The sequence below is a fragment of the Paramormyrops kingsleyae genome, chromosome 12 (assembly GCF_048594095.1).
Source record: "Paramormyrops kingsleyae isolate MSU_618 chromosome 12, PKINGS_0.4, whole genome shotgun sequence".
Classification (NCBI taxonomy): domain Eukaryota; kingdom Metazoa; phylum Chordata; class Actinopteri; order Osteoglossiformes; family Mormyridae; genus Paramormyrops; species Paramormyrops kingsleyae.
The window spans coordinates 909896-1054074 of NC_132808.1; the positions used below are offsets into that span (position 1 = coordinate 909896).

The window sequence follows — 144179 nt, forward strand, 5'->3', positions numbered from 1 at the left end:
GGACAATCGTATTGTACTCTGTAATATGGATGACAAAATTGCACTGGCTGAACGCGCAGCTGCTGCGCCTTGCTGAGCTCCTCGAATACCCCTATGTTTACATCCAGCGTATACTCCACCCCTGCAGCCGACGGCAGATCACGCTCCACGTCACGTCAGCTGCAGACACACCTCGAACGCACCCCGTGATTAGGTAACGTCGTATGGGTTTCTTTCTATGCCACGTGATCTGTCTACGCGGCGTGCGTCTTTTGCGACACGTCTGTTTATAAACACGGAATCCGCTGTTTGTAAACGGTCCGCATTTTACCCTCACCCCTCTACTTGTTTAAATTCCGCCTGCTTTTCTTTCTTTTAAATGTATCACTAAAGTTTTGCCCTAGCTTACGTTCATCCTTCCATATGTTTTATTATTCCTTAAAAACGTTATTAAAAATAACACATTAATAAAATACATGTAATGTATTTTTATTCTATTAAAGTTTAACAACCCCCCAAACACTACCACCCCCCTATCGGCAGCACGTGGCATAAGCATGTAAACCATTTGGCCAAAACCCCCCTCCCCCCGACCAATCAGAACAAAGGATATGCCCACCTTATGACGTCACAGATGGGAGAGAGCTTTAAGCTCCGCCCAAGGTACCACATAACCTTTTTTTCAGCTGGGACTGTGGAAATTCCACCAGTACAAAGGGGCGTCCTTCACAACAGCTCGGTCAGTATTGAACCAATTCTTTTCTTTTTTATTATTATTTTTTGGCTACAGATGATGCACAAAGACTTCTAAAAACAAGGCTATAGGTTTCATCATGTCAGAGTTCCCTTTTAGACTGTGTACACAGCCAGCTATTTAAAAAAAAAATATATATATTTTTTAAATAATTCTGGCCTCATAGATGTGCATATAGTTACACTCTGGAGCCCTGTCCGGTTGCTTAACCATTTAAATCCTATGGAAGCAGCAAGGGTGTGCTTCCATGTCTTATCCATTTTGGCTTTGTGTTTATTTTTTTTTAATAAATAATGAATGGTGGAATCTACTTTTTTGTGCACTTGTGGTTAGATATATTTTAGAACCAGGTAAGCACCAGATGATTTTTATCATGTCCTGACATGTATTAGGTGAGACCAGAGATGGAGATTTCAGGTCCAAAGAGTACAGATCCAGACCAAGATTTCATTTCCACCACCCAGTTGAGTATAAAAAGTCTCAGTCACAGAGTACTCAACCTCTGGGTGAGACCCATCTCTTCACCTCAAAATAGAAACACTTTCTACTGTTTTTTTTTTAACCTTTGAATCCTAGTTAACCTTTTCTTTTGAATGTTACATTTTAATGTTCTTGTCTTCTCTCTCCCACCCCACCCCTCCTTGATGCACCAAGAATCCAGTGGACTACTGCCAGTTTAGAAGAGGATAACTCTTTACTGTCACCTTTCATGATTTCACTGTATGTTTGGTCAGGAGGGCTTGCAACATTATTAAAAAAAAATTGTGCAAGCTACACCTCTGCAACATTGTCCCGGACTTGGATTTTGGTGGTCCAACTGACAGGGAGGTAAGAAGCAAACTTTAAACTTTAAACTTCGAATAATGTTGCGGGAGGCATTTGCAGTGGACCCTCCCAACCACTCCCACACTTGATCACCATGTTTAAAAACTATAGGTCTATACCATACTGTAGGCCTAATTCTACAAAACTGAATCTTTGCATTGTATTTAGTGCCATAGGCATACTTGTATTGCACTGTTATAATTCTCTATGGTTTTATCGGTTTCATCTTCTAAAATAAGTGTTTAGTCTTAAGCTTAAAGGAAAACACCAGCTTTTTGATTTGCTCATTTGCAGTCAACCCCAGAGTTACATAAGAGGGTGCATATGCTTCTCTTCTCTCTTTTTGCAATGCCCAGTCTGACACCATTTGCCTAGCATAATTCACTAGAAATGGATGCCATCCTTTTTAGGAGTTGTAGGCTATAGCTAGACATCTACTCCCAGTGAATTACGCTAAACTAGATTAACAGTGTCAGACTGGGCATTGCAAACACAGCTAAGAGAAGGGTATGCACCCTCTTATCTAACTCTGAGGTTGACTGCAAATTGGCTAATTTAAAAAAAAAACATGCCATTTTCCTTTAACACTTCACTTAATTTAAGTTTTTTCACTTAATTCAAATTACTATATTTTACTTTAATTTTATGGTTTTTGTTTGGCAGCCATTGCTGCCAGTCATCTGATATTTTTTACAGATATTTTTTTTGCTTTATTGAAGGTGCTTGATAATATATTTGTAAAAAAAAAAACCTGTAAAATAAATGTATTTCTCTGCTGAACTTCCGGTGTGGTCATTTTATTGAAGGTGATTTGTTGCAAGAATTTAGGAGATATCTGTAAAATAGCAATATTTAACTGTTGAACTTTTGGCACTGCCCTTTTAATTAAGGTATTTGATCACAATAATATTAAGAAAAAGCATAAAATAACAGTATTTCTCTTCTGAACTTATAGAACTTCCCTTTTAATCAAGGTATTTGATCATAATAATATTAAGAAAAGCTGTAAAATAACAGTATTTATCTGCTGAACTTTTGCAATTGCCCTTTTAATTAAGGTATTTGATCATAATAATATTCATTATTTTTATGTAAAAGAATAACGGACATTTTTTGTAAATTTAATGTTTTTGCACCTCATTTGAAATAAAACATTTTACTGTAATTTTACAGTTTTTGTTTGGCAGCCGCTGCTGCCAGTCATTTTACCGTTTTTTTACGAGATTTTTTTTTAAAGTGTATAAAGCTTGAAGAGCAGGCACACAGTTTCCCTATTAAAACGATATGAAATACCTCTAAACAAATGACACAGAATGTAAATAAATCCTATATGACTTCAATTAGACTAGTATATGATTTAATATAAGAACTTTAAATGATTTGTATATGAAAATTAGTAAGTTTCTTTATTCTTTTAGTAATACCATATACCTTTACATATTGTTTTCATGTAAAACTCATATAATATTTTATGCAGTTTTCATATATGACCCAAAAATTCCATTACATGTTTAATGTGTGCTTTTTAATATGAAAGTGGCCATAACCGGTCTGATTTTATATAGGACATATATTGGACTTGTATGAAACACAGAAGGCAATTCTGGCTGAATTAAGTAAGAAAAATATATGGTTGCTGTATATGAATCATACAGTTTTTTTTCATATGGGCAGAGTAATAATATATACTTTCTTGATCCCTGTTCTCCTTACACCTCCCCCATCTTGCTCTATGTAAGTGAGAGTGAGCTGGCAGCCACCCATAGCAGCTGGGAGTTAAGGGCCTTGCTCAAGGACCTGTAGATGTGCTGAGGCTGGGCTCAAACTGGTGACTATTTGATCACAAACATAGAAGCTTTGCTCACTTAGCCACACACTGCCCTCATTGTTAGTAAACTATACATTTCAACAGTGAAAACAACAAATAAAGGTAAGTCAGATAATCATCAAACAATGTACAAATATTTACACAGGAAGGTTTCTGAAATATTGTCATGAAACCACTTTGCTTAAGAACATAAGAACATAAGAAATTTACAAACGAGAGGAGGCCATTCGGCCCATCAAGCTCGTTTGGGGAGAACTTAGCTAATATCTCAGAGTTGTTAAAATCTTATCTAGCTCTGATTTAAAGGAACCCATGGTTTTAGCTTCCACTACAATAGCAGGAAGACTATTCCATACTCTGACTACACGCTGTGTAAAGAAGTGCTTCCTCAAATTTGTTTTAAAATGTTCTCCCGCTAATTTCCACTTGTGACTAAATTTCAAAAAATACATTGTTTTGCTAAGCAGTGTCTCTTCAAATGAAATAAATAAGCTTTTACACTAAGCAGATATTCCGAGAAATACTGTAGGATCGTGAAAAGTTCCATGTAACAAAAGCATAATATGCAGAGTTCAGTTTGGAAGCAACAGGATGACATGAAGGACCCTCTATTGATCTTCACAGCTGACTTTATCCTCAGGTGACTGACTATAGATACAACATAATGGTCCTTCTCAGGGTGCTGCTCTGTAGATGAACATCTGCTTATATGCATGTGCAGCTGGTCCTAGAAAAGCTTATTTGCTACCCAGCAAAGTCCCTTAACTCTTCAGATAGTTAACTGTAAATTAGCATCAATAATCTGATGCCTGCTAACAAGAATAACTTGTTGATTCATCAGGACCTGGTAAACTTGGGACTGCAGGCAAAAATCTAAAATTAAGCGCTATTGATCCTTCATACTTCTGTGTTCTTCTCTCCCAGTAATACTTCCTCTGTGTTTGGTTCACTGTGATCAGCAGGTGACGATGCCTCCATCTCTTGATTGTCACATGATCCCTGCAAAAGTGTGTCAATTGTTACATTTTATATTCTTTTTTCATCAAACGAATAATGTAGCCACGATGCAATTGTATTTACTATACCTACCTGGTTACATGATTTATTTTAATGTGACCAAATATTTAAAAAGGTTAACAACCCAAAAATTATAGTATGAATGAAATACTCAAACTCTCAAATGACTCTCAAACTCTCAAACTGCACATAGACTTTCATTAAGAAGCTAACTTCCTTATTCTTTTGAAATACACTGTAAAAACTGACAGGTAACAGTGTCCTTGGATCCAAAGTGCAGTAAATAACAGGAACCCTGAGAATCACAGAGATCTTGTTCCTCTGTTTACCTCCTCTGTGTTTGGTCCATTGGGATTAGGGGGGGACAATGCTTCAGTCTCCTCACTGTCATGTGATCCCTACAGAAGTGACAATATTAACTTAAATAGTCCATATTACCGGGTTTCATTAAACACAGCGCTGTGACCATGAAGTTTACATAATATTAGTTTATTAATGAAACATTATTGAAATGTTGGAATTACCAGCAACCTACAACCCAATATCTACAGCAGCTATTTAGGAAATCAAACTTTTAAAATATTCACAATGCTTTTGCATGGAGACTGTTGGTAAGAAGCCAACTTCTTACTTCCAAATCACACCGCAGCTAAATCTGCAGCTAATGACCCAGGGAGCCTCCATTACATTATCCCTGAGAATCACAAAGTCCTTTGTTTTACCTCCTCTGCCTTCAGTTCTTCGGGATCAGTGGATGATGACGCTTCAGTCTTGTGACTGTCATGTGATCTCTGCAAAAATAAAAGTGTTCGCTGATAAAATTAATATTTTCATGTTCCACTAATCGACAATTAGTGACCATGAACTGGTTTTACTTTTAATATTACAGCAAAAACTGGAGGTCACGATGAGAGGATGCAATATACGATGGCATAGAAATCAAACAGTCCAAGCGCATGATAATGTCAGGGATATATGAGATGATAAGCTAACATTTGGCACTCATAGCTGACATTTTGAATCCATAAGGAATGGGCAGGTATAAAAGGGTAAAGTGACTCTGATATGGGCCAAATCATTACAGCTGGATGACTGGGTCAGAGCATCTCCAAACCACAGGGCTTGTGTGGTGCTCACAGTTAACCGTAGTGAGTAACCTACCGACAGCACATGGCACAGTGGAGGGCAGAACAACGATCTCATCAGCGGGGGTCACTGTATGTTTTAACAGTCACCAAACCAGCATTCATGCTCTGTATGCTGTGCATTCTGGGCTTGGGCCTGTAAACCTCAGCTGTATTTCGTCATCATGATCAGATTGGTTTCTTTGCGCCTGGAATATCTGAAGCGCCACTCAAAGCCGTTTCCCTCGAGTCCCCATCTGAACGTGGTCTGGGGCCCCTGCTGGTTTGGGAGGCAGCTTTCACCAGGTTTGTTACCTTGGCTGGGAAGGGGGGCAGGCTGTTAGGGAGGGGAGACTTGGTCTGGAGTTGGGTGCCAACCCCTCCCCCACCAGTGATCCCTGTAACCCCAAGCTCCTGTCCTGTGCCCTGTTCATAGGGCTGCCAGAAGGGGGCACTGTTCGCTCATGTGGTGGCAATGCCTTCCTTTAGGGAGACACCAAGACACTTTCCAGCATAATGAAAATGGTAAAAGGAAAAACCTGACAGCTAGCAGCCACTGTGGGCCGAGCTTAGCAAACAATGTCTCAGAGTGGATCTATCAGCACCACAGCCTAAATGAGCCTACAAACGAGTGCATGAAGGCAGGCCCAAGCCAGGGCAAACTGGCTGGCATCAGAAGTGAAGGGGACGTGAGCTTGTATGGAATGGTCCAGAGGCAACATCCCACAACAGTCAGTGCAGCAGTAATAAGGGACACGTCAGACGCCATGGTGAGGAACACAGGCAGAATGTTAAAATTCTGGGCCTCCTATGGTTGCCCCACTGAAAAAACTGCCAAGGGGTAGCCAGAGTGTAGCCTGTTGGTGGCACAACTGAGATGGATAGATTGGGGAGGGCGTGTTCTGGGGGGCAGTGGGAGCCAGTTAAACTCCACCTGCCGCCCCTTGTCCCGGTATACCCCCCGTGAGGAGTACCCCCATATCTGCTTGGTCACACCGCCACTGAAATGCCCCCAGGTACTTGGGGAGGTCAGGCTGGGAAGTGTTCAGATTGTGCTGACAGTGTATGCGGGGGATTCGCTGGAGGAAAAGGCCCTGTAGTCCATCCATGTGCCTCATGGACGACGCTGGCCTGCCTCCCACTACTTAGCCCTGAGGTAGAGACCTGCGCGGGACGGATTTTTCAGTCCCGCTCCTGCCCGCTCCCGCAAGATTCTGTCCTGCTCCCGCCCGCTCCCGCAAAAAATATATATTATTTTCTCCCGCTCCCTCTCGCAGTATTCAAGTTTTGTCCTGCTCCCACCCGCAAAATCCCGCAGGTAAACATATAAGTAGTTTTATTTTTACCGCTTCTTCCCGCTACTCTGTTATTTGTTTCACTTGCTTCCCTTTTGAGTGTATATAAAAAAGAAAGTTGTAGTTTTTGTAGACGATTCGCCTGTAAATTGTTATTATTTTAATTTAGTCGTTCTTGTTGCTTTTGTGCAGTAGATAAATAATAGAGTATTTGTTTTTAATAAATTAATTTTAAGATAATTACATTTTGCGGGAGTCCCGCTATTAATTCTATTCTCCCGCAACCCGCACATACATGAGAACCTTACCACCCGCACCCGCATTCACCCAACAAATCTTGTCCCGCGCCGCACTCGGTGCCGCACTCGGTACCCTGAGGACAGACACAGCTATGCTGCAGTAGTGAGGGTGCCGAAGTTTGGGCAGTGCGTTCAACCGGACCTCCTAAAAAGTGATCTGGGGGGGGGGGGTCGTTGCAGACGTCTGGCAAACTTCTTTGGGCATCAGCAAATGACACAGAGGACCTGGAGTGGCAGGCCAACGCACACATGCCCCCACCGTACAGAGAGAGCTGCCAAGTATCAGCTCATCAGTTTTCTCTCCCCTAAGCAGCTGGTCCATGTTCAGCTGGAGCAGCCGCACCCCTTGCAGGCAGCCGTGAGGCTGGCGGTGGAGAGAGACATCGTGTGGAGCGAGTCGGCCGGGCCCCCCCCCCAGAGAGGACGCATCAGTTGCATTAACGACAGGTCAGAGCTGGGTTGGCCCTCATGGGCAACCAAACGTGGATGAGCTATTATGGGCCGCATGGCTCCATATTATGGGCGAGGCAAGGGGAATTGGTCCAGGGTCCACGTAGAGGAGGCTGTACTCACCCCAAGCACACGTGCCCCATCAATACAAGATACAGAGAGGCCCAGCAGCACAGATGGGGGAGTCCATCCCTCCTCCCCCCAGAAGCTGATGAAACCCCCCCCCCGGTGGCAGTGGTGGTTTGCATCTATGCTTGGGACTTTTGTCAAGTACCCGTCACAGTGGAGCAAGTCCTCTGCTCCATCCTAATGGACACAGGGGCCACCGGGACACTGGTGAGGCCTGACATGGGGCTGCCTGGACTCAGCTGGAGCCGACCTCTGTGCAGCTGCACACGGTGACCAGTGAGGTGACCCCCATGAGAAACAGGTCCCAGGACACCAAACAGAGGGGAAGATGTATCTTGGGCACCAACCTGGTCCAACTCGGTATCTTGCTGTCTCTGAATCAAGCCCATCTCTTCTTTTATTCTAGGGAAATTGTAATACAATAATTACAACTGAGCTTTGTCAGAATATCACATTTTAAGTTAAATCACTAGTTTACCAATTCCCAGTAACACCTTAAATGTAGATAATTCTTGGAATTATCTGAATTTCAGCTAAGGGTTTGGTTCCCATGTAAGAGCTGGATTACGGAGCTGAACTCAGATGAATCCACATTATAACATTTTAACACATGATGACACTCATTTGTAACATTGCTGCATGGTGACTCAGTGGGTGACACTGGCACCTCACACCTCCCGACTTTGGTTCTGTGTAGTTTGCATTCTCTCTCCATGTTTCCCCAAATACTCCGGTTTCCTCCCAGTACCAAAACATAAGGTTAGGCCAACCGGCATCTATAAATGCCCCATTGTATGTGACTGTGTGTTTGTTCTGTGATGGACTGGCATCCTGCCCAGGGTGTCCCCTGCCTTGTGCCCTGTGCTTCCTGTGACATGTGCCTGGCTCACCACGAGGGACGGATCGATTTTTTTTCTATATCTCTTTATTTCTACCATTTTATCATAAAAATAAGTGGTACATATACTATGTAAAAAAATGTCTACTCACTTTTCTTTTTTGACCAAACCTGTGATTTACAAAGATGCAAAAGCAACATGTTCAATTAGGTTAAAATAATGAGTAACATATCAGTAATAAGATATCAGTAATAGGTAGGATATCAATATGGTGTACTGTGCAATATCCAGTACTGTGCAAAAGTCCTAGGCAGCAAAAGAAAATAATGTTGGTGTAGAACTGTGCTATGCCTGATAAGTGTGTTAGCTTAGCCACCTTTGCTAAAATCACCCCAGTATTTGCAACAACCATACAATGCATAGTGTATTTTTTGACCCGACCACTTGCACACCTCATATAGCTAATCAATACTTCATTCATCCTTTTTAACTAATTTAACTAATTAATTAAATGACCTGGTGGTGAAATTTAATAAATACATGGAATGGCTCCCGTGAGGAGAGGTTTGAGTACTAAAGCAGTGTTCATCTAGCTGTCTCAAAAGATATCAGTAATTTTTTGGAGAACGGAAGACATTTTTACTAGTTTTTATTGTGTTATTCCTAATTTGTATATGTTCTAATATTATAATATTGTGTTTTTTGTTCTGAGTAAATGTGCATGTACTACCCATATATATAGCTTTAAACATTTATTTTGACTATCTACAACTTTTGCACAGCACTGTAGCTGCTAGGTTATTACAAAATTGATGAGTAATGATATTAAGTGATTACTTACATATTTACAATAATTTTATAATAATGAATACTAACAATTTTCTATTGACGTGTGCTGCATTACGGAGGTTGTGTTTATTTTAACTTCCTTTCATTTTGTAATAGTCAGAAGTCCCCATTTTGGCCTCAGTGTCCCCTACTGGCCAGGAGGCCATTACAGTTCTACACCACTGAAACAGCATCATAAAGGAAGAACAAAAAACCTCATGTTGAGATACTGGAAAAGTCCCAGTACAGAAATTAAATTTTTATGGTAAGTTATTCATCATATCTCTGTTATACTTACAGTATGCAGACATCTGTATAACAAACCAGCTGAAGAGGATGACAGACCCAGAAATCAGGACAATCAGCCGTAGATCCAATGGCTGTTTTCCTGTGTCTGAAATAACATGATCACAAAAACCACAGAGAACTGAGGTCAGCAAATGAGCAGTAAGTGACTGATATAAAATCACAGGAATCTAGCTGTATTTGTTAAGTTTACTTAGTAAAAGTAAAATTTCAGGAGAAACATCTCAAATCTATAGTGTATTTACCTGCTTTGAGTTGTAATGCTACAGCCAGGGCAACAGAATTCAGGAGAGGGAGACCAAAAGTCCCTGAGAAATATACATATTTACGGGGTTTGGCTGAAAGGTAGAGAGAAAAGCATTAGTCATACAGATACATACAGGGCTGTGATGAAGTATTTGGCCCGATTGATCACACTTAATTTTGTCTGATCTCCAAAGAAATTTAGTATAATAAAATGGACAAGCTGAGTAAACAACAGGCAGTTTTTAAATGATAATTTGTTTTATTGAAGGAAAATAACTCATCAACACCCATATCATGGGCAAAATGGTTGGTGGGGCAATGGGGGCCTGCGATGTCGAGGGCCCCCCTCTTACTGAAAAGTGTCACATATATGTGAAATTTCTGCAGAGTACAGATGTCATGCTTATTATGTAGTTTTGTAACATGCTAATTTTATATCTTTCATTTTTATGTGTGCAATTTCATTATGGTGGGAGTCACACACACACACACACACACACACAAATATTAGGTACAATACTTAAAACCATTTTGAAATATAATCGTTTGTAATGTTTTGTAGCCAAACTATGTTGTTGAGGCATATATTTAATGAAAAAAGCACGTTTCTGGAATTTTCTAACTGTTGCAGTGCAAGATGGGTATGATATTTTGAGACTACTTAAATCTCACCATCATTGATGGGCCTAATGGTGCAACTGGTGTAGGCAGGATCTAGGTGTGAATTTAGTAAGGGGGGGGCATGGTCCATTTTTGCACTTGGGCCCAGTCTACAGTTGTTCCACCACTGACCCATATCACCCATGTGACAAAGTAATTGCCCCCATTTTTGGTCCACTCTTCTGTACAGGATTCTTTTAATTCAGCCACATTGGATAGTTTTTGAATATAAACTGCCCATTTAAGGTCCTGCCCTAATATCTCAATGGGGTTCAAGAAAAATGATGGATCTCGCAGTGATTCACTGGAGTCCAAGGGTTTTACAGAGTGCTTTGTACGTCTTTCCTGACTGATTTATTTCATTAACATTTTTTTGTCAGGTCTTCAGGAAGTTCTTTTGATCGAGACATTACATCCACATTACTGGAAAGATTATATTTAAGTGATGTGTAGATTCAACAGGGCTGTCAGCTGTCAATAATGGGTGTGTCCAGTTTAATTTAATCCATTATGATTTAGATTTGGTTCATTGGTTGATTTGAGTGACATATCACATTCCTGATATGGGTGCTAGTGAATTTTCTACCTTTAATGAATCAAATGGTCATTTAAAAATTGTGTGTTGTGTTTACTGAAGTTGTCCTTTGTATTACACTGAATTTGTGAATTTGTTTGAAGATCAGAAACAATTAAGTGGTATGAATAAGAAAAAATAGAGTGAAACAGGAATTACTTTGTATTACTTGCAAATACTTTGTCACGGCACTTGTACATACTTTCAAACAGCTATACATCTGTAACTGGGTTTCATTCATCAATTGATTAATTTCATTAATTTAAACATTGATAATGGTCTGTTTACAAAACAAAATCATAATCTTTTATTTAAAATATAAGGGTCTCTATGAAACTTATATTTAAACAACTCATCAATAAAGGGGTTTATTAAATTTTAAAATAAAACAAATTTGTACCAAGGACACGTCGTCGATGCCAGAATCGAAAGAGCAATGTGACAGTCAGAATGTAGATTAGCACAAACTCGCAGGTCTTTACAGGTCGTCCTGTGGTCAGAATTACTTGCAGTTAATTTCTGTTTTTAATACAACAAAGGTTATTAATGAAATGAACAACTTCCTGTTCCTTTAAAATCAGTAAATACGACTCTGAAGACACACAGAACAAATTAAATAACAAAGCACTCTATCACCCTTTTTACAGCTTAAACAGAAGATATTACTGCCTGTTTTGTGATGATTACAACGTAGTATGGTGTAATTCAGTAATGACTTGATACTAGAAGTGGTTATAGTGCATTACTGTTAGGTGCATCCCAATGAAATATTTCAGGTTTATAAACATTTTACAAACACCATTTACCAACAATGGCTCACAGTTAAAACTCTATTATAGTCAGATGGTCACCATACCTTAAGAAGGACATTGCTGCCTTAGAAAAGGTGCAATGGAGGGCTACGGGAATGATTCCTGGTCTTAGAGGAATGTCTTATGAGGTTAGCTGAGCTGAATCTGTTTAGCCTTGAGCAAAGGAGACTAAGGGGGGACATGATCCAGGTCTATAAGATTCTAACGGGTCTGGATGCTGTTCAGCCAAATGGCTATTGCAATATTAGTCTAAATACTAGAACTCGTGACCATAAGTGGAAATTAGCGGGAGAACATTTTAAAACAAATTTGAGGAAGAACTTCTTTACACAGCATGTAGTTAGAGTATGGAATAGTGTTCCTGCTAGTGTAGTGGAAGCTAAAACCCTGGGTTCCTTTAAATCAGAGCTAGAAAAGATTTTAACAACTCTGAGCTATTAGTTAAGTTCTCCCCAAATGAGCTTGATGGGCCGAATGGCCCCCTGTCGTTTGTAAATTTCTTATTTTCTTACAGTTAAAGGTTTTCCTTACCTTTGTCATTTTCTAGAATCACACTTAGATACAGGAAACTTAATATTAGGTGAAGCAGGAAGAAAACCCCCAAAAGGATTTTCTGACCAAAATCTGAAAAGCAATAAAACATGAAAAACAATAGATTAAATAAAAATAAAACAGGCCCCCATAAAATATTATCCCTCTGTTTATGTTTTGCTGTTATATCTTTGAGGGGTGGGCACTTACAGGGGGTGGACAAAATCAGTCTATTCATTTCAAGGAACATCTTGCTGAATAAATAAAGGGCTTATTATGCCTCATCAACGCGCCTTCAAGGAACCAGGAATAAGCAGCAAAATACCAGGAAAACATTCATGATGATAAATTGTAATAATGTATCATCTTGGTCATAGATAAGAACTCAGGTTCTTCAAGGATGTGAAGGTCTAAGGGTTTCCATGGACAATTGAGGTCAATTTGTATAATGAGCAGGAGGGGAGCTCAACTGAATTAATTACTTAACATGATTTTTATAGGTACTTTGGGGAAAAAATATGATTAAAAATAAGTCAATATTTGAATATGCATAATTGTGCAATTCATTGCAATTTTAAACTTCATATAAGCAGGGGAAAGGCAAATTTTGATAATTATATGGATTTTAGTTGTACTCTGACTTAATATATAGAGTGACTTGTGTGAAATATCAGTAACAAACAGGCTGAATATAGTTCAGTACAAAGTTTCCTACTTACAGTAAAATCCCTCCAAGCGCTTTTTTTCATAATTCAATAAATAATCCTTGACATATATGCAGCCACATATTCCCAAAGTAGCTACTGCAATCGGAATTGAATATTCTGAAAAGAGAAAGATTACATTAGTCTGTAGTGTACAATTATCCACACTAGTGTCCTATCCTATCATTATTATTAATATAAAATGTAAAATCAGGTTTTCCTCATCTAAACACTTGCTGTCTTTCCTTTGGCTCCCTTTATAAAGGTACAATTCACATATTCCCAGTTACATGACACCAGGGTTGGGTTGTACTGGAATACAGGTACCTGCGTTACATATTCAGAATATAAAAATCCGTATTCTGTATTCAGCTCATTTTATGTTTATGAAACGGTATTCGAGAATACAGGCACCTTATGAAATCTATGATGAATACTTATAAAGGGCACCTTCCTAAGCCTAGATTAGTCTAATTCCTGCCTATGTGTGTTTGACTCTTGGCAAGATCATCATTTTCAATATAAGAAAGTAGCAGATAGAAAAATTTTTTTTTACGGAGTACAGTACCAGCTGTGCTTACCAACTAGGAAAAAACTGTCTACATCAAAAGATTAAGATTAAGAAATACTTTACTGATCCCAAAGGGAAATCCTTGCGCATAAGGCAGCAAGTGTGAAGAGATGGACGTACATATATAGACAAAGCACAAAGAGAGTATGCAGTGAAAACAAGTAAAAAAGGGTGCAAACAAATTAAAATGTACACAGTACAAAAATATAATATCCTGAAAAACAGGATACTGGAATATTACAGTTTTTCTGAATTACTAAAACACTAAATCCCATTGTAAAAACTAAACTGTCAACTACCAAAACTCTTTCATCAAATCAATCCCACAGTTGTCAAAATCTTAAACACTATTCACCTGGTTAGGACACAATTTGCAAATCTGAATCTCCCATTTACCAAAACTCTAAACACATTCTCAAACACAAAACACATTTAGCAGTGTGGTGCACTTGTACCCAGAATGGTGCACACAGACTACAGAAGTTAAATACAACTAACACACTGTTTTCATCATTTACACACTACCACTCAAAATTGAAAACACATGTGTCCAGACGAAGACCAAGAAGAAGATCTGTAATTTCAAATGACATTCGAGCAACTGTCATAGATCATGTTCTGGTGCATGGCATGACTATGAGGGAGGCAGGGCAACGTGTACAACCAAACCTAAGCAGGTTCTCAGTGGCTACTATAATCCGGACCTTCAGAGAAGAAAACAGGTAAAAAGTATACTTGACTCAGTAACGGGACAGTGAAAAATATTTTCTCCATGGTACTGTGTTTGAAAACATTTACTGAATAAAATATATATGTATGTATATATGTATACTTCTAACTAAATGGTTTTTTTTTAGAATTGAAAGATGGCCACATGAGGGTGGAAGAACACGCATGTTCTCACAACACCAGGAGACACTTATTGTGGATATGGTCCGTCAAAATAATGCAATTCGACTGCGTGAAATACAGCAAAGGATTATAGAAGACAACATACATTTTGAGGGAATAATTAGTGTGAGTCTGTCAACAATTGACCGTGTCCTGCAACGCAACAGGATAAGGATGAAACAAGTTTATTGGGTACCATTTGAGCAAAACTGTGAGAGAGTGAAAGAGCAACAATGTCAATATGTGCAAGTAAGTAAAGTTTTACAGTAAACTCAGTACTAGAATGTATCCTATATTGTCTGGGAAGCAGCACATGTATACATCATACTGTGTCATTTGCAGAACTAAATGTAGTTTGTTTTCACTGTGTACAGAGAAAAGTGTGTACACTTACTGCATAGTGCATGTCCTTCAAAATGCAGCATATTTCAATTGACAGTGCTCTAAATTTCATTAGGTTTTGACCTGAAAGTTAACTGTTTTGAACAGATTATCTAAACGTCTGAAAAATCGGCTGTAGTTGTACAAAGTTTTGCTGGTGGCGAACACTGACTGAGAGAAGTATTCATGAAATTTGGGGGAAGTGGTGATTGAATGCATATTGTGTTAAAGCAATGCAAACATATACATAGTTTAGCTCACATGGTCCAATGGTATGGTGCATGTGTTAAGTGTTTTGAAAAAGTGGACATGGTATTGAGACACGCGTTAAAATGATTGGAAAAAACTGTAATAGCTCAGAGTTGTTAAAATCTTATCTAGCTCTGATTTAAAGGAACCCATGGTTTTAGCTTCCACTACAATAGCAGGAAGACTATTCCATACTCTGACTACACGCTGTGTAAAGAAGTGCTTCCTCAAATTTGTTTTAAAATGTTCTCCCGCTAATTTCCACTTATGGCCACGAGTTCTAGTATTTAGACTAATATTGAAATAGTCATTTGGCTGAACAGCATCCAGACCCGTTAGAATCTTATAGACCTGAATCATATCCCCCCTTAGTCTCCTTTGCTCAAGGCTGAACAGATTCAGTTCCGCTAACCTCTCCTCGTAAGACATCATGAGTCACACCTATACTCAAGTAAATACCAGGAACAGGTGTGGCTCATCAGAAGCCAGGTAGGATAGAAAACCTACTGGACAGTAGCTCTCCAGGACCGGACTTGGAGATCCCTGATCTAGGGGGATGGTGGTGGTCTAGTGGTTAGGGATCTGGCTGGGCTCCCATTAGGAACACCGGAAGATGGTGAGTTCAATTCCAGGGGGTGCCAACATTGTGCCCCTGAGCAAGGTGCTTGACCCCAACTTGCTCCAGAGGGACAGTCCCTGTAGTTACCGTACTTCACTATAAGATGCTTTTGATAAAAGTGTCTGCTAAAATAATGTGAATGTTATACTGTAATATATGTGTTGCCATACCCACTGTTTTAGCACAGATTACATTGTGTTGCCTTGCAAAAAGGAAAGGGACACTCCATGGCCTCATTTGTATAAATGGTAACAAAGCAGCAAACAAAAACAAAATATGGAATTTCTGCTAAAAGCATAATTATTTGTGTTACAGTTTTAAATAATGCAATCCGACTTCGTGAGTTGCAAAAACGCATAATTGCTGATAGAAATGTATTCAGCAATATCAACAGGGTCAGCACTTCTACACTAAGTCGCATCTTACAGAAACATAACTTCAGAATGAAGCAGCTGTATAGGGTGCCATTTGAGAGAAACAGTGTCAGGGTCAAGGATCTGCGCCATGATTATGTGCAGGTATGTGTCACTTTACTTTACATACTATATGTTGTGATGTGGGAATGAGGGTTTATGCTGCCTCCTGCCCTGCCTGCAGCTTGTAGTTTTTGTCTATAGTGACCCAACCCAGCCCCTACTTGTGTGAAAATATATACAATATGTGTTTTCAGTAACACTATTCCATATTTTCTGTTACAGACAGTTCTGGATTTTGATGCCGCCGAACTGCCACATGAGTTCATCTACGTGGATGAGGCAGGCTTCAATCTAGCCAAAACCAGGCGTCGGGGCCGTAACATAGTTGGACAAAGGGCTGTTGTAAATGTCCCTGGGCAGCGTGGGGGAAATATCACCATGTGTGCTGCAATTAGTGTCCAAGGAGTCCTGCATCACCATGCCACTCTAGGTCCATACAATACAGGACAGATCGTTGCATTTCTAGATGCACTACATGCAGTTGTGCAGGACAGACTAGAGCAGTCCAGGTTTGTTGTCATCTGGGATAGTGTTAGTTTCCACCGGGCAGCTCTGGTCCGAGATTGGTTCAACAACCATAATCATTTCACAGTTTTATACCTGCCCCCTTACAGCCCCTTTCTAAATGCAATCGAGGAATTCTTTTCAGCGTGGCGGTGGAAAGTATATGATCGGCAACCACATGCCCGAATGACTCTTCTGCAAGCAATGGAAGAGGCATGTGGAGACATTGAGATAGGATCAATCCAAGGGTGGATTCGGCACACAAGGCGATATTTTCCCCGATGCCTAGCCCGTGAGGACATCGCCTGTGATGTTGACGAGGTCTTGTGGCCAGATCCAAACAGAAGGCGGGATCCATAAGCCCACTCCCCCACCACAAACACACACACGCACGCATGCACACACACACACACAAATAAAGCATATGTTTTCCCCCAAGAGCAATTTCTTCAGTGTTTTTTTTTTTTTTTACTTTTGTTTTGTGATTCAATTTTTTTTTTTTCTTTAAGAATGTTTGTTTTTTTGTAAAAACTCTTGTTTGATTACTGCAGAAATTCTACTTTTGAGTTTTACAGAAAACTGAGTCTGAGCAAACTAGAAACACAAAGACTGCAGTGTTTTATATAAAGCCCATCAGTGTGTTGCTGCTGATATGAAAGAGTAATTCAAATGGTGCTTGTGTGTATGGTTTTGTTGCAAGAATTAGATTTTTAGAAAGGAGTGTAAAGTTTTGATTGCAGTGTTTCATTTTGGCATAGATGTGAGTTGTTAATCTCCAAGTGCTATGTCTGATGGGTTTGTGTGTAGAGTTTTGACACAATGTGCCAAATTTAGCAAAAAGTGTGTAAGCAATAGGCAAAAACTGTAAATGTGAGTACAAGGATAAATGAATAAATAAATATTATTCTCCCGCTATCCCACAGTGTTTTGTATTTATTTATGTAGTGTGTAACTGTTGCTAAGTTGTGTTTGCACATTGGCTGGTTTTGTGTGGTTTTTGACAGTAGTGCTTGATTTTGAGTAAAGTTAAAATAGTTTTGGGTCAAATGTTTGGTTTTGCAAGACAAGTCGAAGGTTTTGTGAGTGTAGCTTGAATTTTAGAGTTTGTGTTTAGTGATCAAGTGGACAGGCTTTTGGCCCCAGCCGAGGTGGATCCAGTGGTCGTGGTGCATGTTGGCACCAATGACATAGGAAAGGGCAGAAGGGCTGTTCTGCAAGATAAATTTAAAAAAGTCGCGGATAAGCTTAGAAGCAGAACATCCACGGTGGTATTCTCTGGAATACTTCCCGTGACACGTGCAAGTAAGGCAAAGTTAGCTGAGATAAGGGGATTAAATGCGTGGCTAAAATGGTGGTGTAGGAAAGAGGGGTTCAGGTTTATGGGGCACTGGCAGACCTTCTGGAACAGGTGGGACCTGTTCAAGCCGGACGGGTTACACCTGAACCATAGGGGAACCAGTGTATTGGGGACAGGCGCGGAGGCAGGGGGTGGCCGGGGGGGGCCGTGGCCACCCCCCGCCGAAACCCGGCCACCCTATTGGCCCCCCCTGGTCTGACCACAGCCATCCATGCAACCACCCGCGCGACGCGGAACCTTTTTTGTACTGCCACAGCAATGCCGGACACTTTTGTGTGCGCACATCCTGGTACCGCCAGTGGAGTGGAGTTCTTTTACTGTCATTGAGTGGAGTGGAGTGGAGCGGAGAGGAGTCCAATACCACTGGCGGGAATTTGAAAATGCGACGGAACAACAAATAATTACAGGTAATCTTGTTTAAACACTATTAATCTAATACAAAAGAAAAGATAGTAAAAGTATAAGCATTTTCTAACTTCTTTATGCCTCGGTGAATTCGTAATTAAACTGTTTAGTAAGCTACATGAGGCAAAAAAAGAGAAAAAAATAAAATTATGTCACATTTGTCATTCCAACTAAAGTCTGACTACTTTTTGAATAATTTGTTGATAGTTCTAATTTATGCCACCCCCAAAATGATCACATAATCATCCTGGCCACCCCACAGAAAATTTCCTGGCTCCGCCACTGATTGGGGAGGCGTATGTGCAGAATAGTTGAGGAATGTTTAAACTAGGGACTGGGGGAGCAGGGAGGTCAGTTAAGAATTTATGTGGGGAGAGACGGAATGCCCAAATAAATATTAAAAGTAGACACTGTAAAAGGCCTACCATTAGTGGTCTGTATTTGAATGCTAGGAGTATTAGAAACAAAATTACTGACTTAGAGGCTTTAATTTCTTCAGACAATTAGGAATAACTGAAACATGGATGAGTGACAATGATGGTGATGAATATAATATGGATGGTTATACGTTGTTCCGTAGAGACCGGATAGGCAAGAAGGGAGGTGGTGTTGCAGTATACGTAAAATAAAACTTGCAGGCAAGGGATCTCACTGATAAAAACAAAAAACTTGATGCTAAAGATTCAAATGGCCTAATTGTCGGGGTTTGTTATAGAGCACCTAATGTAGCTGTAGAGGAAAGCAGAATATTATATGATGATATCAGGATTAATGATGTGGTGGTTATGGGTGATTTTAATTTACCTGGGATACAGTGGGACACAATCTCTGGCTCTTCTGTAAATGAACTTGAGATGGTGGAATTAGTACAGGATTGTTTTTTTTACTCAGTTTGTTAATACTCCTACCAGGGGAGAAGCCCTTCTTGATCTGGTTTTCTGTAATAACCAGGATAGGATTGGAAAATTAGAGGTTTTAGACCCATTGTACGGTAGTGATCATAACATGGTTAAATTCGAGGTTAATTTTAGTGTCCGAAGAGCAAAGTCGAAATTAAAAGTATACAATGTTAGGAAGGCTAACTTTAATGGTATGAGACGGAAATTAGAAACTGTAAACTGGACAGAGTTAAATAGCAAAACAGTAGAAGAGGCATGGGAATTTTTCAAAAGCACATTGTTGCAAGTGCAAGAGGACTTCATAAATGTTTCCAGCAAAACTAAATCTAGGAAACGACAACCAAGGTGGTTTACTAAGGAAATTAAGAATAAAGTCAGGAGGAAAAGGGCTCTGTTCCAAAAATGGAAAATAACTAATGATTTCAAAATTAAGCAGGAGTATCTAAGTCTACAGGCAGAGTTAAAAAATGGCATTAGGCTATCCAAGAGGGATGTAGAAAGAAAAATTGCATTGGAGGCTAAGCATGACAGTAAAGGTTTCTTCCAATATTTTAACTCCAAGAGAGCACTAAAAGCTGAAATCACTAATTTGCAGGATAGTAAGGGACTTATAATTGATAATGAAATTGATATGGTAAATGAGTTTAATGATTATTTTTCAAGGGTGTTCACAATAGAGAACACAAGTAACTTACCACCAATTAATACGAATACAGCATCGTCTATGACCAATATATGTATAACTGAGGTTGATGTGATACTAAGCCTAGCTAAACTCAAAATAAATAAATCGCAGGGGCCTGATGGCATCTTACCAATAGTCTTAAAAGAGATGAGGGATATTATTAGCCAACCTTTAACTTTAATATTCCAGAAATCGTTATCTGCGGGTGTGGTACCATCAGATTGGAAGCATGTTAATATAACACCCATATTCAAAAAAGGGGATAGAAGTAATCCAGCAAACTATAGGCCAATCAGTTTAACTAGCATTACTGGAAAAATAATGGAAGCTATAATTCAAGTGAAAATGGTAGATTACCTAGATGCAAATAACATCATAAAGGACAGCCAACATGGATTTAGGAGAGGTAGATCCTGCTTAACGAATCTACTTGAGTTCTTTGAGGAAGCTACAAGTGAAATTGATCACAAAAAGGCCTATGATGTGATTTACTTAGATTTCCAGAAAGCCTTTGATGTTGTCCCCCACAAACGTCTCTTGCTAAAGCTTAAAGCTGCAGGGATTTTAGGAACTGTGGCAACTTGGATCAAAAACTGGCTAACTGACAGGAAGCAGCGAGTAGTTATTAGAGGCACAATGTCACAGTGGGCCTCCGTTCATAGTGGGGTACCACAGGGTTCAATTTTAGGACCTCTATTGTTCCTAATTTACATTAATGATATTGACACAAATACATACAGTAAACTGGTTAAATTTGCAGACGACACCAAGGTGGGCGGGGTAGCAGATACTAATCTAGCAGCAGAGAGGCTTCAACGGGATCTGGATTTAATTAGCGAATGGGCTGATACATGGCAGATGAAATTTAACACAGATAAATGCAAGGTAATCCATGCAGGGAGCAGAAATATAAAGTACAGATATTTTATGGGTTCCACTGAAATAAAGGTAGCTGATTACGAGAAAGATCTCGGTATGTATGTTGATGCTTCCATGTCCCCCTCTCGCCAGTGTGGGGAAGCAATAAAAAAGGCGAACAGAATGTTGGGTTATATTTCTAGATGTGTGGAGTTTAAGTCAAGGGAGGTGATGTTACACTTATATAATTCCTTGGTAAGACCCCACCTAGAATACTGTGTGCAAGTTTGGTCACCATACCTCAAGAAGGACATTGCTGCCTTGGAAAAGGTGCAACGAAGAGCTACGAGAATGATTCCTGGTCTTAGAGGAATGTCTTATGAGGAGAGGTTAGCGGAACTGAATCTGTTTAGCCTTGAGCAAAGGAGACTAAGGGGGGATATGATTCAGGTCTATAAGATTCTAACGGGTCTGGATGCTGTTCAGCCAAATGACTATTTCAATATTAGTCTAAATACTAGAACTCGTGGCCATAAGTGGAAATTAGCGGGAGAACATTTTAAAACAAATTTGAAGAAGCACTTCTTTACACAGCGTGTAGTTAGAGTATGGAATAGTCTTCCTGCTAGTGTAGTGGAAGCTAAAACCCTGGGTTCCTTTAAATCAGAGCTAGATAAGATTTTAACAACTCTGAGCTATTAGTTAAGTTCTCCCCAAACGAGCTTGATGGGCCGAATGGCCTCCTCTCGTTTGTAAATTTCTTATGTTCTTATGTTTTGAGACAAAAAGATGAGATTTTAGAAAATGTGTTTTAGCAATTCAGAAAAACTGTAAAAAAATGAATAAATATTATGTTATATTACAGTTTTTCTCAATTGCTTACACATTTTTACCAGGATTATGAGCTAAATTTCCAAAACCATTACTCCACCTACCAAAAAACACACCCATTTCCCTAAACTGTTGACACTATTCCCCTGTTTTGACACATGATTCCAATTTGTTGAACTGTTAGAGCAAAACTCTACACACAAATCTCTTCAATTCTCATTGCCTAAACCATGTGCTCATTTACAAAGCACTTCAGTCAATATTGTTCACTCAAGTCAGCACAGCTTGAACCCAATTAGCACACAATAATCCAGAGGAAAACACAGCCGATCAGAATTGTTCACACACCAATCAGAACCTTCACTTGTTAGATAAAAGGGCCATGTGTCAGTTCACTTGTATTGGAACAATGGATCTACAAAGACCTGAAGGTAGAGGAAGGGGACACAGGAGAGGAGATGGAAGAGGAAGGGCAAGGACAAGTGGTTTCTGATCAGATTCGTGCAACTCTAGTTCACCATGTTCTTATCCATGGGTTGTCCATGAGGGAAGCCGGGCAAAGAGTGCAGCCGAATGTGAACCGCTTCACAGTAGCCTCTATAATACGGACCGTCAGAGAGGAAAATAGGTAGGTAATTTACATACTGCTGTCTAGTATAACATTGGAGTGCAGTATTCTGCGCTCTAACAGTATATACATGTACTGTAGCTGTTTGCTCTATTGTATGCGCTCTGAAATGCATTGTATTACTGTACCATATCACATACAGGCGTTACTGTGTGCTCCTATTTTGTAAAATGGATGGTTTACTGTAATCCCATCAGTAATTCTATTACTGTATTGCAGAACTGAAAGGCGACTACCTAACGGAGGCAGAAGACGGCTATTCTCACAAGAGCAAGAGACGGCCATCGTCAATATGGTCATAGCCATAGGATGAAACAGGCCTATCGTGATCCTTTCGAAAGGAACTCTGATAGAGTCAAAGACGAACGCATGGAATATGTGCAAGTATGGTTTTTCATACCATATTTGAGTATATGCATTACAGCTGTGTATATACTGTAGTATAGGCCATATTGTGCACTACAGCAATTTTATTGAACCATTTCATTTCTTTTGTAGAGAATATTTGACATAGATGCCAGAGAGACTCCTCATGAACTTACTGTATCTTTGTTGATGAAGCGGGATTTAATCTTACCAAAAGGAGGAGAAGGGGGAGGAACATAATTGGCCACCGGGCCATTGTGAATGTCCCTGGCCAGCGAGGAGGAAATGTTACCATGTGTGCCGCCATCAGCCACAGAGGGGTCCTCCACCACCATGCCACCCTTGGTCCATACAACACCATGCATCTGCTGGCTTTCCTCAATTCTCTGAGAGATCATTTATACCAACTAGACCAGATGGAGCCACAGCAGCCATGCTACTGTGTCATTTGGGACAATGTCAGTTTCCACAGGACTGCTGTAGTTCGTGACTGGTTCACAAATAACCCGAGATTCAGCAACATCTTTTTGGCAGCATATTCTCCCTTCCTAAACCCCATAGAAGAGTTTTTCTCGGCATGGCGGTGGAAGGTCTATGACCGAGACCCCTACATCCGTATTCACCTCCTCCAGGCTATGGAGGAGGCCTGTTCTGACATTACAGCTGAGGCTTGCCAGGGGTGGATTAGACATGCAAGGGGTTTCTTCCCCCGCTGCCTGGCTAGGGCTGATATAGCCTGCGATGTTGATGAGACTTTATGGCATGACCCAGACGAGAGAAGGGATGCTGATTGAAGATGAATGTGTTTGTTTTTGGTTTTTTTTTGTTACAGTAATGTTTTCAATGACCTATTGATATCTGATATTGGTAATTCCATGCACTGCATTCTTTATCCATTGCATGTTTTTACTGCTGATTTACTTTTTCACTCAGTTTCGGCTTTTGACTACAGTACATCCAAGAATTAAAAAATTATGAAAATGTATAGGTGTTGTGTCTTTATATTGTGTGTGTGTGTGTCATGTAGAGAGTTTGTTCTGGGGACAACAATTATTCCAAAATATGCCATTATTCATTGCAGTTTTTGGAGGTATTGTTTTGAACTGATCTCACTAGTGTGTAATTCCTATTTTGTAGTGTATATGCATTTGATGCTTTTTGTGTAATTACTGAAGGCAGAGTTTGGTTTAGATGTAGGACTACATGGTTTTGAGTGGAGAGTTTGTTTTTGACCTGAACAGTGGAAGTTTCAGTAGTTGAGTGAGCAGTTAAGGATTTGTGTTTAGAGTTTTGGGAAATTGAGGCCTAATTTAAAGAAATGTGTTTTAGCAATCGAGAAAAACTGTAATACACTAATGAGCCAAAAAAATATGACTACCCCTCGTGATGCAAATAACATTGTCAATCTGGTGAAAATAGCGCATGTCAAGGTCTGGGATATATTAGACAATATTTGATACTCGCAGTCGACATGCTGAATGCTGAATAAATGGGCAGGAGTAAAGATCTGAGTGACTTTGACAAGGACCAAATCATTATGGCCAGACGACAGGGGCAGAGCATCGCTGATACAGCAAGGCTTGTGGGGAGCTGACAGCCAGCCATGGTGAGAACCTACTGAGAGAGTCTGAGGAGGGAAAAACCACGATCTGCTGACAGGATGTTGGGTGGACAAAATTCATCGATGTGAGATGTGAACGAAGGTGATCCCATCTGGGACAAACCAACAGAGGGATGACTGTGGCAAAAATGGCAGATAATTTCAATGATGGTCACGGGAATAACGTGTCACAACACACAGGGCATCAAACCCTGCTCTGCCTGGGGAGGACATGGTCAGGATGCCCTAGAAAACCGGTTTAACTCCACCTACTGCCACCCGCCCTAGTTCAGCCCCATATCTGCTCGGTCACGTTGCCTCGTAAAAACCCCCAAGTGCTCAGGAAGGTCAGACTGGGAAGTGTCCCAAGATCAGTTTGAGCTGACAGCACATGTGGGAAGCGGGAGGGTAGTCACTGGAGGAAAAGGCCCTGCAGCTGGCTTTGTGCCAGGATGACGCTGTCCTGCCTCCCACTGCTCAGCCCTGGGGACAAAAACAGGTATGCTGCACTAGTAGGGACTCCCAAGAGCCAGATTGGGTAGTGTGTTCAACCAGACCTCTTGAATTGTGCTGCAGACAGCTGCCGAAGCCTCTTCGGACATCAGCTAATAACGAAAAGGACCTGGTGTGTTGGGCTTATGCACACATGCCCCCTGCCGTACAAAGCGAGCCATCAAGGCTCTCTCCCCTAAGCAGCTGGTCCAGGTTCAGCCGGAGGAATTGTGCCCCCTGCAGGCAGCTCTGGGGCTGGCAGTGCAGAGAGATATCATGTGGAGCGAGTCGGCCTTGCCCCCCCAGAGAGTATACACCTGCTGCACGGGCTGCCTGCGGTGACTGCTCAGAGCTGAGGAGGCCCACGTGGGGGACTGAAGTGGCTGAGCTGTTACGGGCCACGTGGCTCCAGAGGAGACGCCCACCGTGTTGGGGCCCAGAGTTTCCTGGGGGTGTGGCCAGCCTGAACACCTCCTCAGGGAAAGCCCCACACAGGGCCAAGTGCAGGGTAACAGTGCAGGGTCTGTATAGAGGGGACTATAAGCACCCCTAGGACACTTGCCCCATCACCACCTGCTGCCGGAGGGGCCCAGCAACATAGATGGGGGAGTCTGACCCCGTTCCCCCCAGAAGCTTATGATGACTCCCCCCGGTAGCAATGGTGGGTCATACCTGTGCTTGGCACATTTGCCATGTCCCCATCACAGTAGCGCGAGTCCCCTGCTCCGCCAAAGTGGACACAGGGGCCACTGTGACGCTGGTGTGGCCTGATGTGGGGCCACCTGGAACCAGCTAGAGGCGACCTCTGTGCAGGTGCACATGGTGACTGGTGAGGTGACCCACATGAGAGGGAGGGGGATGCTGTCCGTGGTTGTTGGAAGCAGGACAATACGTCATCCAGCATGGGTAGCAGCAATACAGGAACCCTGCATCCTTGGGTTAGACTACCGGCTGCTGGCCAGACCTAGAGTGCAAGACTCTAAGCTTCCGGGGAGGGCCTGCCATCATGCTGCCCTCTGTGGTCACTCCCCCCAACACACCCTGCGCTCAGCCAGTCATTTCAACTGGAATTCAGACTGACTGCCCTCAATATCTGTCACAGCCCCCTGTGAAGCTGCCAGTCCAGAGTGAGCCTTTCCACTCCCAACACCCAGAAGCAGCTCCAGATCCCTGGGCCTGACCTCCTATTACAGGAGGTTCCTGGGGGGTTCTGCTTGCATGGCTGCCCCTCTGTTCCATCTGCTGCACAGGGACAGGGAGTTTGTCTGGTCACTGCAGTACCAGGAGGCCTTCTGTAGTCTGCAAAAGGCCCTGAGTGAGGCCCTGGTGCTGCCCCCACTGACTTGTCCCTCCCCTTTACCTTAGAGACTGATGCCAATGGGTTAGGCGCTGAGGGGGTGCTCTCCTCGGGGAAGCCGGATGTAGAAAGGAGGGTCATGCACTATAGCCATGACAACAAGGTGGCGCGGCACTACAGTGCCCCTTGTAGGGAGCTGCTAGCAGTGTTGCTTTACATCAGGCACTGGAAGTCCTGCCCATGTGGCCTGCCTTTCACTGTCAGGGCAGACCCCTGGGCCTTCAGGGAACCAGAGGGGCAGGTGGCCAGGTGGCTGAGTACAACTTTCCAGCCATGCACAGAGCTGGCGCCCGACACTCCAGGGTAGATGCTCTTTGGTGCCGCTTTTGTGCTGCAGTTGGGAGCCTATACCGTGAACGGAGGGACGTCTGGGACTAGGAGCTGCTCCTGGGGGTGGGGGGGGGGGGGGCTGTGCATCAGCGTGCCAGGGAGAGGCGCTCACCTGCCCTGACCTGCAGGCTGTCACAGTGTCAGACTAGAGGCAGGGACAGGAGCGGACACTGACCTGGTGCTGGTGCTGCAGGGGGTGGTGGCCCAGCCTGTCCGCCCCCTGCCAGACTCATCAATGTGAGATATGAAGAAAGACTATCCCTTCTTCCATACCCCCCTCCCCTCCCCCTGAGCCACTTGACTTTGAGTGTGGCAATATCTCCTGGAAATTGAGGGCAGTTTTGCCTGAGCGAAAGCGGAGGTGGGTCAGACCCACTTAGCATAGGACTGGGCGATATCACCGATATTTCAACTTATTGTCATATAAACTTATATGAAAATTCAGTAGACTGTCAATAAGAAACAATGCTTGGGTCAAAATTATACAAAACAGGCTCAAATATATACATACATTCACCTAAATCTTTTAATAAATGGTGCTGAAGGTTCTAGAATGTGTTTTAACTTCACAAGGCTAAGACCGTTAGTGATCATGATTGACTGTAGCTGGTAGTTTCTCTTTGACAGCATAAAAAGGATTTCTTTGTCAGCACTCATTGGATTGACAAATACTCAGAACAATTGTAAAGTCCAAGGAACTCAGTGATGATCTAAGAAGGAGAATTATAGAAGTTGGGAAAGGATTATAGAAGTTGGATTGCCACCTTATTGTGGTGGAGGGGTTTGCATGCCTCAGTGACCCTGGGGGCTATATTGTCGGGGGCAATAGCCCCTGGTAGGGTCTCCCAAGGCAAAAAGGTCCCAGGGGAGGGGCCAGACAAAGAGCAATCCAAAAGAGCCCTATGATAAAGTATTAAAACGAAGTCCCGTTTCCCTCGCCTGGACTAGGGTCACCGGGGCCCCACCCTGGAGCCAGGCCTGGGGGAGGGGCCTGTTGGCGAGCGCCTGGTGGCTGGGCCTTGGCCCATGGGGCCCGGCCGGGCATAGCCCGAAAGATGCACGCGGGACTGTCTCCAGGTGGGCCCGCAGGGGGAATGTCAGGGGTTCGGTGCTTTGTGGATCGGGTGGCGGCCAAGGGAGGCCCTGGCGGTCCGATCCCTGGGTGACAAAACTGGCTTGACACTCGGGTAAAGAGAGGGGCAGAGCTGTCAACTGATCACCACCTGGTGATGAGTTGGCTCAGGTGGCGGGGGAGGAAGCCGGTCAGACCTGGTAGGCCCAAGCGCATAGTGAGGGTCTGCTGGGAACGTCTGGCAGAGGCTCCTGTTCGCCGGAGCTTACACTCACACTGCATACCGGGGGAGGTTGGGGACATTGAGTCTGAATGGACACTGTTCCGGACCTCCATTGTGGAAGTGGCCATACGGAGCTGTGGTTGCGGGGTGGTCGGTGCAAGTCGTGGCGGTAACCCCCGTACCCGATGGTGGACACCAGAGGTGAGGGGGGCCGTCAAGCTGAAGAAGGAGGCTTACCGGGTCTCCGGAGGCAGCTGACGGGTACCGGCAGGCCAGGCGGAACGCGGCTCGGGCAGTCGCAGAAGCAAAAACCCGGACGTGGGAGGAGTTCGGTGAGGCCATGGAAAGTGACTTTTGGTCGGCCTCAAAAAGTTTCTGGCAAACCATCAGGAGGGGGAAGCAGCTCCTGGTTCCTACTATTTATAGTGGGGAGGGGGTGCTGTTGACCTCACCTGGGGACATCACCCGGAGGTGGAAGGAATACTTTGAGGACCTCCTCAACCCTGCCTCAGATACATCTACGCACACTGCCTTCGAGACATCTGAGGGCACAGATCCCGAGGGTGCTGGGGGGTGTTGCCCATCACTGGGGCTGAGGTGGCCAGGGTGGTTAAAAAGCTCCTCAGTGGCCGGGCCCCGGGGGTGAATGAGATCCACCCGGAGTTCCTTAAGGCTCTGGATGCTGTGGGGCTGTCCTGGTTGACACGCATCTGCTGCATCGCGTGGACATTGGGGGCAGTGCCTCTGGACTGGCAGACCGGGGTGGTGGTCCCCCTCTTTAAGAAGGGGGACCGGAGGGTGTGCTCCAACTATAGGGGGATCACACTCCTCAGCCTCCCAGGTAAGGTCTATTCGGGGGTTCTGGAAAGGAGGGTCCATCGGATTGTCGAACCTCGGATTCAGGAGGAGCAGTGTGGTTTTCGCCCTGGCCGTGGAACAGTGGACCAGCTCTATACTCTCCGCAGGGTTCTGGAGGGTTCATAGGAGTTTGTCCAACCAGTCTACATGTGTTTTGTGAACTTGGAGAAGGCATTCGACCATGTCCCTCGGGGAGTCCTGTGGGGGATGCTCTGGAAGTATTGGGTACCGGGCTTCCTTTTAAGGGCTGTTCAGTCCCTGTATGACCGGTGCCAGAGCCTGGTCCGCATGGGCAGCAATAAGTCGGACTCATTTCCAGTGAGGGTTGGACTCTGTCAGGGCTGCCCTTTGTCACCGATTCTGTTCATAGTTTTTATGGACAGAATTTCTAGGCGCAGCCAGGGCGTTGAGGGTGTCTAGTTTGGTGACCTCAGGATTAGGTCTCTGCTTTTTGCAGATGATGTGGTTCTGTTGGCCTCATTGGACCGTGATCTTCGGCTCTCACTTGGACAGTTCAAAGCTGAGTGTGAAGCGGCTGGAATGAGAATCAGCACCTCCAAATCCAAGACCATGGTCCTCAGCCAGAAATGGGTAGAATGCTCTCTCCGGGTCGAGGATGGGGTCCTCATCCAAGTGGAGGAGTTTAAGTATCTTGGGGTCTTGTTCACGAGTGAGGGGACGATGGAGCGGGAGATCGATAGGCGGATCAGTGCGGCGTCCGCAGTGATGCAGGCGCTGCATCGGTCTGTAATGGTGAAGAAGGAGCTGAGCCAACAGGCAAAGCTCTCAATTTACCAGTCGATCTACTTTCCTTCCCTCACCTATGATCACGAGCTGTGGGTAGTGACCAAAAGAACGAGATCGCGAGTGCAAGCGGCCGAAATGAGTTTCCTCTGCAGGGTGACTGGGCTCTCCCTTAGAGATAGGGTGAGGAGCTCGGTCATTCGGGAGGAACTCAGAATAGAGCCGCTGCGCCTCCACATTGAGAGGAGCTAGATGAGGTGGCTCAGGCATCTGATGCCTCCTGGACGCCTCCCTGGTGAGGTGTTCCGGGCATGTCCCACTGGGAGGAGGCCCCGGGGAAGACCCAGGACACACTGGAGGGACTATGTCTCTCGGTTGGCCTGGGAACACCTCGAGATTCCCCCAGAGGAGCTAGATGACGTGGCCGGGGAGAGGGAAATCTGGGTTTCCCTGCTGAGACTGCTGCCCCTGCGACCCAACCTCAGATTAAGCGGGAGATGATGGATGGATGGATGGATGTTTTTATTTTCTTCTTAAATATTAAGATACCAAAACCATACCATTACTGTGGTCCAAAAACCGTGACATATACCGAACCATGGGAAAGCTGTACCATTACACCCCTATTCCCTACCTGTGCTAGTCCTTGCTCTCTGTATTTGCACCTGGTTCTGCTGTGTCCCAGTTGCCCTATCCCTGCTGTTCCTGTCCCATACCCTGATTTTACCCTTATTAAACCCTGTTCTCATCCTTCCTCGCCTCTGGATCTCTGCCTCCTTTTCTGCCCCCCCTTACACCCGGTCGTGACACACTGAGCCTCCACACAACAGAAGTTATTAAATGTATTAGAACCACCCACCTCCATTTACACACATAATAAGTATGACAATGCAGGGAAACTCACCCAATTTAAAAATGTTGTTAATCCAGGACAAGAGTTCGAAATAAATAACAAGGATCAGCATGTTAAATAGTATTGGACGATCTGTAAGGGCAAACAGAACAAATCAGACATCCTCATTCTCTCATCTGTCTATACAGATATAACATGATATTAAATAACAAAGTATCCTTGGGCTTTTCTTCCCGCTAAGATAAATCCTGCCGTCCCCAGGACCCGACTGCACTGTGAGGTCATGCACAGTAAGGCCCATGATCTGAGGGCAGCGGGGGTCAAAAGACAGGCCAAGGAGTCTAATGCTCTCACGAGTCAGTGGGTCTCTTGGAACCCCATGAGGGCTGGCACATCGGCACATCAACTGGGGGGGGGGGATCCTGCTGCCCTGTGTGGTTGTCAGGCGCACCCCCAGCCCGTACACCCTACATGTCACCCTACATCAGGTCCACACAATAACATCCCACTGGGTAAAATGTGAGGTGCACAGGGTACAAGCAGGGGCGCTGCTAAGGATTTTGGACCCCATGAAAAGAATCTTGACAGGGCCCCCAACACAGCTGAGACTTTTTTCTCTGGGCCCCCTCTCAGTCATGGGCCCCGAGAATCGTCATCGTTTACCCCCCCTTTACAGCGCCCCTGAGTACAAGTGTAATCTGTCAAACACCATAACCTGCAAACTCCACACAAAATGCAGAGGTGGGACTCAAAGCCCCAGCCTTGTAGTTAAGAAGCAGCAGTGCTACTCACTGGGCCTGTGTGCCACGGAAAATAAAACAGCTCTAAACCTCATTCTGGCCAGAAATCTTAATATGCCAATGGACATAAATGTTAATGTGAACTAATAAATCCACATAAATTTACTCACGCATGAAATAAGCCATGATTTCAAGAATGTCTCTAAGTCGTACTGTTTCTCCCATCCTTCGGGAGCGTATTATCCGAAACACACCGAGACCAACTGAAATAAGGGAAGAATAGAGTTAGTCAGCATGAAATTCATGTCAGAGTGAAAAAAAAGATATGTTCAATGATCTTATGTCTAAATCCCTGCACAGCACTGTCACCTAGGGGTTCTGAGTTTGAATTCCATATTGGACATTTAAAGTGTATCCGATAACAGTTTACAAAGCAGATTTAAATGGCTTATGAAAGGTTAAACAAGTTTGCTTCAGCTGGGTATTGCATCATTGTACTCTAATTGTGCTGAAATTAATTATGGAAATCACATTTAAGTATTAGTGTCATTCAAATGCTCAAGTTTAACGTTTCTGTGTTTAATTCATTACAGTGTATAAAATAAATATCCCAATACCTAATACTACTCTACTAATTAACTTACCTGGGAATAAAACCATGATGACTGGAAACATTAATAAAGTGACAAATGTTCCAAGTTGTCCTTTCAAAGTTGAATCAGAATAATATTTTGCCAGAAAAACACTGGCAGCAGCTAAAATAATGTAAGAATAGAGTCAGTCACCATGAAATTCATGTCAGACAGAGTACAAACACACATGCGTTCACTGGTCCTGCACGGAGCTGTCACCTGCGGGTTCTGGGTTTGAATTCCTTATTGAACATTGTGGTATGAAAAGTATATCCCTAAATGTTTGAGTTGAACATTTTATCATATGTTCCTAAAAACATACTAATTGTGAAAAATTTATTTTATCATCCATGTTGTACATTTCTGAAATCCCAGCAGCCAAAACAGAAAAATAACATATCCATCCATCCATCCATCCATCCATAACCACTTCTCAAGTACAGTTCCAGGGTGAGACTATCCCTAAAAAGCACAGAGCAGGGTACAGCCTGGTGGGCTGCCAGTCCATCACAGGGCACATCCACTCACACACAACGGGCCATTTTTAGACCCCATCTTACCTAAATGCGTGTTTTTTTTTGGGGGGGGGGGGGGGAGCACAGCACCTGCAGGCAGAGGCGTCATGCTGATAGAAACTGAAGGGGCTCAGGGTTTTAGATTTAGGTACCAGATTGTTTAGCCTGTTTCACAATATTTTTCGAGTGACAGTTCATATAGTTATCATATAATTATCATTGCTAGCGATACCTTTTTTTCTGTATTTACGGTGTTTAAATTATTTCTGAACAGCATCAGTCACTATGTGCTCAATTAGCAACTTTTTTTTCCTTGTAATTTCACAACATAAGGAATGATGTTACTAATCAAACCTACAACTCACATGATCCTTTGCTTCAGTTTACATGGCAGTGAAGAGCTAGACAACAGGTCCATGAAAGGAGTGCAGTGACAGGTAGCATACAGCATTTAGTGAAACAAAAGTTTGGAAACACATTAACATTTATTGACTGAACAGCTAATATGCTGATTACTGCATTTTATCATTCAAATACAAAATCATGTTTAGTCCTGTAAAAAAATGTGACGGGTGAGACACAGATTGCACACCTAGGCTAGTCTAATACACAGCTAGATTATCATGGTTAAACAAAGAAGCCTGAGGAAATGCTGCATCAGAGACAGAACAAGCTTAGACCACAGCTTGGGATAGAAGAACAAATCTAATCACTTTGCTCATTTAATATTCAGATCTTCATTAAGCTTCATTTTTAGAAACCCACCACGGTTGAAGATGGTATGGAACTGATATTTAGTCTTTACCACATTTTGTTATTAGTTGTTCTGGGTTATCTGTGTATGCTAATTTGTCTGAGTGTTGTAGTACTTATCCATGTGCAAACCTCAATTCTAGAGATACAAACGTCCTTTCTAGAGAGCCTACAAACAAAATAACTGATTTTTCATAGTAATATGCATTCTCTAGTTAAACCATTTAGCCTAGTCACGAGGTAGCACACATGAGCCATTTCTGTGGCTTTTATTCTCTTGCCCTATTCATTGCAATCGTGGTGGGTTAAAAAAAAAAAACACTATTCCAGGGGTGGCCAACCAGTCAGAGACCAAGAGCCACATTTTTTACTGTGTTACTGCAAAGAGCCACATCATGCACATGGGCACACATGAACATCACCCATCCCTTCCTCTCTCTCACACACACACACCTCTGCCTAGCCAGATTTATTGTAAATGTCACACACCAACATGATAATGACAGAAATTGACTCCTACAGTACTAACACCACAGGCCAGTCATTTTCAACAATGTGTGCACTGTCTCACACACACAAACTCTCAGTTCCACCAAGTCCACAAACAAAAATATTATAATTTACAATAGCGTTTTTCTTTTACTATGCATGTTGCTTAACTCTCATCCAATGTGACACTAAAATACTCACATGCTTGAAGGTCAGAGTGTAACTGTGATTCAATAGCCGTGTTAATGTCCGATATTCTGTGTTCAACAGTGTGGTGGGACAGTTGTACGTCTGATACCATGCGTTTTAGTTTGTCGTTTTCAGGAGACAAGATTTCAACAACGTCACTGAAGCATTTTTTAACAAACTCCCCTTCATTGTATGGCTTTTTAACCCATGCAATGTTCCAAGCCAGTTGATACGATGCGAGCGTTACGGTCTCTGAGCAGTGAGCACTTCGTAAATTTTTGGAAAAACTGTATCTGCTTTTCTGCCTGACTGTTCAAAGTGACGAACTCGTGCTTGCGAAGTTCAGTCCCTTTTGGAAATTCCTGGTCAATGTTAGCATGGAGTGAGCTGAAGTGGCGCTGAAGATTTGAAGCTTTGAAATGCGCTAATGACGCCTGACATACAAGGCAGAATGGCTTGCCATTACATTCAACAAAAAAATATAAACTCTCCCACTCTGTTAAAAATGTCCTGTGTTCATCTTCATATTTTCATTTTGCTGTGCATTTTTCCCCTGCCATTTTGAGAGCGAACTTGACACAAATTGTATATTTAAATGATCTTGCCCCTACTGGGAAACTTTGTGGTATTTTCATCTCACGCACATGCGCATTTGATATAAATACCATATTGAACTCAAGCAAAGCGAACACGCACATAAAAAAAAAAAACACAAACACAAACTTCGATATGAACGTAAGAGCCGCATGAAACCAGGCAAAGAGCCGCATGCAGCTCGGGAGCCGCGGGTTGGCCACTCCTGCTCTATTCACTCAAAGACAGTACTGTATCATGCTATGCAAATATATACCCAGCACCATTGGTCTACAGGGGAGTAGGCGGTTCCAGGAACTCTACAGAGAGGGTATTACAAATGTCCTGACACCTTTCTGCGTATGTTAATCATCTAAGGGCAGGACCAGGAACCAAATACTAACCTATCCCTTTAAACTATATACCACTCGCATATTCCACTACTTTTCCTAAAGTTCTTCCTCTGACTTAACATCAATATACGATAAAACCACACATCAGGAAAAAAAAAAAAATCACCAGGACCACAGCTTTGTAACCTCCAAGAACAATCAGAACTGAAATAACAAAACTTCAAAACAAAACAAGAAAAATCTGTAAGGTCCTTTTTGGTCAGAGTCTTTCTCATGATGGTGGGTAAATCTGGGCTGGCTCTTCTGATCCTCATGACTTGTGCACATATTATAATGGGGCAGATGTTTGGAGGTGGAGACTCATTGACTTGACTTACCCTATGTTGTAAATTAAACACTATTACAGTTAATAAAGATTAATACTTTAACTCAATTGTTCAAGTTGCTACCAAAGCAAAACATCTGTGCAACCACTGTCCACTATTGAATTAAGTAAATCCAACATGTTCTTTTTTTCAGTGTATATTGAGTCCATCAAGGGCTCATCATTAGCCCATGTGGGCTAACCCATGTGGGGCCACCATGGAAACTGCGGATAAAATTGACTGGGCCCCACATGGATGTGTTGGCTGGGTGAAGCTGGATTCATTTGCAAGACCCTTAACCCCAAATTGAAAATGGAAGTTATTCTGGATACAAGTGTCTGCTAAATGCTGTAAATGTAAAGGGTGTGTCCACCTCAAAACGACAGTACCCACCCAGCACCAGACATCCACGGATGTTGTTTTTTTTTGTTTTTTGTTTTTTTCCTCAAATTCAAAATCCTTGAAGACATTGGACTTTTGTTGTTTCTAAACACATTTGAAGCCTGATCAGGGAGTGTATACAGTTCCTGTTGAAAAGTAGCTCTTACGAGGTTAACATCTGTGAGGTTCAGACACTGGTAATGGGCCATAATATGGCCAGATTTCAGACAGAGCCTGGCCACTCGTGGCTAACATAAGGCCCAACTCTGGCCCAGATGTTAACCTGATGCGGCAACCGAGAGCGGTCCGCTCAATCACCATCATTCCATGCGGTATGTGGGCCAGATGATTACGCGTGATGTGGGCCACATCCGGGCCAGAAAGATTTTGTTATCTGGGAAGGGAGGCCAGCACTCCAACTTTTATTGCCCAAAGATTTAGGGACCTACAGACAAGCAGAGTGGACCTCAAGGACAGGGGTCCCTCGACTTGGCACACAACCCACTCCCCATACATTCTGCCTTACATATCACTCACCCAACAGACGAACACCCTAAAGGAAGTTTCATTTAAGTTTGGCTTTTGTATACCCTGTATATTTATTTACTCACGACTACTAGTCTCAATATACAGATAGGTTATGGTTGTATGTGTCCTTAGACAATCTTAGTGTTTTGTGTGCCACCCTTATAACCATGTTCACGGAGTATCACCTGTTTTACCCCTTTGCACTTAAACACATATAAATTTAAATAAATAGATAGGTATAGCTACCATTGTATATATGTTCTCATGGTATACCAGAGGAATCTGGAAAATTAGTGTAACCAATGTGTCCTAACTTTTAGAGAGTCTTCTTTATTAACAACCCCCCCTTCTCTTCCAACATTCCTTTGTGGTCCTTATCTGATCTTGGTGGACCGTTACCAAGTTTCTTTGTTCTAACATGCTATGTTAAAAGAACTGAATTAAGGTGTATCTTATCCATTCTGGAGAAGATGAATTGGCATAAGCCACACCAAACAAAATATGTTGTTTCCATATGTGCAACTTATATTGATATTACCACAAACTAACGGCCACGCCTATCTATGGATAAGATGTGCTGTTTGGAATATGAATATTTGATGTAATATCTGCACAAAGTGTAACATCTGTTGAGGTGCAATCCAAAACACCTGTATCCCATACTGATGTGAATCAGTCACATAGATAAAATAATTAATTGTTTAATCAATTAATGCAGATGGTATGAGGTATGTACCTGTGAAGCTGGTATGGCATGTTTGGTGTCAAACTGATGGAAAATCACTCCTGATTCCACATCTGGTCAGTGATTACCATAAAAGTGGATGTATCAAAAGTTATAACAAAAAAATACAACTATGCCTGAATCAGTCAAGTCATAAATCCCAAAAGGACCGATACAGACCCCCTTCCGAAAGCCCGGCAAATGGATGGCCAGCCATTGGGCCAGGAGTCGAATTCCTGGTCACCCCTATTCATGAACTTTAGAGCATAAAACCCTGGCACCTCAGAACAAAGGGGAGAACAACCATCAGCCCGAAAGAACAACCATCAGCCGGGGCAAACAGATCATCAAGCGCAGAATGACCATCAGCAGCGCAGAAAAGACCATCAGCCCGGGAGAAGAGAAGCCCACAAGAAGTCCTCCGGTGAAGGCCCAGCTGAACAGAGAACAGCACCCAAGACAAAGCTTCACCAGGAGAGAGAATCCAAAGGGGCTCCACTCCACTGCCCCAAACGCCGCGCCTTCCTGAGTGCCATCAGCTCAGCAGCTCTGCCATCAACTGCCAAGACCCCCCCCCCCCCTCACTCTTCAACCAAGTAAACCAACTTCCTTTCATTCTAACAACTTAAGCTGTTCTGTCAACCTGCTATAAGACTTTAGGGTCGTGTTTCCACAAACTGTGCTTGCTTTGCAGAACAGTATTTCCCATTTAAGGTTACTCATTTAAATCCAGTCATTGCATTTTCATAATTACATCGTTTGTTTTATTCCGTTATTTCATGTTTGTTGTTTGTGTTAGGTGTAATGTCTGTCTTATGTTAGTTGTAGTGTTAGCTAGGAATAAATGCATGTCTTTTACACAACTTCAGCCTCCGTCATTGAGTGTTCACAATAAGTCCCTGCCTCTGTGCAATCTTGCTACACGCTCTGAACCTCAAACTCACCTGAAACATCGCGAGACTCTCTCTCATCGGCAGTGAGGGGAGCTTCGCTACCAATCGTTTATATTACCTGGTGATGCAGCTCGCTGGACGAGCCTTCTAACCCAGGTTACTAAGCGATACTGGTAATTAGTGAATCCCATTTAAGTCTCACATTAACAGACTCACAGGGATACCGCAATTGAGTTTGGAGGAGCCGACCATTCGGCATAACGATTGGTTAATAATCAGCATTAAATAATAATTAATTAAACTTTAATTAATTTCAAACATATTGGTGGCGATATAAAAAATCACCTGAGCTAATAATTCCTACACAGCCCAATCCTAGTTGCAGTCTTACAAAAAGAACAATAACAAATTTACTGTTACATATAATGCACAAAAACACTGCAGTGCATTGTATATAAGTTCTTTTAGTGCATGACATAGCAAAAAACATATCTGAACACTATAAGAGCTAATAAAATGTAACACTATAAAACAACACTCATTGCACTCTGTAAAGTGTTAAATGTAACACTGATTTGGTAAGAATTATATAAACACCATGCAGTGTTAATTTAACACTGGAAAATTTGCTGTGTAAGTTTGGTGGAGGGGGGATTATGGTGTGGGGTTGTTTTTCAGGGGTTGGGCTTGGCCCCTTGCTTCCAGTGAAAGGCACTCTTAATGCTGCAGCATTTGAAGCCATTTTAGAAAATTTCATGCTCCCAACTTTGTGGGAACAGTTTGGGGATGGCCCCTTCCTGTTCCAACATGACTGCACACCAGTGCACAAAGCAAAGTTCATAAGGACATGGATGAGCGAGTCTGGTGTGGAGGACCTTGACTGGCCTGCACAGAGCCCTGACCTCAACCTGATAGAACACCTTTGGGATGAATTACAGAGGATACTGTGAACCAGGCTTTGTCGTCCATCATCAGCACCTGACCTCACAGATGTTCTTTTGGAAGAATAGTCAAAAATTCCCATAAACACACTCCTAAACCTTGTGGACAACTTTCCCAGAAGAGTTGAAGCTGTCATAGCTGCAAAGGTTGGGCCAACTCCATATTAAAGCCTATATATTAAGAATGGGATGTCATTAAAGTTCATGTGTCTGTAAAAACAGGTGTCCCAATACTTTTGGCAATATAGTATAGATGGCCACTCGAATGGAGTCCTCCAACTTTCTCATTAGTCCTCTATACATTTCTTGTGGAAAACAACCTTCAGCAAGCCTACCCTGACTTAGGTTCCCTCTACCAGCCTATTATCACTCTGCCAGTCACCTCTTGTAGCAATCAGAGATCCTTTTCAGCACTAAAATAACAGACTGAGGACAACCATGACATACAGCAGGATGGCTGAACTGTTGTTAACAGAAGCTGAGGCAGAGAGGACATCTGGCCTAGAAAAAGTGAGGGATGCCTTTTGGAGGCTTGATAACTACTAGGGCTGGGCGAAATCAAATCGCGCATGCGCAATAATCACTAGGGCTTCAGATGACAGCCGCAACATTTGGTGGTGCGCCAGCTTTTCTGTGCTATACGGACATTTATTTACACCCACAATATAAGCAGCTTAGTATGGCTAAATTATTAATGAGGCTTTGTATCAGAGCATGTGAGCGGAGTGGAGCTCACGAGGCTGTTGGCTCCGCCCGCTTCTCCGTTCTAATTCCCACTAAGCCGCTCCGCTCAACACCTATCTATTGTAAAATGTCAGTCAAAAGTCTGGCAGGTCCTGAAGACCAATAGTGCTGATGTATATTTGCATAGCATGACAGGGTACTGCCTTTATTTAAACTTTTTGCCATGATGGTGTTGTATAGGGCAACAGTATAAATTCCCCAGCCACGGTACGAAACAATTTCAAAGCCCCTTCTCCTATAACTGTTCTGTCTCGCGGAGGAGCTAATTTGTGTGCATCTGTGTGAAACACGCATAGGAAAAAAAGAACGACAGAAAGAACGGCTCCCCTCCAGCCGCGACTCGGCTCCCATCGTTCATGTTTATGAGCCGTTCAAAAGAATCGGTTCGTTCACGAACGTCACAACTCTAATTCGAACCTGAGGTAAACGGAGGTAAGGTAAGTGACCTGCACAAACGTTAATACTCTTATCTCGCTGAAATCTTGATGGATTTACAAACTGTGTGTTTTCTTACAAACATTATTAACGTGGTTATAGTTCTGGATGCTTGAACATGTTGAAATCGCAGCTTTTCTCCTCGGAAAAAAAAAACTGACTTAATCGTGCAGTTTAGTTGTGTATCACGCCTAGCTAGGCTACTAGCTATCCAGTAATTTGGGGCGAGGCAGAATTACGCTTTCTTTTCAATATAATACACACATTATAAACATGATTTAACTGAATTTACACATGATTTACTGTCTGGTTGGTTTGTTAAAACGTCTTACATTATGATTTCTATAGGAAATTGCTGACAAGATGCCAGACTTTTGTGCCGCCTATGGCTGCTGTAACTGCCGTTGTCTCGAAACGAGAACCCGAGGGATCACCTTTCACCTGTAGGATGTTACAATATTATGAATTATTTTTAGGATAATCATTAGTTACTTAGTGGAAGTATGTACATATTACATAATAGTATTGCTAGATTGTTGTTGACACAAGGTTTAGAATATTTTGTTTAACGTACATAATCACTGAATGTTTGAATATAGTTTGTGTGTTTATCTTATTCTTGAAGTACATACATACATGCTTACATACAGTTACCCCAACATATGATAATCTAGGTGTTTACTTGTGTCCTTGGCCTTAAATGGAAAGATGGATTTAAAATGTTGACAATAATTGATATATCTGGGTACATTTCTCACTTTTGTAAGGTTTCCCAAATCCAGAGAGAGGAGGAGGAAGTGGGAAGTTGCCCTAAGAAGGGACGGTTTTGCTGCCACTGACAGGACACTGATCTGCAGTGAGCACACAAGACCGAGGACTTCGACAGGACCGGGCAGACTGTGCGGATTAAAGATGGTGTTGTGCCATCCATTTTCAGCTTCCCAGCACATCTTCAAAGGGTATGTCTATCACTGACCAAAAATAATTTAAGGTGTATAAGACTGATATATCAATATACACGTGATTAAATGTGATCCGTTTTTGTTTCTGCAAGGTATACAATTTGTTGTTTATTACAGCACATTTAGACACTCAAAACTACTTTATTTTAGTCAGTAGCAATAAGAAGCACAACAACTTCAAGACAACTAGAAGACAACCTGCCAATGGACTTGATGCCTGATGTAAGTATTTGCAAGTGAAATGTCACAACTAATGATAGCATCATATAGGTAAGGGATAATGTATAGAATGCCGGTCATTATTGGGAAAATAAGTCCCGACAGGGTGAACAGGACCCCGACACACAGCGGAGGGACTTATTCCCAATAATGACCGGCGTTCTATACATTATCCCGCTTATTACACGGCTACTTTCCAAAACGAAACAATAAACTCTCCACGATATGACTCTTTAGCCTACATAGCCTAGGCTATAGCCTATTTGTTACCATTCATCGTGGCTTTTGCTGAGATACAAATAGATTACAGATTTACAGTTTTTTACAATCGCTATGACAGTTTTTTCAAAACATTTAACAAGTTTTCTAAACTCTTAACACGGTTAGCACAACATCCGTCTTTGTAGGCTATACAATTAACACATTTCTTGTTGCTTTGATACAAAATGCATACAGTTAACACCAATTTAAAATGCTTGAACTTCTTTTACACACAAGCTCAACCAAGACCAAAACAATGTAATTTTACAGTCAAATTTACAAATGCTTTAACACTGTATGTCAGAACAGATAACATCATGTTCTAAACATAACTTATATAGGCTAAAGTCAAAGTGAACAGCTGTTTATATTGTGAATTGAAACACAAATATATTCCCTGTATTTTATTCCATTGCCAATGAGAACTATACAAAGTTCCTTTTGAAAGGAACAGTGAGCGCATCAAAGAACTCCGTCACCAATACGTCCAGGTAAGGTTATGCAATACAGTCATTACTGTACTATACACAGTGTGTTTTGCAGTAAACTACTCTATAAACCTGGAGTGCATTAGTACATACAGTAGATATACAGTACAGCACAGCATTTACATACACTGTGTGTAATTACTTTCAGAGAGTCATGGAGTTGGAGGCCAATCAAGTCCCACATGAAATTATCTACGTTGACGAGGCTGCCTTCAACTTGGCGAAAAGGCGTTGCCGTGGGAGAAACATAATAAGCCAAAGGGCCACAGTTACTGTGCTGGGCCAGAGAAGAGTCAACATCACCATGTGCGCCGCAATCTCCAACAACGGTGCACTCCTGCATAAATGTCAGATTGGCCCCTACAACACCGACCGCCTTCTCCTGTTTTTAGAAGACCTGCACGAAAGACTGGTGCCAGAGGTAGAAAGGGGACAGGTGGGAGACCACTTGCCAATATATGTTATCACATGGGACAATGTGGCATTCCACCATTCCCGTGCAGTCACAACCTGGTTTGACGCCCATTCAAGGATGATGTCCCATTTCCTTGCCCCTTACTCCCCTTTCCTCAACCCCATTGAGGAGTTTTTCTCAGCCTGGAGATGGAAGGTTTTTGACCATCGTCCATATGACCAAATGTCCCTCCTGGATGCAATGGATGCTGCATGCCAAGACATCACAGCTGAACACTGCCAGGGGTGGATAAGGCATGCCAAAAGATTCTTCCCACGATGCCTTGCCAGGGAAGATATCAGGTGTGATGTGGATGAGAACATGTGGCCAAATGGAGAAGACCGGGCAGAATAGAAGATTACTTTGTTTTTTTTTAATTATAATTTCTGTTTGTATATCTTGCAGTAATGTCCTTTTGCAAATAAAGTCTGTACTGCAGCAGTTCTGTGTCTGTATTTTTTTTTTACATAAACTGTACATTTTATGAAGCTACTCTGAGATGGTCATTCACTTTTTTTGTATTGAATTTCTGCAGCAAAAGAAACAAAATGCATGCATTTACTAAACCCAACAAAACAAAAATGTAGAAAAAGTACAAATATAAGGGCAGACCTGACATAAAATAATGCAGTTTCTGTAATTTCAGCTGATGATAGTGTTTTTTTTGTCAATGTGTTATGATTGACTAAATGTTCCTGTTGGAAGAGAACATGTGTTACTGTTTTGAATAATTATTTGATTTTAAAACATGTTTGCAGTGTTTTGCTAGACATAGTGTACTGTGGTGGTTTATTATTGTATTTTGAAAATTAGTTTTGGGGTTTAGTTTACAATGTGTGATTTTGAGCATGAAATTAACCGTTTTGCCAATTGTGTGTTTTAGGTGTGATGGTGCGTTAAGAGTTTAGGAAACTTGTTAAATGTTTTGAAAAAACTGTCATAGCGATTGTAAAAAACTGTAACATAGGCTTGAATGTTGGGAAGGCCCATTCAAGTGAATGGAACTTTCTGCAGCCCTCTGAAAAGCCGTGTAATAACTTGTAATATTAAATCCTTTATCTTGGTGGTACCCAGAAAGGTCTATGATGGTGTTAGTAGTCTATGAGCCCAGTATTATTTGAGGTGGTACTCTGTTAAAAAAAAGTTTGAAAACTACTGGCTATCTCACTTTCTCTGTCACTCCTACACTAGAATGAATAAACATTTGTGAACATCGAAACTACACCCAGGGGTAGACAACCTTTACATTTTGTGTCCAGAGCCACAACACATATTTTTGCCTTACAAGTGGAGAAGCCTATACAATTTCTTAAAAGTATGCTGTTGTGTTGTCTGTTGAAGAACTGTGGAACCCAAAAATGTATTCAGGCTCGCAGAATTGAGATTGAATTGAAGATTGAATTCTTGAAAAAAAAGTTATTATTATTTTGCCAATACAACAGGGAGCAACTGCAGAGAGGAGAGTGAGGAGGTTGAGGCACAAGCGGGAGCGCAAGCTGCAGGCCACTGAGCACTTGTATGCATTGCCTGCTTCCCCTAAGGCTATAAAGGCCAAATTGCAACAGGCCTTAGTGAGACAGAGGAAACTGCAGCGGGAGAAGAGTAATGCCTTGAGGAGAGAGAAGAGGGCCAAGAACAACATGCAGGCTCTTCTGGAGGAACTGAAGGAGAAAAATCTCATCAACAAAGAGCTAAAAGACAGGCTTGAATGCTACTCAGGTAAAAAAAAATATATATTCCATTGAATATTTTGTGTATTATATGTTATTTTTTGACTTCCTAGTTACTTTTAATAGACCTACTGAATCACTTTTGCTAATTGAATTTCAGATCTTCCGGTTCATCTCCTGTCGAGGCAGGGTGTAGAGTACACCAAGGCCCAGAGAGATTTTGCCCTTACGCTCCATCTGCATGGTCCAAAGGCATATAACTACCTGAGAGAGACTCTACATATTCACCTGCCACATCCCAGTTCAATGCAAAGGTATTCTATATGATGTCTACATTAACACTGAATTACAGTACATAAAGCACTACATACAAAATGATCATGAATGGTTAAATCACAGGCTGGCAATGATGATTAAAGGTGTCAAATATGTTGTTTAAAGGGGCGAACTGGGGAATGATCGGGTGAAAGTTACCCAAAGTCAAATGGGTGTTACCATAATCATATTACAGATATGTTTAGTATGTCCAGTGTCCACCATAGGGATGCTTGGGTAAGTGATTTAAATGTCTACATGTCTACTTTTTAATTATACAAGGTGGCTGAGCTCTCTTGACGCCAGACCTGGTCTCAATAAAATGATGTTGGACATGCTGGAAAGACGGCGTCAGGAAGATGAGGACAAATACGGACGTGTCACTCTGATGCTGGATGCCATGTCCATAAAACATCACGTCCAACATGATCCTCAGACACAAACAATGTTTGGATATGTGGACATGGGGGATCGATTGAATGAGACTGACATTGCTTCCGAGGTTCTTGTGTTTATGGTGGTTGGGCTTCAAGGTTATTGGAAAGCTCCAATCGCATATTATTTGACCAAGTCCCTCACACCAGAATCACAGAAAGTGTTAGTAGAACATGCATTAGAAGAGCTGCATCATCGTCAGATAAGGGTGGTGTGCATGACAATGGATGGTCATGCATCAAATGTCAGTATGTGCACCAAACTTGGGTGCGACCTAAAAGCAGACCCCTGTGAGCCCTTGAAGACCCATTTCCCACATCCAGTAACCCATGACAAAGTTTTTGTTAAGATGGACGCTTGCCACATGCTGAAGCTGGCACGCAATATGTTGCAGGTACATGCTCATTATTGCCTATCTGCTCAGGTTGACTGTTCTGCTTTTTATACATTTTGATTGTGTTTACATAGTTATGCAGAATATGGTGCTTTACAGTTGACGTGTGCAGTGAAAAAAAAAAAATCTGATTCTGCAGGCATACAGCCCAATAACAAGCATAAGTGGCTGTATAAATTGGAAGTACATTGTTCAGCTGAACAATGTCCAAAAGAAAAGTGGTCTACATGCTGCCAACCGAGTCACAGACAAGCATGTGAACTTTGCTAATCAGAAGATGAAGGTATGTCTGCATGATGATTTATGTATAGAGGGCTGCAATAGAAATGGGCTCTAGGGCTTTATTGTGTTTTTATACTTTTTGATGATGTTTGTATCTTGTAGCGCTAATGTGCCCTTTATTTCTCCTTATAAACTCAATCAAGGTCTCCCTGACTGCTCAGACTTTAAGTAACTCTGTGGCAGTGGCGCTCCGCACCTTGCAGGAAGTGGGCTATGCAGAGTTCAAAGACTGTGCGGCTACTACAGAATTTATTAAGGTAATATAGCTAGGGATTGGACCAAAACATTTCCCAACATTCTACTGTTCTTGCCAACATTTGAGAGATTCATTGCTGCAACCCCTTTAACCTAAATGTGAATGCCTCCGGGATTAACCCGTTAACATTTTATTTTATTTTCATAAATGTGATCTGAGAACAGTGACTCCACATTGAAGTGAGACTGATTCAGTCTAATTTAGTGTGGAGTAACTGTTCCTAGGTCACGTTTAGGGTTCAAAGAGACCACGTGTGAATCCACTCTAAGTTATAGTGATGTTTTCAGTGCTTTCAGTTAATTTAGATATTTCTTTATAGATAACAGACAGACTGTTTGACATCTTGAACAGTCGCAATCCCAGAGCCAAAGGGTTCAAAGCCCCCCTTGGTTCTTGGAATTGGACAAGCACCAGGGAGTTCTTGATAAAAGCCAGGGGGTACTTGCTCACTTTGAAGATAGAGGATGGCACACCCCTTTACCGAACAAAGAGGTCTTTTAATATACAGTAGTGACTGTTCAATTAGTGATGCACTGACACCATTTGTAGTCACCAATACCCAGTACAAATTCTTAATTATAATTAAATTACAATTGCTGATTTAGAAAATAAGGGTTTATTTTAGTCTTTGTTAGATGTGTACAAGTTGTCAATTTACAAATCATTAAACTATCTAAGGTAAAACTCTACCGGTTTCAGTGCATCCCTCAAGTCCATGACCTATAAGTTCAACAGATGTTCTGTTTTCTTCTGTATCTATTATCTTCTGCATCAAGTTCAGAAGATGCTCTTTTCTGTCTCTGCCAGGTTCATAAAGTGGTACGTATTATGTATTATTCATATGATGCTATCTTTCTCCAATGTGTTCAAATTTGCAAATTTGTCTGTGTTCCAATTCTCTTGTATTCAGTTTTTTAAATTTTCATTGCAGGTAATGTTTTGAATTAGTTCAAGAAGGTTTAGTGTCCTAAAAGTAATTTTAAGGATCCTAAACCTCACACTGATTTTATTTTAAGTCGGGATTCAAACGAGTTAGCTTAAAGCCCCCCAGATTTGTTTCTGCCCTGAGAAGTGCTGCTTTGGGAGCATTCACTATTTTTACTTTATACTGTTAGTTTGCATCCCTACTTTCTTGTGTCCTGTTTTCGCAGAATCATCTTAGTAATACAATATTTGCTTTTGAAGGTACCTCTCTGTCCTGGGCTTCATCATAAACATTGACACGTTGATATCGATGGTTCCTGTGCTGCTTGAAGGCCAGCGATATGTCCTGACCTACAGATTCAGCCAGGACCACTTGGAACTCCTGTTTAACTCCATCAGAGCATCCGGTAGGGTTCATAATTTATATTTACCAGCTGCAACACTAAGTGATACCAAGTTTTAGCAAATTGTTGTATTATTGCATTGTTGTATGATTTTTCAGTTTGTCAGTCCATATGTTTTTTTTTTTTGTTTGTTTGTTTTTTCATTTCTGTTAAAATATGTTTTCTGAAGACATATACATTATCTGAAAGTGTCACAAACTACTTTGAGTATTTAGAAAAATGTGTTTTACTATCTGTTTGCAGAATTTATACTGCATTTACACTGATACAGTCTGAATTGTTTGATAATACCTGTATATCGTGTATTAATTTTTTTTTAAGGTGGCTGGAATAACAACCCCAATGCCAGCCAGTTTAAGTATATATTTAGAAAGCTGATGGCCCGTTGCGGAGTTGTGAAGCCATGCAGAGGCAATGTTACAGCACAGGATGAAACCGAGACCCTACCAGCGGTTATCGACACCTCTACAAGCCTGTCAGCTGTAGATATGTCCTCTGCAGCAGGAGGAGAAGAAGATCTTCCCTCACCGTTTGCTGACATTCCTGCATTGGTACATGACCACAGTTACCTTCCCGTCCGCTTCAATGGTCTTGTGGACAATGCTCTCGTATACATTTCAGGTAAAGGCTGACTGAAAGTCGATTTAGCCTATAACCGATAGTGCCAATAGTCAAATCAGTGGGAAAATAATCTGACCATAGTTCAAAAAGAGAGTTGTCCCCTTAATTCCCCCATTCTTATTGATTGTTGTTGTTGTTGTTGTTGTTATTATTATTATTATTATTATTATAAGTTATGATGTTATTATACTAACTCAAATTTCAGGATTTGTGCGAAGGGCTCTGAAGAAGCTGTCCTGTGATGTCTGCCGTGCCAGCCTGGTGACAGACGCTGCATCTGCCATCAAGGACCAGAGTTACCACCTGCTGTCTCTGAAAAACAATGGAGGCCTGGTGATTCCCTCAGAGGGAACAGTGAGGGTCGTCAGGGCAGCAGAGTGGGCCATTCGCCAGGCATCAGCGAGTTTCAAACGATCACAGCCCATCAAACAGCTGGAGGTCATGTACATTGTACGGAAGAGGATCGGGTCAGAGGATGTGTTTGCGCTCGGGGAGCACATCAGTGAAACACAGTATGGCATAGACAGCCACCACCATACACTGTTGACATTAGTTGTTTCCCTGTTTTTTAAGCTAAGGCTACACCACATAGCGAAATTGACTACACTTAGCTTACAAAGCAACAACATGCGACAGAAACTCAACAAATCAGTCCTTTTCAAAGGGTATTAGTCCAATGTGGGTCTCTGGTGGGTCTTCCAGTGAGGATGGACACTGGTTACAGCGGCCCTCACAACCCACCCCCACCCCCCTTCCAGTGAGGATGGACACTGGTTACAGCGGCCCTCACAACCCACCCCCACCCTCCCCTTTCCCGTGAGGATGGACACTGGTTACAGCGGCCCTCACAACCCACCCCCACCCTCCCCTTTCCCGTGAGGATGGACACTGGTTACAGCGGCCCTCACAACCCACCCCCACCCCCCTTCCAGTGAGGATGGACACTGGTTACAGCGGCCCTCACAACCCACCCCCACCCTCCCCTTTCCCGTGAGGATGGACACTGGTTACAGCGGCCCTCACAACCCACCCCCATCCTCCCCTTTCCCGTGAGGATGGACACTGGTTACAGCGGCCCTCACAACCCACCCCCACCCTCCCCTTTCCCGTGAGGATGAACACTGGGTTACAGCGGCCCTCACAACCCCACACCACCACCCCACCCCTTTCAAGTGTGCATATTGTATGTAGTTCTCTGCAAACCTATGGTGGCATCATGCCTTCAGTGTGCATATTGTATGTAGTTCTCTGCAAACCTATGGTGGCATCATGCCTTCAGTGTGTCTTGAACAACCACACATAAAAGGTTGCGCACATTATATTGCTATTTTATCGTATTTGGCTGTAGATAGATTTATGAGTAAAGTTACCAACACAATAGATTGGCCGTAACACACTCACCCATTTTAAAATCACATTCCCTCTCTCTGTCTCTCTCTCTCACTTTCTCACAAACACACATACAGACACAGGGAGAGAATGTTAACTTTTATCTATTATTTTGTCCGAATGCACCAGAATGCTCCGTTTGTACAGTATGTGAAAATGACACATTCACCAGCCGCCACTGATCATGAGTTATAGTAATGCTAACCCACTCTTATCCGGCCCAGCTGGATGAGGACCAGAACCAGCACCACTGGGACACCTTTGTTACTTCGCAAAATTTTTAATGAAAATGTAAAAAAAAAAAAAATCCATCAAATGTCTCTAACACCTCTGTCTAAACATTGATTTTAATAAATCTTCAAAAATCTTTGAAAAGTGCCTTTATAATGTCTAAACAAACTGTTTACTACCATTTTATGTGTAAAAATATTTTTATTAACAATTTGGAAATATGGACTTTAGTTCTTTGTGCTGTGTTATAGCCATCACTGTACAGGGTGGGGATTTTAACATGCAGCGTTTCTTGATGTATATTTGTTAAGGGAAATCTTGTAGGCTTAGTCTACCTATTCTAGAACATTATTCTATTTTTTAGAACATAAGATAATTATTCAAAAGTATTCAGTGTCATAACTACATATTTGACGTTTATAATAAATCAAACCGTTTGAAAATCGGTTAAAAATTGAGCACGTTATGGCTATTTAAAAATTACATGTTTTACTATCAACACAATATTTTGGGTGAGCGAGCAGCCTGTGGTAAGATGGCCGCCATATGCGGACGTTCGACTCCGTTGGCCAGCAACGCAGACGAGACATCTAGTCATTCTATATATATATCTATGCTAATAACTACCATTAAGGTGAGCAGGGTTTAGTGACAGTTAATTAGTTTTACTGACAGTTAGTTTAGTGACAATGGTGTGGTACATGTTTGTATGAGAAAATAAACTGAAATATGATGCAACCAGGACAGGGACAGAACGTTAATATATTACAACTTTACACAAAACATTTACCAGGACACTGGAGAAAATGTCATGGTTTGAATTATGATACTGTATCATTAGCTGTTTAAAGACACAAACATACCATCAGTCACCATGGTTACCAACACTGTATGCTGTGTGCTGTTCTCTGTAATTGGCACAAACAGGCTGACTTTACAGAGGAACCACATTTGTGATGTGTGATTATATTTTGGGAAGTGTTATGCCATCAGGCTGATTGTGGAATTCAGTCTGACTGCCCCAGCTCAGTTTGCAAATGCATTTCAATTTTTGGCAATTATACACGTTGGACATAAAGCTGAGCACCCACAAAAAAATTAAGGTGCATGACACCCCGGCATGAAAGGAACTAGTCCAAACACAGGGAGAACATGCAAACAGCACATGTGTGAACTTATAAAAAGACTTACTTATGGATGAAACCACAATGACCAGAAATATAATTCCAGTTATTCCAACTACATAGTCGAGTATTTTTCCTCTATTTTCTCTGTCTTTGGAATATTTTGTCCAAACCACAATGTGGACAGCTGAAAAGAGAAGAGAATAGCGTTAGTCACCATAAAATTCATGTCAAACAGAGAATATAAAACAAACATTTTTGTTTTGGATGATCCATGTGGGGAAATTCTTTTTTGCCCAGCCCATCATGCTCTCCACGAAAACAAACTTGGCAGTGAAGAGCTGCCACCCGCAGTGGTGCCCAGGGACCTGGGAGTTAAGGCCCACAGATCTGCTAAGGCCGGATTTGAATGGGTGACCTTCCAATCACAGGCACAGAGGGTCAGCTCAGTGAGCCACACACTGCCATCAAAGGGAATAAATCCCCATGAGCAAATGCAAACAGCACACAGACACAGAGGAGGGGGGCCACCATGCTGCCCCATGGATACAGATTAACAGTGAACAAAACAGATATTATTCAAATTTAAATGATGTAAATCATTACACATTTCTATAAAAACAAGGTAGAAAAAAATAAAACTATGCCTAATTCTGATTCAATATTCATGAAATCCATTTATAAACTTACTTACTTTGGACTATAATCAAAAAGATGATTCCACCCAACATGCCTCCAAATGTTGCTTTCTCAGCTGGAGATGGGGAATCTTTTGCTGAAAACTCAATGAAAGACCCTAAAATGAGGAATGAGGTAATAATAGTCAGTCAACAAATAATTAACGTCAGACACAAGATAAAACAAATGCATTTAGTGGTTCATTTATGTATCAGATGCTTTTGTCTAAAGTAATGTGCAAGTAACTATCAGAGAGCAGGATCAGCCTGCGGTTAAGTTCTAACCCATAGAGCCACAGAGGTTAGGAAGCAGATTAATAAGGGTCATAAAAAGTCAGTGAGGGTGTTTGGCTGGGAGACATTATTCATCCTAAATCATGCTTCCTAACAGCTATAAAGCCAAACTGCCCCTAGCCCAAACAGACAGCTAAACACCTGTCTAAAGGTAAACAGGCTGAGCTTCTCGCAGGCCTTGGGCTGGGAAACTTCAGATTACAGGTCCTTGTCTTACCCATCATGCTAAGGACCGTCCCTCTTAGCTGGGTTACTGCATGGGGGAGTAAGCAGGGGATTCAGGGGGGAATCGAGCTCTGATTTAAAGGTATTTTAAAACCTGAGGTGCTGAGAGAGACAAAATCACCTAAAGTCTCTGTACAGTAATGAAATAAAAAATGAGCAGTTTGTGCTAAAACACTGAAGTATGTTTGGCATCTTCAAAGATGCACCACAGTGTGTTTAATATTTTACCAGGAACTGCTGCTTTATTCTGCTTTAATGTTTCTTATACAACAGTTACTTCCAACTAAGAAATCTGACTGGACAAGTGGTGTTCTATGAGTGTTGTTATCAGAGTACAACCACACTCAGACATTTCGCATAAGATATATCACTCTGCTTTACAGGTGTATCTAGGGCTGGGCGATATCATATATTATATCGTGCATGCGCAATAATCACCACCCTGGTCAGGTGACAGAGGAAGCATTTGTCCGTATAGCACCGAAAAGCTGGCGCATGGCAAAATGTTGCTGTCATCTGAAGCCCTAGCGATTATTGCGCATGCGTGATATAATATCGATATGATATCGCCCAGTCCTAGGTGTATCTAAAAACCATTACTTAATCACTTTGGAGTCGCCGATTCCCCCACGGGACCAAACTGAAATCTTGCCAAACCATCTAAAACAAACTATGATTTTAAGTTTGGTCATAACAACATTAAAAACAACACCCCCAGAAATGTATGCAGGAAGAAACTGAGTATATTTGTAGAGCCTTGTAAGCAGAACAAAAAGAACAAGATTCACATGAGTACCTGAGTCTCGAAGCAGTCCACCCATTTGCAAATAGCGATATCCATATGATAATGATAAAATAATCCTACAGTTGTTACTGGGTCAAGAAAACACGTGAAAACTCCCATAAACAAGAGCACATGTCTGGTTTCTGTTTACACTGACTGAGGAGCTGCAGCCTTTTATTTTATGATGTGAAAGTGTTTTCACTGAGGAAATATGATAAAAATCTTTTCAATTCATGGGTTACTGCGAATTCAAGGGGATCAGTGACTGTAAATTTCACTTTTCTGTAAATTTCACTACTGTAAAACTTATATTATAAATTATAAATTATAAATATATGTAATTCATTGGTAACTAGGCTGTTCCTTTAGTGGTTTTCACTAGGTTTATGAGACTTTTTTGCAAGTATAAGACAACAAAGCAAATCATTTTATTTAACATTATGTTTCTCAAAATACATGTTGTAAATGTAAAATATAGTATAGATTATATTTGCTGAAAATAAGGTATCTTATTTGAAATATTAATTTTTGCACTAAATACACCTGTATAACAAAGAAATTATACAACTTACGTGTCCTCTGTTCATTCAAAAATGGAAGCAACTTACATTTGAAACCTGAATGGTTTCAGCTATCTAAGTTGCTAATGGGATCTATTGGTAAATGTGGCCCAGTTCAGCAGTAAAATCTGAATATATTTTGTAACTTATTATATGATGCAAAGTAGTTGGGTAAGTGTTTGGCTGCAGTGACCAGTTTACTGGAACTATTTATTTATTTATTTTTGTGAAGGCCCATAAATGTTTAAATAAATAATCAAGCAAAGTATTATTTGTTGTGGCTTATTATTGTTACCTTATAAATGCCATTCGATGAACTGTTGCACAAAAGCAATAACATACTCAAAGCAGTGCTGTTGTATTCCAATATCTTACAGCTGTGATTGTCTTTGGCACTCTGCCTGCAGCCCTGTGCCTACGACCAAATCACAGCTGTGATATATTGGAGTACAGCCACACTCCTTCTTGTATGTTATTGCTTAAATATCCACTGATTACACCTTAACTTACCTGTTAGTGCACCCACTATAATGATGGGAAATGCAGTTGACAGAGAGAGGAGTATAATAAACCGCCATGTATCTGCAAAATTAAAACAAGAGTTACTTTAAATATAAATTTTAAATGGGATAATTTAATATATGTTGCATTCATTCCACACCGTAAAAAAATATGTTCAACCAACTCAAAAATTCAAGGCAACATGCTGCAATACATTTTTGAGTTAAGTCAAACAGAGGTTCAGCTAACTTTGACTTAAGAGTTAAGGCAACACTGTAATACAAGTTAGATTAACCTAGGTACAAAGTTTCAATAAACTTAGATTGTTAAATCTAAACCCACTTTTTTTCAGTGGGTTCTAATGGTAATATAAGTTTTTTAGTACTCTAAACAAGGCAACTTGAAATATTAAAAAAAAGTTAAAGAAAACATTAACTCTTAAAATGTCACCTAAACAAGGCAGGTTTATTTAAATTTAATTTGACGACTCAAACAAAGTTGACTAAACCTCTGTACCTATGTTAATCGAACTTGCAAAATAGTGTTGACAATTTAACAATCTAAGTTTGTTGAAACTTTGTACCAACACAGCAAATTTGCCAGTGTTAAAGTAACACTGCATGGTGTTTATATAATTTTCACCAAATCAGTGTTACATTTAAAACTTTACAGAGTGCAATGAGTGTTGTTTTATAGTGTTACATTTTATTAGCTCTTATAGTGTTCAGTTGACACCATAGAGTGTTAGATCATTGTAACTCCACCTCTTCCCAGATTCCAAGCCCATATAGGTGGCACACAGGTGCATAATGGGTGGTCCCTATCTGGCCCATTTTAATGTGCATATACGAACTCATTTGAGAATCATAAGAGCCACCGTGATTTACCAACCATCATGAGAAAGACTCTGACCAAGAAAGACTTCTCAGCCTTTACTTAATATATATGAAAATTTGTTCAGATTAGTGCTGTTTTTTTTTTTTAAGATCAGAGCGCTGTGTGCTACGACGTTAAACAAAGCCTTGCTTTTCCTGACTTTTTCTTGCGTATGATTTTTAAATTAGAAAAAAAGATATTTGTGTATATTTTAATGGTGGGTGTGGTGTATTTGTGGATGTAAGCCGATTTTGGTTACCTGTTCTAACCTTGGCTGATGGGTTTTGTATATGGAAATGTGTTACGAGAGTTGTGACACCCTTTGCTATGCAGCTCCTGGTACCGCCCACTTCCCTGTAAACCATTGATGTTGGATGTTTATTTGCATACCATGATATTGTACAGCCTTTTAAGAGATTTTTTATTTTTTTTTATCCACCATAATGGTATTAAATAAGGCATGTATAAGAAACCTTGCTCTAAGGATCTGAAGGCTTTCCGAGAGAAATGCCATGATGAGGCAAATGTTAAAGGATGACAAATCGGCGCTAAACTATCTTCCAAGAAGAATATCCCATTCACATATTTGAAATGAAACCAATCAAAACTCACACCTACCACAGTCACTATACTACTCAGACCACCTGGCATACATGAACTCAAGCATAGAAAAAGGCCTGGATTCATAATGCTAAAATATGATAGACTAATATCCATGACATACCATCCTAGAACACAGATTGTTCTAAAATTGCACTAGGGGAGCTCTCACCTTCTCTCAGCCCTGCTAAGTAATTATGTTATGCATTCTAACAAGCTTTATTATCTGTGTCAATAAGCACTGCTTTTACACTAACATTCCTGCTGAGAGGCTAGTTTGATTACCAGTCTTGGCCTTGTCATTAGGAACACATGACAATTTGCACAGTGCTGTTTCACATTGGATTCTCACTGGTTTTCCCCAAGACTGGTAACACACATTTTATTCAGTTTCATACCACAGGTGATTGCAAGAGAGCTCAATTGGTTTACTCTTATACTGGTACAAGAAAACTATTTCATATGTTAAAAAAGAAACTAATAATACATTTTTAAACATTATTTCTCTAACTCAATCCTGACTTTGATGCACAAATAAGACAAAAGTCAGAAAAAACAAACGTGTTAATCTTACATGAACACAGGGGGATGGTTTCCAGAAAAATAAATGTAACAATCGACAAGGTCTTGTTGGTCATAGTCTTTCTTATGATGGTGGGTTAATCAAACACGGTAGCTGGCTGCCCCAGACATAAGCCACCCATTATTTACCTGGGTGCCACCTATATGGGCTTGGAATCTGTGAAGAGGTGGAGTTTCAGTGATGTAACACTCTATGGTGTCAACTGAACACTATAAGCGCTAATAAAATTTAACACTATACAAAAACACTCATTGCAGTGATAAATGTAACACTGATTTGTTGAGAATTATATAAACACCATGCATTGTTAATTTAACACTGGCAAATTTGCTGTATAGGTTAATCTAACTTGTATTACAGTGTTGCCTTAACTCTTAAGTCAAAGTTAGCTGAACCTCTGTCTATAGGTTTGTTGAACTTTTGTAACTGAGTTGACAACTCAAAAATGTATTGCGGCATGTTGCCTTGAATTTTTGAGTTGGCTGAACATTTTTTTTTTTACAGTGTATGCTTCTGCCCAAGCAGTTCCTTCATGAACTTGAAGGGCTTGGTGATAAATGCAGTGCTTTCAGGCTCTTTCATGTTGTTGTCTCCAAGGCCACTCTGCCCAGCGGAGGACCCTGATCTTCTTGAGTAGGATGTACATCAGCTGAGCCAAGCCACTGTGGTTCTCTTCTTTTGCCTGTTTGTATTGGGACCTGAAGGTTTTCATCTCCTGCCAGATACTATGAATCTTCACTGCTCTTTGGTTCTTTACATATGGTCCTTTGGAAGCTCTCGGCTGCTTCTCTCCAAACTGCTCTGACACAATGCTGACAATGATCGCTGTCTTGGTCAAATTAACTCCGAACACCCGTCATTATTTAACAGTTGATTTGAAAGCACCTTTTTTCAAACAGGGACAACCTACTTTAATTTTATGTGTAGGAAACATGGAAACATACCTGTAAATAATTTCCGATACGGAGCCATATAAAACAACACCAGGATATACAGCAGACTGACGGTAGGACAAGTAACAGCCTCTTCTGTGGATCCTGGGAAACAGTTAACATTGTGTTTTTTTATTTATTTAGCAAACCTTTTTACGGAGCCCCTTATAGAGCACCGTAAGGGACATAGGTGATAAAAAAAATGTTTTACCATATCTGGTGCCCACTAGATACTAAGTGGTGCCCACCAGATACTAAGTGGTTCTCACCAGATACTAAGTGGTGCGCACCAGATACGGTAAAAAATATATAAATCACCTATGTCCCCTTTTTATCCAAAGTGACTTTTTTTTTTTTTAACAGAAAGCAGATTAAGAAAATATCTGGAGCTATTGAAAGTTAAGGGCCATGCTCAAGGGCTCATGTGTAAAATCACTTTGTCAAGTCTGGGATTTAAGTCAGTGACCTTCCAATTACAAGCACCGCATCCTAACCTGATGAGCTGCACACAACCCTGAGGAATTACTGATAAAATTGAGGGAATCCTTTTCTCTTACAGTATTTATGTGGGCAGCCATAGAATTGTTCCCCAGGTCTGAATGCAGCACTAGGATCCCCGTTTTTCCTGTTTAAATTTCTTTACTTCTCACAACTTCCTTCCTTCTACTCTGCCGAACTTTACATTGGATTTCATGTTATCCATCATTTCATTATTCATTGATAGCATAAAATTCTATAATTAGTCACCAGGGGGTGCTGCCTCTGCTGTTGTTAATTACATCTTTATTTCATCACAGTGTGTTTAATGATCTCCCTATACTATAAATTTGCCTCTTTTTAAAGCATTATTTAACTGATATTCAATGGGCTCACCTTCAGTTACACCCCACAGGATGAAGGCTGTGGAAACCATGATTGGTGGAATTGTGACATGTGAACCGTGACTCAATAGAGCCTGTTTGCTTTTATCTATGGAGAGAAAGTAGAACCAAATTTAACCATATGCTGTTTAAAATTAGATGATGGTTCATGCAAAGTTTAATGATCTACAGCCATCCTCTGCTGCATGCTCACCTACAGACACCCAGTACAGACTGTCAGTCTCACTAGATGCAGCTCCTGCTTTAATTTTAGTATAATTTCTATGAGGACATCAGCTTTGGTTCATTGTTTTGGTTTGCTGGGGTTTACAGTGATAAGACTTTCTGAAATGATTCATATTCACATATATGTGTTTGTTACCAGAGACACAGGATCAAAGCATGTTAATTATGTCACAGTTAAGCCTTGCAATGGACAGGTACCCTGTGTAGATACAGTCCTGCCTGATGCCCCATGTCTGCTGAGATAGATAGATGCTTTATTGTCATTGTAAGTACAGTAAGATTTAGTTTGGAACACGCCAGCAGATGCACAGTATATTTACAATTAAATAGATTCAAGGCATAAATAGAGTGGGATAGTATGTACAGTCACTATATACTGTATGTACAATATATATATATACAATAAGGTGCTTGTAAGTAAGTTCGCGTAGGTAGTTTTGAAGTGGACTAAATGCACATAAATATGGAAATTGCACATGTGGGGTACTGCTTCAGAATGTTTGAGATCAGTGCTGTGAGTTCAGAAGTGTGATGGATGTGGGGTAAAAACTGTTCCTCAGCCGGGTTGTGCGTGCGATGCCCTCTACAGGATAAGTGGCTGCAAACATGGATCCACTGATGTCATTAAAATTACTAGAAATGACAGAGCAGATGCTACACTTACCTCCCCTTATTAAATGCCTGACAGATAAAGCACCAGTAAGTAGGACTACCGGTGTGACAGCGATGCACAGCCCCAGAATCAGCCAATGCAGGGATGAATAACCTAAAATATTCAGAATTACATTCCATTAGTCATTTTCTAAAATAGGCTGTTTGTCATGCTGCAGCATAATCAACACGTCCACACATTTAGTCTCACAAAGTGGAGCAGAAATTTATGAACAAATCTTTGTCCATAAGTGTGACAACATGTCATAGAGCTGTCTAATTGTATTACCCAGTCACATTATGTTATGTGCAATTAAAACACCATGTTATTACTGCATTTTTCCCAGTCACACTCTCATGGTCTCCATAGATCCTAAATGAATATTAATAATAAAACCATACTTATATATTCACTGCATCACTCTAATAAAATGTACCTGTTATGATAGAGCTGAACACTGCACTAAAGCTGAAGCCTGAAACAAATTTTCATTCATTCATTTTATGTATTCTGTGCCTTTAAAACTGAATTAAATTTGACCCTTTCTACTGTTATACTGAGCAGATTAAACACTATGGCATTTGCATAAAGATCAGTCTGCAGCAGAACCACTGAGGCTTAGCGGAATGAAAATGTGATTTAATGACACAAAACTATGCTGAGATGCATGTTAAAACCAGTCCTTCCAGTGACTCACCCAGTGCTGCTATCCTGGCAGTTGTATTGGCAGAATCAGTATCTGAGTGGACTTCACACCTGAACTCTCCTGTGTCTTCAGTCTTCACATTCCTCAGTTTCATTGAGAAGTTTCCTTTGGGAATTCCCTCAGTGAAGAATTCAGCTCTTCCAGAGTATCTTCCATCCTGTGACTCTGGTCTGTTCTCTCCATTATCATACAAAAGGACTAAGATGTCATCGTCATCTGTCTTTATCCATTTCACCTGAAGCTCTGTCCGATTAACATGGGTGTCCACAGAGCAGCTGAGAGTCACCTCCTCTCCCACATGTGCATAGACAGGCTCATCTGTACCCGTCACCACCAGCCGCTCTGGAACAAGAACAGGAAGATTCACACAACCTGGCAACCTGGCATTTTGTGTTTTCCCCTCGTATTCAAGGAGGAAACGTAGGTATTTTTGTTTGTTTGTTTCTCAGCAGAAGAATGAAGTGTTACACCGAAAACCTGAAAAGTACAGTCTGCTTTGGATTTTGCCGGCAATAGCATTGGTTTGGAAAATCCCGTGAAAATACCACGTACTGCAGTATCCTGTAATTCGCCTGGAATTCAAATGGAAAAACACCACGTACAATTAGAGGGGGGCGATACATCGGTTTTATTGATTAATTCAAATTTACATGGATTTAGGATTTCCATTTGGTGTCTATATCATTTATGTAAATTAGGAACAATAGTGGTCCTAAAATTGAACCCTGCGGTACCCCACTATGAACGCAGGCCCACTGTGACATCGAGCCTCTTATAACTACTCGCTGCTTCCTATCCGTTAACCAGTTATCAATCCAAGTCGCTACAGTTCCTAAAATACCTGTCGCTTTGAGTTTAAGTGAGAGCCTCTTGTGGGGAACAACATCAAAAGCCTTTTGGAAATCTAAATAGATGACATCATAGGCCTTCTTATCATCAACTTCCTGAGTAGCTTCCTCAAAAAACTCCAACAGATTTGTTAAACAGGATCTACCTCTCCTAAATCCATGCTGGCTATCCCTCAAAATGTTATTTGAGTCCAGGTAATCTACCATTTTCTCTTTGATTATAGCCTCCATAACTTTACCAGTTACTGTATACAAGTTAGACTGATTGGCCTATAGTTTGACAAATTACTTCTATCCCCTTTTTTGAAAATGGGCGTTATGTTGGCATGCTTCCAATCAGAAGGTACCACACCTTCAGATAAGGATTTTTGAAACAGTAATGTTAAGGGTTGGCAAATAATATCCCTCATCTCTTTTAACACTATAGGTAAGATGCCATCAGGGCCCTGTGATTTATTTATTTTGAGCTTAGCTAGGCTTTGCAAAACATCAGCTTCAGTTATATATATATTAGTTATAGACGATGTTGGATTAGTAATAAGAACTGGTAAGTTACTAGTGTCCTCAACAGTGAATACCCGTGCAAAACTATCATTGAACTCATTTACTATGTCAATGTCGTTTTCAATTATAAGACCCTTACTATCCTGCAGATTAGTGATTTCAGCTTTTAGAGCTCTTTTAGAGTTAAAATACTGGAAGAAACTTTTAACGTCATCCTTAGCCTCCAATGCGATCTTCCTTTCGACATTCCTTTTAGCTCGTCTAATGTCATTTTTTAATTCAGCCTGTAGATTTAGATACTCTTGCTTTATTACGTCATCATCAGTTATTTTCCATCTCTGGAACAAAGCCCTTTTCCTCCTTACTTTATACTTTATGTCCCTATTAAACCACCTAGGTTGCAATTTCCTTGATTTATTCTTGCTAGAAACAGGTATGAAGTCCTCTTGTACTTGCAATAATGTGCTTTTAAAAAATCCCCATGCCTCTTCAACAGTTTTGTTAATTAACTCCAGGTCTATAAGATTCTAACAGGTTTGGATGCTGTTCAACCGAATAGTTACTTCAGCATTAGTTCAAATACAAGAACTCGTGGCCATAGGTGGAAATTAGCGGGAGAACATTTCAAACAGGATTTAAGGAAGCACTTCTTTACACAGCGTGTAGTCAGAGTATGGAATGGTCTTCCTGATAATGTAGTGCAAGCTGAATCCTTGGGTTTCTTTAAATCAGAGCTAGATAAGATTTTAACAACTCTGAGCTATTAGTTAAGTTCTCCCCAAGCGAGCTCGATGGGCCGAATGGCCTCCTCTCATTTGTATAGTTCTTATGTTCTTATGTAACATCCAAAGTTAAGCAAGCAACCGTCCCTGACACGTTTTCGAACTGTGTGTCATATGATAAGAATGGGGCACGGTAGAAGGCGATAACAAACACTGTCGCGATGTATATTGAAAAAGACATGGTGCCCATACATACTGTGGAAAAGCCTGGATTTATTAACATGCTAAACGTTTTTACAAGTTTCTAAAAGTGTTTACAATGGCGTGGTCTGCCATCTCACTTACAAGCATCTTTTTCGGCTTGTCAGATTGCACTTTAACCTTAACCCTCTGGGGTCTAGGGGTAGGAAACACACTTTCACACTTTTTGACTGGGGCATGATCACACATTTCTTCAAATATCATAAACTTAATTCATGGCAAATAAATTATTTCTTATATATTTGTTTTGCCATTACACTCATCTTTATTTTAATATATATTGTAAATATGTCAGATTTTTGTTAAGTTTGAAATTTGACATCAAAGTATAGACATTGCAAAATGCAGTTTGGAACACTTGCAGAAACATTATAAAAGTACATAGTAAGCAATGCTGGCAGTTTGTTTTGATCCCAGATATCTGATCACCAAAGTCTTGGCTACATGAAGATGACTAAATGGTGTAGATGCAACATTCATTTGGATAAATAAATAAGAAAAACCTAACTCATGTCACTATTTCTGGCTCCTTTCATTGAATATGTAGCAACTTTCATGTGTATGAATGAGCCATTGTCACCTGGCCACGTCCCCAACCCCCTTTTATGGCGCTGAAGGGGATGTATCTGGATCGCGTTTCACCGTTGCGCTGTTAATCAAATTACCATGCGAATGTGATTTGAATACGCGCTAATTTACTATTTATAACTATAACTATTTATAATGTGAATAGCGATCTTCGGGTGAGAGCGGTACTACACGCCCCCGATGCAGGTAAAACAAAGTAAGATGACATGGTTTACTTTTTTGCCGATTTAACCTAGTTAAAAAAACTTTAATACTTCCGACAATGAACGTTTTGAAAACAAGACAGATTACGGATTTAGCCAGCGTTTTTTTCATGATTCTACATTAAGATTTCAGCGATATATAAACTGAAATAGACGCGAAAAGTACGCGATGTCGCCGACGACATACTCGACCCCAGAGAGTTAAAGGAAGAAAAAAATACAGTTAAAACTTGTTTTGAACCATTTATTTGTCATCTGTAGTTTGATTTCGAGTAGGGGAGGGGAAAATTGATTAAAATTGAAAATCGGATTTAATTTTTAGGCCAGATCGCCCCCTCTTCTGGAGCCGACACCTTATCGTGGTGGAGAGGTTTGCGTGTTCCAATGATCCCAGGAGCTAAGTTGCCCGGGGCTTTAAGCCCCTGGTAGGGTCACCCAAGGCAAACAGGTCCTGGGTGAGGAACCAGACGAAGTGCGGCTCACAAGACCCCTAATGATGAGTATAAACATTGATCCACGATTTCCCTTGCCCGGACGCGGGTCACCGGGGCCCTCCCCTGGAGCCAGGCCTGGGGGTGGGGCTCGATGGCGAGCGCCTAGTGGCCAGGCCTACACCCATGGGGCCTGGTCGGTCACAGCCCGAACAAGGCATGTGGGTCCCCCTCCAATGGGCTCACCGCCTGTAGGAGGGGCCATAGGGGTCGGCTGCAGTGTGAGTTAGGCAGTGGCCGAAGGCGGGGACCTTAGCGGTCCGATCCTCGGCTGCAGAAGCTAGCTCTAGGGACATGGAATGTCACCTCTCTGGTGGGGAAGGAGCCTCAGCTGGTGCGCGAGGCTGTGAGGTTCCGACTAGATATAGTCGGGCTCACCACGACGCACGGCTTGGGCTCTGGAACCAGTCTCCTCGAAGGGGGTTGGACCCTCTTCCACTCTGGAGTTGCTCACGGGGAGACGCGCCGAGCTGGGGTGGGCATACTTATTGCCCCCCGGCTGGGCGCCTGTACATTGGGGTTTACCGCAGTAGACGAGAGGGTAGCCTCCCTTCGCCTTCGAGTGGGGGGACGGGTCCTGACTGTTGTTTGTGCTTATGCGCCAAACGGCAGTTCAGAATACACACCCTTTTTGGAGTCCTTGGAAGGGGTGATGGAGAGCGCTCCCCCCGGGGACTCTCTTGTTCTGCTGGGGGACTTCAATGCTCACGTGGGCAATGACAGTGAGACCTGGAGTGGCGTGATTGGGAGGAATGGCCCCCCCGATCTGAACCCGAGTGGTGTTCTGTTGTTGGACTTCTGTGCTCGTTACGGATTGTCCATAATGAACACCATGTTCAGGCATAAGGGTGTTCATATGTGCACTTGGCACCAGGACACCCTAGGCCACAGTTCGATGATCGACTTTGTAGTCGTGTCATCGGACTTGCGGCCACATGTCTTGGACACTCGGGTGAAGAGAGGGGCGGTGCTGTCAACTGATCATTACCTGGTGGTGGGTTGGCTCCGCTGGTGGGGGAGGAAGCCGGCCAGGCCTGGCAGGCCCAAGCGTATAGTGAGGGTCTGTTGGGAACGTCTGGCGGAATCCCCTGTCAGAGGGAGTTTCAACTCCTACCTCCGGCAGAACTTCTCCCATGTCCCGGGGGAGGCGGGGGACATCGAGTCCGAATGGGCCATGTTCCGCGCCTCCATTGTGGAGGCGGCTGACCGGAGCTGTGGCCGTAAGGTGGTCGGTGCTTGTTGCGGCGGCAATCCCCGAACCCGCTGGTGGACACCGATGGTGAGGGATGCCGTCAAGCTGAAGAAGGAGTCCTATCGGGCCATTTTGACCTGTGGGACTCCGGAAGCAGCTGATGAGTACCGGCAGGCCAAGTAGAACGCGGCTTCGGCGGTCGCTGAGGCAAAAAGAGTTTGGCGAGGCTTTGGAGAATGACTTCCGGACGGCTTTGAGGAGATTCTGGTCCACCATCTGGCGTCTCAGGGCAGGAAAGCGGTGCAGCATCAACACTGTTTATGGTGGGGATGGTGCGCTGCTGACCTCAGCTCGGGACATTGTGGGTCGGTGGAAGGAATACTTCGAAGACCTCCTCAATCCCACCAACATGCCTTCCAATGAGGAAGCAGAGTCTGGGGACTTGGGGGTGGACTTACCTATCTCTGGGGCAGAGGTTGCTGAGGTGGTTAAAAAGCTCCTCAGTGGCCGGGCCCCGGGGGTGGATGAGATCCGCCCGGAGTTCCTTAAGGCTCTGGATGTTGCAGGGCTGTCTTGGTTGACACGCATCTGCGGCATTGTGTGGACATCGGAGGCGGTGCCTCTGGATTGGCAGATCGGGGTGGTGGTCCCCATCTTCAAGAAGGGAGACCGGAGGGTGTGTTCCAACTATAGGGGGGTCACACTCCTCAGCCTCCCTGGTAAGGTCTATTCAGGGGTGCTGGAGAGGAGAGTCCGTCGGATAGTTGAACCTCGGATTCAGGAGGAGCAGTGTGGTTTTCGCCCTGGCCGTGGAACAGTGGACCAGCTCTATACACTCGGCAGGGTCCTGGAGGGTGCGTGGGAGTTTGCCCAACCAGTCTACATGTGTTTTGTGGACTTGGAGAAGGCATTCGACCGCGTCCCTCGGGGAGTCCTGTGGGGAGTGCTCCGGGAGTACGGGGTGCCGGACTGCCTTATAAGGGCTGTTCGGTCCCTGTACGACCGGTGTCAGAGCTTGGTCCGCATTGCCGGCAGTAAGTCAGACTCGTTCCCGGTGAGGGTTGGACTCCGCCAGGGCTGCCCTTTATCACCGATTCTGTTCATAACCTTTATGGACATAATTTTTAGGCGCAGCCAGAGCGTTGAGGGTGTCCGGTTTGGTGACCTCAGGATTAGGTCTCTGCTTTTTGCAGATGATGTGGTTCTGTTAGCCTCGTCAGACCGTGATGGATCCCCCACCTATCGCGGAAGTTACATTCCAGACCCATCAGACTGTGGAAAACTGTGAATTTACGATATTTTCCTTGAGACTTGAAGAGTCCGTTAACTTAATGGGAAATGTGCCGGTAATTTTCTGCCAGTACATTTTCCGTTTTTTGACGGATTTTTTTTTACAGTGAATGCGCATAAGACCATGGAATTCAAAGTGTATTTTCTTGATGATGATACAGTATAAGTTGACCAAACCTTTAATAAGATCTTGTCTGTAAAGTATGGGAAAAGTAGGAATTTTCTGTTTTTAAATACATCCTCTACGTACTTCGTACATATGACTATAAATCATCCTTTTCCTATGCGGGATCGCTTAATTAGTCTGTTATCATCCTAAAAGCCACCTGATACCACACATTTTAAGCGCAGAAGATTTTACCATGTATCGGCAAATTGCGGACAGCTTGACAGCAGTTGACATTCCTGATGGAATCTTGTGATTTGCGCATAATTCAGCGTACATAATGTGGGACATTACCACACTTAAACTGCCATATAGGTGAAGATGAATATCAGTAAAATAGAAATATGATTGTCACTTTATATATTGTGCTTGTAACACTAATTATTTACGAATATAAAAAACGAAGTTTACACAGCACCACTACAGACGTGACGTCACACCTCTGACCACAACATACTCGTCTCCGCCAATCTCAATATGAAACCTACGCCTCTGGTTCCATGAGTCATAAGCCATAAACCAGAAAAGTTCACTTGCCTACATTCTGTATTTCCACTCGTGCTTCAAGGTCCTTCTGCTCTGTGTAAACCACACACTTGTACACTCCTGCATCTGTAATCCTCACATCCTCAAGCAGCAGAGAGAAGTTGCCTTTGGGGATCTCCTGAGAGAAGATGCGCGCTCTGCCCCTGTAGGCATCCCCCTGTGATTCAGGTCTGCTCTGACCCCCCTGGAATAGGTGCACGATGGTGTCTGAATCAGTCCTTCTCCAGTCCACCTCCAGCTCCTCCAAAGGCAGGGGTCTGTCCACAAAGCAGGGCAGCAGTACAGCTCCTGTCAGCCGGGCTGTTAGAGGACCAGCAGAGCCGTGTAGCAGGAAACCTACCACAGGGATATATATCTATATATAATCTCTATATGACAACAAAACATTAAATAATAAGTCAAAAACACCAATCCCAATGCAGTTACTTTAATATTTGGTAAGCATACCTGGTACTTATTTAATGCACCCAAAACAAGAACAGCTCGATTGCATTTATTCAGCTTTATTATATGAGTTTGGCAGACACATAAAACTGTATTCCAAAAGTACATACCATCAGAGTTAATGATGAACAAGATCAAAATAATGCTGAAACTTTTGATCTGCATCTCCATCTTTCTCAAACAAAGAACCGTTTCAATAAGACAGGAAAACTTACGTACATAGTTTCTTTTTTAATAAACAGCTTATAGGTGCTTTGATTAACACAGTTACATCCTTACAGGAAATGCTGTCTGGCCATACTTTTACTTTCACTTTAAACTTGGAGCTAAAATACACCTGAACTACCGTATGGCAGTTTTTTTCCTGATCCAATGCAAATCGCTCAAGGAACGCTTAATTGGCTCGTTGTTCATTGTTAACTTAAGAGAAAACTTTGTTGCAACATCTGCATAAATATACAAAAAACAAAGAGGTATTACAGCAGAGGCGGGACCACAGGGGTGGCTGAGGGTGGCACCAACTAACCTTGAAACCTGATTGGCCACCCTGCCTGGCCACCCCCAACAGAGCTGTCAATCAGTTTGTTCAGTAGTGGTGTGCGATACTACAAGATTTGGTATCGATGTGATACCAAGTAAACGCAGGGAAAGTATCGCCAATACGATACCAATATCGATACTTCTTAATAATTAAGGTGGATGCATCATTAAATTGCTAAAGCTGAATTAATTTTCATTACCTTTAAGTGTTTTTGTGATTTTTTTTTTGATTAATTATGTAAAACCCAGGACAGAATTTGGGCAAAGTTTATAAGTAAATAAATACTGTAGTGTGGCGGTACCGGCCGGCAGCGTGGCATGTTAGACTGATGCCAGCTTGTAAATAGTTCTCAGTAATCGCTTCTGTGATTATAAATGTGCTGTGTGTTATGTCATGTATAGTGGTTAATGTTTATTGTTGTATGCAGTGTGTGTATGTGTGCGTGCGCCCACCATGTGTATGAGGAGTAAATGGGATGACGTGCACAGTGAGCAGTGCCGGTGTGTGGGTTGTAGTAGTGCGGGTGTAATAAACACATGCATCTGATGATTAAACCCCGAACTATCCCTGCTGTTTAATTATTGCGAGCATGACTCAGCGACCCACTATTAAAATACTTTATTATAAATATTATAGTGTGTGTGTGCGCCTGCGCCATGTGACAGCTGGGAGCGGCAATTGAGAGCAGCAGCGCGAACACACAGCCGCAGTGCATTCGGGAGAGAGATTGAAACTGAAGTATCGATCTCATTAAACTGGTATTGATCAATATCAATACCAACATTATTATCGATATTATTGATACTTGGATGATCCGCCCACCACCATTGTTCAGTTAGAGTAGCGCTTCAAACAGTAGGGCTGAGCTCCAGCCTCCTCTGTTTCAAATCCTGTTGGACTACTACTAAAGCATGAAGACAAAAAAGGGTTAAGTAAACAGTCGTTTGCAATATTTAGCGTTTAATGATTCGCAAATGTTGACTTGAGGTTGACAAGTAAGTATAGCGTTAGCATAGCACCGCTAAGTTATAGAATTCAGCTACGCTGAGCTGAGCATGCTAATTGTGTGACTATGAAAAATTAGCCTGCACAAGAGCTCAACACCGCTCCTCGCTCCACTAAAATTTCCTCCCGCTCCAGTCAAATCGCTCCACGCTCGCTCCAATTTAAAAGAGGGACAAATAATCTGCATGCCTAACAAATGTCACCTTAAACAAAACCCTTATATGATAAAGAAATATGAGCAACGGCAACATTGCCATTTATTTATTTTTAAGCAACATATACTGTAGGCAACAACGGACAGGTTTGGCAATGGCATTCCACATAGGCTTAAAAATAAGGGAATCAGTGGGCTTAATAGCCTAAACAATATACAGGCTATAAGCATCCACGTTTTAAATTCCTCAATTTTTTTCTGTTGATGCTGCTGCTGCATCTCTCTATAAAATAAAATTTCACAGCGTTACATGACATTTAAAATATTCTATTAGACCTACTTTGAATGGCAAAACGAATTTATTTGATTACCAATATTTACCAATATAGGCTTTTATACTTTAATTTAATTCATAGACGATATACACTCACCTAAAGGATTATTAGGAACACCATACTAATACGGTGTTTGACCCCCTTTCGCCTTCAGAACCGCCTTAATTCTACGTGGCATTGATTCAACAAGGTGCTGAAAGCATTCTTTAGAAATGTTGGCCCATATGGATAGTTGACCAAACCTTTAATAAGATCTTGTCTGTGAAGTATGTAATACAGTGAACTCATTGTCATATTCAAGAAACCAATTTGAAATGATTCAAGCTTTGTGACATGGTGCATTATCTTGCTGGAAGTAGCCATCAGAGGATGGGTACATGGTGGTCATAAAGGGATGGACATGGTCAGAAACAATGCTCAGGTAGGCCGTGGCATTTAAACGATGCCCAATTGGCACTAAGGGGCCTAAAGTGTCCCAAGAAAACATCCCCCACACCATTACACCACCACCAGCAGCCTGCACAGTGGTAACAAGGCATGATGGATCCATGTTCTCATTCTGTTTACGCCAAATTCTGACCATTTGAATGTCTCAACAGAAATCGAGACTCATCAGACCAGGCAACATTTTTCCAGTCTTCAACTGTCCAATTTTGGTGAGCTCGTGCAAATTGTAGCCTCTTTTTCCTATTTGTAGTGGAGATGAGTGGTACCCGGTGGGGTCTTCTGCTGTTGTAGCCCATCCGCCTCAAGGTTGTGCGTGTTGTGGCTTCACAAATGCTTTGCTGCATACCTCGGTTGTAACGAGTGGTTATTTCAGTCAAAGTTGCTCTTCTATCAGCTTGAATCATTCGGCCCATTCTCCTCTGACCTCTAGCATCAACAAGGCATTTTCGCCCACAGGACTGCCGCATACTGGATGTTTTTCCCTTTGCACACCATTCTTTGTAAACCCTAGAAATGGTTGTGCGTGAAAATCCCAGTAACTGAGCAGATTGTGAAATACTCAGACCGGCCCGTCTGGCACCAAGAACCATGCCACGCTCAAAATTGCTTAAATCACCTTTCTTTCCCATTCTGACATTCAGTTTGGAGTTCAGGAGATTGTCTTGACCAGGACCACACCCCTAAATGTATTGAAGCAACTGCCATGTGATTGGTTGATTAGATAATTGCATTAATGAGAAATTGAACAGGTGTTCCTAATAATCCTTTAGGTGAGTGTACATTTCAGTATTAGAGATACACATATATGAGCACAATATATAGCCTACACATAACAGTCATTAATGCTAGAAAACTTAGCTATGCTCTTACGATTCATGGGACACTTTATTGGTAGCATTTGCATTTTGTAGGTCAGATATTGTTTAACTACTTTTGAATTTGCTGCTTTGTGAAGTAATATGACTGTAGGGATAAAACAAACTAAACGCATGTGTTGCAAGATTTTAACATATGGAGACAATAGGCTTGGGCGGTATCCAAATTTTGATACCGTCAAACCTCCTCCCTATTTTACCTCGGTATACGGTATTACTGTGAATAATAAAAAAATTGTGACGTAAGGCTCAGACAGCGTCACCAAACTGTTGGCTTGTGCCTAAACCATTCAGAAACTGAATACCAAACACTAATACTGAAACAATAACAAAATTATATGCAGAACAATATTAACAACTTTTATTAGCAACAAATAGCAGTTTATAAAAAAGTGCAAATACAACAGTCAAACAGAATTAAATTAACATAAACATCCAGAACAGTTTTCGCGCAGAGACGCGCACACAAGTCAAATTAAATCACACCGCCTGAACAACTTTTAATAACAAAGAAGAGCAGCTTATAAAAAAGTGCAAATTAACAGTTGAATTAACATAAACATATCCATATTATAAAAGTTTTGCAAAGCAATAGTCCTAAACAAAAACTTCTTTCCAGTCTTATTTCCAATATTGTTTTTAACGTAAACCAAATAAAAATACCTGAATCAATTAAATAAATATGTATTTACCGCCTCTCCCTTCTCGTTCGGTCGAAGCCCGAAATACTGCCAAACTGCAGAAGTTGTGTTCTTTTTCGAGACCAGGTCACTTGGTGCGCGACTCGCCATCTTTCCCCACCTCTCTATTTCTCCTCCACGCTGTCATGTGATGACAACTATGCATACGCATTTTTAGGCATTAAATAAATTGTATTTAATATTTAATCCGTGTCTCCTATATAAGTGCATTGTTTTTATGACGGTATAACGGTATTAAAACTGATACCGTTGCTATTTTTAGGTCCCGCAGTATACCATATTACCGTATTACCGCCCAAGCCTAGGAGACAACCTCTTTCCAGTTAAAGTAGCAGGTCTGTGACACCAAGCAAGTTCAACACAGCTTCTTAAGCCCAGGGGTGGAGATCCACTTACAGGAGAGACCTGGAGTTAGAGGACTGATTTCACCATCAAAGGTCAAGGAATAAGAAGAAGACGACGACCCAGTGGACTCACCAAAGATTATCGCTGGATACATATTTGGTATAAAGTAATCATGTCTTTGCACGCTTTGAACAAAATCATATATAAATGTACTTTCACTTGCTAAAATACAATTGTTAATAGTTACCACCATAAAATTTTATTAATGGGCACTTGTATGTCAACCAGCTTGAAACAGGGGAATGTATTTTAACAATGTAGAGCTAGGTGGCCGGATCTGGAAGCTTGAGCCACCTGAGGGCATCCATTATTGTCTCTGATAATAAAGCACTGGTAACCAGGCATACACTTTTCTGTGTTCTTTTCAGAGCAGTTACTGATTTATTTTGGAGGTAGCTACAGCAGTGGCTACTTTACAAGTAATATGCAAAGTAGCATCTGATTTGTGCAATTTCGGTATAGCACGGAAAACAGAGTTTGTTCTCAGATTGTTATGAAAAGTGCAAACACAATTTGGAAAAGGTGTAAACCAAAGGCATTGCATCCGTCGATGTGTCTAAATAACAAGCTAATAATAACTAATAACAATAATAACAACGTAAAAACTAATTTACACGTTGTAAGAAAATATATAAAATATATTATCAAAAATACAAAATCAGTACAATTATAATGAACTCAATCTTGCATTCTCTTCTATCGCATATGGTCACTTATCTGTAGCTTTTACAATACGGCATGGCGTAGGCGGGAAAAGAAGGTGACGATCCACCTTACGGCTTCAAGACAACAGAGGGGCTTATTGTGGAAACTAAATACACTTTGTAAACTACAAAACAAAAGGTCCACATGGGGTCGAAAGCAAATTAGGGAAACAAGAATTAACTACAAGAATATCAAAAAGGTAACAACGAGGGGGAAAGAGCAACACAGGGAGCAGAGCTAGAAAAACCAAGCAGGGCAGCAACATACAGTAACTTCTCACAGAACAAAATCACAATGACTGACTGGGGAAGTCCACAAAGGCAGGCACTTAAATACACTGATACTGAGGAATATCAAAAGGCAGGTGTGCCTACAGCAGCATATATCTATAGAGACACCTATCGGTTTTTGCTGCGCTATCAAACAGTTCTACCAGGGGTGTAGTTTAATTCCTACTAGCTCGGCTTAGTTAGCAAAATGTCACCCAATAGTTCACTGTACAAGTGCGATATGCAAATGATACTCAGTAACTCTTAAACCATAGGAAGAATATTGATATCAGCATTTAACCTGTTTATATATTAATTATGACTACTGGCCATAAACCGCATGTAGAATGTTCTGATAGCTCAGATACACCCATCAGAACATACTACCAACACTCTTTAACCTGTTTACATTGCCTAACATTACATTGCCTAACATTGTTTACACTTCACAGCTTCAATTATGGAAAAAAAAATACTGAAGCACCAGGCAGACTGACGTATTATGGCAGCAGCGAAATAACACGAGGAGACACGGATTTGCACAAAGATTCTCTATATGATACTACAAGCAACAATAGAACAGAGATGAACATGGCAGACAAACGGGGGGAGGTTAGACACCAGGCGGGAAAGCTGACACACGATAGGTCATTACACAACACTAGAGCACATCAGGATTACATGTATAACACAGGTAAGGGTACACGTCACGCAAACAAATATATACAGCTACTTACAACAGGACATACACTCACCTAAAGGATTATTAGGAACACCATACTAATATGGTGTTTGACCCCCTTTCGCCTTCAGAACTGCCTTAATTCTACGTGGCATTGATTCAACAAGGTGCTGAAAGCATTCTTTAGAAATGTTGGCCCATATTGATAGGATAGCATCTTGCAGTTGATGGAGATTTGTGGGATGCACATCCAGGGCACGAATCTCCCATTCCACCACATCCCAAAGATGCTCTATTAGGTTGAGATCTGGTGACTGTGGGGGCAATTTTAGTACAGTGAACTCATTGTCATGTTCAAGAAACCAATTTGAAATGATTCGAGCTTTGTGACATGGTACATTATCCTGCTGGAAGTAGCCATCAGAGGATGGGTACATGGTGGTCATAAAGGGATGGACATGGTCAGAAACAATGCTCAGGTAGGCCGTGGCATTTAAACGATGCCCAATTGGCACTAAGGGGCCTAAAGTGTGCCAAGAAAACATCCCCCACACCATTACACCGCCACCACCAGCCTGCACAGTGGTAACAAGGCATGATGGATCCATGTTCTCATTCTGTTTACGCCAAATTCTGACTCTACCATTTGAATGTCTCAACAGAAATCATCAGAGACTCATCAGACCAGGCAACATTTTTCCAGTCTTCAACTATCCAATTTTGGTGAGCTTGTGCAAATTGTAGCCTCTTTTTCCTATTTGTAGTGGAGATGAGTGGTACCCGGTGGGGTCTTCTGCTGTTGTAGCCCATCCGCCTCAAGGTTGTGCGTGTTGTGGCTTCACAAATGCTTTGCTGCATACCTCGGTTGTAACGAGTGGTTATTTCAGTCAAAGTTGCTCTTCTATCAGCTTGAATCAGTCGGCCCATTCTCCTCTGACCTCTAGCATCAACAAGGCATTTTCGCCCACAGGACTGCCGCATACTGGATGTTTTTCCCTTTGCACACCATTCTTTGTAAACCCTAGAAATGGTTGTGCGTGAAAATCTCAGTAACTGAGCAGATTGTGAAATACTCAGACCGGCCCGTCTGGCACCAACAACCATGCCACGCTCAGAATTGCTTAAATCACCTTCCTTTACCATTCTGACATTCAGTTTGGAGTTCAGGAGATTGTCTTGACCAGGACCACACCCCTAAATGCATTGAAGCAACTGCCATGTGATTGGTTGATTAGATAATTGCATTAATGAGAAATTTAACAGGTGTTCCTAATAATCCTTTAGGTGAGTGTATAAGGGCTATATACACGGCCCATGAGCATGCTGGGATATGCTAGTCCCACCGGTGCTCCAATACTTTTTCTATATTAACTATATTAAAATATTAAGGCTGTCAAAATTAACGGGTTAATGAGGATTAATCCATCATCATGATTAATCTGATTAAAATTTTTAACGCAATTAACCTATCTGCAGTGCAGAATGACTCAAAATCCCTGAAATGTTTCTGTCATCCCATTTCCGGTGGTTTTGGTGCGTTCCATTTGCCCTCGGAACTCGTATTCCGAGTCGGATTCCGAGTTTTGAAGCCGGAAGTGATGACATGCACGCTCCCGTTTTTCAGAGATCCGAGAAATATCTCGGAGCAGCACAGAGGATCCCGAGTTCAGAATCCAAGATGGCTGCGCCATTTATCAACAGAAGGGAAAGTTGTAGTTTTATACTGTTTAAGCACTACTTCTCATTTGTGGCTCATTAAATTGGCCACACACACTACTGTACACTAAAGAGGACATGCTGTGAAATTAAAAATAAAAATAAATTTGAAAGAAGATGTCTTATTTCCTCCAAAGACATAGAAAATCACAATTAACCTAAAACCGAAGGACACTTTTTTCCTTGGGTCTCAGGAGGCTATGGAAGTGATTGGAACACCTAATTTGGAGGGGTGCCCCAATACTTTTGGAAATATAGTGTGTGTGTGTGTGTGTGTGTGTGTGTACAGTCAAAGTAAAAAGTATGTAAACCCCTTGGAATTTTCTATATTCATGACTAAATCCCATATAATACATAGTTGTATCATGTCACAATAATATACAAACACAGTCTCCTATAACTAAAGATACACTGATTTTCAGAGAATATTTGACCTTATTACACGGCTCACTGGAATGCTTGATTCTGATTGGTCAGTTGAGACATTTGCAGGTTCGTTCTTTTCAAATAATAACCGCTCCAAAGTAATAACGCATAGCCGGTACTACTTGTATGTTTAAAATCCCTCCGCGCCAACAAAGATTACCGTTTAAAAATGTTAATTTAAAACAAATATGCCAATAAAATGTTTCAAATTCATATTCATGTCCAGTTTTTTTTTCCTTATGTGGCAAGTAGCCATGTAATAAGCGGGATAATGTACAGGCAGCCGGTAGTTATCGCGAAATAAGCCTCTTCAGTGTGATACAAGACCCTCCGCTTCGCGTCGGGTCCTGATCACACTGTCGGGGCTTATTTCTGCGATAACTACCGGCTGCCTGTACATTATCCCTTACATATTGTATAAATCATTCAAACTGTGAAACTGAAGGTTGGAAAAAGTAAGTGAACCCCAAGCTAATGACTTTTTTAAAAGCTCATTGCAATGACAATTTAGCAAACCTGGAGTCCATTTAATGAAACTAGTTCAGAGGTGTGGCCTAGAATGACTTTGGTTGATAAAAACCACTGAAAAGGTTGAGTTTGGGCTTTTGACAAAAAGTATATCCAGATGGGAATCATGCCTCGCACAAAAGAGCTCTCTGTAGAGCTATGATCAACAATTAAGTTACATAAGGCTGGAAAGGGTTACAAAGTCATCTCAGATATTTTAGATATTCATCAGTCTACTGTTAGGCAAGTTGTCTATAAATGGAGACAATCTCGTATTGTGGCTACTCTGCCTAGAAGTGGGTGCCCTGCAATGATGACTCCAAGAGCACAACGCAAAGTCATCTTTGAAGTAAAGAAGAACCCTAGAGTGATAGCGAACGACTTGAAGAAGTCATTAGAACTGGCTAACATCTGTGTTCATGAATAAACAATACGCAAAACATTGAACAAGAAAGTGGTCCATGACAGAGCACCAAGATGGAAGCCACTGCTGTCAAAAAAGAACATTGCTGCACGCCTGAAGTTTGCAATAGAGCACTTGGACACTCCACAACGATACTGGGAAAATGTTTTGTGGGGTGATGAAACTAAAATTGAAATAATTGGGAGGCACAAGCAGAACTTCATTTGGTGTAAAAAGGGCACTGCATATCAACATAAAAACATCATCCCTACACTAAAGTATGGTGGAGGGAACATCATGATTTGGGCCTGCTTTGCTGCGTCAGGGCCTGGACAGCTGGCCATCAATGAGGGGAAAATTAATTCCTAAGTTTATCAACAAAATCTCCAGGATAATGTGAGGGTGTCTGTCCAACAACTGAAGCTCAGAAGAGGCTGGGTGATGCAACGGGACAGTGACCGCAAACATCGCAGCAAATCCACGGCACAATGGTTTCAGAAGAACCATTCAGGGGCCCAGTCAGAGCCCCGATCTCAATCCTATTGAGATGCTGTGGAATGACTTGAAGAGAGCAATGGACAGAAGACAACCAAAGAATATGGAAGAGTTAAGGCAGTTCTGCAGGGAAGAATGGGTTAAAAATCCCCCCCACACGATGTCCAGGTCTGATCTGCAGTTACAGGAAGCACCTGGTTGAAGTCATTGCTGCCAAAGGAGGGTCAACCAGTTATTAAACCTAAGGGTTCACTTACTTTTTCCACTACCACTGTGAATGCTGAATATGTTTGCATAATAAAGACATGAAAGAGTAGAACTTTTTGTGTTATTGGCTTAAGCTCATTGTGTATATCAGTACCTGTGACTTAGATGAAGATCAGACCACTTTTTATGACCAATTCATGCAGAAAACCACAAAATTCCAAGGGGTTCACATACTTTTACTTTGACTGTAGCTGCTGGAGTTCAGGATTAACCAACAGAGAGAGAGAGGGAGAGAGAGTGAGCGAGCTTTGTTGACAATACAGTGCCTCCCTGCATTACTACACCAAAGCTCCCTCCCCCTCCCTAAGAAGAAACATAAAAATAAACATTTTTCTCTTTCTGTTTGTCAGGCAATTCATCTCATTCCTTTGAAATGTCTGCTGCTATTTCCAAGGAAATCTTGTTCTGCTGAGGTCTTTGTACAATGCATGGCCCTTATCATACAGCTCAGCATGCGTCTCTATTTTAATTAACAATATAAGGTCCTTCTTTGAGAACCAGGCTTGCCTGCAGCGTCCACTTCCTCGTTGTCCTGTCTCCTTTCCCACGTTTTTTCGGCAACTGCGACAGAGGAAATGACATAGCGGGATGCTGTCCCGAGTGTGTGTAGGGGGAAAAGGGGAGTAAAAAATGCATACAAACGCTTTTTCAAAATGCACCGCAACGCAGTGGTAACGTCATACAGTACATTGCTTTCTATGCAATGCATGATTCTCTAGCGGATCGCAGAACGCGCACGTTGATGAAAATCGCAATGCAACGCGCATAGTGGTAATCAGCATTAAATTTAAGTTATCAATTTAATTAGCTACTCCACCGGCCCTCTAAACTGGAAAGCACTTTGGGTCAACTTTAAATGTGCTATATAAATAAATGACTTTATATCCTTTACCGTTTTCATTACTATGGAAGCCCGTTTCCGCCAGGTATTAAAAAAATATAAGCCACGGAATCTCGCAATTGCGACTTAGTAAGTCAGAATTCTGACTTTATATCTCGCAATTGCGACTTTATATCTCGCAATTGCGATTTAGTATCTCGAAACAAGTTTCTAGCTTTAATAACTTTTCACAGAAGTAAGGTGGGGCGTTTTTAATGACAGAATCGTGTTGTTCAGTACACAGACAACGATGCACAGCGATTATTTTTGCGCTTCAAACCATTTCGTGATTTGTGCAAAATCGTGTTAATAGCTAGTATTATAGGTGCTGTCAGCTGTAATGACATGGTGGTTTAGCATTTTGGGCTCATGGCGACTGATGCACACCCCTTTAATTGTTTCCCAGATTGCTTTACGTAAAATATATAGTATATTTTTTTTACTACTTGGCGGAAACGGGCTTCCATACTATGCAGATCCTGGTGTAAACTGAAAGTAAAAGTATCCTCAGAAACGCGCTTTTCCTGTAGGGATTTAACTGCGTTAGTAAAAGCGCATATATAGGCCTATGCTGTTCATAAAAAAAGAAAATACATGGCAAAATTAGTCCGTCACAGAAACAGTTATTAGTGTAAGAATAAAGGTTGTAATGCAGATCAAAAGTTTCAACATTATTTTGATTTTGTTAAAGTGCGTCGTTAACTCTGATGGTATGTACTTTTTAAACACAGTTTTATGTGTCTGCTAACTCGTATAATAATGTTGAAGAAATGTAATTGAGTTGTTCTTGTTCTGGGTGTACTAATTAATGTACCAGTATTTTCTTACCAAATATTCAAGTAACTGTGTTGCAATATATATTTCGCGCTTCTTATTTAATGCTTTCTGGTCATAAAGTGATTTTATCTCTTATCCCTGTGGTAGGTTTCCTGCTACACGGCTCTGCTGGTCCTCTAACAGCCCGGCTGGGAGGAGCTGTACTGCTGCCCTGCTTCGTGGACACACCCCTGCCTTTGGAGGAGCTGGAGGTGGACTGGAGAAGGACTGATTCAGACATCATCGTGCACCTATTCCAGGATGGTCAGAGCAGACCTGAATCACAGGGGGACGCCTACAGGGACAGAGCCCACTTCTTCTCTCAGGAAATCCCCAAAGGCAACTTCTCTCTGCTGCTTGAGGGTGTGAGGACTGCAGATGCAGGAGTGTACAAGTGTGTGGTTTATACAGAGCAGGAGCAACGTGAAACACGGTTGGAAATACAGGAAGCAGGCAAGTGAGCCTTTCTGTTTTATGGCTTAAGACACATGGACCCAGGGGCGTAGATTTCTTATTAACATTGGGGGAGGCGAGTATACAGTATATGTCGGGGTCAGATGTGTCACGTCACTGTGTGGTGCTATTTACGTTCGTCTTTTTATTCGTAAAGTATTGCTGCTTCAGTCACAATATATAAAGTGATATTTATTTTTCCATTTTTATTTTTATTCATCTTCACCTACATGACACTGTAAGTGCGGCAATGTCCCGCATTATATTTGCTGAATTTTCGAGAATTATTAAAATCATGCACAAATCGCGAGATTCCACCACGAATGTCAGGCCATGTAGCCTACTATTGAAAAATGACCTCACCTCAGGCTCCACTATGATGCCCCTGTCCCTCTCCTGAACCCTGTCTTCTCTCATAAACACATCGTAACCGAAAGAATCACTAGCACAACCACAAACCACATAAAATAGCGACTAGGAGATCTTCTCCTAGAGACCCATATAAATAAATATAGGGGATTTATTGACTCTCTTAGCAATTAAAGGGACTTTTTGACAGCACTGTTTATGAACTGAATGATTCTGAGTTAATGGTAACTATACCTCATTGGCCATGTTAATTCAAGAGAAGTTAAAGACAAAAAACATTTTCTATTGCATTCCACCATTTTAGATAATCTGTTAGTGATTACCCATTGGTTATGATAAATGAGGTCTGCAATGAGTTAAGTGTACAGACAAAGCTGTTCAGTGCGTTTCCACTCGCCGCTCTGTATGTTGTCTCTTTGCCTGCCAAGGCTTAAATTGGTTCCTCATTTGCATCTGCTTATTCAGATTTTCTGGTCCAACTTAAACGCTGCGCAGCTAAATGCAATGATGCGGGGGACTCATTTAGCGAGGCTTTCAGAACTTCATTTGGATTTCAATTAGTATTAACTGAACATGATAAAGTACATATCTGGGCAGTTTCAGTAACAGTATGTGTGTACTTTATTAGAAAATGAGTCAGTCGGGCTCATAGGACTTGATGTTACAATCCCTATATCCAGCACTTTCTTGATGTGTTGAATGAGGATGCGATTGTCACTTCATTGGGGTCATCAGGCGCTACGCTTCATCTGGGTTTCATCGATGGGCCCACGACATCTACAGGGCTCAACAGCAACACCCGGCGTCTTAGAGCATTAGAGCATTTAAATCCGTTGTTCCATGGATTTGGAGTCATGAATCAAAAGAAATCACATTAATTTGATACTACCTTACGGCCACAGCTCCGGTCAGCCGCCTCCACAATGGAGGCGCGGAACATGGCCCATTCGGACTCAATGTCCCCCGCCTCCCCCGGGACATGGGAAAAGTTCTGCCGGAGGTAGGAGTTGAAACTCCTCCTGACAGGGGATTCAGCCAGACGTTCCCAGCAGACCCTCACTATACGTTTGGGCCTGCCAGGCCTGGCCGGCTTCCTCCCCCACCAGCGGAGCCAACCCACCACCAGGTAGTGATCAGTTGACAGCTCCGCCCCTCTCTTCACCCGAGTGTCCAAGACATGCGGCCGCAAGTCCGACGACACGACTACAAAGTCGATCATCGAACTGCGACCTAGGGTGTCCTGGTGCCAAGTGCACATATGAACACCCTTATGCCTGAACATGGTGTTCATTATAGACAATTCGTGGCGAGCACAGAAGTCCAACAACAGAACACCACTCGGGTTCAGATCGGGGGGGCCGTTCCTCCCAATCACGCCACTCCAGGTCTCACTGTCATTGCCCACGTGAGCATTGAAGTCCCCCAGTAGAACAAGAGAGTCCCCGGAAGGAATGCTCTCCAACACCCCTTCCAGAGACTCTAAAAAGGGTGGGTACTCTGAACTGCCGCTCGGCGCATATGCGCAAACAACAGTCAGAACCCGTCCCCCCACCCGAAGGCGAAGGGAGGCTACCCTCTTGTCCACCGCGGTAAACCCCAATGTACAGGCGCCCAGCCAGGGGGCAATAAGTATGGCCACCCCCGCTCGGCGCCTCTCCCCGCAGGCAACTCCAGAGTGGAATAGGGTCCAACCACCTTCAAGGAGACTGGTTCCAGAGCCCAAGCCGTGCGTCGAGGTGAGCCCGACTATGTCTAGCCGGAATTTCTCAACCTCGCGCACCAGCTCAGGCTCCTTCCCCATCAGAGAGGTGACATTCCATGTCCCAAGAGCTAGCTTCTGCAGCCGAGGATCAGACCGCCAAGGTCCCCGCCTTCGACCACTGCCCAGCTCACAATGCACCCGACCCCTATGGCCCCTCCTACGGGTGGTGAGCCCATTGGAAGGGGGACCCCCATGGGTATAGGCCTGGCCACCAGGCGCTCGCCATCGAGCCCCACCCCCAGGCCTGGCTCCAGGGGGGGGCCCCAGTGACCTGCGTCCGGGCAAGGGAAAACGTGTTTCCAATATTTTCTTCATCATATGGGGTCTTTTGAGCCGAACTTCGTCTGGTTCCTCACCCCGGACCTGTTTGCCTTGGGTGAACCTACCAGGGGCATAAAGCCCCAGGCAACTTAGCTCCTGGGATCACTGGAACACGCAAACCCCTCCACCACGATAAGGTGTCGGCTCCAGGAGGGATTGTTTTGACTGAAGGGGCTGTTTTGTAACGCCAGGCGACGTCTTTTTTTTGACGTCTAATGAACGTCTAGTGTTGACGTCCATGGGACCTCCGTCAATATAATAAAAATAACAAAACAAAATATTTCTATACAATGTTCTATAGTATGTGTAAGGCTAAAGAATATTTTTGTTCATCTACAGAATAATATGCTATAGAGATGGACAGAGATACTTCAGAATTGGGAGCATGGCTGGATCTAGAAGTGGACGGGAGGGGGGGCAATGCCCACCCAAATTTCTGCCCTGCCCACCCAATTGGTCAACTTTAGCCTACGCCATCTGAATCACATTTATTTCATTCTTCCCATCAGATATTCTTCTGCAGAGCGTTTGTAGTAGCCAATGAAAGTGGAGGAGGAATGTTACCATATTCTTATTAAAGCTTCTTGTTAAAATGTATCTTTTCCCACTGCGCAAAGTGACGTCAGAAATACGTCTTTTATATGTCGTTTTTGGACGTCCAATTTTGGTCCACTGAAGGGGTTGTTTTGTAACGCCAGGCGATGTCTTTTTTTTGACGTCTAATGAACGTCTAGTGTTGACGTCCATGGGACCTCCGTGTATGGACTATTTATAGTCCAAATGTGGTCGCTGTGGCCGTTTTTTCAACGTCAAACTTAGACTCATTTTAGACATCGTTTTTATACTGCTTCTATAGGCTCTGTAGTCCCATGTTTCCAGAGGGTGGAGGACATATTTTCTATAGGCCACCAGTTAATTGTTAGCTTTGTTTACACCTTTGTATGCGTCTCCAGTTATCTGTGGCTGAGACAATCAAATGAACTTATTGGAAAATGATCTGGAACAGTATGCCACCTTCTGAAATGGGACTAGATCATATTCCAATAACTTAATTTGACTGTCTCAGATAACTGGAGACGCATACAAAGTTGTAGTGCATTTCCAGTTCAAACTACCTGTTAAACTACAGTAAAATTAACTGGTTCTGAAAACATGTCCTCCACCCTCTTGAAACATGGGTAAGTTATACACGTGATTTATTTGTAAACCTAACTCAATTCCCCCATTTAAACCTCGATTAAAAAATACTAATAATAATAAAACAAACAGGGCTGCTGGTTGTATATGTATATTTATTTCAGAAAGAACATGAGGAAAAACAATTCTTGTTCAAAGTCCTATATGTTGGGCTTATCAGTCCTGACTGAATCCTCCACCTCCATGTCTTTGAGGAGCATGTTTGAGGTGTTCTGAAACATTCATCTTAATGAATTCTTCAGTGGCGGCCTCATCAAATGTCATGACTCCTTCTGCACAAGCAGAAAAAGACAAATGATTTAGATATATGCAAAGGCGATCTGCATTCACACACACCCAACATTTGCGAAAATGTTTCCTGTTCATCAACTACCATTAATGAATTAATACAAAACCATCTCAGCAACTGATGATAGCCATGGTAGACAGTTGGCATAGTTTTTTTAAATATCAGCAGGGAAGGCAATATTTTGTGTAAAGTCATTATTTACAGATTGGTCAACATGAAACTTGGGCTGACCTTGTATAGCTCGATAAACTTTTGTTCCTTCCAAAGGCTTTTTGCCCCTTTTTCCTTTGCCCTTCATATTAAACTTTGCCATCAGGCCGTTAGTGTCTTCACTAACGGCCTATAGAAAAACAAATTTCAATTAATGTGAAGGATATATGTAGGAATAAAATTACACATGTAATAAACCCTTTATAATAGTTAATCAGTGGGTGGTCCTCCTTTTATCCCTCTACTAATCCCCTTGTCAATCACAGCTGGTCTATAATCTCACAATGCATTTGGTTGTGAACTTGTCAGAATAGGTAAAAACTAAGTGAAAACACATGTTCAGAAAGAAGGCACATGAAAACATGCAGTCTAGTCCACACCCAGGAAAAAAAAAATTGTTGTAGATACCTGTCCAACACTTTCTGGACACAGTCCTTGGAGTTCCGCCCACCGATTTTTGAAATTTGCCGCACCTGTTGGAATAAGTTCATAATAAAGTTGACTGACAATTCCCAGAGGAATGTCTTGATGCATGCTCAATCATTCAGGTAAGGAAATCCCAAAAAGTTGATTCTGTTCATCTGGATATAGCGTTTTCAGTGGGAGAAATGTGTCCTCACTCATCCAAGTGACTTCTTCAGTATCAGACTTCTTCAGTCTTCAGTCTCAGACTGGACGTAGCATTTCAGTGGGAGAAACCTTTTGTCAGATGAAGTGAATCAACTTTTTGGGATTCCCAGAGGAATTTAACAGTGTGCGAGTGCACTGCATTGTTTTATACTAGGCTATCCATTACTTTTAGACTTGTAAAACCTATACCAGGGTATTGAAGGCCTGTGCATCAGAGAGTTGTTGCTCCTGTAATTCAAAATCCTCCATGGTGTCAATCCTCCGAATATGGACAGCTGAAGAGGCAGGCTGTGTTTCCTTCAGGCGATGGCGAATGTCTACCAGTAAAGTCAGGACCTTTTTTTGGTACACTGAAATAAACACATTTGTTGATGATTACAATGGTTACCTCTAATTAGAATAGCAAGGTTAGCTAGGTCACAAGTGTTTTTGTAATCAGATTCAGTGTTTGTTATTAGTACAGTAGTGTTGCAGGAAGAAACATAAAAGTCCAAACAAATGTCAGACATGATGAAAACCAAGCCACAGCTATAATTAAAAAGCAGTTTCTGTGGACAGAGAGAACAGTGCAGTAAAAAAGAAGGTGGTACTATTAAGTCTCTCTCTTGCTCAGTGTCCGGTCATCTCACACTGCTAATAGATCAATACTTACCATCCCAAGGTAATGGGAAAGTCCATCTCCCACTCTCAGTCACTGCATCTGCACCACAGAAAATCTGTTTTAGAAGTTACCAAATGATAAAACTTTCAACAGATTTATTAGAAGAGAAATAATAAATCTGCAATACTGTAACGATTAGAGATACATCTGTTAAATTCACTGAATTGAAAAGGGCAAGTTAATATTATCACCTGAATAGCAAAATAATCCTGTTTGACTGTAGTGTGAACGCAGCCGACAACTCACCATGCGAAGGTCTGTCATATGGGGGGCTGCTAAGATCACTGTACCGTGATCTTTCACCATGTCTGGATCTGGCCAGGGGCCCGGAGACATCATTACTGAATCGGTCATCACATCTAGAGGCATCACTGTGGCATGACCTGTCATGTCAAGTCAAAGTCAAAGTCAAAGTCAGCTTTATTGTCAATTCCTTCTCATGCACTGGACATGCAAAGGAATCGAAATTGCGTTTCTCACTGTCCCATGCGCAGACAAGACAAAAGACATGACAGGATAGGACAAACAGTGAAGTGCACAAGCACAACAAAAAACACATCCTAAGTACTGAGTAACAGTATATAAAGTGTATAAAGTATAAAGTGCAGGCAGCTTAAGGCATATACCGTTGGTACTGAGAGAGATATATAAAGTGTTTCCAGTTTTGTAAAAGTGTTTCTGTGCAGAGAAATTCAATAATAGTAGTGCTAGTAATAGTAATAGCAGCTGTAATAGTAATAGTAATAATAATGATGATACAACAATAATAATATAATAATAATAATAATAATAATAATAATAATAATAATAATAATAGTAGTAGCCGATTGTGCAATTTGTATACTTCAGAGGTAGTTCAGAGGTAGTTTCAGTCGGGGGAGAGAGTTTAGTAGTCTCACAGCCTGGTGGATGAAGCTGTTGCTGAGTCTGGTAGTGCGGGAGCGGAGGCTCCTATATCTCCTTCCAGAGGGCAGGGGGCTGAACAGTTCGTGTGCAGGGTGGCTTGCATCGCTCACAATTGTGATGGCTTTTCGGGTGAGGCGGGTGGTGTATATATCTTTCAGGGAGGGGAGTGGTGCACCAATGATCCTCTCAGCTGTGCTCACAATGCGCTGTAGGGCTTTCCTGTTGTATTCAGTGCAGCTCCCACCCCACACAGTGATGCAGCTGGAAAGGACGCTCTCAATGGTTCCTCTGTAAAAGATGGTCATGATGGGTGGTGGAGCTCTTGCCTTCTTGAGTTTGCGCAGGAAGTAGAGGCGCTGCTGGGTTTTCTTTGCCAGTGTTGCAGTGTTGGTTGTCCAGGAGAGGTCTTCACTGATGTGCACCCCCAGGAATTTGGTGCTCCTTACTCTCTCCACAGCAGCACCGTCGATGGTCAGTGGCAGATGTTGGGTGTGGTCTCTCTGGAAGTTGACAACAATCTCCTTGGTCTTGCTTACATTCAGCAGGAGGTTGTTGTTCTTGCACCATGTGGTCAGAAGATCGACCTCTTCCCTGTAGCAAGTCTCATTGCCCTTGGTGATGAGCCCCACCAGAGTTGTGTCGTCCGCAAACTTCACAAGGTGATTGGAGCTGTAGGTTGGTGTGCAGTCGTGTGTCAGCAGGCTGAAGAGCAGAGGACTGAGCACACAGCCTTGTGGGACTCCTGTGCTCAGAGTGATGCTGCTCGAGGTGTTGTTGCCGACGCGTACTGCCTGTGACCTTTGGCTGAGAAAGTCTAGCAGCCAGTTGCAGAGGGAGGTGCTGAGGCCCAGTTTGGCAAGTTTGCAGATGAGTTGTTGTGGTATTATGGTGTTGAATGCTGAACTGAAATCTAAGAACAGCATTCTCACATATGAATCTTTCCTGTCCAGGTGAGTGAGAGCTGGGTGGAGGACAGAGCAGATTGCATCCTCTGTGGATCGTTTAGCTCTGTAAGCGAACTGGAAGGGGTCCAGGGTGGGGGAGAGGATGGATTTGATGTGTGACATGACTAGCCGTTCGAAGCACTTCATAATGATGGGCGTCAGTGCCACAGGACGGTAGTCATTGAAGCAGGATGGTGATGATTTCTTTGGCACAGGTATGATGGTGGCAGCTTTGAAACATGATGGTACAATGGCTTGCTTCAGGGAGGTGTTAAAGATGTTTGTAAAGACATCCTTCAGCTCCTCTGCACAGTCCTTCAGCACTCTACCAGGGATGTTGTCTGGTCCTGCTGCTTTCCGGGTGTTGATGGTGGAGAAAGTCTTTCCCACGCTGGCAGCAGACAGGTACAGAGTCTGGTCATGCGGAGGCAGTGGGGTTTTCTGTGGTCGGGTGTTGTTATTTGCTTCAAAGCGTGCAAAGAAGTTGTTCAGGTTATTTAGCAGAGAGGTGTCGCTCTCACAGCTCCGTGGCGCTGGCTTGTAGTCCGTGATGGCCTGAATGCCCTGCCATAGGCTCTGTGTATCTCTGCTGTTCCTGAAATGGGAGGTTATCTGGTGTGTGTACTCTTTTTTTGCTTTCCTGATGCCCCGAGACAGGTTTGCTCTTGCTGTTCTCAGGTCAGATTCATCCCCCGTTCTGAAGGCGTTGTCTCTGGTCCTCAGCAACCGGTGGACTTCCCCTGTCAGCCATGGCTTCTGGTTAGCCCGAGTGGTGATGCTTTTCATGTGGGTCACATCATCGATGCATTTAGTAATGTAGGAGATCACTGTCTGTGTACTCCTCGATATCTGTGCTGTTGTAAGTGGCTGACTGTACAAGATACAAGATATTTGTCACATACGGTTATACAAAGTAATACAGCAGTGATATGACTGTGTGCCTCAAACCTTCTCTGTGCCGTGACCCGTCATGTCTGGACCTGATGGTGTGGCTGGAACCATCACTGTGCCAGGACTTGGATTTGGACCTGGACCTGTTTCTGTAGATATTACTGTGTCTGGACCCGATGGTGTGGCTGGAACCATCACTGTGCCAGGACTTGGATTTGGACCTGGATCTGTTTCTGGAGATATTGGTGTGGCTGGAACCATCACTGTGGCAGGACTTGGACCTGGATCTGTTTCTGGAGATATCACTGTGTCTGGACCTGATGCTGGATCCCCTGCTGGACCTAGTATCATTTAAATTTAATCACTTGGCCATACCTTTATGACAGACAACATGCCATTTTAACACTGGAACAGTCTAACCCCTACTGGTTGGCCAAAAATAAGGGCTAGAGACCAACCAGTAGAATCCAGCCACAAATGATGCTGTGCCTTGTCCTTCTTTACCTGGAGCGATAGTCATCCCTCACACGACCTCTTGCTGCATGTTGAGATCCTGAAAAACAAAAAGAATGTTCTTACATTTCATAAGGCCTGATAAAATACAAAAGTGACTGTTTAAAGTGTGATGCGATGAATACTCACTGGGTGTTGATAGGTCTCTGCGCTGAGGTGATGTGCTTGCATCTGGAGATAAGAAAAAACAAAGAATATTCAGATGTACAATTGTTGAAATTAAACAAAACGGTAAGCACTGGCACACTCTGCTACTCTATAGGCCCTTTCACATAGGACGGCATGTGCTGCGCTGACCGCTAGCTAGCGAAGGACCCAAAATTTGTGTTGCGCTGGCCGCTGCACTCTGCTTGTACGTCTTTTTTTTTTTTGCAGCCGCTCTACGTGTACTAGATGCTCCTGCTCCTTGTCATTTCAAAACATGCATCTCTCTGACTTTGTATTCTCTACGAGTGTGTTGTATTATGTTCAAATGTTTAATAAAAAAATGTATCACTCATTCATAAAGAAGAACGCTTTGCAACTATCCCGACTAATGAAGTGTGTGTCATTTCCACAACACTTTGCTTGGCTCGGCCGGAAACTTATTGCGCGGTGCATGCAATTGAAATGAATGGGTTACAGAGCGCAGCGATGTGCGTACTGCGTCCTATGTGGAAGGGCCTTAAGACAGACAAGTCTGAAACATTTGATTGAGCCTGTAACTATTGTCTTGTGTGTAAAAGAGATCATTACCAAACTTGATTCAAAAGCAGTGACTAACACTTTGTCTAGAATAGACTTTTGACCTTGTTGGTGCAATGGATAGAGTGAATACTCACTGGACATTTCCTGTCATGTGGTATATACTAAAATAATTAAACACTTGAGTCATTACTATGCTTATTTCACAACCAGTGAGAAACTACCTGTCTTGAACAAACTATGACTTTGTGTAGTGGGATGGTTGGTGTAAGGGGAGAATTAAATACTCACGAGGAGTGGACATTTCACCACCTTGGAGATTGTCCACATGCTCAGCTTGGACAGACATGGCTTCATTTTCAGAGGCTGAAACACATCAATCAGCCTGTGACTCATGTAGTACACAACACATTACCATACTTCTTAAGTTGTCACCAGTACACACAAGTATTGTGTAACATGTTGCTGTCAATGTGCTGCAGCTTCTTTGGTGCAGTAGGGAAGGTGGGTAGCTTGACACCTATACAGAGGTAATACAGTAAAAATAAGTATATCCAGCTTCAAAAAAATTATCATAATCTTAAAGAATTTGATTTATTTTGAGACTGGAATTATAAACTTAGTAGAAAAAACCCATTACCCCTGACACCCTCCTCATCCTCATCTGTTAATTCTGCAAAAAACATTTATACATTTGAAATATAAAATCGGTTCACGATAATTTTAGACATTGATGTTTATAAAATATTTGACGATGAGAAACATACCATTTGTAACAAAACCCTCCGGAATTCCTTTTTTAGTGCGTTTCCTCGTCGATCTAATCACCTCCTCATTGTCCTCCTCCTCTGCCTGACTGGTCAGGTTGTAGGTGTCACATTCACGACGTTTATCTAGAAGTTAGACAATTCAGCTTAAAACAAACAAAACAAAGAAAAAAAAAATCAGTCATATTCTGACTTAGAAATACAGTGAATTTGTTGTTCATCCAAGCAAAACTTGCCTGAAGAAATTTTTATTTTGATTAAAGAGAATGTCATCCAGTCATCCTGGGGGTTCTCTTTGTCCTTTATAGCTTTTTCTGTTTTTGTGGTGCTCATTTTACGTGGCCATCTGACGGTTTTCTTTTTCCGGTCGATCCAATTGTCAGGAACTACAACATCTTCCTCTCGGTCACCCTCCCTCCAAACAGCCCTCGTGTACATGACCTGGAAAGGACAGAATATGCATGTTACTTTAGGTTTTTAACATTTTAGTTTAGCTTGCGCATTGATTAGACCAGTGGTTCTCAAACTTTTTAAGTTCAAAGACTCTCATAACTCCGAATGTACAACTGGAACCAAGTGGACCACTTATGGTACCATTAGTACTGTAAATTGTCAAAGTTACAGACCTGTAAGTATCCAATTTAGAACCCAATGCATTATGAGAGGACCTGGAACCCATTTTGAGTACCACTGTAGAGACAACACGGAGCTGGAGGTGACAGAAATGAATAAGCAAATGAATAAGTGAGTGACTAATGACTACATTAGAGAGGCAGCCCAGGTTAAGTTAACGGATAAAGCAAGAGAGGAGCGGTTAAGAGGGTTTGGACACGCAGAGAAGAGCAATGAGGGTTACATTGAGAGAAGGATATTGTGGCAAGAGGAAAGAGAGAGAGGGGCCCGGGGAGATTTACGAATGTAGTGAGAAAGGACATGCAGGAGTCACCACAAAAGATACAGAAAACAAACAGATGTAAACAAGTGTTCTACTTTGATGATCCCTGGTGGAATCTAGCTAAAAGAATAAGATAATTCAACCTTAATATGTGTGTTCCAGACCATGGCGAAGAGGTATGAGGACAAAACCACCAGCTTCTTGTGGGAGGCAGGCGACCTTCCAGAACAGATCCCTTTCTCGCAGTAGTGCATTTTTCATCCTGACATGACCAAAAAATACACTATATTCAGAAGTCCAGAGCTACATGGTTGGTAAAATAATGGTGAAGTGTGACACTGGCGCAGAATTTCACAAGCAAAAGTCCCATCTGCATTTTTCTGTCGAACAAAAGCAAAGCTGTCGTCTCTCAAAAGAAAACAACTGTCCCTTTCTTTAACAGAAACAAACACTTTCGGGTGTATTTGGCTGTTGTCCACTTCTGAATGTTCGATTTCAGTTAAACGCCTGGTTACTTGCTCCAGGGGACTTCTCCCACTCCTCACATGTTTCTTTATTTGTTGCAGATAGTTTTCAAATGGGAAACAGGAAATGTCATTTAAGGAACAGTTGAAGTGGCTGGCATCCTCATGGAGATGAATTAGTCCATGTACATTGTATACAGGAAAGGTCTTGCCATACAGGTCTGCACAGCACATGACAAAATGTTTGATTAGTTCGTGAGCATATTGGAGATAGGCATTTCGAATCCGCTCATCTGACTCCAGCATTATCGATATGGATACAGTCAAGGACAAGAAATGTTTGTATCTTTCAGGGGACAACACAGTTTTCAATACCACAGGCCCTGTGTATAGCAAAAACTGCCGTAGTTCAGTGGCTTTCCACCTATCAATTTCATGTAAACCCCGCGGTTGTCGAGCAAATTCACTTGGCATTTTCCCTCTTAGTGCAATTAGTTCTTGAGAAATTGCATCCTTTTGCCTCACAGATAAACGACAGACTTTTGGGCCACGAGTCAAGTAAATTAACAAGCGCCTAACTACTCCCAAGCAGACGATATGCATATAATCTAAGACAAATGAGCTAACACAAGGAATTCCTGCAGCAATGAAGGGGCTGATACCAGTTTGGTGCTTACTGTACTCCACTCTGAAGAAACCCTCATCTGTTCGAGAAGTGCATTCCTGTTCACTGAAAACTATTCTTCCCTCAACACGATCACCTCTGATTGAACATCTTTCACAACTGTCATATGCAGTATGACCTTTAATACATTTCAGATATGCCCTTGCTGGTGCGTCACAGATCAGAGCATCAATACTGACAGTGTAAGTCTGGCCTTTATAAACTATTCCATTGTCCTTGATATGTTTGTATTCAGTCACAAAGTCTTTTAAGTACTCCTCAAGAGGAATGGGCTTACTTTGTCCACTAAAAATGGCTACAATGAATGGATCAAAATGGCCACACTTCACCAGTATTGGCCAGAATTGGACACCACTACTTTTGAAAAGTGGGATGCCGTCAATGTTTACACTGAGGTGCACATCATTACTCTCCATCTGACTTAAATAACGACAGATACCCTTTTATAATCTGTAGTACTTGTAGTGCCCACCACATTTAGCCTCCATTGTGTTATGCTGTGGTGTAGCAAGGAGTGTCCGGCAATCCACAGGCAATAAGTGTCCTTGCTTTCTTAATATGGACAATAAACCATTAAGCGCTCTGTGTGTCAATTTGTGCTCTAAAGCCCACTGTCTCAGTTCGTCCTCAAAGCTGGTCACTTCAGCTTCATTTGGTTCCTGTTCTGAGTCAGTAGACCAATATTCCACATCAGTGCCAAAGTTAAAACCATCTGTCCCAACAGCACTGTCATTCACTAAATTATCTGGGGTCCCAGGCACATTGTCACTGCTATAACTACTCAGAGACCGAGGCGCACTGACATTATTTTCAGTGCCCTCTTGTTCATCATCACTGTCAGAAAGACGTAGCAGTTGATCCAGTTCTCTTTGGCGTTTTTGCCACTGTCTTACTCTCAAAGTCATCTGTAAACACAGGCGTTGATCCAAATTAGTTTAGCTTTACTGTTTATTGTAAAAGGGGAAAGAGGATGAGATCACAACATGTACCTTGTTTAGGTGGTCTAGCTCCTAAATGGGAAGGACACCTCACTCAACGTCCAAAATGTAGAGTACACACCGCCTGACAAAGACAAAACTGGTTTAGAAAAACCCAGCTTTACAATACCCAATACTCCATCACACAACAGTGTTTGCCATAAAGAGCAGATATGTTCTCTTGAACAAGCGACATTGAACTATGGATTATAGTTGTAAGACATACAAAATAATGTACATCATGTATGTGGCCCGCCAAAAAGAGTAACCTCTGGCCTAGAGCCTACAAGCACATTACCCACTATGAGTTTGTAGATGCTGTCATATGCTCGTATGTATTGTTCAACAAAAACATATCCTCTGCTTGCACCACCTAGAACAGGGTTTATGCAGGAATCCTAGAGTTGAATTTACTACCTTTTTTTCTACCTCCACAATATTTTTTACTACCACCAATCGGGCAGCGGCCTGATTGTCATCAAATATTATTTGTTGTATTGTAGTGTCAAGTTGAGTTTTGTTTGTCCTTTCCTTAACTCTAGTCCTTGGGTTATCCTAACCATAACCCTTAATCCCACCTAATAAAGTCAACTTGACACTTCTTAAAACAAATGACATTAACATTAATACAATTTTATAAGTGTGTCATGTGACACACACACTAAGACAGACACACATTCTCATACACAAAGACTAAAGTAGTGAATTATTTCATCACGAGGTAACTTGTAACAATAACTTACACTGTGGATTGAAAAACTCCAAAGAGTCCATGGAATGGTAATAGTGGTAACCATTGGTATTTATTGGTTGATGCAACGTGAGATAAAAGTTTGAACATGTCCCAAAATAAATCTTAAGAGAAAAGTTTAACAATTTTACCTGTATATACAATACCTGTATTGTTTATAAGTAATTTCTTTAAAATGTGGCGCAATGCCGAACCGAATCATGTATGCAGTCTTATCCTTGCCACACGCGAAACTTTTAGCTGTATCAGAGTCAGTGAACATGCTTCTGAATAGTTCCCCAATACCCTCATTCGAATTGTATGAATGATGGCTAGCTTCGGTGTTCAGGCACCAGAGAACTTTAGCTCTGAGCCGATGTCGGTGACAGTAAGGTCTGCTGTCTGTCTGCTGCAGCCGCTGTGGTGCTAGTCGCACTAGTTTGCTGCTGAGGTGGTGTGATGGCAATGTTTGTGCTCATAGCTGACCTTATGTTTGCATTTGCCCCGGTCTGTGTAGCATCACCAAACAACGAAATAGGGAACTACTCCCCCCACACGCGAATCCGCTGCTGATGACTGGCGGATTCTCAATGAGATTTGATCGCAGTAACGCCGTTCCAGGTTTGATTTAGAGTTTATTTGCATATACTGCAGAATGCTTTCCGGTCATTCCCCATGACCGGCTTAAGCTAGTCTTTAAGTGACGGGTTATCAAGCCAACTTTTAGAAAACTTACATTTCCTCATTTCACCGCCAAGTGGCTACTAGCTAACTTAAGAGGCTTTCCTAATATCAACACGTTAGATCACCCTGGCACAACTGAGGTAAAAGGCGGAGAAATTGCTTCAGAGTCACTCTGATAGGCTATTAATTCTGACTCAGGTCCTGTTAGCACGTATATTATGTATTTTTTTAATTAGATGAAGTTAAAACATGTAGATAAATGGAAAACTCATTAAGGTGGAAGATGAAAAATTTACTACTAAGTCAAATTTCATTTACTACCTTTTAATACCTTTCAAGGGTCTTAATTTTGTCTGATTTCATTTACTACCCTTTACTCCTGCGCGGATACCCTGTAGAATTAATGTCAATGTAACCTGACCTTCAGTGGCACAGTAAAAAATCGACAAGAATAAACTAAGAGTTGCTGCCCTTGGGAAAAGCTTGTGCCCTGAGTCCTGACATAATGTACACTTTTTTCATATTTTCTGACAGTATTCATAGTGAATGCGTTGGAAAAAGCTCCTAGAACATCCAAAACGAGCTAACAACGTGCAACCTTCATGTGTTCGCTTGTTGTATCAGTGGGGTGTGATTAGAGACAAAACACCTCTCATGGTTTACAATAAAACTTATGTTCATTTAATGAATGATACGTCACTTAGGATAACATCAATCAACCTTGCATCCTCCGTGAACATCGTCTACGGATGCTAGCTGGTTAACCACGAGCCAGAACTCCTTGTCATGCTGCTAGCTAGCTTTCGACCTATCCTGTTGTGAACCCTAAGGCCATGGGAACGAAAGTTATAGATTTGTGTCCAGGCAATCCGAAAAAGTGATGCGGCTTTTTTTCCATTATTCATTATTTTAGAGTTTTCATTATTTTACTTAGAATTTAGATTTTACCTCAAGTTTTGCCCCCTTGTGTACTGGTATCATAAAATCCTATGTAAAATAGAAAAAAAATAAAGAACTATGAACCACAGATATTCAATTAAAGTATTATTTATTTGGTCTCTTGAATAAATATTGGCACTTAAGCCCTCTTCCTAACGTAAGGTAGGTCTAGGGCACTGCATCCATCGCAATTAAGCTAATTAATTAATCCATCCACTGCATTAAGCCTAAATCAGCGACAAGAGTAGACATGTCGTGAAAAGCCTCATACAGCATCATTTTTAATGGGAAAGACATTTTGTGTAACAGTTTGATTTTTTTTGTGGAAATAATGAAAATTTTTGCCAATAATGAAATTTTTTGCGGCGGCTGTCAAGACATGCGGGTGGTGGACGCAAATCTATAACTTTCATTCCCATGGCCTAATAGTCATACGAATTCACAATTTGCAAGCTACAAACAGTTTACATTTATATGGAGGGAAATCCCAGACATTTTTCAAAAGGAATTGCAAATTGCATTATCTTGCTAATGTAAGATGCCTGCGGGCAACTACAAGGTTTACACACCAAAAGTTTAAATCAGCGTGATGAATTTATGATAACGACAGTCGGTTATGAAAGCTGCTGGCAACAGGTATAATGATAAGGGCACCAGCAACTGACTCATGACTTGATGTAATTTGTATAAATAGTGCATTATAACTATTAATTATGTAAGAAAACAAATGTTTAGCACGATATTATACACTGATGACGATATGAATGTTCATAAACAGGACGCGGTTTCATCTTAATTCACAGTCTTTTCCTTAATTAATTAGGCATATCATACTTTCAAAGTGCATTAAGGTCCCTTCTGGTATCATCGCCGACATCACGGACCTGTCAGTCCCAAAGTCGACTACTATCCCCCTGCCCCCCTTAATTGGAAGCTAGCAAAGTGCTATTAAGGTCCCTTCTGGTTTCATCGCCGACATCGCGGACCTGTCAGTCCCCAAATCGACTACTATCCCATCCCAACTACCTAGCTGGCCAGCTTGCAGCTTGTAGTTGCCCGCAGGCATCTTACGTTAGCAAGATAAGTTTGGTGATAATTAATACAGCTAGCGAATTACTTACATAAAAACCTATTAGTTGGGGGGCGCAATAAGTTATCGTAGATAACTATATCGAAGAGAACTCTATCGGCAGTCTTTCGCTCATTCTGCTAGTCCCCGATCTAGAGGGTTGAATTTCGGACCGTATTTTAAACCACTGAAATTGTGGCAGCGTATTTGAAACAGCGAAAATAACGGGACTGAATATTGTAAAGCAGAAATAAGAGGACTGAATGCTACTGTTTGAATAATAAAAATGCTAATAAAACACATGGAATATTTTCAACTGAATTTGTTCTTTTGAAATTTATTTTGAGGTGAAATTAAATGAACTGAATTCATGTGGTTGAATTATAAACATGCACTTTAAAATACGTATGTTTTGGAACTTAATTTTGGATTATTCGATAAGTGTAATTCAACGTGTTTTTTTCATCAACGACTTTTGTCATTAATTTACTTCCACACCCCTCTTGGTCGTCGACTGCGAGTGACGTCACCCCCCATACAATCACGCCCCACAGTATAGACCCACCCCTGACCCTTGTAAGATATGAGAAATGCAATTGCAAATGGACTTTGCTTTTTCATTTGAAATGTGGAAGTGTTCGTTCGCGAAAGCGAAAAAGCAAACGGTAATTCAAAATTTGCAATTGCATTTGAATTATGTCACACTTTATGCGTCCACATATGGAAAACGCAATTGCAAATGCAATTTGCAATGCCTTTTGAAAAATGTCCGGGATTTCCCTATACATTTACATTAAACGACATGCTCTCTCGTGGACAATCAAAATACCATTGAAACTGAACCAAAAGTGTACATAAAAGCAAAACAAAAAAATCTGTGCCGTTAAGACTCTGCTAGTAACCCCTGCTAGTGCTAGTGTTATTAGTACTAATGATAACATCTTTGAATGTTTCACTCCTGTAGTGCAGACAGAACTCCTTCAGTTAATTTCCTCTTGCAAACCCACTACTAGCCTTGTTGACCCAATACCCACCAATCTACTTAAGGAAATTGCACCACTGATTAGCACTACATTGTTAAACTTGTTAAACTCATCTCTTAGTCTTGGATATGTTCCTAAATCTTTTAAAATGGCTGTTATTAGACCTATCCTAAAGAAACCAAATCTTGAACCTAGTGACTTAGGAAACTATTGACCCATCTCAAATCTTCCCTTCATTTCTAAAATTCTTGAGAAAGTTGTTGCTCACCAGCTGTCCTCCTTTCTTCAAGATAATAATGCTAACGAGCTATATCAGTCTGGTTTCAGACCCAATCATAGCACAGAAACGGCCTTAGTCAAAGTGATAAACGACTTGCTTATGGCTTCCGACCGTGGCTGTATATCGCTATTATTCTTACTGGATCTAACTGCAGCATTCGATACTGTAGACCATAATATTCTTTTGGACCGGTTGGAAACATTGATTGGCATTAAAGGGACAGCACTACTGTGGTTTCGTTCGTATTTAACTGATCGTTACCAGTTTGTCCATGTAAACAATGAGTCATCCATAGCCACTAAAGTAAGATATGGTGTCCCGCAGGGATCAGTGCTGGGCCCCCTACTGTTCAATCTATATATGCTACCGCTTGGTAACATAATTAGAAATTACAGTGTTAATTTTCATTGTTATGCTGATGATACACAATTGTATATATCTGTTAAACCTAGTGACGCATCCCAGCTCTCTTCTTTAGCCGACTGTCTGCTAGACATCCGTTGTTGGATGGCAAGGAATTTCCTCATGTTAAATACTGAAAAAACTGAGGTTCTTTTAATCGGTCCTAAGGAGGCCCGCAATAAGTTTGTAAACCCCAACCCTAGCGGCCTCCCTACTCAATTTAAAACAGTGGTCAGAAATCTTGGTGTCCTGGTAGACTCCGACCTCTGCTTCAGTGCTCACATAAATAGCATTACCAGTACGGCATTTTATCATCTACGGAACATAGCCAAGCTTCGGAAGTTGCTGTCCTTTCAAGATGCAGAAAAACTAATACATGCCTTTATAACTTCTAGATTGGACTACTGCAATGCCCTCCTTTCAGGTTGTCCATCTGGATCCCTACATAAACTTCAGTTAGTACAAAATGCAGCTGCCAGAGTTCTAACAAAAACTAAAAAATTTGATCACATTAGCCCTATCCTGTCTTCCCTGCACTGGCTACCGGTCAAGTTTAGGATTGACTACAAATTATTACTATTGACTTACAAAACTCTGAATGGCCTTGCACCACAATATCTCAATGATCTTCTGGTCCCTTACAACCCTTCTCGCCTGCTTCGTTCACAAGGAGCAGGATATCTATTAGTTCCTAAAGTAGACAGGGCTACGGCAGGCTGCAGAGCATTCTCTTACAGAGCTCCGCAGCTGTGGAATGGTCTCCCGGCGGATGTGCGGGATTCAGGCACACTCTCGCTTTTCAAGTCTAGATTAAAAACGCACTTGTATAGCTTAGCGTATAGGAAACCTAGTTCTGGTTCCAGCTAGTCCCTCACTCCCAGTCAGACTAACAGTATGAGGTGATGAGCTGGGTGGGGATCGGTGTCATTGGCTTTGGATAAACTGAGGCATCAGTGCTGTCACTCTAGCTTTACACTAGAGTGCTGATGTTCAGGGAGTCCCCATGCCTGTGTTCCCGCCTGTCTCTCCCTCTTTCTCATGCTGCTATACTCAGATCTGCCGGAGCCTAGACGAATATTGCACTCGATCATTTTGCTTGCACTGCCTCTGGTTTCCTCAACTCTGGCTAATACACAATTATTCTTACTTCCTCCCTCACCCATTCTGGGGTGTGCTCCATGGAGCACAATGTCGTTGAAGAGTTTATGCCTCTGCGGCCTGCAAGACAACTACCTCCACCTCCGGCAACTACCCTCCAACCTGCCTGCCCTTGGCTCAACACGATGCCTCGCCATCCATCCTGCGGCTGTGTGTCTATTAATCCTGTCATCGTGCATCAAGCACCACGTGCCTGCACCGGTCGGCCGCTGCATTGAGACATATATTTCAACCCCTGTATTAGCTTAGTCATTTCATCTTGTCTGTATTAGCTTAGTCATTTCATCTTGTTTGTTTGACTCATCTGCCGGCCCCTGGAGGATGGGCTCCCCCTTTGGGTCTGGTTCCTCCCAAGGTTTCTTCCTCTTAGGGAGTTTTTCCTTGCCACCGTTGCCTTTGGCTTACTCAATTGGGGGTCCTTACGAGGCAGAAATGTAAAGCGCATTGAGACAATGTAATGTTGTGATAATGCGCTATATAAATAAAATTGAATTGAATTGAATAAGACATGTTAACTTTGGGAATTTAAGATAATAACGCTAAACTAACTAACACTATACGTACAAATGGACATAGAATTTACTATATAGGCTCACCAAACTTACCTTCAGTTTACAATAAAACGATGTGTGGACTCACCTTAGGGATTGATTTACAGTAGGTAGTGTGCGGCCGTTAGCATTGCCTTGAATCGCGCCAAAATGTCTGGCTTGTTGTTTCAGCCAATCAGAGTGGCGTTGACTGCTTGAATCCTTTGGTTGGTCCTTGACTGTCATGGCGTCACTTTTTAGGGTGGATATCGGCTATCATGAAATTATTTTCGGAACTCTATAATTTCCCACAAATTGCATTTCCTAATAAATAATCAAGTATATGGATAAATACATATATGCATAAACAAATAAGTTGATTCATTTAAATAAATAAACCAGTTAAAAAAAACAGGAACAAAAAAACCCCGTACTGAATAAATCAATAGGCTAAAACATAATAAATCATGTTTGTTTATAAATAATCTGTATTCACATTTATTATGTTGATAACAACAACGTTGATATTTGTAAATAAAACTATATTTCCTGCACCTGTCATAGTCGTCCACGACGTCCAAAAAAATTACGTTGAAATGTTGAATGTCATATTGACGTACATGTTGGGTCATGGATGGACGTTCAAATTGTGGACCTATTTTGGACGTTGTATAGATATCCAGAATTAGTCATGGACTGACGGACCCAATATAGACATGATCTGCACGTCTATCCGACATCCAATGTTTAGTGGGTTGTTGCTGTAGTTTGCTGTAATGTCACGTTGAATAAGGATCTTTGCTATCAGGGGTTTAGTTCACTCTTAGATAGTTAGCTAGCTAGCTAGCTAGCTAGCTTTGCTAGGAAGCTCACTAGAATAGTACAGTGGAACCCCCATATCTGCTGATTTGGTAACTGCGATCTTAGTGTAATTTATAAATTAAACCTCATCATAGGTATTTAAGTGCACGAAAAACAAGTAATTTATAGTGTTCGCTACTATCCACAGTTTCGGAACTATACCGCAAAGGTTTGATATTGATAATATTAGGTTTATAATGGAATAATATAGATTTGCCGTAAGACTTCTTGCGTGAGAACCTGAAAGCGCGTCACACTAGATGCGTGAGTTGACAACCCTGTCAGCACTCAGTATAGATAAAGTTACCTATAAATAGATTATTTGCAATAGTTCACTTAAATTAGTCACACACAACCATAAACAACATGCAACAGTTTTTGGTTCCCAAATCAAAGCTCGTTAACAGCAGTTCAGTTACAGCTGCTCTTAGCTTGAATAACCAAGCTTCAGGACCAGTGCCTTCGAACCAAGAGGGCAGCTACTGCAGGCAGTTCAGGCAGTAATGTTACACCTTCCCTGCCCACTTCACACCAGAGCATGTGAGCCGAGCGGAGCGGTGAGAATTTCCGCTCCTCGCTCACGAGGCTGTTGGCTCCGCCCGCTCCTCCGCTCTAATTCGCACTAATGCTACGTTCACACCGCGAGCGTCAAAAACGCCAGCCGTCGCTCCCGCCGCCCTGAACGCGACGCTAGCCAACGCCGGAGACGCTCTCTGACGTCATAGAGTGGGCGGAGACAAGGCCGCTCAGAATGCCAGGCTCTGAGAACTTTTTAAAAGGGCCGCAAAACAAACAAACGTGTAGCTTATATCTTTGCGCCGACTCCTGATAGGACATAATTTGACAAATAAATATTGTTGTGAGCCAGTTATTTGCATTCCCGCGTAAAATCAAGCGTTCTGAAGGGAAAATGTTACCTATAAATATTGTAGCGCTTCTTTTCAAATTTACCTTCTCTCAATGGATGATCGCCAAGTAGTTACTTGTGCTTTATGTTTCTTTAGTTAACATAAATAGTACTTAAAATGTATCACGACAGTTCTACTAAAACACATAATTATGTTTTGACAAACACTAATGCTATAAATAGGTATAACATTACCAACAATTTGCACTGTTTTCTCTGCTATGGCGCCTAAATTGATCAAAAAAATATATTATGCACTTCACCATCTCACCTGAAACGCCGATTGTTTCGGACACTCTGGTCCATGCCTCATTTTTTTTTTTTTTATGTCCCTGTATGCAAACAGACACATCATATATAACTGGGTACCCAGCCACAGCAATAATAGGCTAAGTCTCTCCTCCATTGTGCCTAGGAACGGTTGTGTCGGAACAAAAGTTTACACGCTTATGTTCTGCGGCGCTCTCTTTAGCGGAGCATCTCTACATTCCCATTGGTTGCCGCCCATCCGCGTCACAACTCATTACCATAAAGTTGACTGGGGCCCAATCCCAAACTGGTCCCTACACACTCCGCCTCACCACTCCGCCTTCGTTTGCGCGTTCCCGAGACCCGTCGCCATGTTGAAGTGTGTCTCAAAGCAGTAAGGGCTAAGGGGGAGTGGTCGATTATGCCCTCCTTTAGCGAGTCAGCAACGATGGTGGCTCGCGCGATTCCACTACCACTTCCATATCCCACAATTCCTAGCGCACAGGAAACAGAACAGCGCGATAATTTAATAATTGGATTCTAACAGCACTGGGAAATACATATAGAAAGTCTATGTTACATGTTATAATTCATCGCTGCAGAAAAAAAATTAGGAAAGCAGTTATTTATAGGTGGTCAGTACAGATTGATTTTATCGTGATCCGATTACGAGAGATTTTGTGTACTTTTCAAACTAGAAACCACGCGAAGAAACATTCGTACGCAAACTCGATCAACATCACACCAGCAATAACAATTTATGTTTCATATTTGCCTGTTTTTTCCTCTACTGATCTGGATCTGGTATTTGGTACAGAAGTAATGCGTAATGTTTTATGCGTGTAAACTAATTAAGTTTACACGCATGGTAGAAATTGTACAATCGTCAATATGACATGTGTACATACTTAAAATTGCTCAGTGCAATAAGACGACGTAGCCGTCGTCTTCTCGCATTAGATAAACTTTGTGCTTTTTTAAAATAACTGATATGTCATTAAAGAAAATACAATACAGCTTCTTGATGGATCCATTTCGTTAAATCACTACGTAATGCATTTCCTCTTTCCGGTAAAGAAGACTGCAAAAAGGCGCTGCGAGGGCAAGTCTGTCTCAAATCTTTCCTGTGACAGTTTCCTTCAGTTTAAGTGCATATGGCGTGTTGTGAGGGTGACTCGGCGGGAGTGTGACTCGAAATGAAGGCGGAGTGTCGAGGGTATAGTTTGGGATTGGGCCTGGGATTCAACTTCTGTCTGACGCTCCCGCCGCCCAGATCGCGATGCACCGCGCCGCGCCGCTCCTCGACGCCTCCCGACGCTCCCTCCCATAGAGAATGAATGACTTCCGGTCGCTTTGACGCTCTCGCCGCTCGCAGTGTGAACGTAGCATAAGCCGCTCCGCTCAACACCGCTCCTCGCTCCACTAAAATGTCCTCCCGCTCCAGTCAAATCGCTCCACGCTCGCTCCAATTTAAAAGAGGAACAAATAATCTGCATGCCTAACAAATGTCACCTTAAACCGAAGCCTTATGTCATAAAGAAATATGAGCAACGGCAACATTGCCATTCAGAATAGAAAATATTTATTTTTAAGCAACTTATAGGCAACAACGGACAGGTTTGGCAATGGCATTCCACACAAAAATAGGCTTAAAAATAAAGGAATCAGTGGGTTTAATAGCCTAAAGAATATACAGACACGTTTTAAATTCCTCAATTTTTTTCTGTTGATGCAGCACGTCTCTAAAATAATATTTTACGTTACGTGAAATTAAAAAAAAATCTTATTAGACCTACTTTGAATGACAAAACAAATTTATTTGATTACCAATATTTACTTAATAGGCTTTTTTACTTTAATTTACTTTATAGACTTGATATGCTACAACCATATAAAACTTGCACGCGTTTTGCTCTGGCTTCCGCTTGTTCGCGTAGCACACTCATGTTTCTGAGAAAAGTGATTCCAAAGTGAATCTTTACTCACTGAAACAGTTTCACCACATTGTTGTTCTTGCTGTACATTCTTGTCATCTATACGTTTGATAAGAATAGTACACTTGTATGATTTATCAGTTTCCTTTGTGAAATACTTTGCGAATTCCATCTCGGCCAATTTGTGTAACAGTCTTGATAATTGTACAGATGAATTCTGGGTAGATTTGGGCACGCCTCAGAATTGTAGTGTGAGCGGTATCGGAGCGAAATTGGAGCGAGACAAAGCCACCGCTCCAGCCTTAATTAGAAAACCCGCTCCGCGCTCTGACCAAATTCCGCCCGCTCCGCTCCTCGCTCACGCTCCGCTCCGCTCACATGCTCTGCTTCACACCAGCACAGTGCAGGTCGCTTCACCTTTGTTTGCAAAGGCAGTTCGTTAATCATAATTGATACTTTATTGATCCCCGTGGGGAAATTATCTTTACGCCTCCCTCAACTTGCTCTTAGTAAGCTGTCTGCGAAGGGCAGCCACCTGTTGGGGTGCCCAGGGAGCTGGGGGTTAAGGGTCTTGTTCAAGGACCCGCAGATGTGCTGAACCAGTTTGAAACAGGGACCTTCTGATTACAGACACACAGACTTAGCCCACTGAGCCACACACTGCCCCTAATTATCTTTTAATGCTTTTTCTCTTTAAGGAGCTTCCTTCCACTATATTACTGTTCATGTTACATGTTCTGCTCTTATGTTCTTATACCAGTTCATGAGTTTGAGTTCCAACTTTGCCTCTAATATGCCAGTAGATAAGACCATGAGAGCATATGGTAGAAGTTCATAAATAGTCCAAACATAAATTATGAAAATATCTATGTACCCCACCTATTTCTCTGGTCATAAGCCCCTACTGAAATTGAAATTGAAATTGAAAATTGAAACTGCACTGTAGTATAGTCCATTGTGTGAAATGTTGCCCAGCCAAAATTTCTAATTGCTTACCTAATCCAACCTGAGCAGTCTGGGTCCAGGCCTGATTGGGAGTGGAACAACGTTTGTGTTTGTCTCATTTTCTGATAAAACATACACATACTGTACTATTATTGAAACTGCCCAGATATGTACTTTCTTCAAAGTGGTAGCAAGTCAGCCGAATCGTGTTCAGTTACAGTTTTTTCTGATTGCTTAAGCACATTTTTTGTAACTATTGGCTATTTTTGCAAAACTCTACACACAAATAAGAAAACCTTTCACCCAATTATCAAAACATTGTAGTTCTCTTGCAAAAGCGAACACAGCTAGATGAACTCTTCACACCTTTGTAAAAATGGTGTTTTCGTATCAAACAGTACACACAAGCCATCATCTACTAAGCACACAATGCGACAACTACACACTGATGGTATGAATACAAAACACATCTGACTTTTGCTTTCTCTGTGTACAGATGTCAATTTGAGGTCATACTTTTGTCATAGTGTCATGTAAACATACAAGGATCCAAACTTCAAGTATTGGTGTTTATTCACACTCATCAAAACCAAGACAAAGTCAGAACACAAAATAGTAATTTCACAAAAAAAAAGGAAAAAAAAGACAATCAGCCTACATCATGTCGTCTTTCTGGGTCCGGCCACAAAATTTCGTCCACATCGCATGCGATATCCTCCAGTCCAAGGCACCGGGGGAAATATCTCCTTGAATGCCGTATCCAGGCCTGACATGATGCCTGGTCAATATCTCCACATGCCTCCTCCATTGCCTGTAAAAGGGCTACCTGTTGATGAGGATGACGGTCGTACACTTTCCAGCGCCAGGCAGAGAAGAACTCCTCTCCCTCGGCCTCCTCAGCCTCCTCTGATTCTCACTCTTCTCACTCTTACTGCTCCTTCCATTGTACTCCACATAGACAGCTTACCTGTGGCTTATTTACTGTATAGTGCTTAGGCTGATTGCAAAGTGAACTAATTCTCTAAAACAGTTTTCACATGTGAAAGTGTGCCAGACAGTTGGCAAAATAGTGTTAATGATAGCCATACATGTGTATAATTTTGCTAGGAGTGTGTTGGAAATTTGGTAATTGAGTGTAAGCAGTGAGTTGTGCCTACAGTTTTGCAAAGTGTGTGTTACAAAATTGCAAACTGAGTGCAAAGCAGTGTTTGTGCTTTTAGTTTTGCAAACTCAGTGAGTGGTTTTGCTATAAGTATTAATAGTTTTATAAATTGTGCTATAAGAATCACAGTTAGGGTTTAAGCAATCAGAAAAAACTGTAATACAAATCGAAAGCCAAATGAAGTTCTGAAGGTAAGTCTCGCTAAATGAGGTCCCCTACAGGCGCAATCGCGCCATTGCATTCGGCTGCGCAGCATTTAAGGTGGACCGGAAAACCCCAATAAGGAGTTGCGAATGAGGAGCCAACTTCAGCCTCGTCTTTGCTCACAGGTCTGGAAAAGTCTGCTAGTCGGCATGGAGGGTGTTTTGTGACAATATTCTATAAATAAATATGTCATTTATGTGATTATTTAACAGCATGTCATTAAAATGGTTATTGAATTATAGGCCTGATTTAAATTGTCATGTAAATGATTAAGTATTTAAATTGGCTTTAAATGATTATGTAAATAATCGTTAAAATGAATATTTAAATACTTGTTTAAATTAATTAAATGATACCAGCAACCATTAAAATGATCTATCAATGTCACCCATCAAACTCAGTGGGCGGGCTCAAAATAATACCTAACATCTAATTGGTTGCATTGAAAACAAAGTCACAAAAGATCAATCTTGCGTACTTGATTGAATTGTCATTTATAACTGCGTTTTGTCTGTTCCGTCCAAGGGTTGCATTACAGAAACTTACTAACCTGCAGATCCTGCCTTAGACAGATAGATGGATGGATGGATGGATAGATAACTTTATTAATTCCCAGAGGGAAATTAAGTTGTCATGGCAGGCAGGTATATTTAAATTAAACAATAAAATTGAAAGACAATACAATACGATAAAAGAATAAAATGAGATTAAAATAAAATAGGATACAGTAAATTACTGAAATGGGATACTACAATAGACAAGGTGCAAAGATGCAATTAGGATATGCAGGAATCTGAGTTGCAAGGTACAGCCAGTAGACATAACTAGTCCAGTTTGGTCACCACAGGTGTGTCATGGGCAGTTGAGTTACAGAGTCTAATACAGTAGCACTGGGCAGGAATGATTTCCTGTATTGTTCCTTAATGCAGCAGGTTTGAATGAGTCGGTTGGTGAAGCTACTCATGAGTTTCTGTAGTGTTTTATGGGGGGGTGAGAGGCATTGCCCATAACTGCCCGCAGCTTCGCCAGTATTCTGCCCCTGTCCCCCTCCCCCACACTGACAAGCTTGGAGCCGACAGCAGACTCAGCCTCCCTAATGAGTTTGTTCAGTATCAGTGAGTTTGATGCTCCCCAGCACTTAGCTATTTGGTAACTGTTATGTGCAGTGGCGCGTCAGGTTTTGTTTTTTCTGCTTCCTCCTTTACTGCTCTATGTAGATTCAAGATGGACTTTGCCAGCCAATGAGCTAGCATTCTGACATCCGACCTCCAGCTTGATAACACAGCTGCCTGTCCCGCCTACCTGCTAGCGTGGTTGATTGAATGCCCGGCCGCTCCCAGAATTCCCGCCACCGAGGCTTTAAAAAACCTGGCTGCTGTGTGTCTCACTAGATTCTCTCTGGGTCGTTGAGTGTTTGTTTGTTTGTTGTTGTTGTTGTGCTTCTTTTTCATCTACTGGTTGTAGCTCATCTGTGGCCTGTACTACGAAGCGGGGTTACTGGCTTATCAGTGTAACTTGTCGGATTTAAGGTAGTCTGGGCGAAATGTAAGTGAACGAATATGAAGTCCATTTAAACTGTAGTACTGTACCTTAAATCCAACAAGTTACCCCGATAAGCCAGTAACCCCGCTTCATAGTATGGGCCCCAGATATATACAGCTTACCCTGTTTATTTTGGTCAGGTTGGGTCAGCATAGATTCATATTAGGTTTTTTTTCATTACCGTTTGATTTACTCATTCGCGGTCTGTGGTTAAGTTACTGTATATACTATTTTCTCCATTTTATTCCTGTTTGTTTCTCATACAGTTACATTATGCAGTACGCAGAACTTGTTGACATTAGACACACTAGATTAGAGGTGGACACCACCTCCTGTAGGTTTTTGTTATACAGCCATAGAGCAGATAGTTGGATTTTATTTATTTTTTTGTTTTCAATCAAAGGGATAGATTAAATTATAAAACAAAGTAATAGGGTTGTTTTGTTCTGTTCTTTTCTTTGGTGTCATCTTAAGCCCAACCTGCACCTTTCCTGTTTACCTCATTGTGCAATCCCGCTTGTCCTGTTCCTGTGGAACCTACAGGGCACACACTTTTGAGATAAAGAACCGTAAGAATCCGTTTGGGTATTTTTGTCATTATTCACCACTATCAATGGCTGTCCCGTGGCAAGTCAACACCTAGACGTAACAAATGGGGGCTCATCCAGGATATATAAGAAAACACTTTCGCATTATTCTTGTGCATTTGTTTATTTCATTAGTGTGTTAGGGTGTGTGGCGTTGCCTTCGTTTGGTAGTGATTGGAGGGGTTTGTCGGTATTGATTTTGTTGTATTGGGAAAAGGAAACAAAAACATCAAAATCATTACAGATAATGGCACAGTTCACGGTTAAGGGTTTTTTGGAGAATCCTACCTTTACTTCGCTAGACAGGTGCAGGAAGGATGACCTGTTGCTGTTGGCAGTGCATTTCGGAGTCGCAGTATTGAGATCTAATAAAAAGATGATTATTAAATCGGCTGTTTATGAGAAGTTTGTGTTTGAGGAGGTTTTTTTTTTATTAGCATGTATTGAGGCATAATCCAGGGAACGAGTGCAGCAGCAAGACTGCGAGTTCTGCCTGGAAATGCGAAGGCTAGAGATTGAGGCCGACAAAGAGGTCTGCCTTCGCCAACCCGAGTCTGCTCACTCGGGGGTCCCAGGTGCCGGTAAAACTTTTTTTCATCCTCTTTCCCCTAAAGCTGATTGTGATATAACAAAAGTTATTTCCTTGCTACCTCAATTCTGCGAATCCGAGGTAGATGCTTATTTTACAGCTTTTGAAAGGATAGCTTTATCTTTAGGTTGGCCAAACGAGATGTGGTCATTGACGTTGTAGTGCAGGCCTACCAGCAAAGCTCAAGTGGTGTGTGCTGCATTGTCGGTGGAAGGTGGCCTTGAATATGGGTGGCGAAAGGAGCGATTTTGCAGGCCTATGAGCTAGTCCCAGAGGCATATCATCAGCGATTTAGAGGGTATAGAAAACTTCTTGCCATTCATCTGTATTAGGTCAGGGTAACTCGGGTTAGAACCTAATTTAGGAAAAAGCCATTACAGATGAACAGTTCCTAAGTTATTGTTCCTATCCTAACCTAGTACAAGAACTGTGTATTACACAAGCTTCCTAACTTCCAAAATCTTGAATAAACTCTCCTAACTTTAGGATAACTACACAGCTCGGATCATGACATAACAATAATATATATATATATATATATATATATATATATATATATATATATATATATATATATATACACTCACCTAAAGGATTATTAGGAACACCTGTTAAATTTCTCATTAATGCAATTATCTAATCAACCAATCACATGGCAGTTGCTTCAATGCATTTAGGGGTGTGGTCCTGGTCAAGACAATCTCCTGAACTCCAAACTGAATGTCAGAATGGGAAAGAAAGGTGATTTAAGCAATTTTGAGCGTGGCATGGTTGTTGGTGCCAGACGGGCCGGTCTGAGTATTTCACAATCTGCTCAGTTACTGGGATTTTCATGCACAACCATTGCTAGGGTTTACAAAGAATGGTGTGCAAAGGGAAAAACATCCAGTATGCGGCAGTCCTGTGGGCGAAAATGCCTTGTTGATGCTAGAGGTCAGAGGAGAAAGGGCCGACTGATTCAAGCTGATAGAAGAGCAACTTTGACTGAAATAACCACTTGTTACAACCGAGGTATGCAGCAAAGCATTTGTGAAGCCACAACACGCACAACCTTGAGGCGGATGGGCTACAACAGCAGAAGACCCCACCGGGTACCACTCATCTCTTCTACAAATAGGAAAAAGAGGCTACAATTTGCATGAGCTCACCAAAATTGGACAGTTGAAGACTGGAAAAATGTTGCCTGGTCTGATGAGTCTCGATTTCTGTTGAGACATTCAAATGGTAGTCAGAATTTGGCGTAAACAGAATGAGAACATGGATCCATCATGCCTTGTTACCACTGTGCAGGCTGGTGGTGGTGGTGTAATGGTGTGGGGGATGTTTTCTTGGCACACTTTAGGCCCCTTAGTGCCAATTGGGCATCGTTTAAATGCCACGGCCTACCTGAGCATGGTTTCTGACCATGTCCATCCCTTTATGACCACCATGTACCCATCCTCTGATGGCTACTTCCAGCAGGAAAATGCACCATGTCACAAAGCTCGAATAATTTCAAATTGGTTTCTTGAACATGACAATGAGTTCACTGTACTAAAATGGCCCCCACAGTCACTAGGGGCCTCATGTATAAACGGTGCTTACGCACAAAAATGTTGTGCACGCCCTTTTCCACGCTCAGGTCGAGACGTATAAAAACTAAACTTTCTCACGGCAACCCCAGACAAGGCGTACACAAAAGTTTCTGCTCGATTTGGCAAAATGGAGGCACCTACTGGCAAAAGAGTGCTACTGCAGTTTCACTGTGTCAGACTCACAATCATGACGCGGACTTTATCAAATACACCGACATTAATTGTATGTTGTTTACAAATGTACGGCAGCTGATTTTTTTTATCAATTTGTAACAATAAAACAGTGCAGAAAATGACTGAACTATTACAACTACCATGGCAGCTCCTGCGTTATTGGAAGACATAGCTTATAATGATGATGATGACTGGCTTCTAAGTCGATTAAGATTTCCAAGAGCAATCCTTTTGGAGCTGTGTGCTAAACATTACAGTATTACAAAAGCAGACGATGAGGAATTACGCTATAGGCTACCTGTTCCTTTACAAGTTCTGTCCACTCGCGGGTTCTTAGCCACAGGTGCTTTTCAGCGAGAACTTGCGGACCGATCGGGTATTTCTCAGTCAATTCTGAGTCGCGCCATGCCGGCTGTATGGGACGGCATAATTCGCTTGTCACCCAGATATATAAAATTTCCTTACACTGTGGTTGAACAGGCAAATATTAAAGCGCAATTTGCAGCGATGTCCGGTTTTCCCAACGTAGTCGAAGCTATCGACTGCGCGCACATTGCTATAACCTTCAGTGAACGAATTTGCTTATGTAAATGAAAGCACTTTCACTCTATTAATGTACTCTATTAATGTATTGGGGGCACCTCTTGTACTGTTGTCTCTAAGAATAAACAAACAGAATAAACGAAAGTAACACCGCATCTGCGCCCTACGCGTTATTCATAAACATGCAATTAATTCAAACAAGTATGGTACGAGAAAAAATCACCCGCGATGACATCAGCGTCCCCCTCACCTGATAAAAGTGTGTCCCCAATCATCGCAGCAACTAGTTGGTCAAAGGGTATGAGACCGGGAATTCCGCTACCTCCGCCTGTGCTGTTAAGACTCTTAAGGTGAGCGGCCGCTCGTTTTTCCCGCCGTCGATTTTAATGTCCTACCACTTCTTTTTAATTTCGGCCACCGTGCGAATTTCGGAACCAACACTTTAAACTGACTCCGCCACGCTGTGCCACTCCGTAAACTTTCGTTTATTGCTGATGCCACTTATACCACCAAATAATATCACTTTTCTTTTCTCGATTTCTGTTAACATGACCTCCACTTCGCACTCGCTGAAATACTTCTTTTTCCCTCGTGGTTTATCCATTGTTGCTTAAGAACAACATAGAACAAAGCGGACGTTTATATAGATTTACATATGCAAATATACATAATTATGGGCGGGTCGGGGGGGTGGCTGTGGGCTCGTTCACGTACGTAAAATATCACACTCATTCGGATTTATAAAGGGAATGTGCGTAGATCTGTGCGTACGCACAGTTTTATGCATCTGGATTTTTTCTTGCTTACGCACATTCCTAGTTTTGTCCGTACGCCATGTTTTAGTGTGAATTCTACGCACGTCGTTATACATGAGGCCCCAGATCTCAACCCAGTAGAGCATCTTTGGGATGTGGTGGAACGGGAGCTTTGTGCCCTGGATGTGCATCCCACAAATCTCCATCAACTGCAAGATGCTATCCTATCAATATGGGCCAACATTTCTAAAGAATGTTTTCAGCACCTTGTTGAATCAATGCCACGTAGAATTAAGGCAGTTCTGAAGGCGAAAGGGGGTCAAACACCGTATTAGTATGGTGTTCCTAATAATCCTTTAGGTGAGTGTATATACACACACACACACACACACATTAGGCTTGGGAAGCTGAACATAAACGATGCGGTTGCATCGATGGGAAAAGTGCGTATCGGTTAAAAATCTGAACGAACTTGAGATGTATCGTGTTTAAAATCTCTACATCTGTAAAAACTGATTTGTGGCTATAAGCGCAATTACACATTTGCTAGCTTCTCAGCCTCGCCGCATTTTTTAATTTAAATTTTTTATCTTTTGCGCCACACTGATATGTGTGCTTTCTAGGTCAGTGGGCTGCCATTTACCCATTTGGTCATCTTATCTCGTGAAAGCTGGATGCGCGGGTTTCTGCTCAGATAAAACCCGCGCATCCAACTCTCACGAGAGGGCTTTGGGTCAGAGTGAGTGGTGGTGAGCATGGAGGAGAGAGAAATACACTCGCTGGTTTCTTACAAGTGTATTGTTTGGCGACGTTTCAGGTTTTTTAAACATGATGGAAAGCTTGACTGATCAAATGCAGTCTGTAAACTTTGTCATGCTGCAATTAAATACACGGGGAGCACAACAAATCTAGGTTCTCACCTGAAGCGGCAGCATGCAGTGAAGGTGACCAAGAGTTTCCCCTGCCCTTTGGATCCAGCTCTCACTAGCACCAGTGATACTGCTAACAGAATTACTGATAAGCAGAGTATCTCAGTTCTTTTTCATGCCCCACTAGCGAATAATTCTGCCCATTCTACAGCAATAACCAAAGCCATCTCGTTTTTTATTTGCAAAGACCTTCAGCCATATAGCATAACAGAAGATTCTACTTCAAGTCCAAGAGCCAAGGTATCAGATACCCGATAGGAAGGTATTTACTGACAAGCACATCCATGCGTTATATGAGAAAATGAGACGAGAAATACTCGACTCTTTCAGCAATGCTAAGATAGTGGCTATTAGTGTTGATGGCTGGACATCTCGTGCCACAGACCAGTATGTCACCGTCATGGCACACCACATCGATAACGAGTGGACATTACTGAGATGAAGAAGACATTTAGATTGGACTTTTCTGACCGGAACTCACAGCTCACAGACCTCAATTGTGGTCAGCCCTCGACCCCCGCTTTAAAGACCTGACTTTTGAGGATGATGTTGACACCAGAGACCTCATCTTCATCAAAATAGTAACAGAAACATTGAAGATGAATGAAAAGGTAATATATGCTGCTTATGATTATCTCTCTCTCTCTCCTATTAGGTATTTAAATTTCCATGTATCACACTCAAGTTGTGCATTCATTTTAATTGAAGGAAATCTAACAATGGTTATACGGATTATCAGGCAGGGGACAGTGGCACACTGAGTGAGGGAAAGGCAGCTAAAGCAGAAGATGGCAGGAGCCCCCACATAGAGGAAGAGATAGGTGTGTTTTGATAGGAACAGTGCCAGAAGTTATGATACATATGTTACTATTTAGCACTGTGTGTCAGTTTTTGTTGCGTTAACGGCTTTTTTTTTTTTTAACACAACTGATAGCCCCCACATCTCATTTTTTCTGCTCAGTAGATGATGCCCCTCCTGAAAAGAAGACAGCCTTGAAAAAACATTTTTTTGGGGGATTTCCTCACCACAACAGCAGCACCAAAGAAGACCATAAGGGAGAGAGCTAAGGATGAAATCTTAAAATATATAGAGAGGGAGTCTTTAGGTCTGGGTGGTGAAGTGCTGCAGTGGTGGAAAAAGCAAATCGATCTACCTCAGATTTTCGCCTTGGCTAAGAGCTTTTTATGTATACATGTACTGTACCAACAATGAGTGTTTCCTCTGAACGGGCTTTTAGTACTGCGGGTGATATTGTTACTGCTCAGCGCAGTCTCCTTCATCCTGACCATGTGGATCAGTTGATATTCCTTAAAAAACATGAAACTACACCACTTGGGTTTAATACTAATTATGAGACAGGGACTGTTGTTAATTTGAGTAGTTCATCATTTTGCATTTGGAGAAAGGTGTAATGTGTACCTGTGTTTTTTGTGTTTTTGTAACAGCTTATAGAAGATCTGCAGTTTAGGGCTCAACTCTTTAGTTGTTGCTCCTGTTCAAAGTGTGAAGCACTCTCTAGAAATAACAAGTAATCTGTTCATCTGTACAGCAGTCTGTACAAATTTGAATTGCATTCAGCACCTATGAAGGGCCACCACTGCCTTGAGTTTGGGGAATTGTCGCATTGTACCTGTTAATTGTAAAGCAAACAGTAGAAATAAAGAATGAAAATGAACTATCTGTGCCACTTTTCGCATCGTATCGCACTGTGTTCAATCAAACCGTGTTGTATCGCACTGCATCGTGGTAAGTGGGAGAATCGAATCATATCGTATCGGTGGTTGTTTTATATTAATCGTTAATGTATTGTATTGTTGATAGCGTATCGAGATGCAAATCGCATCGCCTCAATGATGAAGATTCACATATATATATATATACACACAGGCGCTCCTCTACTCACGAACGAGATACGTTCGTAAGTTGTTACTCAACATGATTTTAAGGGTATACGCAAGTACAAAGAACTAGGATGCCGGGAGTACGCACGCTATGCTGCTGCGCGGCGGGAGTAGCGGCCAGAAGTCGTACTAGGCAGAACTGAAGCGCAGAAAAAAATAAATTGATGTTGCGGACAGGAAACGGGAGCCAAGTGAACACAATTTGGACTTACAGTCCTCTGCGTTCGTATGTCTGAAACTTCGTAAGTAGAGGAGCGTGTGTGTGTGTGTGTGTGTGTGTATATATATATATATATATATTAGGGCTATCAAAATTAACGGATTAACGCAGATTAATCCATCATCATGATTAATCTGATTAAAATGTTTTAATGCAATTAACCCATCTGCAGCGCAAAATGACTCAAAATCACTGAAATGTCTCTGTCAACCCATTTCGGGCAGTTTTGGTGCATTCCATTTGCCCTGGGAACTCGTATTCCTAGTCGGATTCCAGAGTTTTGAAGCCGGAAGTGACAGCATGCGCGCTCCCGTTTCTCAGAGATCTTGGAGCAGCACAGAGGATCCCGAGTTCAGAATCCAAGATGGCTTGCTTAATTGAGCAAAAATATTACAAATTTATTGATATTATAACAAAAATCACTCCTTTATTCTTTTCTTTAGAAAAATATATATCCCATTAGAAATAACCAGTAGTTTTAAGTAAGGCTGTCAAAATTAACGGGTTAACGCAGATTAATCCATCATCATGATTAATCTGATTAAAATTATTTAACACAATTAACCCATCTGCAGCGCAAAATGTCTCAAAATCCCTGAAATGTCTCTGTCAACCCATTTCGGGCAGTTTTGGTGCGTTCCATTTGCCCTGGGAACTCGTATTCCGAGTCGGATTCCGCAGTTTTGAAGCTGGAAATGACGGCATGCGCGCTCCCATTTCTCTGAGATCTCGGAGCAGCACAGAGGATCCTGAGTTCAGAATCCAAGATGGCTGCGCCTTTTATCAACAGAAGGGAAAGTTGTAGTTTTATACTGTTTAGCAACTACTTCTCATTTGTGGCTCATTAAATCGGTCGCACACACTATACCGTCCAACTTATCTGTGGACGTGTTGCTATGGAGTTTTATACGTAAAGCACCACGCGTAATGTGTTATCAAGTGATATTGCTAACAATGGCAATTAACCGGGCTAGAATTGTATTTCATGATTAGTCTGATTATTTGTCAGATTTACGGAAGTTCGGGCTAATTATAAGTGAACGAAGATAAAGACCATTTAAACTGAGGTACCTTAAATCCGACAAGTTGTCCAGCTAAGCAAAAAAATCTTGCTTTTTGATATGGGTCCATGGTATTGCACTTCTGTGGCAGATGGAATGCATCCAACTCGTGTTCAAGATGTTCAATAAACATGTTAAGTACATATATATTCCCTTTTTTCTTGAGTCTCTTTGCTCATGCAAAATGAAATACGATTAATTTAGATTAAAAATGAATGATATTTAATCATGATTAATCGAAATTAATCCACAGCAACCCTGTGATTAATCTGATTAAAAATTTTAATCGTTTGACAGCACTAATATATATATATATATGTAAAAATATTGTACATGTTGCTGTCATGGATGCGGGCGGCTCGGGCATGAGAGCGAGGCATGGTGCACAAAAAAGGGCGGACGACCCACTGGCGGCTCCAAGAACAAAAAGAGGTTTATTAAATAAAACAGAAAACACTACAAACACAAAACCAAAAGGACCACGAGGGGTCAAAAACTAAAGGGAATAAACTAAGACTAAATCACAAAACCGAATACACATCAAACACTGAAAATACCAAAACCATCAAACATAGGAACCATCGAAGAACAACCACACAACAATGAACCACTGGGGAACTGAACAGAAGCAGGAACTAAAATACTAAGGGGTAACGAGACTAACACAGGACAGGTGAGACTAATTAACAAAGACCAGGGAAACAGGGCACAGGTGAAACTAATAAACTCAAAGGAACTAAAAAACAGGGAAACTAAGAACTAACCAAGGACACAGGGAAACAGAAACCAACACTAGGGAATTAAACAGGTAAAGACACAAGCAGGGGCACAAGGAACAAAACCAAAACCAACTACAAAATCAGACACAAGAACTAAAGAAACTCAAATGAAACACTAGGGAGCAAAATACAAAAACAGAGGAGGGGGGATTCAAACACAGGACAAAAGGGTACACAAACAACCACATGCTCAACACATTGAGCCACATGACCAGACAGGTAACAGGGGAGAACAAAGACTAACATAAAGAACGGGATGACCAGCAACACCTGCTGGCCAAACGGGGAAGGGACACAGAGTGAGACAACAGGGACTGACCCTGACAGTTGCAGTGTAAAAAAACATTTTATTTTCTGGAAAAAAAACTGGCAGTTGGGGTTGCCAGAATAATTCTGTAAAAAATATGCCAAAAACATAGTCATCATTATGCAACATTGTGTAAATTTAACAGTATAAAAATGTGCAAAGTATAAAATTACAGTTTAAACCAGTAAATTCAACCAGTTAATTCCTGCTGACTTAGCATGACAATTATTCTATAAACCGGTCAGTCTTTCAGTAAGGCTTATATCTAATTATCACTTATTGTCCATCGAATCCCATTCAGATTAACTGAAAAATGCTAAATAAACAATATTAGTGAAGTTCATAATTGTCATTGTTGGCACACTTCCATGAAATGTGTCCTCAGCATTTAACACAGTGGTGAGCCACTACTTAGCAGCCAGCAAGCTGTGCATGAGAACAGTAACATGCTGGTTGGGGATTGAAACCAGCAACCTTCCAATCACAAGCACACAGCCTTACTCATTAGACCACCACTGTCATTATATGGTAGCAAAATCCTCATTATGTGACTGTCATTTAACTGAATTTTTCTGCAAATTACCATCAAAGGTTGTTTATAATGTAACATTTTTTTGATGCCTTAATTTCTTACAGTGAATTCAACATCTAATTACTACAATTCTGTATATAGACAATGCCAATAAATAGCAGCCAATTCCCATTTGCCTAACTGTCTACGCAGTATCGGGGAAGTTACACATAAAAGTAATACATTACAGACAGAAGTGGGAAGTTCAGGTCCAGAAAGTACAAATCCAGACCAAAGTTTTGTTTCAACCAACCACACTGAAAAAAGTTACTTTGAATGAGCTCAGTTGAATTATGTACAGTGGTTACACCCACATAGAATGAGTATTTTTAAAATGAAACACTCTTTTTAAGTTGATGCATTGACTTTGTGTTCTGAGAACTGAATGTAGTTGAATTAATCTCACTAATTTTTTATGTCTAATTAATCCAAATGAATCACTTTCAGTCATTAAATTAGGTGTGTAATCTAACAGTAGGTAACTGAAGGACAATTCAAAACACTGTGAAGGGCTGTTTTGCAAAGGTGTCTGCTCTGTGAAGTTAAACAAAGCCCGGAACCATCTGCTTTTGTGAGGGGAAAAATTGGGATCGGCTTTGTATTACCAAATGACACACGATGGAACTCTGTGTTTCTTGTTATGCAGTGATTGTCACTCATTGTCACTCAGATTGTAGAGGAGGTGAGTCCACTGAACTAGAGGTGGGACCAACCACTCAGATGTCTTGGATCCACCTCCTCTACAATCTGATGTATCTGTTATCTCTCTGAACCAATCACTTTTCATTTTGGCCACAGAACATTTTTGTGTAAGTAAAACTCCTCCAAGCTTAGTGTGGTGCTGGATTCTTCTCATGGGTCATACATGTCAAAAGTGTCAAAATTTTAAAACTATGGAGAAATGAAAAAAAAATCCAAATATACAGTATAAGGTTCCCCTTTAAATAGGAGGGGGAAACACACAGAGGTCAGGTTGCCAGGTTGTATGAATCTTCCTGTTCTTGTTCCAGAGTGACTGGTGGTGACGGGTGCAGATGAGCCTGTCTATGCACATGCTGGAGAGGATGTGACTCTCAGCTGCTCTGTGGACACCCATGTTAATGTGACAGAGCTTCAGGTGGAATGGAGAAAGACAGATGATGATGGTGACATCTTGGTGCTTCTGTACGATGATGGAGAGAACAGACCAGAGTCACAGGATGAGAGATACTCTGGAAGAGCTGAATTCTTCACTGTGGAAATTCCCAAAGGAAACTTCTCAATGAAACTGTGGAAAGTCAGGATGGAAGACAAAGGAGAGTTCAGGTGTGAAGTCCACTTATGGCGCTTTTCCACTGCATAGTACGGCACGACACGGTTCAGTTCAGCTCACTTTTGGGGGGTTTTCCACTGGGAACAGTACCTGGTACCTGGTCCTTTTTTTAGTACCACCTCAGCCGAGGTTCCAAGCGCGCCGAACCGTTACCAAAACGTGACGTGTAAACTCTACTGGTCACTGATTGGCCGGAGAAAATCGTCATTACTGCGTCACTGAACTTGTGACACGAGACACAACAGACCCGCTAGATTTTTAGCACAGCCAGCGAAGGTTCGGACGCACCATTTTGTTTTAACCAAAAATGGCTGTTTCGTGGTCTATTGAGGAAGTGCAGACGTTCCTCTCGTTGGTAGCCGAGGAGCGGATCCAGCGAGAGCTGGATGGGGCGACGCGGAATGAAAAAGTTTTTCAGGAGGTCGCTAAGCTCTTGGGCGCCCACGGCTACCATCGGACTTACAAACAGTCTACTGTCACGGCAGTAGAGGCGGCGCAACTATAACGACACGTGAATAATCCCGCCCACTCTAAAGCGGCACTAAACTGCAGTCGAAACGCAAACCGAGCCGAACTGAGCCAAACCAAGGTGAGCTGTACTGAACCGTGCTGTGCCGTACTATGCAGTGGAAAAGCGCCATTAGATACTGATTCTGCCAATACAACTGCCTAGATAGCAGGACTGGGTGAGTCACTAGAAGGACTGGTTTTAACATGCATCTCAGCATAGTTCTGTGTGATTAAATCACATTTTCATTCCACTAAGCCTCAGTGGTTCTGTTACACACTGATCTTTATGCAAATGTCATGAGGTTTAATCTGCTCAGTGCAACAATAGAAATGGTGAAATTTAGTTTTAAAAATACAAAATGCGTTAATTGAATGAATTCATATTTGTTTCAGGTTTCATCTTTAGCACAGTTTTCATCTCTGTCATAACAGGTATTTTATTAGACTGATGCAGTGTAATGAGTAATTATGATTTTATTATTAATATTCATTTAGGAGCTGCAGAGACCATGAGAGTGTCACTGGGAAATAATGCAGTAATAACACAGTATTTTTCTTAATTGTACATAACATTGTACGACTGGGTAATACAGTTAAAAAGCCCCTTGTGACATATTGTGTAAATATATCCAAATCATATATATTAAATCTGTTTTCAAGCTGGAACATAGTTTGAACTTACACACTTATGGACAAATATTTAATTGTGAATTCCTGCTCCACTTTGTGAGACTAAATGGTGTGGATGTGTTGATTAGGGTGCAGCATGACAAACAGTCTATTTTAGAAAATGACAGGGTGCCTGTCCATTGCAGGGCTTAACTGTGATGTCATTAACATACTTTGATCCTGTTTCTTTGGTAACGATGAATATGAATAATTTCAGAAAGTTTTATTACTATAACCCCAGCAAACTAAAACAATGAACCAAACGCGAAGCCAAACCAAAACCGAAAGTACGAAGAAGGGTGAGGCGAAAATCAGAAACCAATAACCAAAAACTGTTACACAAATCCAAAAAACAAAAAAAATCAAAGAGCAGAGCTCCAGTATGGAGGGCTAACAGTGCCAAAATTAAATAAATAAATACACCAATAATTAATTAATTAAATGTGTCATGAATTGTTTAAAATGGGAAATATAAAGATAAATTATTACTTAAATGTGTCATGGATTATTTAAAATGGGAAATAAAAATATCGTTAATTAAATGTGCCATGAATTATATCTACCATTAGAAATAAAATCATTATTAATTAATTACATGTGACATTTACAATTATTTCACTATTTATTTAATTTTGGCACTTTCACCACATCATGAATTAATTTTATCTGTCAGTGTGACCCATCAAAGTCAGTAGGCGGGTCACTGCAGGTCGTCAACCAAGAGTAACATCTGATTGGTTACCCTGTACAGCAAGTCAAAACAAATAGATCCCAGATAATGGATCGGTACGGGACCCGTCAACATACTCCGAGACAATAGATGGCAGTATTTGTTTTTACATTGCTACCTATAATAATCAAGAAGAAGAAGAATTTCGCAACGGCCTTAATTAAGCGATATAGGTAGGGGTGTCACTACCGTAAATGTAACTTCCGCTACTACGCATGCGCACGCTTGCGACTTCTGGAAGAAGGCGTGCTATTTTTATGGCATCGCGTCACATTTCATCGTCTGTTGATTTTTTATGATAATGTCGACAGCGAGAGGAAAGACAATTAACCGGATAATGATGGAGTCCTTCGACTTTAAAAGATTTTATTTCGCATAGGCCTTATAATGCCTAATGTGCTTCAGAAGGAGCGACGTAAAATACAGGGTATGGCCATCAATTTTAGTCAAAGGTGACATTACTTTAATGTTACCATTATGTACTACTCCCAGTTCGATGTGCTGTGAAGTTACTTAAACTAAGCCTGCTTTTTGCTCCTTAGTCATTTTTTTTCTTAATTGTATCAGTGTAATTACCACACACTCCTGTCAGTTATGGCAGCTGTGTTCTGTGGTGCTAAATGAAGCAAATTATATTTGTTTCTGACAGACGACCGATTGTTTTATCTTGGGCCAAACCGCACAACATAAACATTGTTTATGTTGTGCAAATAAAAGTTCTTAACTATTATTTTGGAGTGATTTTTTTTTTTTTTGAAAATGCTGTACATATATCACAGCCCCTTGATAAGCAATATGGGTACACAAGATTGATATACACCCCAATTTTATTACGATTTCTAAAGAAAAGGCATCTATTCAGCAATACCAATTGGGAAAGTGTAAGATTACTGTCCGGTGTTCTGACAAAACGTCCTACTTTATCAAAACATCCTACCGTAGTGCTAATCGATAGCCCTAACCCTAACTCTTACCCTAACCCTAACCCCCCAAAACCCCCTAAAACTCTTACCTTAACCCTAACCCTAACCCCTAAAACCTAACCCTAATCCCAAGACGGTGGAACTGCACATGCGCAGAAAGGCTCGATAGCACGTCTCGATAGGTAGGATGTTTTTTCAGAACACCGGCACTAAGCAACGCGCACACAGATGCAAATATTACAATCTGCAAAGCAATATGGTTTAAATACCACAATAAAGTGACGGCTGAACTATAAATATAAACATCAATGACCCATCTCACAATACGTGACCAATGAATGATGATACACGACATTCATGCCCTGAATCACGGTCTGCCGCAAAATGTGAATACATGCGCAGTATTGGGCCTGGTCCATGATTGGTAGCGCCATGTTGGAAATGACACAGCTTCAGACCAAAACAATCGGCTGCACAAGATCCAGATAGATCATTGTTTGTCCCGCCTACTGACTTTGATGGGTCACACTGACAGATAAAATTAATTCATGATGTGGTGAAAGTGCCAAAATTAAATAAATAGTGAAATAATTGTAAATGACACATGTAATTAATTAATAATGATTTTATTTCTAATGGTAGATATAATTCATGGCACATTTAATTAACGATATTTTTATTTCCCATTTTAAATAATTCATGACACATTTAAGTAATAATTTATCTTTATATTTCCCATTTTAAACAATTCATGACACATTTAATTAATTAATTATTGGTGTATTTATTTATTTAATTTTGGCACTCTTAGCCCTCCATACTCCAGAAGTAACGAACAGCGGCTCTTTATTTTCGCAGGAACCGGACGCCAGGAACAGCGCAGACAACGGAAGAGGCGTGTCCGGAATCCTGAGGGCGGAGCCGACGACGCAGCCAGCGAGGGGAGATCGGAGGCAGGAACCAGGCACAACTCCGGAAGCACTTACGGCACGTAACACTGTAGATAACTTTTTTTTTTTTTTTTTTTTTTTTTTTTTTTTTTTATTGAAGATTTGCTCAGAAATACAAATGCAACAAAACATACAATAAGGCAAAGATCCAGGGGTTCAAGGGTAGCCAAACAGTATACAGCAATAAATAAATCACATAACTAACAAACTTTCCTCACAACATAAATAATCAAATACAAATTATAGAAAAACATCAAAACGTGAGCATACATTTAAGGTTTTAATTGCCTTTTTGTTATAGGAGGTAGACAAAGATTTAATATAGATTTTAATATCTTCTTGAAAATAAGAAAAGTTCGGGGTAACTTTCATAACTTTACATTTGTGGATAAAAAATTTCGCAAGCAAAATAATTAAATTGCAGAGAAAGTAAATATCCCCATATTTCTTCTCAAAAGTGAAAATCCCAAACAGAACATCCTTAAAGAAAAGCTCAAAGTCATTGTGTATAAAATTTACAATGAACTGGCAAATTTCTTGCCAAAGTTTTCTTGCATAAACACAATGCCAGAAAAGATGCAAGACAGTCTCTGGTTGCGAGTCACAAAAAGTACAGTTCACATCTATGCTTAAATTGAATTTTGACATAATAAAGGTTTTAACAGGATAGTACTGATGAATAAGCTTAAAAGAGATCTCTTTAACCTTATTCACCAATAAATATCTGTTAGGAAGCGTCCAAACCTTTTCCCACGAAATATTTTCCACTGATCTGTTCCATTTTGAAATAGCTGAAGGAATGGACACCAAATCATTAAGAAAAAGACAGCGAATATTTCTGTTATTTTTCAAAGTAGATTTAAAACATATCCCACCTACGTATGTGTCAACTGGGTCTGGGAGAGGCATTCCAGAACTTATCAAAGCACTGTTATAGCCCTTAAATAACATAGTTACACCATTCGGAATAGCACCAAACACAGTGGCAAACTGTTTTGGAGTAACAGGAAAATTATAGTGAGAAAGAAATTCTTGATAAGTAAATAAGTAACCATTCCGATGAAATAACTGACTAACCCGATTGAGACCATTCTTAAACCAGTTCTCAAAAAATAGGGATTTATGTTTATAACATATATTCTTATTATTCCAAATGAAGTAACTGGTTGGAGAAAAATTGTGTTTGAAAATCATAGACCATGCTAAGAGTGCTTGTTTGTGGAAATTAGAAAGAGCAATAGGGATCTTCTCAATACTGTAGTTACATAACAATAGAAAATTCAAGCCTCCCAATTGTGAAAATACATATTCTGGTATAATATTCCACATACTGGATGGTTTTTTCAAGTAGTTCCTCAACCAGTTAATCTTAAAGGTATTGTTTAACGTTGCAAAATCAACAAAATTAAGACCGCCATTAATGTAGCTGTTGGATAAAACAGATTTCTTAACGTAATGAGTCTTATTTTTCCATACAAAGTTATATAATTGTTGATCAATCTTTTTACATATTGCTTTATCGGGTTCTAAAGAGATGGCTGCGTATGTTAGACGTGAAATGCCTTCTGCCTTTGAAAGGAGAATCCTTCCTTTTAGAGATAAATCTCTCTGAAGCCACTGGTTGAATTTTCTTTTAGTTTTCTCTAAGATAGGCAAGAAGTTTAAATTGCATCTAAGTTTTGGATTTTTGGATATTACTATTCCAAGGTAGGTTATTGTCTCTTTGACTTGGATATTACATACACTGGAAAGAGAGAGTTGTTTAACTGGCAATAATTCACATTTGTGCATATTAAGAAGAAGCCCAGAAGCATTGGAGAACAATTTAATAGTATTAAGAGCTAAGGGAACCTGATCTGAATTTTTAAGAAAAAGGGTAGTGTCATCGGCCAGTTGGCTGATGATGATCTCCCTTCCCATGACACTAATCCCTTGCAGAGTACTATTCTTAATGTGACTGGCTAACAGTTGAGTAGTCAAAATAAATAAATATGGTGAAATGGGGCAGCCCTGGCGTATTCCCCGTTGCAGATCAAATCTCGGAGAGGTACCATATTTAAGCTTAATTGAAGAATTGCCATGAGCATACAGAGTTTTAACAGTTTTAATGAATAGGTCTCCGAAACCAAATTTTTCTAAAGTTTTAAATATAAAACCATGTTCTATAGAATCAAAGGCTTTGTAAAAGTCCAGGAAAAGCATATAGCTGTCATCCTTCACTAACTCTGAATAATCTAACAAATCTAAAACCAACCGAATATTGTTTGAGATGTGTCTGTTTTTTAAAAAGCCTGATTGCGTTTCATCTATTATGTCCTGTAAAATAATTTTTAAACGTTTTGCAAAGATTGTAGCAATAATTTTATAATCACAATTTAAAAGACTGATTGGACGCCAATTGTCTATTAGTAATAAGTCTTTTTTAGGCTTGGGGATGAGAGTTATTAAACTTTGAGTTAGGGTAGGTGGAAGAGATTCCACCCTAATGCTTTCATATATAACTTCCAATAAAAAAGGGGCCAAATCTTTTGCAAATTTTTGGTAAAATTCAGAAGTAAGGCCGTCTATGCCTGGCGATTTATTAACCTTTAAAGACTTAATTGATTCAAGGACCTCAACTAATGTGATGGGATGATCACAAAAATCTTTATCAGGAGCACTAATATAATTAACATTATCTAGAGAGTCCATAAAGGACATAGTGCTGTCGTAAGAGAATTGACTGCTATAAAGATTCTTGTAAAATTCAGAACAGTGTTTGGCAATTTCTTTTGGGTCCTCAGAGATAGAATTATCTATTTTCAACTGAGATATATTATTTTTAGTTAGAGATTTTTCCAATCTAAAAAAGTAAGCCGAATTTTGTTCTCCTTCTTCAAGCCAGCGTCTTCTGGACCTTACAAAAGCACCCTCAGCTTTTAGTTTATAAAGTTCATCCAATTTGTACTGACATTTAATAAGACTGTTACTTTCTTCCACAGATAAGTTATCAGGATTTTTAGATGACAGGCTTGCAATAGTGGAAATTATGTTCTCTTCTTGTGCTCTATTGAGTTTAGCAATATTACTACAATGACTTCTGAAAAACTTGCCCAATCACTGTAGATAACTTTGCAGTAATCGTCATCTAATGTTACAGAGCATGTGGTTAAATTTGGTTCTGCTTTCTGTCCATAGATAAAAGCAAACAGGCTCTGTTGAGTCACTGTTCACATGTCACAGTTCCACAGATCATGGTTTCCGCTGCATTCATCCTGTGGGGTGTAACTGAAGGTGAGCCCATTGATTTTGGGTTAAAGAAGCTTCACAAAGAGACAGATTCTATTGTGTTTGTTGTGCAAGCAGTAAGAAATAAACAGCAACCTGCTGGGGATTAATTATATAAATTAGTGACTTGCTACAAAAGTGAAGTTTCATACTTTAGTGATTTGAGGCTGATACTTAGTATTTAATTTATACTGTGGTGATTCACTTTATGGTGAATAAATTTCCTTCATAAATGAACTCATAGTTATTTATAATTTGATATGTTTTTCCTAAAATATTATTTTATTGACACTGTGAGTCTGTGTATGATCCTACAAGTTTGATTTTGTTCACTCAAAATGAGCATCTGCTTTTCTGGATTACCTGCAAGAACAGGGAGATAATTAAACACACTGTGATGAAATAAAGATGTATTTTATATAAGCAGAGACAGCGCCCCCTGGTGACCAATTATAGAATTTTAGACGTTAGCAGACCGTAGTGGAGTGACAGGTAACATGAAATCCAATGTAAAACTCAAGCAGAGTAAAAGGAAGGAAGTTGTTAGCTAAGTCATCACATTTTAGTCACATAGGTGCGTGTTTATATACTGTCCTTCCTTTCAATAGTGTGGGCACACTTTAGTAAATGAAGTGCATATGGAAGTAAATTAATGACAAAAGTAATTTGATGCAAAAAGCATGTTGAATTACACTAATTGAATAAAATGCATTGCATTTAATAATGCTTGAATAAAAATGCATTGCATTCACTACTTTTAAGTATTTTGTATTTTGCTGGATGGAAATAAATCTGATGAATTTTGTAGCAAAATATATTGATTGTATTTTTGTATTTGAAATACTTTATAAAATATGCAATTTTATTTAGTTATTTTCTATTTTAAGAACCTTCTTCAGCAGGCTTACAGATTTTTAAATACAGTCTATCACCGTCTTTGGCTAGATGCAAGTAAATCATGTGACACATCCTGTTGGGCCCAGCTTGCTCGTTGTGAGCTTAGTTGTCCCATGACCAGTAATCCAAGGAAATGAGTTGCTTTGTTCAGTGCAAATTACATTAAGGTCAAATATGTAGTAAGATATACTATCTGATACTGCTCACTGAAAGTCATTGTAGGACAGGAAATTTGAGCGATTAGCAAATAGTAGTGCTGTGCTCAAGAACATATGAATTAACTTGCTAGCCTGCTAGTGGCATTCTAGTTCAATTCAACAGGTATGGTCAGGCAGTGCCATCTTGTGGTTTGTCATATATGGAAACCTCCTTTGGCGATAAATCAGCTACTTTTATTCCTAAATTAATTTGTATCAGCTAAATGTATGAGTTTTTATATCCACCAAGATTTTTTTGAGCATGTGTCTAAAAGTGTATTCTTTGAGTTTGAGCATATTGAACACCCTACTGTAAGACAAAGCAAATTGATACGCATTAAGATAATTGTGGGAAACATTGGGTATGAATTAAGGGATTAAAAGTTCTGAATCCAAGACTGAAACCATGATACAATATCGTGAATATTTGTATCGCGGGCTTGTCTCTCAGAACCTCCCCACCCCAAGCCACTGCTGCAGAAGCAGCCTGTTGAGCTCACATTAAGTTATGAATGTTACTAAAGTCCTTTTTCATTTCACAGTTAATGCTATAACAAATGTAAATCACCAAATTATTATTCTGCATAAACCTAAGGAAGGCGGTAAGTGTTGTAATTACTGCACATTACTAGGGCTGTAATGGTACATGTATTCGTCATATACGTTACTATTTTACATGTATATTTGTATTTTAAAATTACAAATTACTTGCATTTTAGTTAAATACATTTTCTCACACCAGTATTTTGTATTGTATTTTGTTACAAATTACAAATCCTTGCTCATGAGACGTAACAAAATACTTTTTGATGTATTTGTATCCATCTCTGTTCATAAATGAACTAAACTGCTTATAGATTGCTATGTATTCACTAAAAAATTTTTTTTTACTTATTTTCTTGACAATGGAAATGGGCTGTGTAGGTAGGGCTGTGAAGGAATTTAGGGTGGCTCAATACCAGGGGTGTTTCTAGCTATTAGTCAATATTAGTCTAAATACTAGAACTCGTGGCCATAAGTGGAAATTAGCGGGAGAACATTTTAAAACAAATTTGAGGAAGCACTTCTTTACACAGCGTGTAGTTAGAGCATGGAATAGTCTTCCTCCTAGTGTAGCGGAAGCTAAAACCATGGGTTCCTTTAAATCAGAGCTAGATAAGATTTTAACAACTCTGAGCTATTAGTTAAGTTCTCCCCAAACGAGCTTGATGGGCCGAATGGCCTCCTCTCGTTTGTAAATTTCTTAAGTTCTTATGTTCTTATTGCTAAGTCAAGTTTACCTGGGGCTTACCTGTTTGTCTTTTTGAAGGAAGATTGGCATCGAGGCTAAAATACTCAGGCCTAGGCTTAAAATATTTGTGTCTGTAGCCCCGAGTTATCGGACCTAACAACATCCATGCTCAACACCATTATATGCGGTATTATACCATTTTAGTGCTACATAAATAAGCTTTGTTGTTAGGCAGTTATTAGGTATATTGCTGTTTTTTAAATCTGAGCATTCTAGGGCCTGTCCGCGGTTCTGGAAGTTGGTCATAAACATAAAAACAAAACTTAAAACATTATTTCACAATAATAAAGAATAGTTTTAAAAATATTTCATTAGAAAAATATAAAAGTTTCTATCATCCTTATGTCATTTTCCGATCCATCCATCCATCATCTACTGTATAACCGCAGCCAGTGGTTTGATCACAGGCTCAGTCTGCTGTTTATCACACCTGAATCAGGCACCTGAGACAGGAACCAGGGCAGCCATGTGGGACTCAGCATGGAAAGATTAAGCACTCAGAGCCACTTCAGTTAGCTGTATATTTACAGGGCTTTATTTAATAAAACAGTATTTACACATCTACCGGCATATTTCCCTTTGGAAATAGTATAATTACACACAGACCCAAGGGGAATGCAGAGCACACAGAAGTACGACACAAAAACAGACACTCAGACAATACCAGTGTTATAGGTTGGCACCTCATCCTGGGTTATTCCCTGCCTTCTTTCCTTGTGCTTTTTTTAACTGTATATATGAGGGAGTTAATTAGTAAAGTGATGGATGGGTTAAACCCTGCTGAAAATAGCAGGAATGAACAACAGATGAAGGCAGAAGAAGGTCCAGAAGAGACACAAACTGCAGAGAAGTTTGATGATAAATCACCAGGCAGCAGTGGCAGTGATGACAAAATAGAAAGTGCACTTGGCTACTGTAAGGAACCTTCCTTACAATAGGCAGCTGACCAGTGACTGTCCTGTCCTGACTGTCCCCCTGAACACTCTGCGGACCGGGTTGAGTAACTGTAGCTCCATCTGCTATTTCTGACACCAATGATTCTATGAGGATTCGCAGAGAGTCTGTTACTCCTTGTATTAATCCATTCATACTCGTCATTTTATTGTTATATTTTACACACAGGCTCCCCAGTGTGTTGTATCTGAACTATCGGGGACAGTATTATTCAGGGGAAAGTGGCATAGCCTACAACAGGAGGGAATCAATGAGATCTATCAGAGTTATTTCTATTTTTAACCATTAATATGCAAGTTTAATTTAAATACACGGTGTCTGCAAAATCAAAGCCGGCGCTCCACCTTCTAGTCATTGGAAGGTACTGCTCCCCCCACAGGTGTGCGCCTTTTACATATGTCTCGTGACTCAGCAAAAGAGGAAAGGCATTTTGTGGTATCTTTCGTGATTCAGCAAAAGACGAAATGCATTTCATGATTCCACAGAATCAGTTTCATCCATGAAATGTAGGCATGTAACGATGAATCGCAAATTGGTTAAAAATCAAGGTAAATGTATGATTTAAACCGGCTGATATGGAAATTGAATCGCTTCTTTAGGAGTACTTCATGGTAGTTTACTTAACAGGAAAAACTGGTGTAATATTACATTTGATTTTGTGACGTCAGTTCAACATCAGATGTCACTGCGTATTCATGTTGACGTCGTATGTTAGTTTGTGGTTTTGACCGAACGCGAGATGGTGAGTGAATTCGAAACTGAGGACATCCCCCCCATCTTAAATCGGCGGTGTGGCAGCATTTTAGCTTTCCGGTAATCACAAACGAAAACGGTGAGAAAAGCACAGACAAGATAAAACTTGTGCAAACATTGTAAAAGATTGATAAAACACACAAAACAGCACAGCGAACATGCTTCAGCATGTCTACCAGTCTTCTGTCGATTTATGCTGCCTTGTCGAAAAATGCTACCGTAGTGCTAATCGATAGCCCTAACCCTAACTCTTACCCTAACCCCTAAAACCTAACCCTAATCCCAAGACGGTGGAACTGCATATACGCGGAAAGGCTCGATAGCACGTCTCGATAGGTAGGATTTTATGACAAAACACCGGCACCACAGTGAGCTCAATTCACCACTGCAAGAGCGAAGGTTATTAAAAGGGCAAACTACGCTAAAAAGCTGCACATGCAAGCCTTAGTTTACTTGGTAACGCTTTATATTAAGTGCTTCTTCATAATGCATTCATAGAACATTCAGGGCACCTTCATAATGCATTCATAGAACATTCAGGGCGCCTTCATAATGCATTCATAGAACATTAAGTGCACCTTCATAATGCATTCATAGAACATTAAGTGCACCTTCATAATGCATTCATTATGCATTTATAGAATATTCAGTGCACCTTTATAATGCATTCATGGAACATTCATAAGCAGCATGCAAGTACACTTCAACATCCTAACATCCCTTAACAGCTATAATATACATAAATAACAAACATTATATAATAATAACAAACATTATAATTGTATAATCATGTAATGTTTGTTATTAATGTATATTAAAGCTGTTAAGGGATGTTAGGATGTAAAGCATGTATACATGCATGATGTTTATGAATGATTTCTAAATACTTAATGAATACATTATGAAGGTGTACTGAACGTTCTATGAATGTAATATAAAATAATTATGAAGGTGCAATTAATGTAAAGCGTTACTGTTTATTTATTTGAAATCTTTTTTATTATTATTATTTCAGGGTTTTTTTTAAGTATTTTATTCAATTTCAGTTGCACTGTTAAGAAAAGGACACGTTTTGTACAGTTTAGAAAGAAAAATAAAGGAATATTTTTAAATAAATTTGTCTGCAGCTCATTTTGTTAAAAAATCAAGAGAAAATCGTATCGTATCATGGCTATCAGTCTCAAACTCACAGAGGGCCATGTCGTCTGGTCAGGGGGTGGGTGGGTGGATGCTGGGGGAGGACAGAGAGCCATGGCTCCCAGCACACTTAGATCCGTGTTAGAGGAACGGTCTCATTGTGACGGGGCGCTGCAGCATCCGTACTAAAACTTTTAGCTTTGAAACTTTAAGCTTTAAAGATTTAAACCCAACACATTAGCAAGATAAAAAGTAAGCCAGACTTCAACAGTAAATAGTCTTTCTGTATTTGGTTGTTATTGATACGATGTGAGAACGTCGAGACCATAACTTCATGGGACATCGTGGAAAAACTATCATGCTATGCACTTCCTGTACAGCGTAAATGGACAAAAGGATGGAAAACAAGCCAAAAGTGATGTGGAGTGTCACTGTGCTGGCAGGCTGATTTCCTTACATTACCCAATCAGAATGGGGGGTGTATAAAACGTCTGTAACTGGAGGGGCAGTGAAAACCCGTCAGGAAGGATCAGCCCCCACAGGTTAGGAGGCCACTTCCTAATATAATCTGGAGCTGCTAATAATTCCTGTTTCCTGGCTCTCACTTTCCACTGCTCTCACTGGGGGATGCAGTCGGGACTCTAGGGGTTTAGTGCACAGATTTTTCTAATACCCCAACCCCCCATCACGTATCATATTTTCCATTCTTGGCCAGATGTCCCAACTAATCATTTAATAAAAGTTCATCTACTCATCACACATGGCCAACAGCCAAGCAAACGTTTTTCACTTTGTCATTATGGGGTATTGTGTGTAGAATTTTGAGGTAAAAATTGAATCAAACCCATTTTGGGAAAAGGCTATAACAAAATGTGGAAATAGTGAAACCCTGTGAGTACTATCTGGATGCACTGAAAACTGTGAAAAGCAATGGAAATGATGCGATAAGCTTAAGGCATGTATCTGATCTTTCCAAATCTATGAACCAGCAACCATGTGGTTACCATGTCCAAGAGAGGGACCGAAGTCTCTTCACTTCTGGGGTTGTGTAGTTCAGCAGTGAAGTTGGTGGGGGTCGCTGCTCATGCTTCAGTGAAGGTCTCGGAAACCACAGGGGCACCATGGCTGTAGACCTGGTGTGTAGAGAGACGTGGGCTGCTCAGAAGGACAGGGACTGGGGTGCTGACCATTCATACGGGGTCTGCTCCTCAGGGTTTGCACCTGTGGTGTTTTCCTAGCAAAGTGTATTTAGGTGATGATGCCCTCTTGATGGTAATACTTTTCTCAAAGAGCTCATATGTTTCAACAGGTTTATAGATCTGTGTCAAGATTGCAAAACCCTGAGGACCAGGCCTGCCTCAACACCTGATTTGATGTTTGCTAAGGCATGAGCTTTTTTTGAAAGTGCCAAACTGGCATTTAGCTGGCCGTTCTGTCTTGGATTCACTAAAGCCCCTTTCAGTCATCGTACTTTTGTGCTTCTGGATCCAGACACAACATTGGGTTCTTTCACAGATGTGAAGATGCTTCTGGTCTCGTGCTGGAGCAGTGCAGTGATAATTATGATCAACTTAATGTCTTGATGGCTCCACTTGGTTCATGTGACCCATGTTTCAGAAGTGAGGTTTGAAACCATTGGACCCCATGGTGATGATGACGAGGTTCTGTTTAACTTCCTGCCCAAATTAATATGCTGAATCCACCTGTGAGGGCTGTGGTACTCTCATGCGAGTCCATGGGCTGAGAACCACTGGGGCGCCGTGATCTTCTCTGGCAGTAACAGAAATGAGTTTCTCCTGACATTGGACTGTGGATGTCTTTCTGCGGCATGGATTAAATTCAAGATCTGGCCAGACTGCGTGTTTTTGCCATGGTCTGCCTGCCCCCCCCCTTTCTGTGGCCTGCGTGTTTTTGCCATGGTCTGCCTGCCCCCCCCGATCTGTGGCCTGTGTTTTTTTGCCATGGTCTGCCTGCCCCCCCCCCCCCCCCCCCGATCTGTGGCCTGTGTGTTTTTGCCATGGTCTGCCTGCCCCCCCCCCCCCGATCTGTGGCCTGTGTTTTTTTGCCATGGTCTGCCTGCCCCCCCCTTTCTGTGGCCTGCGTGTTTTTGCCATGGTCTGCCTGCCCCCCCCCTCCCGATCTGTGGCCTGTGTTTTTTTGCCATGGTCTGCCTGTCCCCCCCGTTCCGTGACCTGCGTGTTTTCCCCCTGATTGCCAAACCCCAAACACCCCCCGCCCAATATGTGGCCTGCATGTTTTTGTCTTGGTTTGACTCTGCCTGCCCCCCCCCCCCCCCCCGATCAGTCGCCTGCGTGTTTTTGCTCCGTCTGACTTCCTCCCCCTCGCAGGTAAAAGCCACCACCTGCAGCAATGGTGGTACCTGCTACAAGCATGAAAACGCTTTCTGCTGCACCTGCCACCTGCAGGGTTAAAGGTCATGTCCACCAGGGGGCCAGATATTTCATCATAGTATTTTGTAATTCGGCTGCATGACACTTGAAAATATCAATTTCTGCAATAAGAATTGCAGTATTTATAATGAAAAAAGTTGTAAATAAAGCAATTTCCCACAAACATGTCTGTTCATGAGTGATTTAACAAGCAAGGATGAAAATAATGAGGAATGGCCTGAAGAGCGCATGCAGAGCTCATGCAAAAGTAGCGGCAGTGTACTTTACACTAATGTTAAACCTGTAGTAGATAATCCCGAAAAGGAGCGTCATTAAAGTTGCACGGCTTGCTAAGTTTTGTTTCTTATAACAATATAAATATTCTAGCGAAACGTAAACCCCACGCTCTAGGGTGAATTTTGTAACCAAGATTTATAAATAGCGGAACTGTTTTGAAAAATAACATTGCTTATGAAAGCAGGCAAGTCAGAATTTCAAGTTAGAATTTCATTGTACCTCATACACATAATGCCGCTTTCTTACAATCTTAACCTGCCATTAAATTTTGAAGACGCTGTACACAGAGGGACACAATAGTACTCTCAATTTTCTCTTGCCTCTGAAAATATACAGCTCTACCGGCCATTCATTCGTAAACAATCAAATGTTACTTTAATACTAACTGCCGTATATAAACAGATAATCCCGTGACAAAAGGTGACCGTAATGCCACCCCAGTTTTTGGTGGGATTGCATCTCGTGTACATGCATCTATGACGTGTGGAATGAACACAGAAAACACGTGGCAGCCATGATGCACAGGCGTATGTGTTGTGAGAGCAAAGTATAAATAAGCCCTTATGCTCCCTTCCAGACCCTACTGCAGGATTCCAGCCAATCAGCTGCAGCGGCATTTAGTGAGATTGCGGGGTTGGGGGTCACAAGACAAGAGCTGCAGAGGTGACATTACTTCTTGTCCAGAAGATGGTTCCCTGGTAGATGCAGAGGGTCCTCCCAACTGCTGTATGTGTCCAGGTTTTGGGGCTCCTGAGAGACATCACTGTCCCCTTTTAGCCTGAATCTGCACTTTATTAACATCTGAAAGCCCCATGTATGTCTGACTCTAGTCTGGAGTTGTATCACTGAAGCGCTTGAACCGGCGACTTCCAAAAACAGCAAAGTAGAAATCCAGGCTACGCTGATGATGTCAGCATAGCCCACACTAGCAGAGCTGTAATGGACTGACTGCCGTCAGTGTATTCCGGCATTCTGACCCACAGCTCGGATGTCCTGCCACCTGCTTGTGTTTCCTGTGTACGGGGGAGGGTGTAGTAACATCTTGTTTTCCATTTCCCCCCACAAACACAAACCCTCATTCCTAGTAAGTAAAGCTCTCATCAGTGGCGTCTCTGACCACCCTCCCCATAGTAGCCTTTCCTTTTGGTGGGATGGTGACCACAAGCTGCCTGATATTTCTGAATATTTCTCTCTTTGATATTTCAAAGTAAACTTTAATCACTTGGGGGGGTAGTGCCTAAGTTAATAGGAGTCTGTCAGGCTTTAATGGGGTCTGTTTATGAGTGGGGGTATTTTTGAAAAAGTCTGGATGTTGGGGCGGGTATGAGCATGTGAAAGGTCATTAATCATTATCCATGTCTAAGTGTACTAGCAGGATTGAGTCTGTGGAGGGCACTATAAAGAGCTTTGTCCTTCAGCGGGCATGCATGGTAATGTGAGGCTTGCAGATGAGTCCCTCCGCAGACTGTGGCTTGGCTGTCAAACTCGCCCGTGATAATGGAGCACGGCTTTCACTGCCACCATAACTGGTCTGAGCCTCTCAGCCTCAGGATAGCCCCATTCCATCACCTTAGGTTTCAGCAGGTGGGATGTGGTCTCAGGCTGAGGGTCCCCACAGTCAGGATGGCCCCATCTGCTGTCCAAACAGCACAACAGCAGCCTCATGCTGGCCGTTATCGAGGTCAATGTTGAGACGCAGGTGTTCCCCAAATTAGCAGGTGAATTGGATCTGTGGGAGGCACAGCGTCAGCTAGTTGTGACTTCATGCACAATTCAGCCTTCTCCTTTGGCAGAATCATGGTCTGTAGCTGCCTTTGTTAAATAAGTGATCCAATATTTTGATATGTATGTAGTAGACCAGGGATCAGCAACTCCGGTCCTGGAAGGCTACTATCCAGTAGGTTTTCTATCCTAACTGGCTTCTGATGAGCCACACTAGTTCTCAGGTAAATACCAGGAGCAGGTGTGGCTCATCAGAAGCCAAGTGGGACAGAAAGCCTACTGGATAGTAGCTCTCCAGGACCAGAGTTGATGACCCCTGTAGTAGACTGACACACTGGGAGAACAAATGTGTGATCATTGTTTATGTCTGTGTAGGTCCAGTAGTATTGTTTACCTTTGTAAACAAATTGAGCAGTTCTGCCTGTAGCCGTCTGCCGTAGAGAATTCCGTTTCAAAATACTCTTACTCGTCTGCCTATATGAGTGCGAGCCTGCTTCCCTGTAGACTGTAACTGGAATTCTTGTGAGCCACTTCAGCCAATGAGCTGTGCAGCACGGGCTATAGTGTGTTCTGATTGGCTATCCTCCTGGGAAGACTACCTGGTACCGGCCCTGTGCACATTCTTTTACATGCTGTCGTTCTCCTGCCTGGTGATCTGCGTCTGGTGGACGAACAAATGGATAAAAGAGTGGGATTGGCAGCAGCCAGCAGGGCTAGACAAGAACGTCACCAACCAGTGGGAGGCGCTGTGGCCCATAGTGTAGCAGCAGGCCAAGCACAACAAGGAGGTGCCGCAGGAGTGCAAGAAGCTCATGTTCTCCCCTTATAGGATATGCAACAGGGAGGAGGAGGAGGAAAAGGGCGATGGACCAGTCACTGTAGAGGTGAACAAGTACTCCGAGTAGCACGTGTACCGTTTGACTGTACCCCTGGTATGCACCATGCGCAGCTTTGCCCGTAAGCAGCCCTCCGGGACACTCAGCCCCAAAGACAACCACAGGAAGAACATCAACCGCATCAGTGAGAACCTCAAAGAATAGAGTGACTCTGCCCGGCCAAAAAAAAAGTTGCCATTTCAATTTTTCATTGGACCTCCTTTAGCTGTGATTCTGGTGCACATTTATCATGGCATTGTTTCCACAAGCTTATGCAACATCTCACCCTTTTATTTTCATCCAGATTTGCATTCATTTCTCACCGATAGCCTGTATACGGCATCGGGGGAGGTGCGGTGTTGCGGGTCCAGGGTTTGAGCCTCTTCCTCAGCTCCACTTGTGTGGAGGTCCTGTGTTCTTCCTGTGTCATCATGGTGTTTCTTCTGGTCTCTGCCCCAGTCAAAACACATACCAAAGTGAACTAAAGCCAAAATATCCAAGTATGGGTGCCCATGGCCTCTGGGATAGGCTCCGCCCCCCCCGAATAGGACCTTTTGTGAGATACCAAAACTTTTTGTAATGAAAAGTAAAAAGGGAAACCTTGTTCTGGGGACCAAATAAGTTTCTAGATGGACTGGATCTGGCCATTTGCTGACCTTTAATAGAGGGCATGCAGGTTTAGAAGATGGATGGAAAGGCATACAGCTACAGTTTAACCTTTTCCTGAAGCAGAGTATAAATTCCAAAAACAAGAAGGAAGAGGTGGTTCCAGTATTTTGTGGAAAGAACACCATACAACACTGGTAATGCATATAATCAGAGATCCCCAGTCAGATGCTTTCCAGTATTCCCGTTCTTTTACTGAACATGGGACTCCTGTTAACTCTACTGGAGGTTGGACCATACATAGTTAGGTTTTATACACATATGTAACTGAAGAATGCGTTATGATTGGCTCTATAAGTGCTTTCATAAACCACGTTACTGTACACACACACACGTACACACACACACCAGACAAACAATAATAAATAGACAATAATAAATATTAAAATCCCTCTGGGTTAAGAATAAAAAGCCAATAGACAGTAATCACAGTAAAAAAATCACACTGATTTATTTAAGACACATATGACAGCCAGGACAAATGAACATTTACATTTGATTGGGGAGCGGGGCATGATATAAACAGATTAAATTATTAAGCATAATTATAATTTATTGACCAGATTTGATTGATTGAACTTAAATACAAAAGAGATGAGCCCATACATAGCTGATATCTAGTAAGTTGGCCCAGCCCTCGGAATATTTTTCCGTATGTGGCCCTCACTAAAAAAAGTTAGGACACCCCTGCTGTAGACGAAAGGGCCACTGTTCTCTCTGCTGGTTTTCATGTTCAATTCACAGTGGGGCATATCTGCAAGAACACATGGGAAAACCAGGTATCTGAGCCTGATGAACTGAGAGATACTGGACTAGCAAGGTTTGTGTTGAAGGAGCTTACTTACCTTTGGGTCTCCTTTGACCAAATATGCGGCGGAACAGCCTGACGAAAAAGTGCTTTACGCGTTTAACTGCTCTGAATCTTGGCACCTTGTGGTAGCTGTTTGATGGAATTTCCTCCGGCGTGAAGCCCTAGGGTTGTAGTTTAAGATGTTTCGGTTGAGCAAAGCAATTCCTCAGGACGCATGAATACTATTGAACTCAGCAGACCAGCAGTTTGCATGTACCTTAGTGAAGAACTTATGGTTCAGGATTTGCTCCAATGTGGGCCGATCCTGTGGATTCTTTTGTAGGATCCAAGAAATCAATTTCTTGGCTGATGAGGAGAGGGACTTGGGTAGAGTGTACTCTGCTTGAGTGACACGCAGCTTGATTTCTTCAGCATCACCATCAAAGGGGTATGCACCAACAAGCATCGTATACCTGTATTGAGAAAGTCAGCAACGGCATTTGAGTTTCATTTGCATATAACAACATTCTGCATTGGTGCATTTCAGATATCATTCTTGACTCTGGCTCTGACTGTGAGGACGATTGAGAAGGTATACATACATGATACACCCCAGCGCCCAGACATCTGACTCTGGCCCTTGTCCCTCCATCTTCCACACTTCAGGAGCCGCATATTCTCTCGTCCCACAAAAGCGTCTACAACACACACAAAAGGAAAACAGTATACATGTGCTTCAGCCTGTTGCATGAGCAATTTGAAAGATTTGCTGGAGAATCTAAGAAAAAGAACCCACTTCTGCCTCCTTTCCAGTGGCTCCAGCTTGGTGGCCAGTCCAAAGTCGGCCACTTTTAATTCCAAGGCCTCCGTTAATAATAAGTTCTCTGAAAGACCAATGACTCAAATATTTCACCTAATAACACCAGACATTAAACAGTTGCAGAATACAACAGCAGGCAGCAATCATATAAACCACACAGGAAATGCCATGTAAAATGCCAACACTAACATGTGAAGAATTAAACAAATCACGTGTGCATGCACACATACCTAATTTGAGGTCCCTGTGGACAATGCCTTTGCCATGGATGTGTCGTAATGCCCCAATGAGCTGCCTCATGTAATACCGCACTTCTGGCTTGCTCAGGATTTCACGTTCTTGAAGGAGGTCTAGCATCGACTGGAATGGGAAAAGAAAGGATGGCGTGAGTCGACATAGAGTCTTAACCTTAACAAACTGTCTGCAAAGGCCAGAAACAGCTGGGCTCACCCCCCTACTGCACAGCTCCATGAAGATATACAAGAATTTATCATCTTCTACATGATGGGAGAAGTTTACCACTTGCTGGTGTTGCAGCGTCTTTAGCATCACCACTTCTCGGAGACTCTGAAATGTCAGACGTGTTACCACAATGAGCATAAGGGAAATGCAATTTAACTATGGAGGGGGCTGACTTCAAGCAAGATTCAGACCACATACCTCTTTTATTCCATCAGAGTGCTTTATCGGAATCACCTTCACTGCAAATATCTCTCCAGTGAAAATGTCCATCATTTTGAAGCATTGGGCAAAACCTCCCTAAAAACACAAGTACAGTAGAGGTCAGCGCGGGACTGATTTTTCATCCTGATCCCGCAGAAATGTGTAATATTTCGACCCGCTCCCGCCCGCATCTGTTATGGTTTGTCCAGCTCCCACCTGCTGAATCCCGCAAGCAAGGCTGCTGGAGCATAGGGTGTGCCAAAAATACCGGACACGTTTTAAATGCTATAATATCTTGGCTTATAAAAATTAAATAAGGCACCAAATGTATTTATCTAACTAGGCTACAGACCTGAATTAAAAAATATCTAAACAGTCTCAATAGAAACATTTCACAGTCAAAATGAGAGAAATATAGGGAAACATTGAAATTTGTGGCGCGGCTCTGCGTTTATTCCAACTAGAGGTCTGCGCAGGACTGATTTTTCATCCCGCTCCGGTACAAGAAACTCTCAAATGTAGACCTGCGCCGCGTCCCGCGAGTTCTGCGGGCGTCCCGCCCCGTTGCAGACCTCTACTCTACAAGACAAATTGCAACTTAATTATCTACGGTATCTTTATAGTACATACTTCTCCCAACCAGGGACGGATTATGGGTTGTGTGGGCCCCTGGGCAAAACGTTCGCGAGGTATATACTGAGCCCATAGTGAGTGACTGTGTGTCCTTGGTGATAGGTTGGAGCCCCATCCTGGATTGCTCCTTCCAGGGCAGGGTGTGCCAGTGCTTTTCCTGGGTGCTGCCTCACAGAAAAGATCTTGACCTGGTTTCATTTTGAGACAAATTGGCCCAAAATTGAAACAGCAGCACTAGGTGGCATCAAAGAATGGATGGGGCGGCTATAGACGACAATTGACCTTATGAATTGTCGTCTTGTTTTCTGGTTGGTATAAGAATTAATAAAGCATTACAGCATGTCCCCGACCGCGTCCTGCTCGCCTGCAAGGGCCCTTGCTGTATCCTGCTAACCACAAGGTGCCCCAGCTGCATCCGACCTGCCTCCAGGTGCCCCAGCCATGCCCTGCTTGCCTGGTGACCCCTTGGCATTCATCGCATCTGCGGAGCTGAGAGCTCCTGCCTGGTCTCCTGCCATCCCGTCGCTAACTAACAGGAAGACTATTCCATACTCTAACTACATACTGTGTAAAGAAGTGTTTTCTCAAATCTATTTTAAAATGTTCTCCCGCTAATTTCCACTTATGGCCACGAGCTCTAATATTTAAATTAATATTGAAATAGCCATTTGGCTGAACAGCATCCAGACCCGTTACAATCTAGACCTGGATCATGTCCCCCCTTAGTCTCTTTTCTCCAGGTTAAACAAATTCAGCTCAGCTAACCTCTCCTCATAAGACATTCCTCTAAGACCAGGAATCATTCTTGTAGCCCTTCGTTACACCCTTTCCAAGGCAGCAATGTCCTTTTTAAGGTATGGTGACCAAATCTGCACACGATATTCTAGGTGGGATCTTACCAAGGAATTGTATAATCGTAGCATCACTTCCCTTGACTTAAACTCCACAGACCTAGAGATGTAACCCAACATCCGATTGGCCTTTTTTTTCATCAACATACACACCGAGATCTTTCTCGTAATCAACAAAATCACAAAGCGGAGGGACACATGTAACATTTTTCTGCTTGTCACACACACCCCTTAAAGAGAATCACTTGAACAAAAAAGATGAGCATTGCTTAGCTAACATGTTTATAACCACAGCGATAAAACATGATGTCTGATGATGAGGAGTTAAGGTGGCTACATAAATCTTTACACAATAGTATATATTTAATACAGTTTTATGTACATTATACTATATACAACTTATACTATTATTTATTTGATGAATAAAATATGGAATATGGCCTTTTCCCCCTTCAGAACGCTTTCATTTGAGAACAAGGTTATACAAGTGGATTTCCCTGTCTACAGAACAATTCACTATACTATATTCACTATATCTTCCATTTCTTATAGCCCAGAGCATATGTGAAATTTGAGCACTATTTTTCATATGCAAAAATAATTTGAGTAGCCACTTGTGTGTTTATATCAGGACTTACCAGGAGAGGGGGCCATTGCTTTTCTTACATATACCATATGTAGGCCTACATCCATTCATCTTCCAACACCTTAGTTAGAAGGGTAATTACCACACACTCAGCCAGGTGGCTCTATGTGGTTTGGAAAACAGTCAATAGCAAACATGCAATGCAGCCAATGTTAATATCTGCTGTTCTGTACAGGAAATGCTCAGAATGCATGTGACATCAGTCCCAGAAAATTCAGCCCCACCTTCTCATCTGTGGTCAGTCTATTTTAGGTGCATTAAGTGGTAAATACTTTTTTCATCCACCCCATCCTCTCCACCTCGACACACAACCCCTCTAAAAGGACGTGGTTAGACTCTGCTGGCCTCAGTTTAGCTGCAGAAGTGACGCTGATCTTCACAAACGTCCAGTGGAATCATGAAGTCCCATCAGATCTCTGCCTTCTTCCTCCTGATGACAGTGCCGCTGGCTCATAGTAATCTGCAGCATCTCACAGCTTTTATCAGGACTTAGTTGGCATCTAAAATTTTAATGATTCATTAAGATTATGAACCCAATTGTGACATGAGTCCAGGTCTGACTAGTTGTTCACTGCGTTTCTAATGTACGTATTCAGAGTGGCTGTATATATTTTGTATATAGACTGTATATACATTTTCTGTTCTTCATGTCTGTCCAGATGAGTGCTGTCTTACATACTTTCCGGGATGGCCCTGATACCTGGATATGAAGAGGCCATTGTGAAATGCCCTATACCTGGAATTATGTAAATATTTACTCTTTTCATATATTGTTTTGACCTATTACTGTTTTGAGACTTAAAGTCTTGTGTGCATAATGTCTATAATATGTTTTTTACTTCAGGGATCGATACAAGTGAGAAGCAGATCCATGTGTTTTTTTTTTCAATTTTTTGACTGCACAGTACATCATTATTGGCAGTGAAATTTGTGTCAATCCCAGCAGTTACTGCATTTAGCAGGTCAAGAAGAAGCTGGATCAGCAGTAACGCCTCCTCTCTGCCTGGCAAATCGAAAAAAGAATGAATTTTATTGCATTTCACCTTCTGCTGTAATTCTCATATAACATTATTTTGTGTCATCATCCAAATCATTTAAGGTTCTGCTACATTTTATACTTCATTATCTTCAGCTTATATGTTTTTAAAACAGTAGTCAAATTTCAGTTGCACTTATATTGCTTTGCATGCATGTAACTGATTAAAGAGTATTGCAAGTTAATGGTGGCTGACTCGGGTTTTTCATTTAAACCGTTTAATTTACAAAACAACAATTCTTTGGTTGGTGGGCATATGAAAAAGACAGTTACAGCTAACATATGTTGAATGAATGATACAAATACAGTCATGGCCGAAATTAACGGCATCCCTGGACTTTTTCCAGGAAATGCACCATTTCTCCCAGAAAATTGTTGCAATTAGAAATGTTTTGGTATATCAATCAATCAATTTATTTATAAAGCACATTTAAAACAACTTCCGTTGACCAAAGTGCGGTACAAGTATAGGAAACAAGTCAGTAGGTACTATACAGTGTTTATAGTTAATATACAGCGAGTATTAATACAATAAAATACCACAGGACACAAATCAATAAGATAAGATAAAAATAATACAGTGGTACCTCAGAACTGGAATTTAATCCGTTCAGAACTCTAGATCGAATCCTAAGAAGTTCGAGTTGTGATCGAATTTTCCCCCATAAGAAATAATGGAAAACCAATTAATTGGTTCCCGGCCCCAAAAAATTACACCTAAATATCTTTTTTTTTTTAAGCATTTAAACACAAAATGAACCGGATAAAACAAGAAGAGCATATACTGTACTAAACACATTTATCAAAACAGTAGTTTGTAAAGTAAGAAAATAAATGCATCCAAACAATGTGTAAAGTTAAAAAAATAGAATGTGTCATGCCCCAATCGTCCGCACCTTCCGTGTGCCACGCCCCCTCGTTAACCCCGTGTGGAATCCCCCTCTGATCAACTGTTTCTGGTTGTTGTCATTAGTCCTCTGTATTTAGTCCGCGTTTCAGTTTGTTTCTCCAGTCCGGTCATTGTATTACCTGTAATTAAACCCTGTATTCCCCGATACCCTGACGTCTGCGCCTTTGTCTCCATTCCGTTCCGTCCCGCTCAACACGACAATATTATTATAATGAAATGTATTAAAGGTTTATTATTAATATAAAAATAATTCATAAGAAATCATTATTTTTAAATGTGTTTTATTATATAATAATAATTACTGTTACTGTCTATCATTGTCTAAATCAGGGGTGTCAAACTGCAGTCCTGGGGCGCCGGAGCCCTGTGTAGCTTAGTTTTTTCCCTGTTCTACCACAAATAATTCAGCTCAACAGCTATGTGGTAATTAGCACAACAAGTTGAATCAGGTGTGTTAAACGAGGGGAAACCCAAAAATGTGCAGGGCTCCGGCCCTCCAGGACTGGAGTCTGACACCTGTGGTCTAAATGATACAGGTTACAGTCGGACATATGACTGAAGAATATTTTTGAAATCTTTCATATGTTCTCTCCTCTGTGTTATGTAGCGTGCCGAAACAGAAGATGTTCAACAGGATCTCGTCCAGCACACAATAAAAATCTTTGTCTTTAAGAGAGCTGAGCAGGAGGACATCAGCACTGTCTTGGAGGGTTCCTAGGAATGAATGGCCAAGGAAATGTGGCTATGGCTTGTGCAATTTTTCTTGGCCTTATCTATGCACTAAATCTTACTTACCCTAAATCTCTCAGATATGCATTTGAGGCTTTTCAGAAGCTTGGAGTTGGATGCTTGTAAGTTTTCACCCAAAATGATGTCCCTTTAGAATAAATGGTAACAATTTATAATACTGTTCCGTAGTTAACAGGTAAATATGCAGGAAGTAAGCAGCAACAAAGGAGTAGTGCTTCATTAACACCTAAATTGGTACTATTAACTACTAAGGAGTTATGCTTAATTACTCAATAGGTAATAGTGAACTAATTATTATAGTAGTTCGCTATTACTTCATTAGGAACTATTGAGTATTGCTGGTCTCATTGGGAATTATGTACTAACTATGGATTATTTCTAATAACTACTACTTCATTACTCATCAAATGAACAGTGCTTTTTTTTGGACTAACAGGAATTTTTTCGGTTTCCCACTTGGAAAGGAGGATAGGGACAGCAGATAATGGAGGTAACAAAGAGGCGTCGCGTGGCCTGGGTCGCAGCGGTGAGACGGAAGATCACTTTCAACGCGATATATCCCTTCATGCGTGTTTGCTCTCGGCATTTTCATAAAGGCAACTAAGATGTTTTTTGTTTAAGAAAATTTACTGAATATGCATTTTTTGTCTTCTAAAGTTGATATTCGCAGCCTTTCACACTGCACGAGTGTCCCATCTTACCAAAGAACACTGGCACACGGACTGAAGTGAGGTAAATAATTAAAATGTAGGTACTGTATACATATTTTAGGCAGTAATATTTTGTAGAATAAGTTGTATGTCATACAAACAAGTAGGAAGAAACAAGCCTGTTATTCCAAAAGGAAAAAAATGGCAAAAACCATTGAGAACAGTAGCCTGTAAGTTCCTGTTAGTCCAAAAAAAAGCACTGTTCATTTGATGAGTAATGAACTAGTAGTTATTAGAAATAATCCATAGTTAGTACATAATTCTCAATGAGACCAGCAATACTCAATAGTTCCTAATGAAGAATTAGCGAACTATAATAATTAGTTCACTATTAGCTATTGAGTAATTAAGCATAACTCCTTAGTAGTTAATAGTACCAATTTAGGTGTTAATGAAGCACTACTCCTTTGTTGCTGCTTACTTCCTGCATATTTACCTGTTATCTACGGAACAGTTATAAAGTGTTACCGAATAAATTGCTTGCTTAAGTAACCACAGGGATACTCAACTTACTATAGGTCCGTACCAACACTGAAATCAGGTTGCTTCTCTTGGGACAGAAACCTTCAGACACTGTGGTCTTTGTGCTATCAGGTTGAATACCCCAAATGTACGAGTTAAGTTCTGTGAAATACTAACAGTAAAGAGTAAAAGTTATATCCTAAAATGCAGTTTTGTGCTGGTTCTTTAGACCACAGTTTGCGTTTTGTCATAATTTATGCAGTTCAGGTGCAGGCCATCAGTATAGTATGGAGAAATGTGGGGCAGTAGTATGACCATTTAAGTTTTTTATTTTGTAATGGTTTTACATTTTGAAAATGTGTATATTTGTTTGGTAGATTTTTATAAAGCAGATTCAGAAACAACATTTTATTTTTGTACATTGTAATAATGCATGCAATTTATTTAATGAATATAAAACCTGCTAAAATGCAACTACTACATTGTGTTAAAAAATAAACCATATGTTCCTACCAATATTGTTGAGATATTGTCTAAATTTTATTAAAGTTATTTATTGAAATGATAGATTAAGATTTTAATATTTAAAATACCATTTTAAATACCATGTGCAATACAATAATTAAATGTCATGACCTGCTCGTACGATCCTTCCGTGTGCCACGCC

The 144179-nt window shown here is 41.4% G+C and overlaps 2 protein-coding genes and 2 long non-coding RNA genes across 5 annotated transcripts; 3 read left to right on the forward strand and 1 right to left on the reverse strand.

Moving 5' to 3' along the window:
• Positions 1-2968: 2968 nt before the first annotated feature.
• On the reverse strand, positions 2969-66329 carry LOC111844771 (uncharacterized). The gene is made up of 22 exons (XM_072718484.1): positions 65995-66329; positions 65432-65776; positions 58621-58971; positions 57936-58037; positions 57039-57134; positions 56178-56270; positions 53184-53255; positions 50828-50929; positions 50201-50320; positions 31834-31944; positions 31360-31452; positions 30501-30581; positions 13216-13320; positions 12497-12589; positions 11554-11643; positions 9919-10011; positions 9666-9761; positions 8691-8709; positions 8048-8102; positions 5126-5194; positions 4733-4801; positions 2969-4385 (listed from the first exon to the last, which is right to left on the reverse strand). The coding sequence occupies exons 1-22, from the start codon at positions 66053-66055 to the stop codon at positions 4284-4286; spliced, it is 2418 nt and encodes an 805-aa protein (XP_072574585.1). The 5' UTR covers positions 66056-66329; the 3' UTR covers positions 2969-4283.
• LOC140593574 (uncharacterized) lies at positions 40572-43742 on the forward strand. The gene is made up of 3 exons (XR_011993972.1): positions 40572-40663; positions 40817-40888; positions 43531-43742. It is a non-coding gene; the product is annotated as an uncharacterized lncRNA (long non-coding RNA).
• A 10277-nt stretch (positions 66330-76606) lies between the features above and the next one.
• Positions 76607-120842, forward strand: LOC111840982 (butyrophilin subfamily 2 member A1-like). Of its 2 annotated transcripts, none has more exons than XM_072718485.1 (3): positions 76607-77407; positions 77622-77966; positions 120704-120842. In XM_072718485.1, exons 1-3 carry the CDS (start codon positions 77347-77349, stop codon positions 120838-120840), a joined length of 543 nt encoding a protein of 180 aa, XP_072574586.1. In that variant the 5' UTR covers positions 76607-77346; the 3' UTR covers positions 120841-120842. The 2 variants fall into 2 exon arrangements, with proteins under 2 accessions (XP_072574586.1, XP_072574587.1); XM_072718486.1 differs by lacking the exon at positions 120704-120842 and adding an exon at positions 116712-117204.
• Positions 120843-120887: 45 nt separating this feature from the next.
• LOC140593575 (uncharacterized) lies at positions 120888-140865 on the forward strand. Its single transcript, XR_011993973.1, has 2 exons — positions 120888-124068; positions 140304-140865. It is a non-coding gene; the product is annotated as an uncharacterized lncRNA (long non-coding RNA).
• The last annotated feature ends 3314 nt before the right edge of the window (positions 140866-144179 follow it).

What these genes read in the sequence shown, in the direction of transcription:
- LOC111844771 (XM_072718484.1), bottom strand. Translation starts at nt 66,055, where the DNA reads ATGGAGATGCAGATCAAAAGTTTCAGCATTATTTTGATCTTGTTCATC. An exon ending in GTTCATCATTAACTCTGATG is followed by an intron (nt 65,777 to 65,994) that starts GTATGTACTTTT and finishes TCCCTGTGGTAG; the next exon opens with GTTTCCTGCTACACGGCTCT. An exon ending in GCGCTTGGAGGGATTTTACT is followed by an intron (nt 12,590 to 13,215) that starts GTAAGTAGGAAA and finishes ATTGCTTTTCAG; the next exon opens with ATTTTGGTCAGAAAATCCTT.
- LOC111840982 (XM_072718485.1), top strand. Translation starts at nt 77,347, where the DNA reads ATGCAGATCAAAAGTTTCAACATTATTTTGATTTTGTTAAAGTGCGTC. An exon ending in GTGCGTCGTTAACTCTGATG is followed by an intron (nt 77,408 to 77,621) that starts GTATGTACTTTT and finishes TCCCTGTGGTAG; the next exon opens with GTTTCCTGCTACACGGCTCT. An exon ending in GTTGGAAATACAGGAAGCAG is followed by an intron (nt 77,967 to 120,703) that starts GCAAGTGAGCCT and finishes TTATTTTCGCAG; the next exon opens with GAACCGGACGCCAGGAACAG.